The sequence below is a fragment of the Periophthalmus magnuspinnatus genome, chromosome 5, assembly GCF_009829125.3.
Source record: "Periophthalmus magnuspinnatus isolate fPerMag1 chromosome 5, fPerMag1.2.pri, whole genome shotgun sequence".
NCBI lineage: Eukaryota > Metazoa > Chordata > Actinopteri > Gobiiformes > Gobiidae > Periophthalmus > Periophthalmus magnuspinnatus.
The window spans coordinates 28,119,472-28,247,830 of record NC_047130.1 but is presented as its reverse complement, the minus strand read 5'-3'; the positions used below and the strand labels follow the sequence as shown (position 1 = coordinate 28,247,830).

Sequence of the window (128,359 nt, the reverse complement as noted above, 5' to 3'; positions counted from 1 at the left end):
TTATTTTTCATGTGATGAATGTAAGGGGAAGAGCAATCAAATCAATATTGTGTCAAATTACAACCATGCACAAGACAAGCCACAGTAGTACAGTACTCTCAGTGTAGCTTAATCAGCCACGACAGTGCTGGTTTGAGTGTTTTTTTTTATTTATCAAATTTATATATAAAAAAATAATAATAATAAAAATCTACATTTTGTATCAATACATTATAAAAATATTTAAATATAAAATCAAATTATAAATTATCTTTATTGAGCAAATTTCAACACTACACCAAATTATATTTATTATCACATTGACCATTTGCTGTATCCGGAAAGAAACAGTAATAAGATGTTTATTAACAATGCAAAAAAACTTGAAAATGATGTACATCCTTGAACTGTGTCATGAAGAGCACTTCATTTATTCTGAAGCCTCTTTTTCAGAAATACATTTTTAAATTGATTGCCAAATTTAAATGTTGAACTATGTATGTTGTCCCATGTTCCAGATAGAGGATAGATAAAGAATTTTAGCCTCAACGTTTACTCTGATGCTTCTTTAACTTTTACCTTTTACTACAATGTCTTTAACCACTCTTACAAGAAGATGTGAATGTTTTACTTGAAAAGAAACTCTATGGTTAAGTCTTGGTGCAATGCCAAATGACAGTATTAAATAGAGCACAAAAAATACTTTTGCCAAACATACAGAATGCTGAAATGCACTTTGAGAATCACACAGATCTGGGCAAGAGTTTTTGTTCTTTTTTTTCTCTGTGAATCTAAACCAACTGTGTAAAAACATGAGCGTGTGCCATAGGAAACATCACATGTGTCATATTTTCTATTCTCTAAAAGAAACAGTTTGAGATAAAGGTATATGCCTGTATGTATTTGTGATATAATTTGTCATTTGAACTGGAATTAAGTAAAGGTGGATTTTTTGAAGAAAGCGGTGCAATATGTAGCCTTTGTTTGCTTTTGAATATTTAACCAAACCTTTTTCTTGCTTTTGTTACCTCCTAATGTAGTCTAGTACTCGCCATAGTAGGCTTGTGCAAAACACACATTTAGGCCTATTAATATTTAAGTATCTATGTATTTTTTATTCCTCAATCACACCTATCAGGCCCGTGTCATACTTGAAGGGGACTCGACTAATACGTAAATAATTTCACGATGTTTTCCCTATTTATGTTTGTGTATACGTCCTCATTTTAATAGTTTAATGCCATGTGCAACGCTCAGTGAAGAAAAACGCTGTCTACAAAAGTCTTCTCTACGCTCCGCCGTCGTGTACGTACCGTATGACGTCACGACGCAATATTAAAACACCCCTCCCCCTCTCCGCTGCCTGAGCGAGTGTAGCATTAGCCGCTGCAACAGTTAGCCGCTAGTCTGCCTTTCACATCACTGCACTGACACCGGGAAACGACGTGATGGAAATTGATTCGCTTCAAGAGGCGCTCCGAGGTCATTACTTTTTCCATCCCAAACATTAATGTTCAGATGTATTGTCCGATGATGATTTTCTATAATTGCTTTTATGTGGTTGTAAAATGGGTTATATGACATGCTAACTCAATTTGCTAAGTGATAGCCAAGACAAGCTAGTGCTCGCAGTTTCACGGAAATGCCTAGCCATTTGACCAACAAATTAGCCCCAACAGGAAACAAATATGATTGGCATTATGGATCTTTGTAACGTGACAGCAATTTTACAAGCACAGTGTTTATCGGGAAACTGTAAGGTGTCGCTCTTTGGCTTTTGACTCAAGTTTGCCGGCTTTGGTGTAAAATGCTGTCCTATGCTTACCTTAGCAATGAAGCTACATTTGAGCTAGTCCATGTTAGCCTGGACAACATGAAACCAAAGCACGAACAGTCTGGTTGTGTTGTGTCAATAGCTGAGGTTATTTGGCTGTGACCAGCAGCTTTTGTGTTGTCGTTAAATCACCGCGTGTTCTGCACAATTAAATCAAAGTCGTAACTAACGTTACATTACATAAGCGTCCTTTGATAAATGTGTATTTAAATGAATCAAAATTTGTGTTGGCTACTGTACTCTCTAACCATTGTTTACTTTCTTTCAGACTTTGATAAAAAGTCAAAGAAGGAACCATGTCCTATCCTTGAACAATTTCTATGCCATGTTGCCAAGACAGGAGAGACCATGTAAGTACACTATAAGTACAGTCTAAGTACACTACCTGCTACACCTTTCTTCTTTTTTTTTTTTTTTTTTTTTTTTTTTTTTAAACCAAAATTACAACAGAATAATTCTATTCAGAATGTGCTTCAACACCAAACACAGGGGGGCCCATAAACAAAAAAATATATCTGAAAAGTTACTCTTATTTATATATATATATATACATACATACATACATATACACATATACATATATACATTTTAATACAGCCTTTATTACAGGCAAAATATGAAAATGTAACGTCTGTGTTGATGCAGTACTTTCTCACAAAGCTTTCATCTCTTTCTGTTAAGGGTTCAATGGTCTCAATTCAAGAACTATTTCCTATTTAAATTGGAGAAGGTGATGGATGATTTCAGAGCATCAGCACCAGAGCCGAGAGTCCCTGCAAATGCAAATGTGGAGTCCATTCCATTTGATGACATGAAGGAGAGAATTCTGAAGATTGTGAGAGGGTACAATGGGTGGGTATTTCTGAAAAATGGTTATGTAAATGCAATTTTTTATAGTTTCTATAGTGAAAGACTCAAATGCAGTGATTTCTTTCCTAAGAATGCTAAAATTGGTTACTAAATGTATTGGTTTCTTTTCATTGTAGAATTCCATTTACGATCCAACGTTTGTGTGAGCTGCTTACAGAACCCAAAAGGAACTACACAGGAACAGACAAGTTTCTCCGAGGAGTTGAAAAGGTAACGTTTTACCAGAATTGCTCAAAAATAAATCACGAATACACTTTAACAATCAATATTTCTCATTTTGAAATGATTTGTTCATCTAGAATGTGATGGTAGTAAGCTGTATTCACCCAACATCAGAGTAAGTGTTTCTATAAAATAAATTCTATCAACTGTGGTATTCGGACATAACATTTTAGCTGCAATCTGTTGCTTGTACAGGAAAAATGGCTGTAGCGCTGTCAATAGAATGAATGGAGTAATGCTTCCTGGGAACACATCTGCTTTTACAGAGAGGTTGGAAAAATACTGTTTGTTTTTTTTTTTAGATTTTGACTACTAGATTTTGTTGCTGACACTTTACATTACTCACATCTGGAACGTTCACTGCCTCTGTGCTGCTCCAAATAGGCAATTTTAATAACTAAGCTCTTGGTAATCATTTTGTATAATTCTGGATTCATTATATTTAAAAAAAAAAAATGTCTGGATTATATGTTGGTTTGTCAAAAAAATCTCTCATGGATTTGAGTCAAAACCTGAGGTATTTTACCATTATGGACTATGTCAAAGAGTCTTAAAGATATTTTACCTTGCTTTATAACATTTATTTTTATTTGTCCATAAGAATTAGTATAAACTCTTGAGGCACTTTATAAAATATAAAATAGTAGCCACTGACTTGTGCTTGGTTGTCTTCCATTGGCAATGTTAGTAATTCAAGAAACTTTTTAATATTTTGAATTTTAACATGGTTGATGATTCTATTTAGAGGTTGTTTTGGAAATGCTTAGTCAATGTAGAACATAGACTTAACATGATTTAACATTTAATTTTGTTTAATATGCCTTAGGAAGGTGAATGGCCCAGGAACTCCCCGACCACTAAACCGACCAAAGGTGTCTCTGGCCAATTCACTTGCAGCTAATGGTCTGCCAGATAGCACAGACAATAAAGACCTCATAGAACAAGGAGAGACAGAAAACAGGTAAGCCTCTGCTTGAACCCTGCTTATTTTTTGTCAAGCTCTGAGCTCTTATCCAGTCTTTTTGCTGCTCAGTTCTGTTTCAGGGTCAGAAGAGCCTCTCGAGGGCCCACTAAAGACTAAACATCCGCACACAGAGGAGGACATGGAGGCAGAGCAACAGGAGGTAAAGAGACTGAAATTCTGCAAAGATGAAGATGAGGAGGATGACGACGAGGATGAAGAGGATGAGCCAGAGGTGGACTCACAACGACCGTCGCACAGCCTGGGACTCTCTAAAGAGGCTGAGGCCATGGTCCAAGATGGTGAGGAAAAAGAAGACTACAGCAAAGACAAAGAAGCCTCAAGTGCCACCACAGAAGACCAAGGTACTGTTCTTGCTTGTTGTATTATTCTGATAGTTAATTTAGTAATTTATGAATTGAGCATGTTGCTGGATAATAGAAGTATTAAATTTATGCTACAATTGGTTCACAAAAGAGTATGTTTTGGTTTTGGCATCAAAGGTGTGCATGGTGTAGCATAAAACATTCTACTGGAGAATATCATGCTAGTCTAGTCCATGGCAAACACTTCAAACATGCATGATTATGAGGAAATACTTTGAGTTGGTATTCATGTGTCCACAGAATTATATTTTTATTTAATTATTCCAGCTAGTGGTCTTAAAACAGCCTTATTGTTAAGCCTACAGTGTCAACGAATATTGTGCTTTCATGACTGCACAAATAAAATAAAAAAAAAGTTAGTGTTCCTTTTATACGTCTAAATATGTTTGCTGGTTTTATTTAGAAACACTGGTTTTATGTGAATGCACTGTGCCAGAAATGTGTGCTGAACATACTTTGGCATACATCATCTTCTCTCCAGAGATCAACAGAGCTTGACAACTGCTCAGTTTGTGTTGTTTCACACTTAAGTCTGTTTATGTTGAACTGTAACCGCCTCGGAGCAGGTGCCAAAACAGTGGGTCTTGATAAAAATTGCCTTGACAACAGGTGGTCTCCGTATGTTTCCTGCAACTTGGAGAATTTTAGATGATCTAGTATTCACAGCCTCATTTCCCTATTAACATTCCCCCTAACATCATAATACATTTTTGGTTTTATGTCTGAAAAATGAGTGTACGGTAATTGTTTTTGTCATTGATCTCTGTGCCAACCACTCCCCTCCTTTCCAGAACCATCCAGCAGCACCCAATCTGAAGCATGCGCAGCGGATGCGAGCCCGGGACAGGACGCAGAGGCGGCTGAGCGGGAGGTACCGTGCGGCTCCCAGGACGAGGCCAGCGACATGGACCAGACAGAGCAGCAGGCCCCTGCCGGCGTCCTGGAGAGCCCCGAATCCAGCCACGACAGTGAGGAGGGCTCCAGTGACCCAGTTAGCAGCAGCAGTAGTAGCAGCAGCGCGAGCAGCTGTAGCATAGAGGAAAGTACAGAGGCGGCCCGAGAAGACGTGACTCTCACTCCCTCCAGCAGCACGAGCGACGCCCCCACAGACACAGCCATGGAGAGCACCACCTCCAACACTGGGACCACTGAGGAGCCCATGGAGCAGGACTAAACTGAAGGCCTCTGCTGCCATCACTGACCCTAAACCAGCCTGTCCTCCAGTCCAGACTCTGGCCAAAGGACTCTGCACTTGGAACACAATGCCTCCTCCTCCCGCTCGTGGACACTCCTCACGGCTACCTAGCATCGACCTGGGCATACACATTGATTTTCATTTGAAGTTTGTTTTTTATTTCTTTTTTTAACTGGAATCTTTTATTGATCTTACCATGTGTTTTTATTCATTTTCCCCCGAGAGGTGTATGGCCTTTTCTTTTTTGGTAAATGGCGTGGTTTGGATGGAACAATGCAGTGGTGCTCTGATTATTTGGTTTTGGACCCTTTCAACTCAGTTCCACTAATTTCTACAAGGGTCAGAACTCAGCCATCAACCTCTCATTGTTTATCAACTCATTTTGAGCCAACACATTTCAGTTGTTCACCCAAGTACCACTAAAACAGTGTTGTAGTTGAACACACTGCGTATACACTACCATCCCCTCTTTATCAATATTATGACTGCTGCCTTGTAGAGGCGTACTCTGTAAAAATCTCTATTTTGGATGCAGAAAATCACAATAATTTATACAGTCATTTCAGTGTTTTTGTTCTGTTGGGTTATTTTGTCTCGTTTCCAAAACCAGCTGTAAGTACAAAGATGATTTCCGCTTTCTTTGTATCGTGATGTCACCATGTTGTTCACTGACAGATGTTCAAGAGCTGTTTCTGGTTCCAGCTCTACACCTGTTTTTGCAGCTGTACCTTTTGATATTTAGAATTTTAAATTTCTGTAAAGTAGATTTTTGTAGATTGTAATACAGTATGTGTTCACTGCCTTTGTGAAACCATATATAATTGTATAATTTCTGTGTATATTCTGAATGCTTTTGCTTTCAATGCAGTATTCAGGAATAGCAATAAATGTTAACATTTTTATGTGTGGTAGTCTGTTTCTTTTGATACGTTTTGTTTTGTCACTACCTGATGTTTTCAGCCTTTAAAATAGCAAATGACTCATACATGATTGCAAGAAATGTTTGTCATCTTCAAGTTAAAAGTTTTTACTTTTTTTTGACAGCTGGTGGGCAATAATTTGAAGTCTGCAGTGAATCATACTACCTACTAAATGTGATGCACATTTTGTTATTTTATTATTAAATAATTTCTATTTGTACTTAGAAGTTGCTCTTTTGCTGATAAAATGCATTATGTTTAAAACGGTAGCCTAAGTGGTATAAATTAATCATTGTGGGCTCAGAGTATGTCCCCACAGTTTTTATTTTAAGTAAAGATGTGTGTTACACCTACAGTTGCCTTTCTGTAAAGATCTGCAAGTAGAATTTGGAGAAAATAGATGAGAAAGGTTAATGTGCAAACAGCTTGTCCTGTTGGGAGGAACGAGATAGATACTATAGATACTATTGCACAAAGATCACAAGGTAGTTAAAGCAACACCAGAGGTGTCTTTCTGGAGCTGGGACTTCACCTGCGTGAGTCTATGAACAATTATCTGACTGTGATGAGAAGCTGTTGAAATCTGTGTTGTATCATTGGCTGTGTTCACATACACACCAAAATTGCTGGACCATTAAGATTATTTAAATGACATGCAAACTTATTACTTACATCAGAATTTACAGAGACCAGGATCAGAAAGAAATCTCATCATTTTGCTGTTTAAGTGTAATCTTAATCATCTTAAAACTAAAAAGAAGCAAAGAAGCAAAATTCCAGCCGCTCTATGCCTATAAACATCTTACAACTATTGTAAGTTTCTGTTTACCATATGGTGAGTAGGCCTCCTGTGCCCCTAAATAAATACGTACTGCCAATCTTTAAACATCTATTTCATTGCCATTTGGACTCATTTTACTTAAATACATTTCAAGATCTAGTGTGATATTTATTATAAAACAGTGTCATGTCAAAACATTTGGCTGTTGTAAAACTGACCATAATTATGTGTAATCATTGACTGTCATATTCCCACAAATCACACAAAGACCTACAATGTCCAACAGGGGGTGCTATTTAGTTTCCCCAGCAGCATAAGCATCTGGGTTCAAATCAGAATGCAGAGCTCCTATAAAATCAAACTGTGAGACGTCACACTTATAGAAACAGACTGAGAGCTCCGTCTCCATCACTATCCTCTGAATGAACCTTAGTTTAGTTTGTATTATATAAGTGAACAGCAGGGTCTGAACGCGTCGCACACGGTCATCTGCTCGTCAGTGTGGGCTGTCGTGCACATTCATCACGCCTCTTTAAGATCCACTGGTGTCACCTCCACTCGAATATGTCTGCTGTCAGGAAAAAGAGTCACTACTGTAAATAAGAGGTAAATAAATGTCTGCAAGAGAATATTACACAGCCTACTTTTTCATCAAGGTGTATCATAAAAAAATCCATCCATCCATCCATCCATTTTCTTCCACTTATCCGGAACCGAGTCGCGGGGGCAGCAGTCTAAGCAGGGACTCCCAAACTTCCCTCACCCCAGACACGTCCTCCAGCTCCTCCGGTGGGATCCCAAGGCGTTCCCAGGCCTGGATGGATGGATTGATGGATGGAAAAGGAGAAAAAAGTTCCAGCTTGTTCAAAGTTGATGAAGTTTCCCCCATGTTTTACTGTATAGTGTGTAGTTTCAGTTTGTCTCAACAATTCAGTCATCCCCTTCTCCCCGTCCAAGCACCAGACTCAACATTTTGATTTGACATTTTGACACCAGACTTGACATTTTGCACATGAAAATGACTGAAGATAGAACGCATTTGTGGCTTTTTCAGGAAAACTGTGATGAGGCCGCGGCAGGAGGCCTCCAGACAAGACTTGAGACGAGCGGCTTGGCGGAGAAGGACAGTGTGAATTCATGAGATGTTGTGAGAAAAAGTTCAAGTTAACACGGCGCTCAGTTTCAAGGCAAGTGTTTTGACAATCATCTGAAATCTTTAACGCACAATGGGTCATGTGGAGGATTGTGTGATTAATACAGTCCTGCAAAATAGTGTGAAATAAACACTTTCTTAGGATGAAAACACATACATATAGTTCTCCACTCAGTTTAACAGCACAACACGGCCCCGTTTAGACCAGTACTGTGCTTTACTGAACATTTCCTAAAAGGGGATTGGCTAATTTCAGCTGGTAGTAAAAAGTGTGAATGGGAGACTAAAGGTGCAATTACAAAGATTGAGTTTGTTGGTAGTGCTTCTCCAAGGACTCACTGCAACAGAGTGTAATGAATGTAATAAGCATGATTTAATTCCACCGAACACAGTTTCCAGTGATTGTTTTGTTTCTGCTGTGATAAAAATAATGATATAAAAGGGGAATTTGTTTGGTTTTATGTTGCCACCATTAGCGATTCTAGGGATGTAACACTGACATTTTACTACTGTGCGTGTGCAGATGGACAGATTCCATTTAACACATTGATTCCGGAACGTTTTGGTCAAAGTTTGTGTCCAACAAGAAACAAAAACCTGACGACAGCACAGATAATAGGTCTGGGAGCGACTCTATATCTGCACTGTTGGACAAAATCAGCTTGCAAATGGTTCAATTCCCTGTTTAGTCGCAGCTCTTGAAGAAATACGGCAAATAAACTGACAGAAGAATCGTTCATTTCATTATTTTACAAAGATTTATATAAAACAATGTCCAGTGAAAGGGTAAGACACTATTTGTGCGGCGATGTGCGCTGATCTTTACTCCTGACCTGGGTTATATTAGGAGTTTTAAATGAGGTCAAAATTGGTCAGATGTTGTTTTTTGACTGGTGATCTACCTAATACAAGCTGAAAAACATATGTTGAGTAGTAGTATTTGTGTCTCAGCCTACTTTGGAGAGTAGCAGCATAGGTATTATTTAAGATTTTTATATTTTGCAGCATCTAAATCTCTCATTAAAACAAGCAAGTTTCTAGTTTGTGAGTTTTGATCACTGACAATGGCGATACAACTCTTTCCGATTCTGATTTGTTACCTTCTCTCTGGCAAGTTTTATCATCTTGCTACTGCAGTAAAAATTGCCTCACTGCATAAAGATATTTGTAAAGCAGCTGTACTATTAATAACAAGCCTTTACTCAATCTCAGGCTTACGTTTTTGCAGTTTTTTTAATAGCAACGTACCACTTGATGTTTGTAGTAAATACCACTCGCTTTGTGTCGTTTGTTTTGTCGACGCCTCCTCGCCAAAGCCCATCATCTGGAATGTGTACGACGGTAAAATTAGCCGACAACCAATAAATCTTCGAAGCGGGAGCCATCGTTGGATCTGGCGATGTGACCCAAAAAGCCAAGTTGCAAAATGGACGAAGGTTTGTGGGAGGAACTGGCCTGGGTGAGTTATGGCTCTAGAGGGTCATAAAGCGAACACTACAAGGGCCTCTGAAGCCAACAAGTGCAGGGCCAGGGTGAAATAAAGACATTCATCCGTGTTGGGCATTCAGATCAACAGCATTCCTGAGGTGGACATTTGTAAATGCAAAAGGGATTCCACCTAATGTTCTGAATTGTATTTAGAGTCACAAATAAAGCATTAGACCAGCCGTGTCAAACTTATTTACACAAAGGGCCACATCAACAAAATGGTCGCTCTCAAAGGGCCAGATGTAACTAACTGTAAGATAAATGTCACCAAATGTAACCAAATGTAATGTAAAATAAATGAAAGTACTTTTGAATCTTGTTAATTAACCATTTCTATATTTATTACTTATTGAAGTTACAAATATTTCATATGGATTTGTATAGATATGAAAAAAAAATGGCTGTTTAACTGTGTATTTAATGATAAACTGACATTTTAAAACAGTCATACCTTTTAATTTACTTTGTCGCGAGCCACATAAAATGACATGGCGGGCCGCATTTGGCCCACGAGCCTTGAGTTTGACACATGTGCATTAGACTAAAGGCACTGCCATTTTTGAACAGAACTAAATAACGTGATTGTTAAGGGCTCTATCAGGGAACTACAACTTGTATTAAAAGTTTAAAAATGGTTAGTTCGGCCTCTTATCTTTTATTAAAACTTTGACTATATGTTATTGGAAATTAGTAGATTTTCAGACAAACCAAACTTAGCAGATTTCAGCGCAGAATGGATCTAAAGACAACAGAAATCTCAGTGTTCGCTCTGTATTCATGGGTTTCACCTGACTGCGATTCTTGGTTCAAGTTGTTGTACCTAGTTGCTAATGATGAGAATGAGGGAGCTATTCAGACAAGTATTGCTAAACTGACTAGACTCCGCGGTGTAATAGAGATGCCATTACTTCTTCGCTCTCCTCTTGGTTTGAGTAGATTTTCTTCTCCTGGTCTGAAATGTTAATCAGTCTTGCCATAATTGAAGTTGTTATTCTGATTTTGTTCTCATGCATGCTCCTTTGTCTAGTTAAAACCGTGTGTAGAGTGATGTTTTTGTGTTTTGTTTTGACTCAAGTGCCCGGCGTTAAGTCCGATATTGTTGTTTTTAGACCCGATCCAGGTTATGTCTTAGATTCAGATGGTAATTCATTTTTCAGAGACCTTAAGCAAACTGTAAACTCAATTTTATTTAATTTCATGATGTGGGCGATGGCTGAATCCATGTCCAGCAACAGCAATCACTCCAATATTCTTTTGTTTGAATAAGTGTGCTGTTCCTTTTTCATGTTTTACTTTACATCAAGATTTTTAGCTGATTAAGAACAAAATGTGATCATATTATTATCAAAACAGGGGAATTGTTATGGAAATCTTTACTTAGTGTTTTACCAAATTTGTACTTTGTCCCTCTTAGTCCTCTTTCTGATTCAACTGCAATGGAAGATTTTTGGATTATTTATTTGCTTAAATCTCAAAACGTATGAGCTGCCTTTTTTTGTTTTAAGGCAGTGAAGCTTTGAACGTGTAAATTCTCTACTTTGGGACTTTACTCCTCTTTTCTTGTTTGATCGAACCATGAATATACATTTATTTTCTGTTAAATACTTGTTCAGAGCTGGATATAAGACACGTTTAAATCTGATCCTGCAGATGGTGCTTCCTCCGCAGGTCTGACCCCTTTTTTTTTTAATTAGAATTTAGCTGCGCCTACGACCACAATATGGCCACCGCAACTGCAACAGCAACAGAATCCAGCTCATATCATCAAGCTTTCACAAACTGGAGGCACTGTTCTGTCTGAGTTGCTCAAGTTAGACTTTAAACTGAGCTTTGTAATAAAACGATCTGACCAGAAAGAACTTGTTAAGAAAGTTTCTCTCAAATAACATTACAGTCATACGTTAGCTTGCTTTAGCCAATAGTTTTTCAGTTAGTTTTTCAGACCTAAATGGGACCATGGAGCCTCGCCTTTAATCACAGACTCTGGAAAATGTGTTGTTTAAGTCCATTTTGTATTTTTACTTTTGTATACTCTGTCAGTACACATGCATTTAAACTCTATGCTCTGGGTCTAGGGGATGAGGAGCAGCTGCGTGAACTGATGTCGCCCAAACATAACTAAGAGAGATGCAAGAGTCTTATTACAAAACAAAATGACACGTCCCCATGTAAAAGCTCACCATATACAGTATAGGACAATAATTTATTATTTCTCTCATTTTACAAAAAGGCAAAGAGTGGCTAACTAAAGACTTGTTACATTGTTATTCTTTTGGATAAATGAACCCCTAGGAACAATAAAGCATGCAGGGTCTGCCAGAACGTCAGGAACACACTGATGGTGTTGTTCAGTCTGACACATGAGCACCTTGAAAAAATAGAGCTAAAAATTTGTACTAAACAATTTACAAAGGTGTCTTTAAAAGGTCTATACATTATACCTTGTAGGGAGTCGGAATTGTTTCCATAAAAGCATTGATAACAGTAAAATACTGACAAAAATATATATGGTACAAACAAACAAAACATTTCAATTATGTAAATGCTATTTTATGTTGGCACACGGTTTATACATCAAATCCTTTACAATAGTTAAACAAAATGTTCTTCCCAAATTATTCAAAAGAGCAAACACAAAAATTGAAAATAGTATTGAAAGAATCCAACTCAGAGGGTCCAGTTATTTATGAACGTTCTGTTCACTGACAGAGTAGGCAAAGTCCACCAAAAAGATTTTTATGTACAAATATTGCCACTTTGAACGAGGCAAGAATCTCTACCCCAGCGGTAGTGTCCTATGTACAGTCCAGTCAGTCGCTGCTTTGAGCCAGCTCTCAGACTGTGGTGACAGACAGGAGTGAGTTGTACACCCTGGTCCCATCTGGCGACTTGGTGCCGTGGGTAAGCAGTTCTTGGATGGTCATCCAGTTGTCAAATATTTTCTTGTTTCTCTTTTTCATCATCTTTTTATGGCTGAGTTGGATGATGTTGGGCTCCTTATGGTCTTCGGTGGCAGACTGCTCCTTGAGACAGTCAGCGCGACTCTGCTTCATGAACTCGCGTCTCTGCCTCTGCTCTTTGGCCCGGACGGCGTGCTGCTTTCTTTCCTCTTTGCTCCAGTACCGACCCATCTTCAGCTCACTGATTGCATCATCGTCTGTGGTCATGCCACTGCGTTCTTCATGGATTCTAAGGGCACGTTCTCTCAGTAATTTGTCTCGTACCGGGCGCTTGGTGATGTAACGTGTGCCGTCGCTGCGGATCTTTACCTTCCACTCCATCTTTGGTTCAAGATCGTTTGGGCTGATGGGGTCACGACACATACTGACGAGACTCACTTGACTCTGGGCGTACTCCACAGCAGACTTCTGCTGGATGAGCTGCATGTAGCTCTGGTAGTGCTGTGCGTGCGCTGGGATGTGGGCGTGTTTGTACGGTGAATGTGGAAATCCCCGAGTGGACTTTCTCTCTTTGGGTTCAGGTTGTACTGCTCCATCTTGTTCTTTCGCTCTGCTGCGACTTGGTCCTCCAGCCTCCAGGACGGGAGACAGCAGTGGTTTTAGCCCGCGGCCTGTAGCGCTGAAGGAAGGCCCTGTTGCCCCCTGGTTCTCTCTGCGGAGGGAGTTATCTGGGGATAACTCCAGTGTCAGCGGTGTGCTACGACAGCTCTCCCCTGTGTTGTAGGCACTGGAACTATCCTTATCGGACTTCTCGGGCAGCTCGGTGATGTCCGACAGTCCGTGGCGGCGGGCATCGATGCTGGTGTTGTAATTCCTGAAGCCGCTGTTGTGAAGCATCCAGGATTCACGGCACTGCTCTCTCAGTTGTTGCATCTTGTGAGCCCGGACAATGTTCAAACACTCCAGCTCTATGGTACGCAGCTCTTCATTTAGCATCTCCAACTCTTTGTCCACACACTCGCCATCCTGCCCAGTAGCCCCTTGGCAATACACCCCGTCTACTACCTGTCCCATCTGACACTTGAGCTCCAGAAGCTCCCTGAAGCGCTCACATTCATCGGCAGGGATGCCCAGGAAGTCTGTGTCAGTGTAGTCAGCAGATATGAAGGATTCTCCACTGAAAGGTAGGTCATTACTCCCAAGCGTGTCCTGGCTGTACGTGAGCTTACGACAACTGCCCAGTGTGTTTGAGGCCGTGGTGTGGTCGTCACACAGGTTCTCTTGCTCAGAGCTTTCGTCGTTTCTCGTGCTCTCATCTGTGCGACCAACTCCACTGTCTTTCTCATGATGGTTGGACAACAAAGTGGCAGTGTCTGTGGTGACGTCATCTTCTTCATGCTTTTTCTGAAAGCAAACAAAGTTATGGAATTCAGAATAGTACACTTGTGTTATTAATGTTATTTTGATGTGTTCTGCTGTGTGATGCAATAGACAACCGTCGAGACATGTGACATTCTCTCGTTAATCTCTTATGAGAGAATGTCAGTTTTACAGAACTAAGGCAAGGCAGATTTACAGCATTAAAAAGGAACAATCAAGTTCAGTTCCTACCTCTTTTGTAGTCTGTTCTGACCTAGCAATCAGGCGAGATTTACGTGGGTGCTCTGACTTCACTGCACCCACAGGATGAGCGCCTATGCAGCTCTCGAAATATTTATTGATTCATTCTACCATCTATATCTGTGCCGGTAAGTTGTTAACCCTGAGCGATATAGAGAGAAACACTTCCTGATATCATCAAATCGATATGATCATTAATAGATATCAACTAATTAACTTATATTTATGATTTTATATTCATATGGATATGATATATGATCATATAAAAACAAATATGTTAGATCTGGTTCCAAAGACAAGTTTCTTTGTGAGCCTCTGTAGACAGATAGTTAGACAGATCGTGAGTGTGATAGTGAGTGTACCTGCTGCAGCATGCTGGCGGTGAACTGCATGGCCTGATGGTGCTGTTGCTCCAGCATGTCCATGTGAAGGTCATCAAGGAAGTCGTTCCTGTCGTCATCCATCCAGCCTTCATCCAGCTGAGACACAGAGAAACGTCTCATTAGACACAACAACAGACAACTGCAAACCTTTACTTTGGAATCCTAGAATGTTAAGGGCAGGAGAGGCTTTGAGATAAAATATTATGTATTTTTTTTAAATACATGGGAAATTGTGATATGAATTTTACACATCGATATTTAAGTATTTACCCTGATTATGCAAAGTAACAGGTGAGTAAACAACATACTTTCAAATTTAATGTGTACTAATTTTTCTAACTGTGTCTGCACAAAATCAACAAGGCAAATTGTGCTCAGTCATTTTAAACTGTTAATTCAATTATATCTGTTGTTATAATAGTGTGAACTGTGGAATGTTTGTCATGTTTTATAAAATGTGTTGTTGCTGTGTTCTTTTCTTCATATTTGGTTACAAGTTAAGGTACACTTTATTGTTCCCATAGGGAGATTTGTCTTCTGCATTTGGCTTTGTCAGGAGTAACTGGAGGAGTTTACCTCTGGTGCATATGTTTAAGATTGCTGAGGGGAACCTGAAAGCAAAACAAAATCCACCCAGACACAGGAAGAGATGTGTAAACTCCACACAAGGACTCCTGGATCATTATGCATCTAAAAACCCACATCCCAAACCTATATTCATATCAATTATACATTTCAAGCAGAGATGACATTCAATAGGGTCTTATGACGAATTACCTGTATTTCTGGCCGGGCCACAAGCAGAGAAATGTTCTGGTTGCCCTCACTTGTCAGTAGTGCCACAGCATCTTCACGGTTTTGGATCTCAACTCCATTTATCTAAAAACAAATTTATTACTGTGAATTACAACTAACTACTACTATACCAGAATTCTGCAATAGACAAAACCAACCTGAATGATTTTATCTCCTTCTCTGATGCGACCGTCTTTTGCAGCAATGCTGTTTGGGTCAACCTGAGGTCAAAACAATTGAAGGTGAGATATCAGGTCATTATCGAGGGTGAGTGGCCTTCTAAAGTACATCGACTTCCATAATATCAGCCGTTATTATAATATCAAAGATCAGAGAATACTGTATGGATCTCTATTGTTCTCAGCTGAGTTAGTTATTAATATAAAGTTACCAAGCTCACATTGTTATAAGGGGGAAATTCAACGCAAGTTCACCAATAATGATCAAATGAGTAATCGAATAAAAGAGAAATCATTAAATCTCTACGACAAAGTTACACAAACAGTGGCCCCATGTACATACTTCACTTATGTAGATCCCAGCCTCGTCTTCATCATCAGTCCTGTAGCAAATGGTAAGGCCCAGCTTTTCTTGGATGTTTGCTCGATACAAATCCACTTCCTGAAGAGACAGACAAAAGAGGCAAATAGATCTCACTCAAATAGGCAGCGATATCCCATCCGTCACTGTAATGAACGTCTAAACTGGATGCTGGTTGAGTATTGGCTTCCCTACTCGAAATGAGGGACAATGCACTGGCCCGTAATAAAGACAGAACACCGTTTGTCATTTGTCAAAAGCTGAAATCTCCACGATACAGACTCTAGATACAAGGCCAGAGCGGTTCAGGGGAGGTTAAACTACCAAAATGGGCAGACGCTCAAAACTAATGAATGAAATACTTCAAGGGATCAGACAGAAAAGCAGCTTTGAGTATCACAGAAGGTGCTTTCATAAGTTTTTGTTGAGTAATAATTGCTGCTGAAGTATTATTGAACAATTAATATATCAATTTTGAACAGAAATATAACCCAGAAATGGTCAACTGTCTATTTAAGAACAATTGGTAATTAGGAAGGATTTTACAAAAGGAAGAAGATATAATTGACTTGCTAGAGATTAATAAAGGCTAACATCAACATAAATTATTCTTCTTTTTGACTGTACAATGCAGTTTCCAAACCAGGAGTACAAGGACAGGACTTAACAGCGACTTCTTGGAAGTGTTTTTAATTTAAAATAAGATGAAATTGTATTAAATTGAATACAACATAAACAGCGACAGTGCACAACAATACAAGGACCTTAAAAAAACAAAACAGAAAAGATGTATGGTGCCAGGTTATAGCAAAAGTACTAATTTCCACCTGTAGTATTTGTTGTAACTTTTATATATTTTATGGCACGTGTCAAACTCAAGGCCCACGGGCCAAATGTGGCCCTCCACATCATTTTATGTGGCCCTCGGCAGGGTAAATTAAAGAGGTATGATGGTCTTAAAATGTCATTTTATCAGGAGATGCACAGTTACACAGCTATATTTTTACATCTAGGAAAATGCATATACAACATTTGTAACTTGAATAAGTAAGAAACACAGAAATAGTTAATTAATCAGTTAAAAAAGTAGTTAAATTTATTTTACATCTGGCCCTTTGAGAGCAGCCATTTTGCTGATGTGGCCCTCGGTGAAAATGTGCTTGACACCCCTGTTTTATGGGATATTTTGGATATAAATATCACTCAACCAAGAAAATAGTAGTAGTAATTGACAACAGATGGATAAACAGACCTTATAATTATTCAGGTCAGGGGTTACTCTGAGTCTGAGAAAAAACTTTAGGGAGTACTTGAGACTAAAAGTATTTTGGTCTACTGTCTACTGCTTGTTTTATGCTCTGCTCTGTACATCACCTCTCCTTTAGCACATTACCCTATGTACGTTATTAATACAGAACCACAGGGGACTGTCAGGGGTCGGGGTCAAAGGAGGTCACTGAGACGGCACAGCGGACTCCTGGCAGTCACCGAACCTCGGCTTCAACCGGGGCTCATCCAGACATTGTTTGGCGTGCGTTAAATCTATCACTGCAGACGCGTTGTCAGTGCGTGGGTAATTATCCAGGAGTTATGAAAGCTGTGTCACTAAAGAGTAATGGTGTGCGCGCTCCACATCTGCTGCTGAGCTGTCTGTACCTCAGCGTGTACGGGCGCTGACAGAAAGACATCAGCTACTCAGAGAGACGCTGGGAGACGTGGACACTGAGAGGACAAACGAAGTAGGGCCTGGATTTTTTCTGCTTCCATACACATAGGATACTGTACATACTATGACCAAAGTGAGTATATTTGTGAGAAGTGTGTTGCCTGAGGACACACTATGAGCTTGCAAAGGTTTAAACTGAAGATGTCTGTGCAATCCCTCAGTCGTCCAGGTCTGACCCACAGCAAAAGACAAAGACGAGCAGCGAAATGTCTTCACCAGGCGTCTCAAACTCAAATTATCTGGGCGCTGCAGGAGGCAGAGTCTGGGTGACGCTGGGCCACATCAGGTTTTCCACAAAAAAAGCGTTGTTAAAATCTTCTCAAACGACATCGCTGTTTTCAACATGCATGAGGAAATATGACGATTCTTGTGGATTTTATGGATATACATCACATGTGTCAAATTCAAGGCCCGGGGGCCAAATACGGCCTGCCATGTCATTTTATGTGGCCCGTGATAAGGTAAATTTAAATGTATGTCATGTGAAAATGTCAGTTTATCAGGAGTTATGCAGTTACACAGACATATTTTTTATATCTTTGCAAATTTGACAGGAACCATTTTGCTGATGTGGCCCTCGATGAAATTGAGTTTGACACCCCTGATATACATCGTTATTTGTTGAATCTTTTGTGACGGGAGTACACAGCGTGAGTGACACGTGTGTTTGGAGTTTACCGATTTGGCGCAGCATTGTAATGCCACACTAACATTAAACTTTCATATTGTTGTGCGGACCACAAAAAATCATCTCACGGGCTGCAATTAGCCCTCGGGCCGGGAGTTTGAGAATCCTGGTCTTCACTCTTACAACAATTTGACCAGTTGACAGGTTTAAACTGAACTTTCCTTACTGAACTCACTGTGGGACTGTCCTTTCCTTAACAAACATTTTACTACAAAATATAAAAAAAGTTATTTGAGGAATGATATTTTACCTCATATTCCATCTCTTCACGTTCAATGTCCTGCTGTATTCCCTCCAGGAAGTCATTGGGATCAAAGTAGACATGTCCAGCGGGATGTCTGAAAAGGACAGAGTCAATTTAACACCTAATGGTTGGAAATTGAAAAAAAATAAATAAAAATGCATTAGTCAGTTTAATCCAACTTGCTCTGGAGTCACAGTTTTAATCGAATAAGGAGACTAATAACTTTATGTGGAACTCATTCTTGAATCAATGTGTCACCCTAAGGCTAATTACAAATTAAGATCCTGCCATGTTAACTTGACCCAAGAATCAATTAAAGAAAGTGAAATAACTGATTAGGTTGATCGTTCCTGCACGTGTAAAAATGCTACGTTCATTTGGACTGAACACACATGAACAGGGCTGGATTAGAGGTGATGTTTTCTCATTAAACCGAGGCTAAAGGTCTGATTGAAACTGACAGCTCTGGGACCTTTCCAATATGACAGAATGAAAATAGTGAAATAAGTGCCAGACTGAAGAATGTACTGGTATAGGAGGAACAGGCAGAACAGACAAAGGCATTGGATTATAAACAAGTGCAAACTGAAATAAGCAGCATACAGTCAATTTATAATGATGTTATATATTAATCCATGAGTTTCACAGTGATGAGAAATTTACACTGTTTCCATAGCAACTAACAATTCAGAACAAAATATGATGTCTTTTGAAGAGTCGAAAGTACTCAAAGTTCTTGTTTTATTAAAGTTCTTGTTTTATTGTAGCACTCTGAGATTCTGTGGAATGAAGCGTGCATTAAAAATAAGATGTATTATTATTATTGCCATTATTATTATTATTGTCATTATTATTATTATTATTATTGTCATTATTATTATTATTATTATTGTCATTATTATTATTATTATTGTCATTATTATTATTATTATTATTGTCATTATTATTAGGCCCGAGCCTGGGACTACGTCCCTGCGAGGGACTCATTAAAACCGAGTCCGGAGCGTGGAAAATGGCAAAAATCAAGTAGTAAACACGCCCCGACATGACAGTGAGTGATGTCAAAAATTAGAACTCGACGAGCTCTAATTGTCACAAAAGACCCCGAGAAAAAATAACGAAAGACGACTCGGTAGCGCCACCTCTTTGATTTTCATGGGGCCAATGGGAGCCCGACTCGGAAAAAAGTCAACAGAAAAATCTGAAACTCACATAAAAAAATAGAACATGTCAGGACATGAAAAAAATGATATTATGGCCTCCCCCCTAAAATGTACAGGAAGTCGGCCATATTGGATCAAACCTGGGAATGACAAAAGTGCACACCCTCACATTCAAGACATCGCCTTGCACAGTTTTCATCACAAACACTTCAAATTTGGCAAAATCCCACTAAACCCATGTGTGATTAAAGATTAACAATTACATTTTGATTATGACTTTGGGTGTGGTCAGTGTGAATTTTCAACAAAATTGCAATTTTTGGAAATTTCAATAAATGATTTCGCTTTCACACCTTTTTTGTTGGGAAAATGCTAATACAGCGTTTATGCACATTTGTGAGCTGAATGTAATGATATGCAAATGAAGGCACTCTCTCACAAAATGGCTCTCTAGTGCCCTCTTCAAATTTCATTTTCAAAAATTTGTAGAAGACAATCGATTTGTCGTGGACTTCAGAAAAAATTCACAGGGGCCTTATTTGTGATGGGGCACAATGTGAGAAAGTCACATGACTGTAGGTGTTATGGTTTAGGAGAAAAATAATGGGTGGAAAATGCGTTTCCATTATTATTATTATTCTTATTAGGCCCGAGCCTAGGACAATGTCCCGGCGAGGGACTCATTAAAACCGCGTCCGGAGCATGGAAAATGGCAAAAATCAAGTAGTAAACACGCCCCGGCATGACAGTGAGTGGTGTCAAAAATGAGAACTCAACAAGCTCTAATTGTCACAAAAGATCCCGAGAAAAAATAACGATCATGACATAGACTTAGAGACTTTTAACGTTAACGAAAAGTCAATTTTATTGGACCCAAAATTCGAGTTTGGCGAAAAATGTATTATTTTTTTTTATACATTGCGGCAATGAGAGACCTTTTTTATCGTAGACAAATGAAATTTGGTACAAACACAGAACATGTCAAGACAAGTAAAAAATTATATTATGACCCCACCCTAAACCCTACAGGAAGTCGGCCATTGTGGGTGGAACCCCATTTTTTCAAAATTTTGCCTCTTACATTTGGATTTTTTGGAATTTCATTCAAGAAACTTGCAAATCGGTCAAAATGATCTAGACCCATGTGGGATTATAAGGAACTGTCTTGGATTTTTCTACATCATAAAATGTGGGTGTGGCCAGCCTGCAAAGAAAAAAAGCCATTTTTAAAGGTTTTTAAATTGCGTGTAACTCCCACAGTTAGTGTCCTATTTCCCTGCATGAATATACTTTTTTTTCAAAATGTTGATCTGAACGCATAGATATACAATTTACACAGGTCAGACATTATATTGCTCTACAGCGCCCCCTTGAACCTTTTAATAGTATGCAAAAAATTACTGTGTCACAAACATTTGAAATTTGGCATGGACATCCCTATTAACATACTGAACAAAAAAGCCAATAACAATATACCTCTATTTTCAAAGGTGTTGCCATGGCAACGTCTGACATTTTTCATTGAAATACATGGGTTTTGGTTAACTAGGATAGGAAAAATAATTACTTTGTCATAGACCATTGAAATTTGGTACACATATTCCTCTCATCATACTGAACAAAAAAGCCAATGAAGACATACCTCTATTTCCAACCGTTCAGGCGTGACAATGTCATAAATGGTCTAATTGGAATGAATGGAGTAGTATTACTGAGATGCTGATTTTGGGGGGAGGGGCGATGTAAGCGGGAACGAAAGGCAGGATATTCACTGTGGCCTTTACCCCGCGGTCGCAAGGGGTGGCGAGGGCCTTTATCACTGCTTGCAGTTTTAATTATTATTATTGTCATTATTATTATTATCATTATTATTATTATTATTAAAAATGATGTGTATAAGTAGGAAGCTGAAATGCATGAATACAATATGAATTTACAGTTTCAACTTCCGGTTCTATGCAAAATTTTGAGGACTTTTTCCCATTCAAAAGATACATACATCCTTTTAAATTGTCAATAGCTATGGCACTGCTCCTTTTTCTTCATCATTCTGAAACCCATGGACAGTTCTGCAATTTTACTATAAAGAACAGGCAGAGTAACCCACTCCTCTGACAGCAGGTAGTTGTCCAGCGACGCCATGTTGGGTGCAGGGCCCGGCAGTTTGGTGAGGGCCATGAGGTGCTGCAGGGTGAGGTCCGTTTGGGTGCTGGTGTCCGACAGCTGGGTGTCAGAAGCGGGGCTGAGTAGCGGGGGGTGGGGCGTCTTACGGAGAACCTGCACCATGATGGGATCCTTAGCCGTGCGGAAAGCTTCCACAGCCTGGTCATGGGTGGCTTTGGACAGGTCTTTGCCATTCACCTGCACAGACACAAGTATTTGATTGTTTCAGTGACAAAGTAATATACAGGATGATACAATACTGGTGTATGAATGTGTGAGTGAATGGCTGAGTGGTTCCTTGATGTAAAGTGCTTTAAAGGTGCCATAAAGGTGGAAAAACACTATATAAAAATGTGACAAATGTGACCATGTTGTATTTATTGAATTATTGAGAGAGAAAAACAATAATACTAATATGCATTTTCAAGTTTTTGACCATTTTTTAAATTATTATACAAATAACCTTAATAAGAGGGGTGGGATTTAATAAGTTTTCTTCTTCCCACTCCTTTTTGAGCTTAAGGATTAATTTGTGAAATGTGCTTTAAGTGTACTTGATACATGTGCTTGAAATAAATAAATAAATAGATGAATAAATAAAAATAAAAAATAAAAAATGAAAATAATAAAAAATAAAAATAAAATAAAACTAAAATAAAATAAAAATAAAATGACATCTAATTAAATAAAATTTTAATAAAAATAAAATTAAATAAAATAGAAAATAACATAACATAACATATGGCTTGTATACAGGTATAAACTGACAAATAAAAGATTGAGGGAGAATTAAGCATGTGATCCTTGAAATATAAAAAAAAAAAAGGTCTTGTAAAATGAGCTGCCCTATTGTGCTGATGAAATAAAGCTAATAGTCTGGGTTAGTTTTACAAGGTCAGAGTCAAATGAATAGAATAACCACTTCATTAGGTGGAGTCGCTCTTTAATGAAGAAAGGTCGTTAGCAGAGTGTGCATCGATGAGCCCCTATTTGGCAAACTCATTTTAAGCGCACACAATCAATTTGACCTGCCGCTCCGCAGTCAGCTCCCTACGCCACAAGTTAACCTCAGATGATTCATTTAAGCAAAAAAGGCAATGGAGTATCACAAAGAGGAGCTAATTAAGTGTGTTTGAAGCACTTAAGGTCTCCCCACACTGATGAGAGATTAGAGCCGAGGTTCTTAGACTAAATAGAAGGTGTCAGCACATTAAGTATAGATGAGTGCGCAGTTATAAAATATGTTGTATGTCTCACAGGAGAGAGGTTAATGAAATGGAGAAAGTGCTAAGGCATGGATACGGCATGGATACCAGCAGTGTTGGGCTAGGCAGGAGCTAAATACTATTTCAGAACACTAATTTTGAGTAACTATTCTAGTACAGTTCCTAGCAAAAGTGTAAGAACTGTCATCCATCTGGTAGTTAGACAAATTCTTCACGTTGTCACTCCTGCACATGAATCAGTATTAGCCACGTCAGAGAATGAGCTGTAAATAAAACAATCCCACTTGAAGTATACACTGTAAACACTTATCATGTTCAAAGGCACTAAAGAGATGAGGGCAGCCCTTCAACGTGGAACAATACAACAGTACAGCCAGACTCTAAAGCAGCCTCTAGTGGACAGAACTCGAACTGCAGCCAGAGACGGTCAAAGGCTCTTAAGCTTCTACGTCAAACATCATGGCTAAAAAAAAGTCGCCACCTGGATTTAACTAAGCAAATACAGTAAGAGCCTATAGGTACGAGTCAGGTCTAGGTTCAGAAGAATGATGTCAGCTGACACCTGAATATACTGAATGACCAGGTTATTCCATCAATGGATTTTTTTTCTTCCCTGATGGAATGGGGCATATTCCAAGATGACAATGCCAGGATTCATCAGGCTCAAATTGTGAAAAAGTGGATCAGGAGCATGAGACATCATTTTCACACATGGATTGTCCACCACAGAGTCCAGACCTTAACCCCATTGAGAATCTTTGGGATGTGCTGGAGAAGCTTTGTGCAGCGTCAGACTCGACCATCATCAAAGCAACATCTTGGTGGAAAATTAAAGCCACACTGGATGGAAATAAATCTTGTGGCATTGTAGAAGCGAAATCGAAACAATGCCTCAGTGAATATGTGCTGTAATCAAAGCTAAAGGTGGAACAACGAAATATTAGTGTGTGACCTTTTTTTTTTTTGGCCAGGCAGTGTATATGCACTGCAATGGATCAAAACAAACTGCTCAAGCTTAAAAGTCAAACTACTCAATTTACAATAGACACAGAGAAAATGACTTTCAGCTACCAAACCTAACTGCTCCTCTTCATTTAAAGTAGTTTTTTTGTTGAAAGTCCATCACCTGCTTGTCTCCATGGAGATATGTTGCTTTACCTGGAATGTTCCACAGTCTATATATCTTAATTTATTCAACTACATGCGTTTTACTGCACAAAAATCCCTTGAAAAACATGCTTATCAACATGCTTGTCTTATTAATGTGAGCAGAGTCGCCTTTTCACAGATCTGACCTACAGTATAACTTCCCCTGGTGGTGTAATTTACTTGTGTTCATGGAGATTAATGAGTTTAACGCCATACTGTCGAACATTCCCGGAAAACGACTGCATCTCCACAGCAACAAGCATGTTTTAAACCCTCCAACACAAAAGTCACACAGCACAACTTTAGACTAGTCATCACAAACTTCACGAGGCTTGTGTTTTTTTTTCCTAGTTTCCCACAGCGTGCCGTCTTGTTGCACATCAGCTGAGGAAGACAACAGCCTGTGTGCGTTCTTGGCCGCTGCGTTAGACCTGGTTGCCTGGAATCCGCACACAAAGCCTTTAGAGATGGGGCTGAATGCGCGCAGTCCCCTCCCAGCTGTGGAGGGGGGGGGTCCCGCTGGCCTCATTCAGCTGCTCACCTCTGACACACAACGTCTTTGAGCTGCGCACTGGGAAAAAACACACACAACACTCAATAATGCGCCACCCGATCTGCTTTGCTTTGGAGAGAACAACACTCACGCAGAATTACGTATTTAACAGAACTGCCAGATTAATCATACTCAAATCACAATTTTAATGACGCAACTGGCAAATCGCAAAGGCTGCAGTTTTGGAAGTATCATCATTTCTTCCACAGACAACAAAATATCCTTCTCAGCGTACTGACTGTTCAGCTCTGTACAAGTATGTTCTGAAGTGCATGATTTGTGTATTAGTTTGTTCGACCTTGCTCACTTCAAAATGCAAACTTTGAATAGAATCCTAATATTAAAACATAAACCACAAATCTAATCTGTCACAATGTTTGCCCAAGTAATCACAATTTGATATTTTTTCCCAAATGCTGCAGCTCTACAGTTTAATTACTTTTTCTCACAACTTTTAAATCCAAATAAGTAGTTGGAAATACAATGCTAAAGACTGTGACACAATCATTAGTAACGCTGAAATGCTGACAGCCTAAAATCTGTCAGTGTAAGATAAAATGTTTGCATGTTTTTGTGTCAATAAACCGTATGAGCAGAAATAGAAAGGGACACCAGTGAATCTTTAGAGAGAGACAGCTCCTCCTTTTTAATTCATCCGTCTTAAGGACAAGGGGGCACTGGGGTCCCACTTAAAGGAATACTAATTAGGTCTAAATCACACGGCTGTCTGGAGAGGAATTTACACAGCTGGGCTATTGTTATTCACAATCTTTTTTCTTTCATTAAAACACTGCCAATTTGACCTCCACCGGGGTCATGGAAGAATGAGAAACTGTATTCTGCGTATAATGATTCATTTAATACCTGCTTCAAAAAAGGCAGAATTTGTGTAGACACTTGATATAAGAGCGAGCTTTCAACATGTAAATTAGGGTTAGAAGGGACGAACCAGGACCCGGGCCCAAGTGGCGGCTCAATCGTGCTATGCAAATGACACGGATGTTGATGTAAGGCTGATGTATTCATAGTGCCGTCAGCCAGTAATCTCTTTTTTCATTATCTGTGGACAGATCCTTTTATTCAGTAATTATTCATTTAAGACAGGTGCTAAATTCACATGGAAAATAATATACTACTCAATTACGTATTCCAACAGTCAAAATATGACAAAACAAATCATCTCCTCTGGGTCGGTCCATGCATAAAGGGCCTCTACTCGAGTCTGATCCATGTATTTCAGCTAAATTTGGTCTTGCCCAGTAATAATATACAGAGTAAACAGTGCTTGAGTTCAAAAGAAGTCTGCCGTTTACAGATGCATATATCATAAAGCCTTTTCTTTTCTTATAATCTGGAAGCGCATGCTCACTGTTGACAACATAACTCCGCCCTGACCTTTGAAAATTGTTCAGTTCTGTTTTTCACATTTTTAACACAGTAAAAATCAGATACAGGCGCCTTTAATCTATAATCTAGACTGAAAAGGTCAGAACTGGCCATAGATGATAGAACTATTGTCACTAAATATTCACAGAGCTTTTCTTCATGTCTGTAAATCCTTGGATTGTCCCCATACAATACACACAGGAAATCCTTCAGTTAAATCTTGTTACGTAATAATTTTTTGGGTCTATTCAGCCTCCCTGTAAAACCTTCATACAATGGAGTTCTTAAATTCCAAGCAGCATTCTCTTAGTTAAAGGCTGTGAAGCAAACAAAGTTACAAAGAAACCTGTGCCCGGCCATCCCCAAGTTTTACAGGCGAGCACCAGTCCAAGCACCAGTCCAAGCACAGCAGTCCAAGCACCAGTCCAAGCACAGCAGTCCAAGCACCAGTCCAAGCACCAGTCCAAGCACAGCAGTCCAAGCACCAGTCCAAGCACCAGTCCGAGCACCAGTCCAAGTACCAGCTCAAGCACACTCAAGGACTGTCTTTTGCTTGCTTTTTTGATACTTTTGTGCTCTGTAATCCACAAAAGTCTGCACAAAGGAGCATTTTCTGCATTGCTTTTAACTGTGAATGTGGGCCATTGTGCCTTTAATTTCAGCAAGAAAGCAAACTGAATGCTTGTCACTTCACAAAGTGTGTCCACTCATGTTGTTCCTTTCAGTAATCTGACAAATAGATGGCCATGAGAGTCCAAAACATAGCTGCTTTTATTTGCCACAAAACACATTTGTGCCAAGGATTACAGACCAAAGAGTTTCAAATACAAAGAGTGCTTTATATGAGGTGCTAAGGGGCCTTGGGTCAGTTTTAGTCAATGAATCGCTTCCTGTCAGCTGAGCAAAATCTTTCCGTGGAACTGTAAAAACTGTGATTATGGAAGAAATTAAAAAGGCTAAAGATACAAAATTTGAGATATCCTGCACCAAATGGCAAGCACTTAAGATTCTATGGAAATGGCATTGCAGTGTCATAACATCAAAACCTTTTTAATTTAAAGAAAACAGCTTGGGCTTATGAAGAAAATGAAATGAAAAAACCCCCACATCTGTTTATATGTTTTTAAAGTTTAATTAGGTATGAAACTATAAAACTGGAAAATTTACCCAAAATAAAGTTGAGACTCTCTCTACGTAACAAAATAATGTTCATTTTTATCATTCTTGAGATAATGAAGACAAACCCCCTACAAACGTACAAATTAAAATGATTAAAAATGTGGTTTCATCTGTGTCTTTTAGCATGTTCCATCTGTGAAATGATCAGTGATGGAGCCCTTTCATTCTGCGTTGTTGCTGGACCCTGGTTATGTCTTTGTCTTGTGCTTTGTGTTGACAGTAAGTACAATGCCAACCACCTGCTCCATGAACAGATGCACCGACCAAGGCCCCGCGCTTCCATTGGTCCTGCACGGCGATCATTAAAACACACATAGTCCCGTCATGGCCAACTACAGCAGATCTCTGGCTGGGTTTTTGAGGCTGCCACTGTCGAGCCTCATTAAAAGCCTCTGGTCCCACTGAGCCTCTTTACTTTTCCCCTGCAGTGCTTTGATAATAGGGTCTATATGACTGCAGCCTGGGACATGAGCGCTCTGCAAATAATGACATCTCACATGACCTTTATGAGGGATAATAATACGGCACATTTGGGAACACAAATAATACAAAAGAATAATGATTATATTGTGTAATTATTTTAGCAAAAATGACAACTGATTGCAAGCTGAGTGGAGCAAGGATATTGTGGATTTTTATTCTGTGCTAATAATAAAAAAATAAAATAAAATAAATAAATAATAAATAAATAAAAATAAATAAATACTAAAATAAATTAAAATAAATAATAAAAATAAAACAAATAAATACTAAAATAAAATAAAATAAATAATAAAAAATGAAATAAATATTTAAAAAATGAAAAAAATAAAAAATAAAATAAAAATAAAACAATTAAAAATAATAAAAATATAATAAATAAATACAAAATGCACCTAATAAAAGTGCTATACAAAATAAAAATAACTATGCTGCTGTACAAATGCCATTCTATACAAGTGCGTTTTGAACTTTTGATTTGAAAGTGCGTACATAGTCAGCCGTTTCTAGTTTCTCAGCTAAGGAAGCTTTAGGGCTCTGATTAAAAAAGGCACAGTCCCCTCTAGTATGAAGTCCAGAGAAAGGTCTGAAGAATGAAGTGAGCGACTAAGAACATAAAAACAGAGAAGATCAATAATATAATAAGGGCCAAGTCCATATAACACATTACAATAATCCAACTCTGACGTGATAAGAGCATGGACACATTTTTCTAGGTTGGCAGGTGAAAGAAAATATTACATTTTTGCAATGTTTTGCAGGAAACAAGTTTGAATTATTGTTGTAATTTGAGAAAGTGAATGTTTGTGTGAATGATGACTCCCAGGTTGTGGGCACTTTGTTTTACAAGAGACGATAAATTCCCAAGACGGCTTTTGAAATCATTCCTCGCATTTTGTTGGAAAAAAATAACAAGATTTCTTTTTTACAATTGTTTAGTAATAAAAAATGTTGTGACATCTAGTTATTTATATCACTGAGACAGTTAAAAACACGAGAAAAAGCTTTGGGATCATCATTAGCCAGAGGTCAGTTTAACAATGGAAATGATGTTTTCTAAAAATGTGACCAGGTGGAAGGCCTGTAAACTGTGAACAAAACTGGACCGAGAATTGAACCATGAGGAATAACTCGAGAATGGGGTGTTAAAAATGAGAACTGTTCCATTACCACTGAAAAAGAGCGTTTTGATAAATAAGATGAGAGCTGTGCCTGTACTGTGCCTGAACTGTCCAGTCTCTGTAACAAAGTCTTATTATCTACAGCATCAAAGATTGAACTAAGATCAAGCAAGACGGATGGAACTTGTCCAACTGTCAGCTGCTGGTTTCAGATCATCTGTTACATGAATAAGTACTGTACTACGGTTGCTATGGAAACCAGATTTTTTGGTTGGTTGATTATTCATGCAGGTAATTAGTTGAGAGGCAACAGATTTTTCTAGTACTTTTCAGATAAATGGCAAGTTTGAGCCTTAAGTGATCTAAATCCAGGCCAAGTGTTGTCTTTTAAAGAAGTGGTCGTAGTGCTGCAGGTTTGAGAGAACCAAAGAACTGACCAGTGGATAGGAAGAAGTTCACAACGAAGAACAAGTGAGGACCAACTGAATGGAAACCGACTTAAGAACGTTGGAGGTGTGATGTTTAACTGACTAGAGGAACTGGTACGTGCAATGACTTTTTGTAACTCAAACAGTAATTTGGTAAAACCTGTCAAATTTGAGGCATCATTCGATTGATTTGCAGTAGGGCCCACAATAGAATTTATCGTTTTGAAAAGTAATCTTGAAACAGCACTATTGTGATTTATCAGATTGGATAGATCGACATCTCATGCGTCTTGTGCAGCTTGTTGATAGTCCAGCATTTGAACTTTTAAGTTTTCTAGAGACACAATAAGATGATCCTTTCCCCACTTCCTCTCTGCTTTTCTGTCTCTTTAATTCTCTTGTTTGATCTTTAAGCCAGGAAAGAACATTTGATTGGTGTTTTTGGGTTTTGACAGCAGCAATCTGATCAAGAATAAGTCCACAGACTGTATTGAACCAGCACATATGTGAAGGAATCAGAAGAAGCAAGCAAAAACATTTCACAAAAAGTCCCTGCGCAATTTTCTGGATGAAATTGAATATTATAAGCAAACAAGGTCAAAAGTATGTCCTCTAGAGGGAGCTGGAGCATTCACATGTTGAGTTAAATTAAATGAGTCATCAGTAAAGTGGATGATGTAGGGCAGTGAATATGAATACTTAAGTAAAATATCATGTTTTCATCCTAATTCCTGCTGTAATCTGTTGTGTATTATGCTGCGTATGCATGTTGTCTGCCCCTTACGCTCTTTATCAGTCTACACTCGAGAGCAGTGCTGTGTCTCTAATGAATCAGTCTCTCTTGTATGATCCACAGCACGGCGCCACAGCCTCGAGTGTCGTTCCGGGGACAGACACTGTTTCAAGGGCTCTACCTTTAAGTCTCTGACAAAAGCAACATCTCCACATGGTGCACCCTGCAGCTTTGAAGACTGAAGTGAGGGCTCCAGTGCAGTCGGAGGGGTCAAGTTCAAAGAGAGCCCCACGGCCTGCCTCTGTAATGATCACCTGGGAAAGGGAAATCGCTCAGCTAAGATGATAAATCAGAGCGGTACAGAAACAGATGATCTGACTCAGGAAAATGGTTGATGTAGACAGTAGTTACACAGTCAAAGTGCAGATTACTTTGTTTTGGTGGAGTAATACCATGATAAAAATTTACTGTAGTTTTTACATCAGTTTTGTGACGTGGTTTTAAAAGGTTCTAAAACAGGAATCGCTCATCAATACACAAAATCGATCCAAAATACAGAGACAGTTTATGTTTATGTTTAAGGAATGCATCTTTTTATCAGTGTTCATTGCTCAAAAAAAAAGATTTATAGATAAAAAATTCCCTAGTTGGTCAGTTGATTTGATACATTACGCATTATTTCCTTTGTAAAATAATATGTGTTACTATTAAACTATATTATACTATATTTTATGAGGTTGAACATGTGGCTTTGACCTGAGCATCATCCACACTTAAACGCACAAGGTCTAGGTACTTAAAAGTATTTGGAGAATGTGTCATGATACACTTTTTGCTAAGCTTCTGGATGTTTAGGAGAAATAAACCCAAACTTGGATAAGGAATGCCATACGAGCAGCAGCAGCGGACATGCAGGGACACATTCACACAATAATGGAGACCTTGGAGCGCTGAAGGAATATTCACGCGTCAACTGGATCAGTGGGCCAGACAGAGCTGTGTGAACTCAAAGACCCCAAACTGACCATCATTAACTCTTGTGGGCCGTGGAAGCATTCGTTCTGGGACACATGATGTAATGATTAAACGTGTTGGGTTACTCATATGTCTGGACAGCAGTATAAGGTGTTAACGCAAATTCTAGACGCAGCATTTATTGTTTGGCACCAATGTCTAGAACTGTTTGGGATTTTTTAATCCGAAAGAATGTCAGTGCCTCAGCTTTTTGCGCTAAAGTTGAGTATTGGTGGTTGGATAACAGATTAAGAGATTGAATCAAGGTTAAGGTTCAGTTTATCGTCAAGACCATAGGGAAATTTGTTTTCTGCATTTGACCCATCCTTCAATGCAACGTCAAATCTTTTGGGTTAGGAGATGACGAACGCTCCATCTGTCACCCAAATGAGTGGATAAACATTTGCTTTCAATAATAAGAGGTTACAGAAGTGAAAACGAGCTAGAAGCATCAATATTTACTTTAGTTTTGCTACGATTCTACCTTTTTCGACACGTCACCGGCCAGTAATTCTTCATCAGGCTGACAGTTTTATATGAGCTTTCATAGATACCCAGTCTTATCAGCGGCAAAGCTTTCAATCTGGCAATAACTGCAGATGACAAGGCTTCCAAAGAATCGCAGCCAAGTTGCATGATTGACGGCTACGCTGCCATCACAACAAAGCTCTCCCATATCCACGCGCCGTGTCACTGCTGTTATGAGCGTCACCGGGGTTGGACAAGTCAAGAACCTTGTGATCCCGATATTAAAGTGCTGCATTGTTATCACGCTAAATGCTCTTTACATCGTATACTATAAGGTCAAAGCTGTTAAATAAGACTGTCAAATATAATCTATTAATTTTACATAGGATTTTTTTCTAACACAGAATCTACTGACAGGTTCACCTTTCGTCCATTCTGTCCAATTAGGGACTTTGTTACTAAGAATCATGGGAAACAACCAGTGATGTGACGTTTGCAATTGAATCTGGTGTTTTGAATGGTTTCTTAACATGAACAGTTGGAAACAGATCATTTTTTTAAGAATCAAACCTTTTTCTCAAATTTTTATGAATTTTTATTTCAATTAACCATTATCCAACACAAGAATCAGCACAGAAACAGAGCAGGCAACATGACGGAGAGCTTTTTACACACAAAAAACATCTGGCATCATGATAACAGTACTAAAAATATGTTATTATTGTAGTGCAACATTAGCATTAGTCATTTCTGTTAAAATTTTGTTGCTAAAATGAGTTCTCACATTGGTTTCTGTCTTATAAATGAATGGAAAAAGAGTCAGTCTTTTGAACCACTCTTTGAAATAATTGATCCAAAAGATTCGAATCCCATAAAAAAGACAAAAGTTCCATCACTAGCAACAACTTCAGGGTCATGGTGCAATATCACAACAGCAAAAAGGGGCTAAAAGTGAAACATCTTCCTGGCTCATGGTTTGAAATCAGTACAGGCCCTTCACAATCCGCCATTACTATTTTTGATGTATTTTCGTCAGCCGTTCTGATCAAAGCAACCCTCGGCGCTTGACTCTTTCTTGCCCTGATGTGCAGCTGTCATTTAGGAGACAGATAATGAGCACACCAGATCATTTTGTTCACTTAAAGCACCCCGCATGGAAAATCTGAGTCCGTGCACTATTGATAGATGGCGAACACAGTGTTTTTTCCCCTCATTAGACCAGGCTAGCACTAGAATCCAAACAACCAGATGAACATGCTCGGAGAGGGTCTCAATTAAAAGTGACACTGAAGCACAACCCTTAGCACAGACAGGGAGATACGAGTACACAAACAAGAACTAGTGTACTAATGATGCTGCCAGAGAAAAGCATTTGTGCTGCTATCTTGTTAAAAGTGAGGTCATGCAGAGGTCAAATAAGGGCAAAAAAAAAAAAAAAAAAAGACAGCGATGAATAATGGGCTCCTATAATGATGACGCGGGGAAATATTATGTAGATAAATAAAATAAAATTACTCCACTATGTCAAACCTTTGTAAAATACCAAATTTATAATAAGAATGGTTCAAGTAGCTTCTTAATTAAGCAGTTAGGGTTTAATTAAGTAGTTACTAAGCCTGGATCATTCTTAATAAGCTATTTGTTCATTTTAATTAAGTACTACTTCATGCTCATTATGTCGGATTCAATTTGTAGTTATAATTAAGTTTTACCAAGAGTTTTAGCAAGGGTTTTATTTATACAACTGAATATAAAAGCACAACTACACAGCTACTACTGCTTCTACTACAGTCAGTACTGCTGTTATTGCTTTTACTACTACTTCTACCGCAGCTACCAACTTTTGGATACTGGCCAATAGTCTATGTATTATTTAACAGCCACTACACTCCTGTCCTCTCATGCAAAACATTGTCCCGGCGTGTTAACAGACCCTTTACCACCAATTCTCAACACCTTTCTGTGTCAAAATAAGTGCAAAATAAGCAGAATGCTGTTAAACATAAACTTTAGTCCAAGTCGCGAGAGCAGCCAGTCAGCGCTCGGTCGACAACGAGGAGGTGGGCAGCGGTGGGCTCTCACAGCACTGAGGGAGCTGTCACCTCACACCCACCCCCCTCCACCCCAACCCTCGGGAGCCCCCACCCTCCTCGGGAAGCCCTCCTTTGAGCTCAGTGCGGCCACCTCTCCCTGACCCCCGTGACCCGAGTTCAGCCGCGCTCACAGTAACAGCCTGACCGCCAAATACTCTGCACAAACCCCCCAGCACATACGCAGTCTACATTCACACCAGACAGCGAGTACTACTGTATAACTCAAATATTAATGTACTACAACAAGTTTGGCCCTTAAAATAAATCACAAATCAAATGGCTAATATTGCATACTGTGATATTTATAGTCATTAATAGAGATGTCCATGCTAAAGAGGCACTATGTAACTTTCCTGGTGCAGTATCCATCACTTGAGGTTTGCTTGAGGTGTTATTGTTATTGTTTTGCCTGGAATGTTCCACTGTATGACATTAAACTTTCCTATCTTGCATTTATTCAACTGCAGGTGTTTATTTTGCTCAATAATACCTCATAGTATATCAAAAATAGTATTACTCCTAGTAGTAATAGCAGCAGTAGTAGTAGTAGTGTAGTGTAGTGTAGTGTAATACCATGCATTCCAACTGTGAGCAAGGTGACCCAGGTGATGGATACTTGACCAAGAAAAAGCTACATATTGTACTTTTAATGTCCAGTAAAACCAAAACGAAGTACCAAAATAAACTTTTCGAAAGCCTCAAAACAATCCATACCAACATGTTACTTTTTATATCCTTTAAACACTGAAATATTCCAAAGAAACTTTTCAAAACAAAGCCAAACATAGACCCTAAACAAAAAAAAAAGTCCACTAAAGTTGGTTTGCGTTGAGTACCTGGCAGATTTCGTAGAGTAGTTTGTAGTGCTCATCGGGCTTCTGCAGGGTACACATGCTGCATCCCATCGTGGAGCGCTCCGTCCGGGTACGTTTGGTTAGTCCCCCCGTGCTCTCTCTCTCTCCTCCTCAGCCTCGACCCTGCCTGCCTGTCATGCTCCCAGCCTCCTCTGCGCTCTCCAGCCTTCTGCCCGAGCCTTACACGGCCCACTGACAGAGCACGCACGTATATAAACCCCCGCCCCCTTTGTGGTTACTGAATGGCCTCATTGACTATTCATGAAGGGCATGACGGGATTACAGGCACACACTCACACCACAACAAGACAGCTTCATTAGCAAACATCATTACATCTATTGTCCGCAGATGTAGTGACAGACAGCCTCTTTAATATAAGGCTCAGATGTTTAAATTTTTATACTTTAATTAGAGTAGTAAGGACGGGTATTTAAGGAAGCATTTGTCTTCAGTGCTGAATAAGTTCCTAATGCACAGCTATTAGGGTTGGGCCATTAATCGAATTGTAATCAAAACTCAGGTTCAGTCATGTTTAATCATCAATTACATGCTTGGAGCTTTAAAAAAAGGCAATCAATCCTGCAACCAGTCAGTAAAAGCATGTGGTTTGGAGCAGAGAAAGATGTTTTTAGCGTAACATTTTAGCCAAAAAGGAAAATACAGTGGTGCTTTGTTTATTGCGGGGGTCACGTTCTAAAAATAACCCGCAATAACTTCTTTTTTTTTTTACAATTATTATGTATGTTTTGCAGCTGTAAAACCTCTCACCACACACTTTATACAGTTTTCTCACACAGGAATTAACATTTTCTCACATTTATGTCTTGTTTAATTAATTAATACTGACTCACGTGTATTTCACAGTTCCTTAGTTAGAATAATTGTAAAAAATAAAGCTGATACTTCTACACTTTTCTCACACAGGCATTAACATCTTCTCACATTTCTCTCTCGTTTAAACACTCTCAAAGTTCAAACCTTCGTAGGTGTCTTTGTCGGTGCAGAACGTTTCATCGACATTGTGGGTTTTGTCGGGGAGAAAACTCACAAACACACAGCACTTCAGAGTCACACTGCGATCCAACATTTATGTAAATTTGGCTGAAAACGTTCTGTACTGTACAGGAGACACGGGACGGAGGAGACTGATGGACATACGTTGTTAAAGAGCATGCAAAATGGCACTAAATAAATCCACAAAACAGCAAGACCACGAAAGGTGAACCGCGTTATAGCGAGGGACAACTGTACACAATTTCATACAGATGTTACGGGTATCAACACAACTGAACCACTCATGGTTCAGTTGAATCATGGAATTAGGCCAACACTGTGGTTAAATTGGCAAGTATACAAGTCTTCATCAGGTTGAGAGCTAATCTTAGACATTTAGCATTCTCTCCAGACACACAAAGCAAAGAAAAACTACAACAAAAGAAGATACATCGACCCAGTGAAGCGTCTTATGCAAAGTACCACCTCCCTTTTGGAGTCAAATGCTCAGTGCACGCCCAAAGCTGGCACGGACAGTTGGACAATACCACTCAGTCAACCAAAGATAACTGTAACAAGCAGAGTGATGAATTGCTCTATATTCTGCTGGTTCGCTGGTCAACTTTGGCAGAGAAAGTGAAAACATTCTGCTCCACCCTAATATATTTTAAACCCTTTATATGATTTGATCCCACTGGTGTGTCACAAAAGGATTGCTTTAATTGACTCTGCAGCATAAGCCACATACCTGGATAGGATTTTGGGGTCCTGGGGGACAGCTCTGTCTGCCACTGATAGGGGTGTTTCTTCCAACCAGATGCGTCCACTGATCCCTATCTATCAGCACTTCCCCAGCCCACAGCCGGGACTGTTATTAAAAGGGCTCAGAGATTTTCAAGTCAAATGTCAAGCAAATTCTGGGTATAGATTTCAAATGCCAGCAAAACAAATTACAGGGCATGGAACGACAATATTTCAGGCAAAGAACAAGGGAAATGGGTCTCTTTGTTAGGTGATCCATACAGTAGGCAAACAATGGCATTTACTGACTATTACAAAAGGTATCACCATATATTTTCATACAAACCAAATGTCAACGTTTGTGAATAAAGAAGGACGTAAACAGGGTCAAGTGGTGAGCTAGTTCAAATGAAAAAATCCTGGAGAAAAAAAGCACTACATGAGAAAAAAACAGCATTAATCGAATCCTACCGTCAATTAAAACTCCCAAATTTTTCCCACAAATTCTCGTAATTCCCTACACACCTCAAATCTAAAAAAAAAAATCAAATGCTAGCGGCAGCGTGGTGTACGCAAGCTCAACAAATGTGTTATTCCTAATCACTAAATTCTCTGCTTGTCTGGGTGCTAGTCTCCAGCAGATTCTAACCAGCTGGCGTGAAAACCAATTCTGCGCTTACATTAGCCGCCCTGTAGAGCCCGGGGCGGGGATCAGTGCCGAGTTGTATCCAGCGTTCTTGCCCACCTAATCTTTCCTTCACGCTCGTATTATCCTTTTCAGTGAGTCGAAATGGACACAGCTCAGATATGAACTAGCTCAAAATGTGAATTCAACTGCGGCTGGGATTGAGGATATTGGGTTAGGTTTGATTTGACCAAGAACGACCAGAAAAATCAGCTCAACATCAGTGCAGCAAAAAGGATAAACATGTAGTAAAGATTATATTAAAATGACATGAATCTAAAACTAAAAATCTATTCCTTTTGCTAAAATTACCCAGATATTTCACTTGGGACATACTTCAACAATGGACATAAATGTTGTCTTTAGCATTGGATTGTTTTCTTCTTTTTGAATTCCCACCGTCAATCCAGACTGACTATAATATTCATTTTTATCTTAATCAGAATAAGACGACTTTTATTGCCATTCCATTTCTGTATTTATTACTTATTTATTAAAACTATTGCATATGCATTTATCTAGATGTAAAAATGTGGCTGTGTAACTGCATATCTCCTGATAAATTGAGATTTTAAGACCATCATACCTATTAATTTACACTGTCGACGGTCACATAAAATGATGTGCCGGGCCACATTTGGCCTTGAGTTTGACAAATGTTCTATGCCTAAGGTTACAGCATTACCTCCCAATTAACCCTTTGTACGTTAGGATACGCACGGCCATCACATCTGATCTATGCTTTTATGCTCTTTGGAGGATTTTTTTATGGTAAATTGTAAATCGTCACATTTTTATACAGCGCAACTCCACCTTGAAAGCACTTTACATCAGGGAAACACTCACCCATTCGCATTCGCATTGTACGCAAAGTGGATTAAGCGTCTTGCCCATGGGAGCTAGAATCAAACCGCTAACGTTCGGATCTGTGGACAAACACTCTACCAACTGAGCCACTGTCGCTCACATAAGGATAGTCAGGAATTACTCTGAACACAATTTTATTTTTATCTTTAATTTCTACTTTTTGTTTTAGACCAACAAAATCAACATCGGTTTCTGAAATGACATCAGATAAATACGAGAAATGCCATCCAGAGAACTTTATTAGCCGTTAGCCATTAGCATTAAGGATGTCCGCAGAAGTTGTCGACATCGCAGTATGTGAAGAAACCCAACCCTGATGTAGGGCAGTGATAACAGGAGGAACGTGGGATGTCCAGGTGCCGACACACCGGCCTAATGCACTGTCCAGATGGAGAAGATTAGGAATGATAGAGAGAAATGGAAACCAAAGTCACCAACCATAATTTTAGAGTTAATCCAGAAGTGGGGCATGATCCTCTTTGGACAGTATTAATGTCAGTTCATATCCTGTGAAAAGCAATCTGTTTTGATCTTCAATTAAGTAACTGGAGAACGTACTTTGCAATATGGTGAAATTTGGCAAAATCTTCAGTTCAGTCGATTAGTTAGACAAGTGGGTGTTAAAATGTGTTATAGTTTAGGGAAATCCTAAAGGACAATGTACAAAAATGTATTGAATTATTAGACAAAAAGCATTTCCCCAGCAAGTCTCCGATTTATGTTGAAAGTGCGACAGGTACTGACACACGCTCTATGGTCAAAATATGGACAAAAGTAGTGGACGACATGCACGGCTAGGAACCATGTGACCTGTGCAAGTCTACTTAGGGACAAAGGACAAGCGGCATTTTTAAATAAGCCTGGCTTTTGAGTGCGAAATACTGGACTAGTGAACTGTGCAAGACTAATTCAGCGAAGTGGAACAAACTCTACAACATGTCAACCATCAAGTAAAGAGACAATGGTAGATATCATTGAAAGTTGTGGATTTAAACAGTTATACACATATAAATTTCACACAAAAAAAAAGAAAAGAAATTCATGTATTTTCCAGGCTATAAATTGCACTTTTTTTTCATAGTTTGTCCAGGGGTGCGACTTATATGTGAAATTATTAAACTATATAATTTCACACCTTTGTTATTGTCACACTGACGACTGCACAAAAGCACTCTAGGTTTGTGTACAAGTATCTATTCCTCCTGTACTTTTGAAAATAAAAAAAAAATCAACATTACGGTAATTGAAAAGACATCTGAGAAAGACTGAACAATAATGCCCCCTAAAAGAAAATCGTATTCTGCTGAGTTTGATGAACCACGCAGAAGAGGAAGGCGATTCATTTACCTCTGGAGTTGGTGAAGTTGTTCAGAAGCGACACCGAGGATGAAGAACTCAATGGATTTAGTGATTTGGAGTGAGATCCAGAGTAAACTTGTTAGCTTGGATTAACAGTTAATATTTTACGTTAACAAACCAGACACGTGTCAGTTCTGTCTATGCTTCACGTCGCTGAATAAAAACGTGCTGTACTGATATTCAGCCTCTTGTTCTCTATTTTATTGTTATTATTATAAATGTCTGTTCTTGGTCTCGGATTTTATAAAATAAATTTCCCCAAAAATGCGACTTATATATGCTTTTTTTCTTCATTTTTATGCATTTTCTGGCTGGTGCGAACTCCGGAGCGACTTACACTCCAGAAAACACATAATTTCTCAAGTGAACGTGTCTGACTGATTGTCTAGAGTTGGACAAAGAGGTCAGACTGGGTGCTTATGGTGGCCACAGTCTCCGCTCTTGGTCTATCAGCACTCCCATCTACAGAGGATATGAGGAGCCCTGGAGTAATAGAGATGCCAGATGAGCCAATGGCGATGAGTGGGATGTGAGGACAAGGTGAGAAGATGAGAGGATTCAGCCCTGGAGGAGTGGAAGGTGTCTTGGCTGTTCCAAAGAAATATCTGTGAATACATGTGAGTGGGGACTTGATGTGCAACACTGCCTTGTGCATAATTCATCAAACAGCTGTCAGTTTTGTACTACTACTACTCTGGATTTTTTTTTTAGAGGCAGAAGAGCCAGGGAACATCAGTGCAATCAAATTCCTATTGTGCAATAATTCTCACAACCTTTGCCACCATCAGACATCTTCATTGTATTGTGCTGGCAAGGTGCAATATAAAGTATTTACAGCTAATTATGAAAATGCCATGACATTCCCGCCGTGAAACTGAAGGTTGACACATTAAAAACAGATCACATTTCATTTCATACCCGAGTCGGTAAAGGTGAAGGTTTGCTAGTTGTATGCTCCATATGTTGCAGAACTCCACAGACAAAACTAGAGCATTAACTGGTATTTTGAGCACTAATTGTGGTCAAAACTATGTTAAAATGCACTCTGTTTGGAGCTTCCAAAATATAAAGCAAAGATTTGATTTAGAACATCAGGAATTCTATATGTACCTTCAAGTGAGAGATTATTATCAAAAAGTGATCAGACCGGACCTCCTGAGTGAATTAAATATAATCACTGCGATACTTTGGGATGTGTATAAGAACAAGAGTGCAAAAAATATATCTAAATGGTATAAAGGTTTGGGGGTCAACAGGAAAAATACATTGTTATACATTAGGGATAAATGGGCAAATGAAATTAAATAAGAATTAAGTGATGAAAACTGGTACAAAATTTGTCAAAATCAGATAATCTCAACTAACTCAACAAATTGGAGAATCTTATGCTGGAAGTACATAATCAGATTTTTCATCACACGAAAAATTAAAAAAGGATCACTATGTATGGATCAGCCATGTTGGAGACAATGTGGGGAGTATAATGAGGGGTACATGAGTTTTGGCAGTGCAACAAGGTGTCACAATTTTGCGATGCTTTGGGCGAGGAAATGAAGAAAATATTTGGCTGCACACTACCAAGAACATGCATAATGGTGTATTTTGGGCTAACCACTGAAGTACACTTCCCAAAAAAGGACTAAGGTATTATTGGCAGCATCAAAAAAAGCCATTACCCGCAAATGGCATAAGGAAGATCCCCCTACGCTGGGCAACTGGAAGGACATTGTGGAAGAAATTGGAGTTATGGAGAGTTTAATATATATTCTAAGGTTACAAAGAGAAAAATATCAAGAACACTGGGAAAAATAATGGATATTGTATTTAAATGACAGAAAATATAAGTTAAAAAAATGCTCTGTTTGTTAGTATCAGGACTAGCTTTGGGTTACAGTAGCTCAACTCAGTAGCTCAAATTTGACCCATATTGCGAAAAAAAATTGAACTTTTATGGCTCCTAACGCTCAACTATTTGGATAAAATATTCACTTGATGCCAAAAACCTTTTACCACCAGCGACGGCTTACTTCATCTGTCAGTTGTCACGATATTATCCAAGCATTAACATGGTAAACTATAATCCAGATATCAGTCATTGATATATAGGCAGTTAATACAGTAGAGAAAACAAAGAGCTCCATTGACTAACCTCTCAACAGTGCACCCACTTCTCAATTTGTTAATGTTTTTAGTCACTGGAATATGTCACTGCGTCGGGAGTTAATGTCGGGTGAGTTATAGGCAAAGGCCCATTCAGTCTCATTACATTATGGTGCTCTTTCTAATGAAAAAGTGAGGTCATTTGATATCACTCAAATACCTCAATAGTTACACAGACAGACTGAGACGAATTGTTGTGATAAATGACACGCAGGCCAGGAAAAGGAAGTCCGTTTCTTTTATACATGTCTTGGCCAGCGGACAGCAGTTTGATGAAATTGCTCGTGAGGCTAACTGGATGGCTCGACCGGTCAGTAAATCTCTCTCCGCCGCATGACCCGGGCCCATTAGTCCAGCAGACACGCTGACCTCCGGAGGCTGAGGGCAGTTGCACGCAGTCGCAGCTGCCTTGTTGTTTTACTGAGCTGTTGCAAAGCTGCGTGTTGGCACTAATAAAGTCAAGGTCTACTGGCTGCCCAATGTAAAGTAAAGTGCTCGTATAATATCTAGTCAAACACTGTACTGCTTATGGCAAATATAAAGAATAATCATCCAACTAGAATAGACTACATCAAGTCGCTGTTTTGAAAACTTGATGTAACAAACCTGAACCATTCATTACTACTGTGTAGTAGGGATGGGACGATATATACGATAATATCATTAATCGTGATAAAAAAAGGTTTGCAATGAATTGTTTGTGGCATTTTTTAATAATCGTGATCATCGCACATGACTAGAATCGCCTTTACTGCACCAGACAGCCTCATGTTTCCGGTTTCAATACGATGTTTAGATGTTAGTTCTGCCGTTTGTCTACAAGGGGGCGCTCTATCACAGCAATGACGCCTGTTAGCTTCTGTACTTATTCTGAATCGGGGATGGTTCTTCGCCTCAGTTACTGTCGTGGCTCGTGGGCAGTGGATCTGGATCACAGTGACACCACACATTTATATCCTCCACTCAGGAAGGTGAAGTCTGATGTGTGGAATTATTATGGATTTGAAAAACAAGACCAACAAGATGAGCCACCGAATCTGCAGAGTCTGACGAAAAAAGATATGGCTCCGAGGGCAAACACCAGCAACTTACACGCACATTTACGAGACGACCATCCTGCATCGTTTGACAAACTTGAGTCGAAAATATCCATCGTAAGTAACACACCATGAGAAATAAACTATTGAATGTAATTTGTGTCAGTTTGGATTTGTATGAACCCATGTTTGTGTCGACTTTGCTATTGCTACATTAGCACTAGCTGAACAGCATTTTGCACAGGTGACTGCACAGCTTGCTAACAGTGGCGCATGATTTTACAACAATCATGAATTAATCTGAACACATATAATCTCCTAGGGCACAGTAATTTTTTTTTTTCTCTAGAAGGTCCTGGTGTCCACATATGAGGACACTACACTGCTTTGGTTTAATAATTATTGTGATAATATTGTTAATCGCAATTATTTGGGTCGCAATAATAGGGAGTTTGAATTTTTAAATCGTCCCATCCCTGCTGTGTATTATATTACTTATATTACTTTTGTATGTTACTCGTCAGTTTTGGGGACTTTTAGTGAATTGAGACTGCTGCTGTTTTACTCTTTTTTGGCCTGTTCAGAAAATAAACAACCAGAAGTACTTCAGCGTGTTTTCTTACACCAGAACAATACAAAACTAATACCACCATGTGCAATTTGAAGCTTTTTATTTATGGGTTCAGCGAATAAATGTAATAAAGAAACGTTATTGGTGGAAAGTCAACGTTGTGTCTGTTACTGAGGTTTTGTAGCTTTGGGTTTGTTTGCTTTAAAAAGAAGAAAGCGCAGCCACACTGATAAAGAAGAACCAAAACAGATTAAAAACACCAGAAGTCATTTTCAAAGGAAGGATTAGCATTAGCATCAAATGGAACAGGAGAAAACAAATAGTACTGTCTCTGACTGGAGCATTTAAGTCGTTTTGTTTCACCATTTTACAAAAAAAAAACTGAAAACGCACTTCCAGCTGACATCGCCAACCTCAGTCATAACTCATGATGTTGACTGTAACAACAAAAACCCCACTTAGAAGGTATCCCATTAACGGCAATCCTTCTCTGGCTGTATATCAGACCTCCATGTCGCTCCACAGTGTCCCCTCTGTCCTCTCACACATGAGGTGACATCTTACTGAGGCTTGAAGGTTCTGATTTGTTGCTTTCTGGGAGTGTCCCGTCTCATAAATGTGCGCCCCTTTCTCATTACTAGCCTTGATTACCTTAATCCCCTGTCTGATGTTGTCCTGTCACGGGCGCACAGGGATTCAAGGGGGCAAAGGTCAAACCATCCCCCATGTGATCACTGCGTTTTCATAAAAAAAGAAGAAAAAAAAATGTTCTGGTGTTATTTCAGTTGCCCTTTTGGTTTCACAAAGCATTAGACATCATTAGAATAGAAAGGTTTATATTATTTGATACGAAATGCATGATCTTTTATCGACAATAAGGATCAGACAAAAATATATTGACTACGCCACATGCAGCTCATTCTAAGGTGCCTTTTTTTTTATTAGAGGCCCAGAACATCTTTTTGCACTTCTGAAATCAAATTGTCCGTGTTGTGAAATGATTCCAAATAATAGCAACGCCCGATAGCCACTTAGCACCTAGACTGGCAGCCTTTTCACCACTTATTGACACATGTCGCAGATTAATTTTCCATTTGCACTAATGGCATTGGCATTTGGATGCTAAAAGCCCCGCTGTTTTGGCTCATCTTTGGATCGGTATAGAGGAAAATGGAGGCATTGTTCACTCTGGATTTCCAGGGATTTGTTAATTGAATTGCCCGTGTGTAAACCTGGTTTGTATTGTCATTGGCTGATGTCTGGGGAGGTGTTGGATAAGAGTTTGTTGGCTAAATTGAATTTATTACAGAGCACTCATGACTGTATTTATAATGAGACAAATGGAACGGCAGTCGGTCTTCAGCGTCAGTAATTATCCACATGCACAAATGCATTTAGATTTGACTAATATGAACAACTGAATGCATTTATTTTTACAAGGAGAATTTTAGAAGAATACTTTGGAAGGCGTTCTTTCTCTGGACGTACATTGTAATGATGTGTGTTGCGTGTTTCATAGATTTTTATTGTGCAACTGAGCAAATGTGGACGAGGATTTTCCCCGACGGATCAACAAAGAGCTGCACTCGTGGCTCAAAGACACTGCAACTTTCAAAGATCGGAGAAAAAGAAACTGTCTTTTGAGGTGAGGGTCAGCTTTCACCGCCAGACCAGCCTTGAGATTCCAAAGGGATTTAATGCTTTAATAATTTCAATTTCTGTAAATTTTCTAATTTCATGCCATTTAATACTAACAGTATCCATTTCAAACACAGGATAATTTAGCAGCAGCGAATGACGATGAAAGTCACCCAGGGCAGAGTTTATATGCAAATCTTCTTTTACTTGTCAGAAAGGACTTTTAGAAGTTTATATTTAACTGGGAAAATAAGAAAAACACGCTGCATTTGACAATTCTTTAGTTTTCCTGAGGTGAAGTAAGAAATGTTGTCTTGCTGGGCTGTCAAAAGTATCAAAAATCAGATGCTAAAACTAGTATCAAAAATAGATATTCATTTAAGAAAGTAGCAATACCAAAAAATAAATAAACATAATAACAGAACTGGGTCAAACTTTACCTTTCCTGAACAGTTTTATCTTGAGTTTTATCAGAAAAAACTACTATTTTGCGTTGAAAATTACAATATTGTCTAAAAAAGAGCTTTTACAATTATCATTTGGGAGTCAATACAGTATTAAGTACCAAATCTATTCTTTAGTATCGAAATAAGGTCTTAAATTTTATTAGTACGACAATTAGATGGCCAAACCCCAAGATACAAGCCTACAAGAGTGTGAAAAAAGTCCGAAAGACCTGCTCTAACCCCGGACAGAAGTACAAGTGTGAATGGATTTAAGGGCCTTGCTTTACCAGAATACCCTCCAACAATGCCAAGACACACAGGCATTTCAAAGGGTTATGCACTGTCTGCTGCTGGAACATGACTTCATTCTAAAGTCCACCCAATCCTTTCAATCACGCTCAAATCCTGACTCGGCTGTTAACACCGCACAAAGAGAACGCTTAAGTCCTCATAATGGGGATGCCACATGCCAATATCACCTTTCACTCGCTCTACTTGACCACTGCTTCTGTACAGAGTCACGTTCTGTCTCAGACTTTTTTTAATCACATGTTTTCAATTACTGCCGGAGTGCGGAGAGACGGCTGGTGTTGTAATTCAATAAAGGAGCGTGCAAAAAGGTCAAAAGATCGGGAAGGGACGGCCATTGTGCTGCGGACGGCTGAGTGACAGCGGTGAGGTCGGGAGCGGCGTGGTTACATTGTACCTGTCACTCAAGCCGTGACAGGAGCAGTTTGCGGAGATGTGGATGTGATGTCTCCACTGCGGGGTGAGGTGAGAGGTCTCGGGCGACGGGGCAGGGCCACCCCGGCACCTGTCAGCTTGAAAACACAGAGTGAAGACTAAACGCAAACAATATGAACGGGAAAGCGTAGCAGCACGAGACGAGAAGGGAAGAACACAGAATTTGAATATAATAGTGATTGCATAAAAACTCAATGTGCTTAACTTAGGATGGGTGGAAAGGAATACCAACAGTAGCCACAAGGGGTCAGTAAAGAAGCAAATCATCAGAAGCTAACCTGTTTTATCAATATCAACAAATACAAGCAAACATAGATGACAAACTCTGAATGATTTATCAAAAAACAATGCACAGCTGTGGGTATGGATTTAACATTTTTTAGTTCAGTTGTCCCTCGCGGTCTCGCCGTTTCATGGATTTTTTTGTCCCATTTTTCATGCTTTTTTACATCGTCTGAACGTGCATTGTGTTCTGCGTCCTGATTGGCTGTTGGACTGTAGACCATTGTCCATCAGTCTCCTCCGTGCCGTGTCTCCTGTACAGTGCAGAATGTGTTCAGACAAATTTACATAAATGTTGGATCGCAGTGTGACTCTAAAGTGCTGTATGTTTGCAATTTGTTTTCTCCCCGACAAAACCCACAATGAGTTTTACAGCTGCAAAACAGATAGAATTATTGTAAAAAATAAAGCTGATACTTTGCGGATTTCGTCTACTACCGGTTATTTTTCGAACGTACACAAAGGACCGCTGTATCACTTAATAATAACTACACTTTAATTAGCCTACACTTTAATGATTCAGGTTTGGTCACTACTTAATTATCACCCCAACTCTAACTCCTAACCTTAACCCTAATTAAAAAGCCTATAATAAACTATTTTCTGATCTGTTATGCTGGATAATCATTAAAAACAGACCTGGAGTTGTGTTTTGTTTCATTCACACATGTTTAACACACAAATCCTGCATATTTAGCCTGTTCTTCTTTCAAACAGAAAACACTCTATTCCACTTTGTGATGTCACGTGGTGATACAGGAAGTGTTTCATTGTGTTTTTAAACTCCATACACCTTCACTAGAATCATTTGGTTGATTTCAGACCTGAAATTGCCGATCTCTACTGAACTGAAGGTAAAATGACGCGGCTAACTTGAAAACTACCACTACATGACATCACAAGGTGGAACGGAGCATTTTGAGCTTTGGAGATGTAACAGACTAATAATAAATGCGTGAATGAAACAAAACACAACTCTGGGTATGTTTTGAGGAAGTAACACTATTATAACATGGCTTAACGCTCACAAGAATTAATTTTGTGTAATATAAGATCTTTATGTGTAGTTAATATAAAGCAACATCAACATTTCTGTTTCGTTTGATAAATTCCAACAGTAAACAAAGCAACCTTAAACCTTAACCACATTTAAAGTACGCAAGAGGCCCATTGTTAATCTGTAGTTACACACTATCTCATTTCAACCAGAGTTTAAGTTACAGAAATGCATTTTTTTTTTTTTGCAGAGTGACGCACTTTGGTCTCTGTGCCAGACGCAGTGCAGCCTCACGCTCCACTGAGGCTCACACTCCTACCTCCTCCAGCTCATCCATCTATGTCAACACTTCTCCCTCCAAAGTACTCTACTACTTCCTTATCTCCTCCTCTCAGCGAACACACCATCATTCAGCCATCTTCTGAGCCACAGTTAGAGAAAAGACATTGATTTTTACCACTGAGCGATAGAGGTGAGGAGGTGTTATGTGACGGTCGCACTGAGGTGACGGCAGGGAAACAATGGATCACGAAAGACATAGATGGAGAATTTAAACAAACAATATATGTCGTCCCAGCTTTGAAACACTTCTTCAGCTACATAAGGAACAAATTCAGATGCTGAAATCACAAAACATGATCATTAAAGAGTAGAACAGATCTGATTTTAGATACATCCAAGATAAAATTAGACACTAGCTGCAGTTACAAATCGCAAAATCTAATAAATATCACATTTTTGGAGTTATAGAACTATTAAAATGAAATCTAAACAGCAAAGTCATACGATTTCTTTCTGATACATGGTCACCGTTAATACTCACATCAGATTTTGCACTCCTTTATGTAATCTTAAAGGTTCAGAAATCAGATTATAATCAGATTTTGATGCACATGTGAACAAGGCCACGGATGCGTCTAAAATGATCCAATACAATTTTACAAATCAGAGTTCTTGATCCTCGGAATTACCAAATACTGCATGGCATTTCCTGCAAAAAACAGGAATAATAATAACAAATTCAAGTGTCATCTATGCTGAAAAGAAAAGAGACAAACGGTAACAAATAAAACCTATACGGATGAAAAAAATGGACCGTCAAGCTTTGTCTTACTACAAGTTCAATTGACCACGAGCTTATAGGATTTACGGGGCCAATCTCTGCTCATCTGTGCGCTTACTGCCTGTCAGTTGTTATTGAGTTGTCATTAGCCCCCATAGTAATCCCCCCGGTGCTGGGCTCTAATTGAGATCTTCAGGTCGACATGGTGCCTCCCTAAGCCCTCGCGCTTTGATGCTGTTGTGCTGCTGAGCCTCTCCACACAGAGGCCCCTAATGGGAGAAACAGGTGAACCAGGGACAAACATTACTCAAGCATGAGACGAGACTGCCAGACGAGCAAAAGTAGAGCGCAGTGGAGAATATTCGCACAGAACCAAGAATAAAAATGCAAGATAAGGCTTTTTGTGAGCATTATAAGCTATGATTTGTAACAGTTTGGGGTTTAACTGTACATTTTGCACCTTTAATTGTACAAAACTAAACAATTACCCATTTTTACTTCAGATTTTGGGCTTTTGGGCTTCAGAAAGGGTGGTTTTTGAGGGTTGTTTCCAATATGTTTTGCACAAATGTAACTGTAACCTGAATCTTTGTTGGAATTGTACAATGAGGATGATCAGCCTTTCTAAAATATAAAGATGTATGCAAACAAATCAGACCAGGAATCGTTTTAATCTACAGTAAAGCCAATACTATTAAGGGCAAGTATGATGATAACACCAGAAGCCAGTCTCCAAGCAACCTGTGTCTGACAGTCGCCATGGAAACCTGCATCCCGATGTGTCAAGAGCATCTTTTAGGGGTTGACATCACATTGTTTAACGTTTGTCCCTCCAGAGAGTATATATGCGGCTTATAGGGAGACAGTGCAAACTAAAAACGAGAAGTTGGTTACAGTTGAACCTTATTACTTTGTGGAGTTCTTAATTAACTGATATAACACATATGACAATGAATTAAAATAGAAAAGAACTTAGGAACTGCTTTTATTTTGCCCTAGAAATTGGACCTGGTTCATTATCAAAGGTAAGATATCATTTTATTGAGATAATTAGGCTTGTCACAATAACACATTTTGTAGCATGACACATTGCTACAGAGATATACCACGATAAACGATACTATTTAAACTATTTCATGCCACTGACGCAATGACAATAATGTAAGAAAATCCTTGTAAAACATTTTGAAGCATCATTAAAACACACAAGCTGCAAAATGATGCAATAATTAGCCATAGCAGTTACTTTTTCAACCCTCAACAAAAATCTTCACATTATTGCAAAGAAATTGTATTCAAGATAAATATTGAGCCCCAAAATATAAATATTTCTGCTTTTATATATTGAACGATAACTCGATATAGTATTTATCGTGACCGGCTTAGGGATAATTCTACAAAAGTACTCAAAACAAGCTCATCGTTTTGAGAGAACAATGATGTCATTTGCAGGACAAAGTTATGTAACCTATGAACTCACAGTAAGATTATGAGATTTGGGTCTAAACCAATGATGTGTTAACGATTAACTGTTAACTATTAAAGTGAATACCTATGTACAGTTTATAAAAATGTATTGGTAAAAGCTGTACACAGAGAAAACTATTTAAAATATAGAGTGGAGTTAGGGTCAGCAAAAAGGTACATTCAGTAAAACGTTGGTGATGTTAGTGAAGATGAAGACTAGATATGGAACATTCGACTCTTTCATGGGATTCATGAACTGAGCTGGGTAAGATCTGATTCAGTGATTCAAACTAAAAGTGGCTGTGTTTACCCTTTGAAATGATGCATGATGTAAATAAAACCGACTATTATGATGCCAAACATGTTTCCTTGTGCGAAAACCTCTCACTCGTGCTGACAACTCTGCTTCTGCACTGGATTTTGTGTCGGTTCAACATAAATCAGAGTAAAAATCTTTTATTTATTTATTTTTTCACTTTTATTGTATATTATTTGACTATCCTTCACTATTTTTTTTTTAGTTTTTTAAATTTTATTTTATTTTTTAATTTGTACAAATATACAAATATATAAACAGTGAACAATGGCAAGAAGCTTAAGCATTACATTGCATTCATATGGCCTGTGCAAAAAATATTAAATGTAAAAAAAATAAATACAGTAGTACATTTTAAATTCCAAATTCTGTGCTGAAAAATGTTTTTGTTTTCAGGGCGTTTGGGCTTGAACAATAGTTTAAAGAAAGAGAACAAAAGGGGTTTAAATACAGCATCAGAGTAAAAATCAAACGACGTGGATTAAGTGAGTGTGACGTCACCCACAGAGTTCGGCTCCACTCAAATGAAGCTCATCGAGGCTAGCGTATTAGAAATTCCAACCGCGAGTATCGTAGGAACCAAAGAGCCAATCCGGCGCAAGGCTGTTGAAGGTTAACGCCCCTTCCTGCTGCACCGCTGGTTTAACAGGGAGCGGGTGCTTAGCAACGCTGTCAATCAAACCTGTTGCTAACGCTAGAGCAGGCGTGTCCAAACTTTTCTCATTAAGGGCCACCTATAAAAACACAGACAAAGCTGAGCATCGATTGAGGGCCATAGACTGGTCACGAATACAGTGAATACTTCAAATTTATGTTATTATTACAAGTTAGACTGAACCACTAGACCTTTATTCATGCTTACATCCTCAATAGGACACAGTAAATATTTGATATGGGCTTGTTAAAGTAGATTTTCAGAAATCTACAGTAAAAAGTACTGCCACCTGGAAGCTTGAGGGCCAAGAAAAATTGGTCTGAGGACCGCATTTGGCCCCCGGACCACAGTTTGGGCATGCCTGCGCTAGAGGGAGTGACCTCGGGGAAAGAAGGCGCCTGATGTGTCCGTAAATCAAGATGTGAATATTAATAACAGACAAAATAGTGAAATAAAAACACCAGGATCATAAAGCGGGTTAATACGAACATTTAAGACCAAACGACGAGTCTGACAGCAGCAGCTACAGAGAGAGGGGCCACAGTTTTTCAATGTAAAGTGAATTGGAGCCAGAAATATGTCTATAATCACGACCCATTTTGGAACACAGCGGCTAGCAGGTTAACTATGTCCATTTATATATACAGTCTATGGTAAAAACGCATAAAATTACAAATAAAGAATGAAACTTGTTCATAAACGTCACATTAATTATCAATATTAAGCACTTTAGATACTGAACATGCATGATTTATGTGCTATAGTGTAACCACAAATACAGAATTCTAAGCAATACTGTTTCTCCTGCGTGACACAAGTAACGCGATTACCTTTATTACATCAAAAATCTGAGCCGGGCTTTAGTATTTGGATTGCAGAATTTGCCCACCGTCCCTCGCAGCACACACAGGCACAAGCACATTCCAGCGAACAACAACAAACCCAATATTGTAATCCAAAATCTCTACACAGACAGAAACAAAGCCGCCTAAAGTTCACAGGCCTAACAGACTAAACAATACCCACATCTCTTGATCTAGTCTCTAATACAGCGCAGGTCCAGTTTGGGGTTAAGTCCACAAGGTCAGGACAGCCCCAGTGCAGAGGACGAGGGAAAGAAAATCCTACCGAACGCTATGTAGGTTAGAATTACATGAAGTATAGGCTGGTGATATAAACAGGATCAAGGCTGGACTACGAGAGGCAGATACTGTGGTGGAATTTCTGATAGTAAAGACCTTAAAAATATAAAATAACAGAAGTTGTCTTGATAAGAGAGAACTGAGTGAGATGGGGTTATTAGGTTAATCGATTATCGGGATTATTCAGGGCAAAATATAATCGTAAGAGCTAAAAAAAATAATAATTGTGACCATTTTAGATGCAAAATTAAGATATTTCAATTCAATCTATACTCCCAAAAAATACAATTCATGTAAAGTTCTTTTTTATCTGTTATATTTTATCAGTTTTATCCATTTATCCATCTTGTTTATGACACATTAGCAACTTAATCATTCAGAAAGAAACAGACTTTGACTCTTGTTGTGATGTGATGTCCGTGAACGAGTCGGCTCTTTTGAATGGTTCCTTAATGTGAACGGTTGGATCCGGATCTCATTTTTTCATTTTTATACTGATTAACACCGGACCGATACAAGAATCAGCTCAAGAGCAGAACAGGCTGCACGAGTCCGAGCTTTGTGCACCAAAAACATACATATTTGGCATCATAGTAACAGTTTGTTTTAAAAAAAATATTATTGCAGTGTAACATTTTATATAGATTATGCATAATTTGAAAGGGTAAACGCACTTCTGGTCTCAGTTTGAACCATTTTAAACAAACTGAAACCTTTCTCTAAACCGTTCTTTCTCTCTGCGATTCATTTGTAGATAAAATGAGTTTGAACGACTCTTTGAAATGAACAGATCCAGAAGATTCGGATCCTATAAAAGAGCTGAAAGTCCCGTCACTAGTGAGTAATCATTAACTCGCAGTGTTTTTTTCTCAAATTAACAGAATAAACAAAAATTTGCCCATGCTATCAGTGAAAAAAACAGAAAAAAACAAAAACATTTTAGGTCTAATGGTTAATTTCTGGCTATAGTTCAAAAGTAACTCAACAAAATTTCACACATGACACAGAAAATATAATAAGATAATCCAAAATATTCCCTGTTACTGGCCACCAATATGTCTTTTACACTAGTGATGGTTTAACTCAGCTCCAGAACAAAAGCTGGAGTTTCTGTGCATCAGTGCGTTATAAAAGCCACCGTGTTTCAACTTTTCATCTTTGCAAAATGTCACAGCATCAAGCATCCTAAACAAACCCAAAGCTGAAAAAAAAAAAAAGAATCACACAACACAATAACAAGGCAGTGTTTGTGCTGAGGGGATGAGGGATCAAATGAGGCCAAGCGGTGAGAACTGAGAAGAGTCACACCGCCATCTACTGGTCATTTTACAAACTGTGAGTGTGTGAGACAAGAGGGAGCTGCAGATATTTTTATCATGATGAGAGAATGTGGGATTTACAGTGAGTGATTGATGCGCGTTGCTTAAGGGGCATAATTTCACCAAAAAGATGACTAAAGGATGGGTAAAGGAAAACAAAACTGAACATGATGAAGTGTGCTATATTTTCTTCGATAAAAACTTTACGCAGTGACAGGAAAACATAAAAATAAAACACGTACATTATACAAACAGAAGTATAAAATAGTGACATGGACTGAAATGGTAAACGTCTTGATGTTTGAGCAAGAAAAATCATCAACTTTCCTTAATTCATGTGTTTGTATTGCAATTTGTGATGCGTATTTCAGTTATACAAGCACAAAAATAAACAGAAACTCTACTCAGACGTTCAGATAGTCCTTCTTACAGATTTAAAGACTATCAACAAGTGGGCATGAGATGTACAGTAGTTCTCGGGAAGGCCCGGCTGGTGTTTACCTGCTACATTCTACAACAGCCCATCAATCTCAATGCTTTCCCCCGTTTCTTACATTCCATCTGCTCTGGTCGTTCCGTCCGATCGCCTCCACATGTGCTTATGTATGCCTTATGTTAGCGGGAGACACAGCTGCTTAAGTTGAGGGCGGGAGGGGTAAAAAACACAAGGGGGGAAAGAGCGGAGCGCGGGGAGCCGGAGATATGGCACCAGCCGAGCGTGACTCAGTCTGGGTGCATCCAAAGCCCGGGGCCAAACACTCCAAAACATGTGGAAAAACGCACGGCGCGGCCCCCACCTCAGCCCCTATAATCAGTGAGCTCACTTTCCCCCTGTCAACAAGCAAGTCCATGTCTGCACGTCCAGCTGCTCACACCGGTAACAACACGACTCGAGAGGCAGAGCGGTTCAGGCGCTGTAATCCTGTGTGTTTGAAAAGAACGCAACAGGGAAACAGCCTTATTAATTGTGATTACATCCTGCATTGTTCCAACATCTTAAAGCTTGATTTGGTAAATTTTTTGCTAAGCCCTACCCGTAAAACTCCATAATCTCGCTGTAAATATGTGTGAAATAACATACCAGTACTAGAAATTTGCATAGTTTATTCTGCAACTTTCCAGAGGGGCCGTGTCACCTGTGTACATGAGAATCATACTTCAGGATATTCTCAGCGCTAAATCAATTTTACGCCATATTGTCGAAGATATAGCCAAAGGAACAACATTTCTATGGAAACAACCACAACGAGGACCTCTTTCCGGACTAATAAACGTCAGGTTTATAGAAATGCAAGCCTGGTTTTTCAATAAACCCAATAAAAACAAGCTTTTACTGTAATCTAATCTACATACTGTGGCTTTAAACATGAAAGTTAAATAATTTGTGTCAAGGCCCACGCCACAGACACACTTCAAGAGTCCAAGCCACGCTAAGACTTTACTGATCCACCGGGGAAACGACTTGGACAGGACGGTGAATCCGAGCTGTGATATATGAATGGCTGCAGTGTTAATAGCCATAGGGGACGGTCCACCTGTTCAAACAGACACAATCCAAAGGAAAAATCTCCATCTCTGCTGCACTAAACACCAGTATCTTATCTTCCCCATTGGCCTGCATTAACATTTCTCCAGCTGCACCCACTGGCACCTACTCCAGCTGTAAAAATCTAGGCCAGTAAAGAAATAAATACTCAAGAGAAATGTAAACACTGTCGCATAATATGTAAATAAACTGCACATATATATGGGATGTTTGAGAGCTGTATAGTGGGCCACATGAGGCTGCTGCTGTACACACACATCCTGCACACCCTAAGGCGGGGGACGGTTATGCTTTATATAATATAGGAGCAGAGAGGCAGAGATACGCGGGTCTTTAGAGGACAATAACACATGACAGCCAGGACTGACCTTGGCTGCTCTCTGCTGTGGTCACTGCTCACACCCAAGTGTAGGGTCAAGTCAATACAGAGGTCAACTGGCACTGAGCCCTGCTGACCTCACTGCCTGGTTCTGGTCTCTGGACTTAGACAATGTACTTAGAGCACTTAAACCGTGATAGTCAAAGTAACACGTTTGGTTTCTATTTATATTTAAAATGGTCACAAAATCATTACAATTTGATTTTTGATATAATTGTTTTAGGTGTAAAAAACATAGGTAAACATCTTTTTTTTTATTTTTTTTATTTTTTTTATTTTATTTCGAGAGGAATAAAAGTTCAGATATTACATGAAACAGCATTATTTTTCAAAGTACTACTTACTTATACTTAAAACACCATGTTCTTTTAGTCCCATCCCATTTTAGTGTATTAAAAAGTATAAACAAAACTATTTACAAGAACCGGGGAGCTCACAGGACAAGCAAAGTGTAGCCAACACTGTATATGCATTCAACAGGACAATCAAATAATTCTTGTAGTTACCTCAAGCTAGGACCTTTTCTTCATGCACCTCATGGCAATCCATTCACACCCTTCAACTGTAGAATTATTATCATATATTTTTTGGTTGAGTACATTCTACCCACCTTTGCCGAGGACTCTATACCTTCATGGTCTCTACTCTAATGATATAAATGGAATTGATATCATGCTGCTATAAAACATGCAGAGATGACTGACATGAACAGATGAAGAAAGTTAATCAGGTCAACAATGGTCATTTGATGTAAATGTTCAATATGGTTTAAAAAAAAAAAAAAATGCCTACATTTTCTTTTTACACAAGCACCTTAGTTCTAATCTCTACATCTGATTCTTTAAATACCAGCTATTCAAAGATTTTCTGATTTCCTGAGTGCAATTGCACCTGCCATGAAGCGGCCTACGGGGAACTGCTCACATATGGCCATTTACTTGCTGCTACAAAGGACAAACAGAGCAAAGTTTTTCTTACACAACTTTAGCCTCCAGCAAAAACAAGCGTCTTCCAGACTGGCAGCATTAACCTTGAGTCTGGTCTCTTCCCAGCCAGCCTTATCAGCTCCAGCAGACGGCTGGCGTCGGACAGGGCCGAGGAATAAACTGCACCTTAACTGCACCCATTGCCATGGCGACTCCCCAGGGGCAGAACCAATGAATACCTGACAATAGGAGAGGAGTCTGCAGTGGGTGCCATCATCTCCTTTTACAAGCAGCTAATGTACTCCCAGTGTCAGAGTCTGGGCTGTCCGTTATTACCTGCCTGCTGTTATTCATTTAGTCCAGTCACACATTAGGTGACTCATGTAACGGTGCAAGGAGAAAACAACAGGTTTATACATCAGTGTGAGGCTTCAGGGCAATACTGTAAGCACCACTCATGCAGCTCTGCTTTGGTAAACGGCCTATTTAATATTTACATCGGAAAAGTAGCAGAAGTGGTTGTAATATTGATACAACAGCTGAATCAATGTCTAATTTCTACTTTTCTCCAAAGGCCAATTCTGAATGTTAAACCTAAATTATACAAAAAACACTTAGAACATTAATTTTTTAGCAATAGACGCACTTCTTATAAGACGTGTTTGCACAGAGCCCATATACAAATGTACTAATAATAGGACAAACTACAGAGTTAATATCTAGTCTGCTATTAGAAGAAGCTGCAAATGATCCCAACTTCCCCCTTCCTGGTAGGATTTGACAGCCAAGAGACACCTCCATGTTTTTCCCTTCAAGACTTCCACTCGAAAACCTCAAATTACACCTTTCAGAGCAGTCATAAATCAGGGCTGGCTGGTAAATGCTTTTGTGTCAGGCATAAAACATAAGCATGACAAGGGAGAAGTGAGTCAGCTAATAAAATGGAGAAAGTAATGTACCTGTGGTCGGGATTCATCAAACTCTACATTCACTGACATGTTCCTTTGAATAGAAATGATCCCCTTTGACAGCATGATTTGAGATTTAAAAATGAATTGCAAGCGCTACAAATATCCACCAGGGGTCAACCTTTAGTCATCGCTTTTGTGCAGCCCTGAGCAAGTCCATCTGGGGAGAGCTTAAGAATGAGGTTAGGAGCACCTCTCGTCTGCTTCATATGCAGGTCAAATAGTCTGTAGACAGTAACATAAACGCAGGTTCCAATAAAATGATGAAAACAGCTGGCACAGAGTCTCGAAAATCCCCATCATTTGTGAGAAATCTGCCAGACTATTTCTTTGTCTTGGGATTACACGTGAAGTACAGCTCGGATACGTGATTGGCCGGCTCGTGAAATGACCTGTACTTGTGCGCAAAAGAACACAACAATTTTTCAAATCTTTCCGCAGATGATAAAGGTTTAATTATAAGCGCAGAGATGGAAGCGCAGGACACAGTTGGACGCTAAAAGCCCTTTTGAATGTCCCACAGGGTAATGCATGTGCAGAACTGCCGTAAAAGCTTAGGACCGCTCAGTCTTTGACATTTTCCTTGCGAGCACACAGGAAGCACCTGGGTCTAAATGTCCCAAAAAAACGTCGGGTGGGGGGTGTCTCCGTGCTCCGCCTACTTGCAACACATCATCAGAGTTGACAAGTAGGTTCATGTGAGTTTCTAAACAGCGTTCCATGGTTTTGGCTGTATGTAAACAAACAGGCCTCCTCTGCACAGCGCCGAGGAGCGTGCTCTTTCATTCAGCCTCACCCCCAGGCTCACAGAATACACAGGAAAACAGCATGTGGTGGATCGGTTGGCTCTGTACTCTAAAGCATTTGCTGAATTAAATGCTTTTCCCACACATTGAGAGGAAGTCAGAAGAGAAACTGCTTGTCATGGCCTTGACCTAAATCATTAAAAAACAGTTTTAGATTAATTTGGAATGTTAGGCAAGCACATTTCTGTCAACCTTTTCAAAAACACAGAATAAACTATACAATCCCAGAGGAAGATTGTGCTCCAAGAAACAATTCCCGGTAAATACATTTAAGGACAAATTGTTGGCTCTAAAATAACTCACCTGTTGCCATAGAGATTAACTTTTGGACTGATCTGGAGATGTGATCTGACCTGAGCTGATTGCAACAGTCTCCTCTCCTGCACCAGACGCTATATGTTAAAAGGAACATTGGACGTCAAGAGATTTTAGGCCCGAGGCTTAAAGAAAGGTCACACTGTATGACATTTGGGTGACGGTGCGGTTGCTCCTGCTAACCACCACCACCCAGTGTCCCCCAGCAAACAGCTCATTGTGGTGAAAAGCCTGATGAACTGCTATAATTACATCCAGATCAATGCAGATTTAGAGGGCGTGTCAAAGAAATCAAAAGGGTTAGAAGGGCTAGAGCACAGGGTCAGGGGGCATGGTTTTAGTTCTTTCCAAGATCTTTATCTGCTTCACATTCCAGGATTGATTCAACAAAAGCCTGAAGCAGGAAGTGGAGTTCACACCAACGCTGCATTTGAGTTCTTCTAAAACTCAAAATGTTGCTCGAGGAAAGAGAGCATGAAAAACAATGTATAGCATTTTCCTCAACATGTTTAAATTAGTCTTATGCTTTGTCTGAATGTCTGTGCAGTGCATCGTCAAAGCCAAATAAACTAACATAAAAATACTTCAATAGTTAAAAAGTTATAAAATAAGTTTTTCTTGTCAGAGAAAGTGCAGATTAAGAAAAAATCTTACACTTTTGGTTAACGTTCTCCATGTGTCTCCAAAGCACAAGCCAATTAGTGCTTTTTCAGCTGCATACAAACTCACTTTGAAGTGAAAACTATATTCAAACATTGTTTGGTCTTACAAACCCGATAACAATGCTACATGCTTTCACAAACTTGATCTTTTGTTGTTGTTCTTTCACTTTTGGAGACTACTCACTTATACCAACTTTGTTTAGCTGAAAATCCTTTACCTATGCCTAATTTTGATTTGATACAGACCATACAAAAACACTTGACATGACATTTGATTAACCTGCCTTTCAATTAGTTTCCTTTAAATTACTACAAAAATATTGGCAAAAAATTAATCATGGGATAAAGGTGTCTGAGTAATCGCACAGTCATCAAGGATTTTTTTTTTTTTTTTGTCATTTGATACAAGTATGAACATTGGTCATTCATATTTTATCCATTGCAGTCGCCTCGTCCAGCCTGTTAGTCCAGAGTTGCATGCGTCATATTGTGAGTCATTCTTTCCAGACAGCTCACCCTATAAGATGACCATTACAGACAAAGGAAGACACTTATCCCAACTCCAGGTACCAAAGCAACACTTCTTAAGCTCTTTCATATCGAGATTACGCTGCATTTACCCCTGCGTCCAAAAAGCAAAGGCGGCAGTGTGCGGGGAGGCCCATCAGGTGTGCCCTTGCAGATTAGCACAAAGCTCGCTATAATGAAAGAAAGGATGTCCACCACTCCCTGCATGGCCTTTGAAGTCCCAAATCAGACAGGGGGGAATAAAAGGCATTCCCTGCGCCAAAAAATCCCCCCGAGATTCAAGATCCGCACACAGCAGCTCCCAGAGGACAGCGCTGATAAGAGACGAGTGGATAAGACTCATCCGGTCGCCATGGCGTTCCTCTCACTTTCCCCCAAACCCAGCTCGCAAACTCAATAACGCCGGTTCAAAGCAATAACAATGGGCTGAAGGTGTCAAAAAGGTCTAAAGGCAGAAGGACAACGAGCTGTTTTTATCATTAATACCTGACAATGAGCGAAAGGTTAATGGTCGGTCATTGCTACCAGCGACGAGTACCGCCGCTGTGTCCTTGGTAACATACTTCACCGACCTTGCCTGCATGAATTTGTTGAATAGAGTGAATGAATAATGCATTAAATTACATGAAAGCTTACATGAAACAGTATTACAAGTCAGGATATAAGGCAGATGTGTATGAGGCATGTGCTCGTACCTTGATGAAACTGAAATCTTCCATATGCACGCAAACTTCTTGAAGAAATTAGGGTTTGTGTAATGACGTATTGGGATATTCGACAATCGGGATGGATATAGCTTACAACTGATATGGGAAAGCTGAAATGCAATAGCTGATATGGGAACTGAAACATAATAGAGTTGCCTTGAGTGCAGTAACAGAAACACATGCCGCGGAGGTAAACAGGACAGGTGCGTAAGTGTGACGTCAGCAACCACCAACGACCAAGAACAACCGGGGATGTCATTATTGATGCATTTCAGGCAAATCAGGCAAACTCTGCGCTCAGTATTCACACAATATTTGACTCTTTCAGCGCTATGTATGTGAACACTTTCAGCTGACCACATTCATCTTCCGAGCCCACACTAACTACACATCCACACGCAAATTATACTCTGTAAGGCCTCTATTATATCCTACCCCCCTGGATACTGTTTATAGCTGTCTACAGACCTCCCTAACAAATCTGTCATTACTCCCAATAATGGCGGCTAATGCCACATAAATCAGTCAAGCTGGAGAATAAATTCTTTTATATCGTCTGGAGGCTGAGTGAAACGGGAATGGCATAAGCGACGTCTGTGATATTGCGGTTGCGTTCAGGTTTTGGGTTGTATTAGATGCGTGTCAAATGGGTGTAACGTATACATTTTCGGGATCATCAGGAGTCATCCCACTAGAATTCACGTAAATATGTTGAGTTTGTGGGTGTGGCCTTCAGTTGTGGACATGTTGAGCGCTTGTGTAATGTTTGAAACAGATGTCTCACCTGTAAAAAAAGGACCAGGGGCAATTTGGTTGTCAAGTATTATGTGCAAAACAATCTAAAACGACTTTGAATCAACAACTCATTAGATATCGCTCGCGCACGATAATGATAAGCATAATGTGTCCACGGAACTAGAATGAAAATTAAGGCTACGCTGTCAATGTTAACTTCCTGAACATAAACAAGACTTTTAATCATAGCCATCGAACACAAAAAATAGTCACATTTGTTCCTCTAAAGTCTGAACTCTGCTCCAGACCACATTTTTACTGACAGAGGATTCAATTAAAGCAATCCCGATTCACATAAACCAAGAACCGCCTTTGGCAGCAAGACTATTTTACTTTTAAATAAACAATTAAACTTGTGTAAACTTTCTTTGGTGCGTCAATGATCATTTATTTAACCAACACTTGGCAGTTCAACTTTGACATAGCTCCAGATATAAAGGTTGATTTTATGCCACCTGTTCTAAAGGAAGTTGCTGTTTTTTCCCCCTTTCATTTTGGGATTCTTAAACTGTCCAACCCTTCTTTGTTTCACGCTGCTTATAACCTCGCCACAGTCCCTCCCTCATGTTATAAAGCCCAAAAATGAAAGAGTGCAATATGAAATGTTTACTAAATTCCTATCACACAACCTCTGTTTGATTATTCTGACCTTCATCCTCCCAGCGCTAAATACAGACAACTTACAAACATATTTCTTCCCGAGCAACTCCCACCTATAGTTCATAGCCTTCACGGGGAGTTTTGAAATAAAAATTCTTCCACCAATCCCAGCCCTGGCTTTAAGGAATGTACCCTGGAGAGTGGGTCGCTCTGGGAGAAGTTTACACAATGTACAAGAAGAGGATTTGTATCCACGGAACACAGCCTGTTCCAGCTGTGCGGGAGTCTAATAAGGTTAAATTAAAAGCAACTTAGAGCTTTTGGTCCTGGCACTCAAGTTTTAAAGACTGTATTTGTTAGTTACAACAACCTGGCTCATTTTCAAGTCTTGCTTCCAGATAAATGTCAGTGACCTGGCATTCATTTCCAAAAGGCTTTCAGTGGTGATGCTTCGCTGAATCCTAAAGCGAGTTCTGGCAGTTGTGTTGAGTAAAGTGGCATTTGAACTAGATCTGTCAGTGTGTGCTGCAAGACAACTGCCACTCTTGCATAAATTGTACTTATTAACTCCACTTTTGAGCCAAATATTTTAAGTACAAGGGTAATGGTGTGAATTATGGGCTTCGGAAAACACCTCGTTTCATTTGCCTTTATGTGGACAAAAACAGAAGCTTGCCACTGGTTTAACCCTTCAGATTCATATTGATAAAACAAGCATTTGCCATATACACCAGGCATACAGACCCATTCACACAACAGATGCTTGATATTGACTGGCTGGTCTTCAAGCTTCAGGTATCAGTTGGTTGGGAGTAGAGTTCAGTAGTTAAACAAACGTCAAAGTCACTTATCTCGTTGAAAGATGTGCTCTGAATCGTGGTTGCTTTCCAAACATTAGCCATTGACCACTCTAAACCAAGAAATCTGAAAAAAACTCAAGTAGTTTATGAGTAACTTTCTCATTTACTTGCCCATTAATCTCCTCTGCAAATTGTCTAGTTTGATCACAAGGATTTTGAAGCGGAAATGTCAGAACGGACACCAAAAGACTGAAAAAAGAGCAACGGATGATTGCGAGAAGTGGCTGAAGCTGGAGGACTGGAGTTTGATGGGGAACACATGTTTATTCACATGGATGATCACGCGGAAGAGGAGCAGGCTGCCAAGCGCATTAGTCACTGGTGGAGAGACTGGATTGGAGACGCAGATGGCTCTGATATGGCAGGGGGATAAGACAAGCTTCATTATCACTCTTCTCTCACACATCTCGCATGCCACAACACACCAGCAACCCCCTCCCCTCCAACTTCCCTCAACTGCCTGCCTCTCCTCCTAATTTGATAATGTTGTACGGCTCCCCCAGCGTGGTTCCTGCGCCTCCATGTCAAGCAACATCGAGCCACGACCCACTGCTGTCGATACAGACCAATTAGCACACAACTTCCAACAAATGCGATATAAACTTTTTTCCCCTCCAATCTCATTTACCACCTACAGGATTGGTTGCCAGTGGAGATTTGGGATTTTTTTCTTTTCATTTCAAAATAAATTCATCCATCTGCTTGTTTTAATCTTTCAGAAAGTTGCAATTTTAGATGGAACTGTGTGTTGTTTTTTTTCTCAAAGCTTAATAGTCGCACCACAGGGGGTGTCTTGTCTCACTAGATCTGACTGTGATCGTATTAACTACCCCAAACAGGCCTGCTTTTATCAGTCATTCAAGAGCCACTGTTTGCAATCTACTGGTTACCCACTGCTTTATCAGGGCTCTGTGTAAACCGATTCTGAAACCTGGCATTTTTACTGACAGTCTGAACAATGCCAAAACGCATCAGGGGCCTGGTCTGAAAAAAACACTGCTGCTCTTACCAACTTTTCGTTAACAGTTTTAAAATAAATTTCCTTTCTCACTTATTCTTGTTTGTTTAAATTTCATATTCCGACTATAAGGTCCGCTTAGATTGACCAGTTTACAGCTATGTACATAATATCGAATAAAATGGCAGAACAGACCATCACTTTCCCAATGTGCGCTGCTAATGACTTGCAATTAAAAAATTAAAACTATTTGATTTGCAGTTCTGTGCTGTGCCAACTACGCTCGATCCTTATTATCTTGGTCAAAAGCCACCAGTTTTTACCATAGCCCCACTTAAAATTATTTCGCTAATTAATACTTTCATCCCCACATTGGATACTGGCCATTTGCGCAAAAAATTGTACAGAGACACAAAATGTATGATCTGTCAGAACTGGATATGATGATGACCGAGTAAAATGTACAATTACGCACCAAAATACTACATTCAAAATTCCAAAGCCTAGGTTGAAGATGCAGGGAGTAAAACTAGTCTTGTTGGCAGCGACGCAGACCTTTAAGAAAAGCTCTCATCCCACACCCTTTCATTGAGCAAATGTGATCATTACTGTTTATACTAAAGCTCCGTTTGGTTGTAAACCCTAAATGCAATTGAGGCTAGTTAGCAGCCAAGCGGGTCCGAATGCGATCCCTATCTGAGGTTGTGACGATGTGGTTAGAGGGAATATGAGTAAGCCGGCAGAACTATCAACGTTTAAGGGGAAGTGTGGTCTGGCCAAAGTGGATGAAGGTTTCGAAGGGGAAATGAGCTTGAATGTGAGACTGCACAACATGCTCTGGTCGGTCGGCTTGGCTGGCCCTGCGCGGAGCCGAGTTCAAATGCTGTATTGAACCGAACAACCCAATCGCAGTCGCCACGCGGTCTTGGGATGGCGCAGCTGTTCCGTCTCAGGGAAGGTAAACTTAATGCGCAGAACAGAGATTATGTCAGAGAAAATATGGCTGTCAAGAGGTCAAATTTGAAGAAAGGGCTTTTAACAGAACAAGCAGTTTGCCTTTTTTCCATAAATTCACAGACATCCTGCGGTCAAAAGTGTAATTTTCCCCTCTGTTCTTGAGCTTGTCCAGAGATGGTTTAACCAGGATTTACCTTTTTGACACACTACGTCATTCTTTTACTGGCTACTGTGCAAAGATTACAGGTCAGGGAGTGGATAGTCTTTACAATAAATGCCATTCTTCAAACAGGAAGCAGAGTTATTAGGTTCAATATATTGCGATGCATAAAAGTCGGATGAGATTAAGAACTGGTTCTTTATCTCTCGGGAGTATACAGTGTTATCATTGCATACTCCTTCTCTGCTTCTTCTGGTTTTCAGGATTAGGGTGCGTGCGTTAGTAGCTCTACGTCACTGCTGTAACTTCAGTTTATGCTATGGCAATGTTTCATGATGAAGTATGTATGTTTTTTGAATCAGTCATCACTAGATTACGGACTGAATAAAGAAATATGCTGCACGAAACCTCCACTGGCCTTTTGGACCTTAATTGCCCCGAGTAAATGGCTTCTTTTATGGGGTACTTCCAACACAATAGACAAGGAGCAGATAGCATCAGCTCAGTCTGTAATCAACATCTGACTTTGACTGACACGCAGCATTATTAGCATGACACAGGCTAAATACCCCAGCTCCCAGATTACATTCTATGCCTTATCAAGTCAAGAGTCTGTCAAAACAAAAGGTGCCCTGACCACGAGGCTGAGGGAAAGACTTTAAGCAATGAAGATTTGCAAAATGTTCCACTTTTACTCACATGGCAGAACGGACACAGCTTTTGAGAACAGCATTGCTTACCTGCAAGAAAAAGAGAAAAAGAATGTTAAGTGTGTTGCCAGAGTACAGAGTGTTCGTGTCACTTGTCGGAGAGTTCGTGTGGCTTCAGTCTTTCCTCGCTCACACAAAAAGGGTGAGTGGATGCCCATATTTGGCTGTGTGGGTGCTAGTCCAAACCGCCTGTGTTTATTAGTACAGAGGCTGGTTTCAGCAGCTGCACTGATGGGCGAACCCAATCCATTTCTTTTTTCAAGTTTTAGGACTAAATGGTACAACTAAGTAAAAACATTTGAATATACAAAAATAAAAACTGGCATATGGTTACGGTATGATTGAGGAAATTAATGTGTAACAATGTATGTATTTTGCTATAATTTTAAGAGTTAATTTGGTCTAGAAAGTCAAAAAAATTATATTTCTCTATTTTTTTTGCACAGAGGGATATTTTGGTCCCCACTCCCCCGTCGCACGTCAAGCCAGGCTCAAACATGGCCGTGCATTGGTCACCATTCAGTTTAGTGCTTTGTTCATTGACTCTTTAGAAATCTGCAAAGTTTTTCAATCCCCTATGATATTTTGTTTCGTTTATTTTCCTAATGGACGGACCATCCATGCCCCCGACTGGCTCATCCACCTGTCAATCATCGCAACCTGAACTTGCAGAGATTCAACAGTCACCAGCCTCTTTGTAGTGTGCATTCTAGGTCCCAGGCAACAATTAATCATATATTTTTGGGTAAATTCTGCATGGGGAGACTCCAAAAAGACCGCAGATTTTAAAATAGTCTTTGGTTGATAGAAATTATTCTTGAAATACTACATACAAAATGTAGCCACTGGTGTCATATGTTTTAGAAATTCTCTCCCTATTTTTATTTCCCTCTGATATTTGATCCTCTATAAAAACTGCAACTTTTATATATCTGCCAATAAAACGCTAGCCTTCAGAAATCATTTTACACCAATCTATAAAAGCAAAGCGGCGTGACAGTGGCATTTGACTGCAGCTGGCCCGTGCTCCGCTTAAGGGCCTGGCTTTCCTCTTAATTCTCCGCCTAATTACTCGTCACCTGCTCACCCCAGGTCAAAAACCACAGGTTCTGTGGTCGAATTCAGCTCCTCGGGCCACTTCAAAGAGGCTGATTACAAGGAGCACCAGGCAAAAGACATTTGAATTGAAAGGAAGAAAGGATAGATGGATGGATAGAAATGAGAAGGACCTAGTGCTCTCCTAGGGGGGTCTCCAAAACTATATAATGCCCATGACCACATCAAGGGTGTCAAAAGTTGTGTAGTGCCATCTAGATCATGTTATCCCGAAAGAAACTTAGTTGTGAAGTCCAAACACTTCTCACTTGATATTTTATGCAAGAGGGGATAAAGTAGTACAACATTGAGCCTTCCTAAAAGCCTCTTTTCCAGTGTCACATAAAATGCTCGCTGCCTCTCGGAGCGGCCGTAAACTAGTGCAGACAAATGTAGCATAATAGCACAATGTTCTAAACATCTGCATGGGTTTTTGAAGTCTCTCCAATCTCCCATTGAGGCCGTCTCTAGGCTCTGATCTATTACATGATGTGAGCACCCAACCCATTAAGAGAGAAGATAAGAGAAGACATAGCACTGAGCTCCAGCCAGCATGTTTTTATGACATTATCATAACCTCAAAGCAGTGCTGCATGTGCACTCCAAAAGGTCTGCTGTTTGATGAGTTCAGAAGAATGTCAGTTTGCAAAAATGAAATATTTCTTATTGTATAGTTTGATGTCGGTACTTTTAGTGCTGCAATTTGCAAGTTAGAATTTGTACTTTGCCATTATTGCAAAAAGTTGTATAGAACTTTCTATTCGTTTGTTCCATTATTGCACAACAGGACATTCTGACAGCTAAATATTTTGTTGTCACTAACTGCTTTTCCATCTATGTAAAATGCATATTTCCAATGCATATTGTTGTAAAACCGCGCAACAAATGTGACTTTACCCTGGCTCTATCAAAGCGTTCAACTGCATAACTGGGTGTTGGTTACCTGGTTACTGCTCTGTGTCATGACACCACTAATCCTAAAGAGGGCGCACAGTCTGATCGGTTTGCCCTGGTCAGAGACAAACTTTCTTTGCTGTCCACATTTGTGTAGTGTCTAAAAGTTAGCTGGTACTTTAAACTGTAATAATGAATGTTATACATGTTTTAGCACCAAGCTGCTGCCCCATTCTTTGCCAAAGTAGGTCTACTGCACTGAAGCTGAAAAAAAAACCCCACTGAAGTCCCGCTGCAAATTTAATGCACTTTCCCTGAATCACCTCTACTAATGAAGATTAGGCAGAGCTCAGGCTATATGTCTATGGGCAAGTTATTAACTGGTCAACATGTTTTGTTTTTAGCTTAAACATTGTGCAAGTACAACAATGTTTAGCTGTTCTTCTCTAAAGGACTTTGGGCAAACAACCACCAGCATGATGGGATTATTTTGGCTTTGTCCATGACCTGTGTCCACTTCGGTCCAGTGCAGGTATGTAGCTAGTTTGACAGTGTGGTCACGTGAGTTTTATATTCTCTACGAGACTTTATGTGGCTAAATGTGTTTCCATCTTCCAAAATACGCAGAGATTTTATGTGAATTAAGGGTTCTAATGGTGATATTTGTGTGTTTCCACCTTACGTTCTTCAAAATGCACATTAAAAATCAGGTGATGGAAACATAACTATTGATACGGTGCCACAAATTTCAATGACACAACCCGCTCCATGCATTTAGTTCTGGATTGAACTTTTTAATTGTTTCTTTGAGAGCACATATGCAAATGTTCATCCCTATGATGCATTTCCTTTCCATTTTTAGTTTTCTACAACAGCAGATCCCCAGAGGTTGCAATAACTTTTCTACACACTTATTCCACCATATGTCCTGAACAAAATGCATAAATTACTGAGAACCTTATTGGCAGAATGGACTATATAGAATCAGAAACAGACATACAGATAACCAAAGCTCATACAAGACACACTCATTTAATTTGCCCAATACATGGCACTCATTTTAGTCACTTGTTGGGACGCCTTAGGTTAGATTTGCTTGTATTTGTGCAGCAGCTGAAAGTGTAGCGCTACATTCCCTGTTAGCCTGGGGACATTTCTGGGAAACATCCCCCTGACAGATTTCACACAAATTGAATGAGTGTTGTGTTAGAACCATCAGCACAGAGAAGAAGACAGATGTGTTTGCTGGAAGTCACTGTGGGTAATAAGTTAAAAGTGACAGCTTTCAGACATGTGAGCGGAGGTGGGAGTTTTTCATTTTGCAACAAACTTTTCGCATTCATCTGAAAGAATGCATGCAACAAAAGAAAATCCAGACAAGACTTTTAACAGCTCAATGGAATATTTTCTCCAACCCACTTTGGCATGGCAAACTATAATCTAACGCCTCGTTTACAGTCAAAACGGGGCAGGTTTGGCATGCGTTTTGAGAGGTCTTCTTGCAGATTGTCACACAAACTGTACTGTAGATCGTATCGGATTCATCCTCAGATCATTTTTGAAGATGTGCAGCTGCCCTGGACCATCCCCTGCAGGGATCCAAAGCTAATGTGACGGAAAGCATCGATATTAATTACTTTGAATTTTTAATGAAACCTGAGGGGGTTCTGAGCAGGACTCTGATACTACCATTTACTTTTTTTAAAATTGTGAATTTTTTGCCAGTTTTGCACTTTTTATCGACCACGTTATTATGAATATCTCAAAGTTTGTTCAGTTGAATCTATTGAAAGTGAATACAACATTACAAATGCATGCAGGAGGAAGAGCAGGGGAGTGAGAGAAGCAGGACAGACTCAAAGGCCCAGGGCTGTGGCTCCGTCTGTCTCTGTCCTGGAGGTGGACTGGAATGAGGCTGTCCGCTGGCGAGACTTGTCTATCCACAGGTTTAAATTTAGGCACTGGCCCTCACAGTCGTTTAGAGAAGGACTTTTGGAAGCCAGGGGCACAGTGTGTTAGAATGTGTGCTCACCTCAGAGGAGACAGACGTGGCCACCCAAATTCACACTCGCCTAGACCCATGGACAAGCCTGTACAGTTAAAGAGGCTATTCATAAGGGTGCTGCATGGACCCTGGTATTCTAAGAACGTGCTGCGGGTTTTAAAAATCATATTTATGGGGGCTTTAAAAGGATTTCAAAAGCTTACAAAGTACCATGAAAGAAAATGTATTTGAAAAACTACTCTAGGCTATTGAAGTAATTTGCCAACATCACATACTTAAGATAAGAATGAGCTTGATGAATAGTGAGTTTTTTTACTAGCACATATTTAAGGTAGAGCCAAGAGGTGTTTTTTTTTTTTATACTCTCAGGGAAACTTGGCAGCAGAACCAGGCAGCAACCCAAAACATGCATGATAAGCTAGTCCTCCATCTAGGTAGTCCCCGACCGAACCCAGAGATCTTGAGTTAGGTTCTCATTGTTCCTGACAGGTTGTCCCCAGCAGCACTGAAGGATGGATCACATGCAGAGAACTAATTATTGGCAATAAAGCAGCAATGAACGAGGAATTGCTGAACAACTTCCCACACCTCACATCTCGTTATGAGTGAATCTGGCTGTATAGTTGTCCCTCGGTATAACGCAGTTCACCTTTCACGGTCACACTGCTTTGTTGTGCAGTTTTACATGCTTTTTTCACAGCGTATGAACTTTACATAACTGTTGGATCGCAGTGTGACTTTAAAGTGCTGTATGTTTGCAAGTTTTCTCCCCGACAAAACCCCCAACGTCGATGAAACGTTCTGCACCGACAAAGGCGCCTACGAAGGTTTAAACAATGTTAATGCCTGTGTGAGAAAAGTGTATAAAGTGTGTGGTGAGGGGTTTTACAGCTGCAAAGCATATAGAATTGTAAAAAATAAAGCTGATACTTGGCGGATTTTGTCTATTGCGGGTTATTAATAGAATGCAACCCCTGCGATAAACGAGGAACCACTGTATCTTTATCTGAATTCTGCGCTCCAGTGTTAGCCTAGTTTATAGATTTTGTTTTGTACCTGGCAAAACAAGTTTACATTTGATTTTTTGACAAAATCATTCAGCATGGGCATGTGAGTGTTTCCCACACAAGTTAGAAACATGGTCTATACAAAACACCAACCTACTGACCAATACCCCAACTCTTTATCTCAAGCAAATATCGATTTACTCCATGGGTGACTGATTTATTCCCACACAACTCCAACTCATCTTTAAAATCCTGCTTTAGTTCTACTTCCTATTCAGCCTGTACTGGTCCTGCTGGCAATAAATCAACCTACAATTAAGTATAGACAACTCACTGATGTTCTAGCCCGCTAAGTGTGTTTCCATTGTGTAATGCAAACAGAGTCCACCACTGGCAAATGTGAAATACATCTGAGCCATGTCACTCTGAGAACTTTTTTTAAAACCCATGTAAACACAAGTCCGGGCTGAGACGTAGTACGCACTTTCATCTTATCAGAATATGTGGAAAGTCAAATCAGAATATAATTGCAGCTGGCCTCGGTGAAGACATTTCCATCGCAAAATATGGTTGGGGGTTGGATCTGTTTACCAGCCATTAGCCACTTCCCCTCATTTCTCTGCGGCTCCTCGTCCATGCTGCACTATCTCTGCTGTAATTGTGCCTTATTACACTGCAGAGATAAGCAGCGATGAAACAGGCCGCTTGCATAAACATTCAGAGTTGGTAGACATCCAGCATACTCAGGGGATTTGCACCAAATGGTTCTTTAAATATTGGTTCTAATATTTGTTGGGGTCTTCATTTTGTATAAGTTTAATCAAAAGTGAAGTCGTGCTTTTTCCTTAGCCCGAGTCAAATAAACTGGTAGATGTTTTTACTGTATTCAAAGTAAAAACTGATCTAAAATGACCAAATTTGTATGTCCTCAGATTAATCACAACCAGAGTTGAGAAAAGAAGACATGCACTGCACAAAAAATATTGGCCATCCTATTTCATCATGTTTGCTTTGTTCACTTCTGTTTTCATAGACGTAGACAAAAGTAGCACTGTTGTTTTAAAAAGAAAACAACTTTAGAAACACTGGAAATATATTCAGTGTGAAGAACAAAAGTGGACATTTGATTCACGGGGGGAACATTTGCAAAGAAACGCCGAATTCTGCCCGGAGTCGAACCCGGGGCACTCAGACATAAGTTATGGATTAGTCTGAACTTATTAATTTTGAAAAACGGGCTAAAATAATCACTTTTTGATTCAATCTTCTTCTGTCTTATTGAAAACATAGACTGGTGGACTTCAGGCGTAAACGGCAGGGTGTCAGGATCACTACAGTTTTTATTTCGTGTTTATAGACCCAATAACTCCAGAGAAATCCACATTTAAAGTTTGTAGAGAGTTTGTACAATATATAAAGCCTAAAAGCATGCACAGTCCCGCTGTAGACAGAAATACGTGTACGCATACTCGATATCATGCTGTGTAGTTGTTTACTTTCTATAACTTGGATGATAATGATAAGGAGAGAAGGTGAGGAGCTGCCGCTGGATCAGGGGGCGGGAGGGGGAGCAAGGGCAGATGGCGCCGCACACGCAGAGTGGCCCTGATGCAGAGCTTTCACATAAACAAGTGAGCGGTAAATCCTCTTCAGTACCACAAACTCAGGATCAGCTGTAAACACATCGATTAAAATGAGCTTGTCTTATCATCAAGATCGATCAAATTTGGGCTTTCGATTTTTGGCACAGCCCTGACTAAAATTTGCTCAAAAGTATGTCTAGATTTCAAAAAGTGTTTGCATTTTAAACAGACTGAACCTAACTAAACTACGAGTGTCGCTATAACGAGTCGCTTAGACGTATATACAGAGTGACAAATGAAAACGAGAGATACATAAAGCACTAATAAACAAGTGTCGCACAACTCACAAAGTCAGACACATAGCACCAAACACAGTGACAACTACATGATCAAATGGGAAACTTAAGCTCAGGGGTGTCCAAACTATGGCTCAGGGGCCAAATGTGGCCCTCAGACCAATTTTTGTTGGCCCTCAAGCCTAATCCTAAACTTCCCCAATTGATCGGGAAGTATTTTTTAGTACAAATTGAAGCAATTCTACCTCTATAACCTGAATAACATCACATTGCATTGTGACACAGACCTAAAAATAATCTTCCAAGTTTTATTAAAGGTACAATGTTTCTCTCAAACCTGTGTTAAATGCGCAATTTGACTCCCTGTATCGACACTGGTTTGTGGCCCTCCGCTTCAAATACGTTCGGTGAAAAAGGTTGGGACACCTTTGATTTAGCTACACAAACTAAGAAGGCCAAAGCAAAAAGCGCTAAATGCCTGGGACCGTAAGCGTTACTAAGCCTGATTAGTTCTGAATAAACTATTTGTTCATTCTAAATCAAGTCTTTGCACATGCTTTGTTAATTAGGTCAAAGTGTCTGTATCCATTTTTGTTTGTTTCGTGGAGCAAAATTGGTTTTATCTCAGTACAGATTTATTATTTAGGCAGCTTTTGAGGTAGAAATGAGAGCTGGTGTGTGTTTTGAATCTAATTATAAAACAATGTATCCTCTGAGTATCAGCAGAGGCATTGTTAGCATGTTAATTGTTGTTATGAGCATTTCTTTGGCCTCTGAAAGTTGAGAAACGCACTTATACAATATTTTAGATACAATTTGTGTTATTAAAATCTGTAAAAATCAGGTACAGTGCCTGCGTTGTAAATTGGTATCTTCTTTTCTTGTTTTCCACCACAAAACCAAGATAACCGTTGAACACTGCGCAGAAAACAGAGGAGGGTCTGGGCTATAATATGGAACACAGCCATTGCTCTTCTTTCCCAACTTCCCGTGAGGGACGAAGCTGCCACGCCTCCAGCGCACATCGCTCCAGCCAAGGCCAAATTAAAAGCCTTGGCAACTCACATTCACATCCAATTATGTGTTCCCCCGTGCGGCAGCGGGGCAACAGCTGCACAGACTCCGGCCTGTCTGTTGAGCGCAGCAGTTGTCTCGCCGTCGTCGCAGAATTACACCAAGGCCATAATCACAATATACTTTAGAGGGATACATTACCCCCAGTGTTTAAATGTTTTTGCTGTTCTGTCCAATAAAGATGTAGACGTTTATGGAAGGACATGCAGGGCTGACACCGGGAACAGAGGTAGTATTTAGAGACACTATATCAGGAGGTTATCCAGGAGGGCAGACTCATAAAGCATGGGTCGAAAATCTATGCACTTTTTACTTTTCGTTATGTTCCTTTTCAGGTTGGGTTAAAAGAAATGTTCTATTGCACGCTTAATTATCAACACAGACAAAAATGCTCAGTGGGTTGATTTAGATTTAATTACAAAAGAGTGATTTCCTTACATAAAATATTTTTTCCTTTTTTTTAATTTATTAATTTATTTTTTTTTGTCTTTTCCTGGAATGTTCCACAATATGGCATTAAACATATGTATACGAACAGAGATGAACGGGATGCAACCAGATCAAGCTACAGTGAAGAAAACAACCCTGCTGCCAGAATACATGTTTTTCCAAGCTTTTTATTTACGTAATTTAATAATAACTGCGACAGAGACGAGTTTAATACTGTAAAACATTTTAGGCAAAGCAAAAACATCTCCACGGAGACGAGGAAGTTGCAACTCTCCCACGAGAAAAAGTTAAATCGAGCACCTTTAATGTAATATTCGGTTATATTAATGATGCAATGTGTTGAGAAAAAAAACATGTTCGTTAAATCCCCAAATCATTTCATTACGTTAGCCTTGGCGCAGGCACTTTGTAAATTGGACCTGTACAGTACACTGCGCTCTCCTGTCTCCGCCATTAGCCCGTCACACTCTTCTAATTACTAACCATGGGAAAGCTGAGAAAACCGTTTTAGAAAAGCAACAACAAGGCATCATCCGGTGTACTAAAATCACGCTGTGGCAAATTAAATTACGGAGAGGAGACACAAGTATGCAGGGGGAGGAAGAGATAAAAGTGTCCCAGCTGTATATTGTGTAATGAGTGAAGGGGGAGCACACGTGAGGCAGCAGCGGGCCGCGAAGGGCTCTCTGCACGGCTCTGTCCCGCTGCAAGAACAAACAACACATTCACTCTTAGTATAATAGTACACCAAGGCAGATTTTTAATGCAAAGTACACGGTTTAGCCTCGGTCGTAGAAAAACTGCTCAATTTTGTTACTTAAATACCAAAAAAAACAAAATACTCAAGTAAAAGTAAAAGTATCACATGAAATCTGCTTAAATAAAAGTATTAAAGTACCCATTTAAAAGTCTAGTATTACTTTGTGCACATTTTGAGATGTAATAAACCTTCAAATGTGTTGATTTTGATACAGATTTGTGCTGAATTTGGTTCAAAAGATACAAGCGAATTGATTTTTTTTTTCTCCTAGTTGTTTTTCTTTGTATATTTTTGTTTTCTCTTGTGCAAATGCGTTAAAATAAACCCCTCATCCTCTTCAGCTGGTCTCAAACAATAATAAAAAATAGACAAAAAAAAACATAAGAAATGTGAGAGCTTCAGAGGGTTTTCTTTGTGGAAAAATGTGAACAGGTGTTGTTCAAGGACGGGGCTAAAAAGCGAGCAGACAAAGGAAATGCTTGTAGTATTCGCCGCTTGTAATTAATAAAGGACTTTTACCTTCACCAACAGAGCGGCTCAGACGTTTTGTAACCTCTTTTTAAACTTTGTCATTGCACATTTTTTAATACTATAAGCAGGGTCATTTTTACTTACTTTTACTTTTCATTCCAGTTCTAAAATGTAGAGGAGACAGTACAAACACAAGTATCCACTCTAATATTTACTTTATGTAGTTTACTTACAGTGCAGTGCTTTACTACTTTTACTTCATTATGTTCCACCACTGGTTAGCACCGACATTTGAGTATACTTAACTTATATTTAATATCGACTTTGCCAACTTTATTGATGGCTGAATTATCCCAATACATTTGTTTTATGACATAATTTCTCGATTCTCTATTTCAGAATCAATTTTCATCAGACTAATTAAGCTCATGTAGATGGCTGTATTCTCATGGTTTCATTAAAACTGTAATAATAATATGAATCTAAAGTGAAATACGGATGACATTAATAAAACATAGTACAGTATCAGTCTCCTCCGTGCCATGTCTCCTGTACAGTACAGAATGTGTTCGGACGAATTTACATAAATGTTGGATCGCAGTGTGACTCTGAAGTGCTGTACGTTTGCAATTTGTTTTCTCCCCGACAAAACCCACAATGTCGATGAAACGTTCTGCACCGACAAAGACGCCTACGAAGGTTTGAACTTTGAGAGAGATTAAACAAGAAATGTGAGAAAATGTTAATGCCTGTGTGAGAAAAGTGTATAAAGTGTGTGGTGAGGGGTTTTACAGCCAAAAACATATAAAAATTGTAAAACATAAAGCTGATTCTTCGTGGATTTCACCTGTTGCGAGTTATTTTTAGAACATAACCCCCGCGATAAACGAGGGACCACTTTAATCCCTCATTCGTCCAGGAGTCGTCCAAAGTAGAAAAGGTTTCAGAGGTCGTCATCAGGGGTCTCATTCATAAAACTTTACGTAGATAATTTTGTGGAACTGGAAAGAAAACACAAACTTCCTCAAACTCGACACAGATTTACTTCTCCAACATCTCTGAAAACCTCAACACGCAAAGTTCAGAGTTTGTGGGGGTCTTTGGTATAAATCACAATGTGGAAAGTCACATCAATAACATTTTGGTACGCACGCTTTATACATGAAACCCATGGAAACTCTTTTGACCTCTGAAACATTTTGTGCCATGTTATTGTCAGTTTACATGTGTATCCCACTCCCCCATCACCAGCGAAACATTTTTGATGTGTGGTCTTTGGATATTTTCAAATAAATATTTTGTTCCTGTCATTTCAACAACGAAAAAAAACAGAGCAAACATGAGCGCTAAATACAGCTGGCTCCAGATGACAGACATTTTCTCATCAATCAGTTCGGAAACCAGAAGCCATGAGAACACGTTTTATAGCCATTTGAGTCTTTTTTTTAAAAACAGCAACATGTGTTTATTGAAAAAAGCCTGTATTGCAAGCAAACTAAAAACGATGTTGATGTGGACAATCTTAAGTAAATATGACAGAACATTTTCATCGCCTGCATGAATCAATAAACTAAAAAAAAAAAGAAAATAGCAGTGTGGGATATCAACAGGGGTCTTATGAACTCATCTCTCTCCACCCTCCACTAAAAACACTGCAAGGGAGCTCAACAAAAAGCCACTCTCAGGGTCATTTGGCCATCCAATAACTGACAAAGCTGCAGATTATATGGATTTCATGTATGAGAAGAGACATGCGATGAAGGTCTGGACATGGACATGCATAAAATACGACTGAAAGGCTTTTAAATTTATTTCACGAGTCATTTGGACACTCCTGTCCATCGTAGAAACGTCTGTTTTTAACGTTATAGAAGAAGCACTAACAATGTAATGATACATGCTTTACTACACTTTTGAGTACCACCAAACCATGGACAGTTATAGTATAAACTGAGTCCTTATACTAGCTGTGGTTCTTGTTTTTTCTCCCTAAAAATGCACTGGAAAAATAAAAACAACTATTTTGCAGGGAAAGTATATGCAACATGGCAACTTGGAAGTCAAACTAGCCACAAACAGCCTCACTGAAATCCTACTTAAACTCATTCCTGCTACTTCAGCTCCTGTTTTGTCCCATTTCGCAGCGCTCTTTATGCGAAATGACGTCAAATGCGCTGGAAAAATAAAAATCATAACTACTTTGAATATGCAACATGGTATTAGGATGAATTGACCAATGCGCCGTCGCTGAAATCCTATTAGTTCGAGTGTCTAAGGCCATTCTGAACTTGAAACAACCATTGACTTTGTTCACTTCCTGAAATATTGCATTGTGTAAAGTCACTGATGAGCCCGCCGTGTTGTTGTAGCGCTCCACCCCCCTTACATATTTGCGTCCGCACACAAAACCGGACTAGCATAAGCAGCAGACGGGCGGGAAACACAGAGGGCGGGGGGGAGAGGGATGGGAATGGGTTTGGGGAAGGACTTGTGTACCCATGCATGAAAAGCACACAGCTCCACACCATAGGGGCAGGAGACAGAGCGGCTTTTCAGAACGGGGTACAAACTCATGACTGCGCGAGCAAAGTGCCCCGGGACATGCTGTGGTGGTGATGGTGTGAGGGCCAGAGGCGTGTAAACAGCAGACTACAATGAGCAGACTGACCAGAGTGCACACTTCTGTCATTCAAAGTCCTCACAGCGCTGTTCCCACAAGCCACAGAGCTGAGGCCGGAAACAATAAGCGCACTCTATAACATGGTGGAGGAGCTGGAAGTGTCTGTAAATACTACAGTTGCAAGTTGGTATTTCCTGGTACTTATTTGGACGTAAGAAACTATGTTGGTTAAGTACATGACTGAAACATTATAAGTTAAGCTAACGTTTAAAAATTGACATGTGCTTTTTGTTTTTTTAACCACTGATGTCAATAAATCAAAAATAAATAAGGTTTATTTATTTATTTTTTATTGCAGAGTCTGTGTGGTTTGCATTTTGCTTTCTGGTCAACTTCTGTGCCCGTATTATTGCGTTCTATTAATATTACCACTTATTATACTTACCATACTTAGCTATTATTTTTATTATTTTTTATTTTCATCATTTTTATTTATTATTTTTATGTGTTATTTTGTCTTTTTTATTATTTTTTTATTTATTATTTTATTCATTTATTATTGATCTTTTATTATTGATTGATTTATGTATTATTATTATTATTATTATTATGATTATTATTATTATTTTTTTTTATGTATCTTACTTTATGTTTTTTTTTTTTTTTGTAAAATGTTAAAATGCAATAAGAAATATGAAAAAAAAAAAAAAAGCTATTCAGACCTACACAACGATATTACACACCTCATTTAAGTATCACGCACTAGGGCTGCGTACTAAAGACATTTGTGCATTACTTAATCAACTGAAAGGTGGTGCAGCACTGACAAAAACTCTACTTTGTTTACTTTTTTGCACCAAATCCCCAAAATGTAAACAGCCTCTTCATACGTGAAAGATTAAACTGTCCAACGGCTACAAAACTCCCGCTAACACGCTCCAAACATTCACCTTTCTGGTCCATATGCATCCTTATACATCATTTGTCAACTTATACAAACAAATTGGTTAACTAAGACATTATCTGCCAATTAATCGACTATAGACTAAAAAAGAACAGCCCCAGTGAACATCATTGCGGCTTTTCAACGTCATTTTAATCCCTCAGTCACGACTTTTGCAGATCAGGGCTTTGCTAATAAGCTATAGAATCTAAAACTTTGACCCAACAAGCCCAGACAAACGTAAAGAAAGGTTGTGTCAGAGTGGAAAACACCGTCCAAAACACCACAACACCTCAAACAATAGAAGCCTAAGTATACGTTGTGACCTTTGCATACCTTTGCCGTCCCTCTTACTTCTTACCGTTCAGTTTCAAACACTTGACCCAAGCTGCAAGTAAAACCAATCTGAAATCATGTCTTTTTATCACCACTACATGTGATTTCATTTCTTTGGGTCTTACTTCAATAACATCTGGACATGTTTAAACGTCATTCAAAAATGTGCTCCGGCTCAGATTACAAACTCAAAATGGTGGAACAAACAGGTCGGCCATACCATCCTTCTGAACCTTATCTGCTCCTGAGTGAGGCCTCATCTGAGAGCGTTTACACGGGGCTATAGCGCGAAAACTGGTCGAGTCAGTGAGCTAATAAAACCATGTCCAAATGTAATGCACAGAGAGGAGGAGAGGAAGAGAGAGGGAGAGAGCAGGGAGAGGTATAGTCAGGAGTCTCAGTGCTGTTTGAGTGTCTGTGTGCTGCCCGTGCCAAGAAAAACAACGCCCGAGCGATGCTGGGATCTGATTTCAGCGAGGAGGCATGGCAGGAAACTGGGTCCTTCGAGCAGGGGGTGGGGGGTATGCGCATGGGGTACAACTAGACACTGTAAAAATGTCAAATGAGGGGGGTTTAACTGAACATTTTAGCGTTGTCATGATCGAAAAACACATTTTTTCGACCAGAGAAGTGGCTTAATACTCAATACAAAGTCCGCTACCTCTATGACAACAAAAACCTAACTTATTTTGGGCAAAAGAATACAAAATATTAGTACTTTTTAATATTACCGTGTGGTCTTATGTGCATAGATCAATGTCTATCTAAAACTATTCAGGAAAAGTCATATTTCAGTGTTATTTGTTCAGTAGAGTATCTAGTTTTGTTAAGTCTATGATGAGTCTTTGACGTCTATGAATCTACTCATACTTAGAAAAAAAAGTTCTAAAAATAAAAGGTGCAAAGACTCTAGAATATGTCAAGAAAAGTAAGATAACTAACACCAAAACTAACACCAAGGATGCCCACAGCAAACTAAAAGCCAAAAACCTAACTACTCTATATTGTTTTTCATGATTCTTTATATATTCCAAGTTAAAAATCAAGAAAAACCAAACAAAATCGTGTATATCTGCCTCTAATGTCAGTTCATTCATTTATGCATACACTTGTTGGTTATCTTGTTTGCATTTTTGGCCGTCTGCAGCCATTCACAGACAACTTTATTCAATTTAATTTCATTTTACACATGCAATAAACAGTCATATCCATAAGGAATCTGAGGAAACGCCGTGCCTGCATATACGCACAACGATTTCACGATTTCCCCGCACTCGTTGTCACACCAGCCGTCAGACGCACGCAAGGCCAAATCGGTGACTCTAAATTACCCATGGTCAGATGATGCCAGTGCTTATTTGACCAGTCTACCAGATCCTCATGCCACAACAAGGTTAAACCAGTTCATCCTTGTATCTCCATCTGGATCTGTCTTCCCCTGCTGCAGAGCCGGAGGGATCCTGCTCCACATGTGCAGAGTATTAACACAAACTCAGCCGCATTTGGATTTTTTTTTTTATAACCGTTTTCCTCCATGCAACACGCCACCCCGCATGTGCCGTGCCGTTCGAATCCTATTTGTCACTGGCTTTTTAATAGTACTTTTTAAACTTCCAGTGAGGTTTTGTGGTAGCACCGAGCTGCTGGCACTGCGTAGCGGGGCTGACTCTTTCAACTAGGAAATAAAAACGATGGCAAAAATCAAGGTTCTGAGGCGATATAAAGGTGTGGCGACGCTTTCTGCAGAATGTTGTGCATGGAAGAGGATGAGAGATGTGGATGTCAGCGGATTATGTCAAAGCCGAGTCAGTTCTTATCAAAACAAAGCCGGTAGTCTCTTGCCTTGTTATTCTTGCATTGCGTTACATGGAAACAGTCCCACGGAGCCCAGCCAGATTTTACCCAATATGGTGAGGGTTTCTAGTTTAACAAGGTGGCATTTAGACCTTTTTGGCAAATTGTAGCTAATAAAGCACACATATTTGCAAATAAAAAGCATTAGTCATGGTAATAAATGCGTTTTTGCGGTGATATAAAACTGAGATGCACACTATATAAGCAGACATGTATAGAGCCCAGAGTATTCTCAATATCAATAACCAATCCATTTGACATTTATCACACTTTATAAACAATCTCTGACATCTGCAAACTTTATATGCCCATTAAAGAGGGCAAAATATTGAAATCTGAGTTTAATAAGCTACAAATTGTACTGAGAGTCGATGTATCTATCGCTTATCCCTGCACACAGTCGCTCCTTAGTCAGATTCAGGCCTGTTCAACACATTAACAAGACATCTCAGAGCCCAAATCCAGCCTTCACGAAGAGTTATGTCCTAGAAACATTTGTGGATTTGAGAAAAATATTACCAATCAAACCTACGGGGGCCCCAAGGAGGAAGAATGGAAAAGTTGCTTGTAAAAAACGGCAACCGAAGCGCCACACATACAGAGCTTTGATATGATTATGTGAATTATACTTACCATTGTAGAGAACGGAGGGGTATTCGGTTTCTTGATTTGACTCAAAGTGTTTTATAATGACCAGCAGGCTGCAAGATATTTTACAATCTTTTCAGGCATCAGGGGAGCATGAAAAACAGATGACTCCAGTTTCTATTTAAAATTTATAACCAACTGATAAACACACATTGGTTCGTGGTGGTAGTTTTCAAGCTAACTGCTACCTTTTACTCTTTTTTTTAGTAGAGATGGGAAATTCCAGGGTTGAAATTATCCAAATGATTCTAGCGAAGGTGTATGAAGTTTAAAAACACACTGGAGCACTTCCTGTTTTACCACATGACATCACAAGGTGGAACAAAGTGGTTTCTGTTTGAACGCAGGCTAAATATGCAGGGTTTGTGCGTTACACATGTGCGAATGAAACAAAACACACCTCGGGGTACGTTTCTGATGAGGAAACAACAATATAATCAATCAGAAAATAGTGCATTACAGGCCCTTTAATAATGAAACCCAATCAGACACATGGAAAACAAAACATTTCTATGCGGCGTGTTCCCTCAGACTCAAAACTTTTACGCTGTGGAGTAAAATCCCTCTCCAAAATTGTAAAATATTGCAAAATGTATCCTGTTTTTCATCAATTTCATGTCCTCCCATCTGAGTAACAGGAATCATCAGTATTTTGTTGGGTTTTTTTACATTCTGTGGTCTTTTTCCACACTGTTGCCATGACAAAACAAACAAGACATCTCAGGTAAAAATGCTTCAGCTCTACTTTAAGAACAACTTCAAAACACAAACAAATTATATCCCCGTTTATTTGATTTAGAGCAGCAGATTCAATGGAAGTCAATAGCTCTGTTTACGCTTGCTGTGACCGGATCTACTCATGTTTGGCAATGTGCTTTCTGCAGGCTGAATGTTTGGTGTCCCACTTTAAAGCTACACTGAGTATCTTCAAGGCAGCTCTAGTGATTGTCGCATTGGTGCTTTCATTTCTAGAAGCCCATAATCAGAGTTGACACAGCCTGATTAAAACATCTTACCATTATCCCAGGAAACACAAACAACTATTCAGTATTCAAGCAATCTGCTGGAGCAACCTCGTTTTGTATAATTGAAAACAGTTTTTTGTTTGTTTTGTTTTTTTCCCAAAATGTGTAAATATCTTTGATGAGCTGTTGGCATAACCTAATACCATATGGACAGCATGAATATGTTACTGCTCGGTGGATCTATTCAACTGGCAAACTGTTCCATATCTACCAAAAACAAACATAAAGATGCCAGTAGAAAGCCCATGCACTGCTATTATTAAAAAAGTGCACTATGTAACGTATTTTCTGGATTATAAGTCGCACTTTTTTATAGTTTGGCCAGAGGTGGTGTGACTTATACATTTCACATATAAATCACATGTTTTTTCTTCGATATTATGCATTTTTTGGCTGGTGCGACTTATACAGCGGACAATACGGTAAATTTCCTGGTGGAGGGACAAAGCCTCTGACAAGACTTATATTCCACATATATATCATATCTGAGTACATGTTTTTTCTTCAATGTTTAGCATTTTTCTCCCTGGTGTGGCTTTTAGTGCGGAAAAATACGGTAACTTCCCTGGTGGAGGGACGTAGCTTGTAACATGACTTATACTCAAATGTGATTTATATGTGAAATATGTTTTTTTCTTCATTATTATGCATTTTTAGGCTGGTGCGACTTATATTCTGGAAAATATGGTAACTTTTCCGGTGGAGGGACAAAGCCTGTGACATGACTTATATTTCACATATAAATCACATCTGAGTATATGTTTTTTGTCTTCGTTATTATGCATTTTTGGCTGGTGCGACTTATACTCCGGAAATTACGGTAACTTTCCTGGTGGGGGGACAAAGCCTCTGACAAGACTTATATATTTCACATACAAATCACATCTGAGTATGTTTTTTCTTCATTATTATGCATTTTTTGGCTGGTGCAACTTACACGTCGGTGCAGCTTTTACTCTGGAAAATACGGTAACTTTCCTGGTGGATGGATGAAGCCTGTGACACGACTAGGCCAAATTCCACGTCAGATCTGTGGATGTGACTCACGGTGAGAATACATGTTTTTCACGGTGTTTTTGAAATATAAAAACAACTGTAGTTAAAATAAATGCAGGATAGATGCGTTTAATGCCAAGAAACACTCCAGAAAAAGCAACAATATTAACAATTTTCACTCAAATCTCATATAGTTGATTTACTCCAGTCCAGCTTAAATTTGAAATGTTGCAAACAGAAATTTGATTCATGAGTGAGTTTTTATATTCAGTATATTTTACCCGGAGGAGCTGATGCAGCGTTTGCTCCATCACACAACAGGCTCTCTGTTAAACCCACATGTCCTGACCACTGGGCCTCCCTCCTTCAATGTGGACCTTTAAGAGTAAACCACTCAAGCACATTTATCTAAACACACACACAGCACATGGACCAACGAAGACGAATCCTGGACTAAAGTTTTTATAGCAAAAGTCAAACTCAGAATTCTTGGATATAAGGCAGACTTGGTGTTTTAATTATGCATAAGCAACTCCGAAATATAAGAAATATACGACATCGTGGAGTCAAATATGATGAAACACATGTTGGCGTATAATGTTAACACTGCGAGATAGAAGTAGTGACTTGGCAGAGGTTTTCTAAGTTTCCAGCTATTTATTTTGTTTCTATGACTTTGCAAATAAACCAGTTTTATATAGAACTGTACATGGGGCAACCAGGGGAGTACGCTTGTCCCTGTGCAATGGAGTTAACAGCATGCCAGTGTTTTGGTAGTCAGTCTACCCAGAATACATCTGAGGTGCTGGCAAGACATATCGAATTCTGACATGTAAAAGCGCCGACTATTAATACAGACATTTTATGAGGCTTCGCTGTTAAACTTGGCCTTATCGCTGCATGCACTCAGCGCTGGCCTTTGCAGGTGGTTATCGCCGTAAATCTCCGTGAAGGCATGCGATGTCGGAGATGGAGTTACCTGACTTTTTACTCATCAGAGCTATTCGTTTCCTGTGGCGTTGATTACTCTGACACCCCAATTAAACCAATCTGTATCCTTCGTGCCAAGTTAAAAGTTGATATACCCCCCCCCCCCCCCCCGAGGGTTAAACACGGGAGCGTGCTAACTAGCGACCGACTTGTAATGATCCGAGAGGAATAAATGACGTCAGAAAACGGTTGGTATGGCTAATGGAGATTGAAAAGTTGTAGCGCGGCAGCACGATCGTGAGGGACTAGACTGAGAATAGCAGCGACACCTGTTAGTGGGTGGGCATATGCCGAGATGTGCCGCCAAGGCCTGGCCCAAAAACAGAGCGGGACAGCCAGATGCCATCAATCCCATAAATGCCATGCTACTGTCAAGGTTTTAAGTCAGGCCATTTAACCACCTAAGGCATGAGATACACATTCTTCAATAAAAATAAGATCAAATAGAATGGTGGTTGGTATTTTGATGGTTTAATGCATTTTGGTAAGAGACAGGGAGTTTAAGAGATACTGAAAATGAACAACATATAATACAGAACGCTGAGATGAGCTGTGAAGACTCTACAATGCAAGTAAAATACTGCAATTATGGTAATCAGTCACATTTACATCGCACATTCATACCTCCAAAGGGCAGTGTTTTACCTCGACGAAGGACACAACGATGCACCAATGGGAGCTGGGATTGCACCATCGACCTGTGGGCCAGTGGATCTAACCGCTACACGAATATACATGGAATGATTTACGTACAATATTACATGTTTTATATTAAATTGCATGACTTCAAGTATTTTAAATCTAATCAATGCAGACCTCGATTCATAAGAAATAGAAAAAAAAAAAAAAAAAACAACATCTGGACAACAGAGTTAACATCGCAGCTATAATATTCAAACATCAACGAAACGCTTTATAGGAAGGAGTACCAACTGAAGGAACAGTTTTGAAACACTTAAAGAGATTTAGCTCATAACTAGTGCCACTAAACATAGCTCTGTGATCCTTCTGATGATGTCTAACCCCAATAATGTGACCACACGAGTAGGGAAATATTAATGATGTCTGTAAATACACCTCCCTTTGGTCCAATCCTCCAAACACACATCATCTGCTCCTTCCATCAGCCTGCAGTGAGCCGCAGCCAGGCCAAGGAGATGAGCTCACCTCCAGATGGACGCCCAGCCAAGTCAGAGAGCTGCTCCCCAATCGCCCTGGATAGACCGACTACACATGTCTATTCTCACTTATTAGACAGAATTAAACCTCTAATCCAGCCACAGTGGGTCACCGGCGAAGCCATAGTGTCAGTTGTGAGCCTGGACTGACAGTTGTAGAAAATGCAAAGGGTTTAAAACTTGTGGCAAATGTGAAATCGCAATTGCACTGCTCATTAGGGTGTGTTGGGATCAGCTTTGTACAAAAACACAGCAAAGAGTCCAATTAAATGACTGCACGGTATCAGTTTCAAACCTGAGTTAATGCAGTTGGTTGTGTCGGAAAGGTCATTCGCCAAATACGCAAGACGGTTCATAGAGAGTACATAGGCACCCAACAACACACAAACTCTAGTCTGTCAGCAGTCGTACCACACTTAGGATTAAGACAAATGAATCTGAAATAAACATGAAACATCCCATGATAAAAATAAAAGAGTGTTGAGGTTATGGTGCAAAAAACACCAATACTGCCAAGTCAAACATGGCCAAATACTCGCAAGTGTAGCACAGAACTCCGAATCATCACTGCTTCTCCCAACGATGCTGCGCTGCGTTTAGTTGCCAGACTGATTGGCAGCAACGGGCCGAAAGGGTAGCCTGCTAATGAAATCAAGAGTTCATAGTGCGTGGACATCAGCAGAGTTACAGTACACAGACCTCGGCGTACTGCCCGAGCTCGGGGTTGGGACGGCTTTGAGTGGATTTATCGTCTCCGGTGGGAAACGAGGATTTTTGGGTTCAGACCTAAATCATGACTGAAAGTACGAGAAGCTAATTAGGATAGCAGTGGAGGCTGGGTCTAGGGACTGGAGTGGTTTTCAGGGTAGGTTTTCTGCTAGGTTTCATTCAGCAGGACTGTCTTTAACATAAACTGGAAGCGAATACTCAAAACTATGCAGAAAGTACTTTGGAGCCCAAGTGCTGAGTCAATTCAGAATTAGTGGAGGTGCCATCTGGGTGGCTAACCGTACTTTAACTATTCATGGATTTGACAAATGTGCTTTGGGACTCTTCTTTGCATAAAGCTAGCAGGCAACAGGAATTTATCTTTACTCTGCTACCCTGGCTGAGCGAAAATGCTGAAATCTGCAGTGCATCTTTTAGAATAACCATCAGTATTAGAGGGGATTAAATTAACTTAAATGTTGCTTTTGGCAGAAAAAGTTCAATAAAAAATAGTAATAAAAACAACCTAGTTTGTCTTCCACTACAAAGGCAGCCCTATCTTAAAAAAAAACAAAAAAAACAACTGATAATGCTCTATATCAAGTGGTTCTCAAACATTTCACACGAAGTATCACCTAAAAAAATACCACCGGGTCTAAACCTGGTCTAAAAACAGGACTATTTTCAATCTAAACTAGAGCTGGACCAAGATAAAATATGGATCATACAATTAGGCTATCAGTTCTAAACAAGAATGAACTCAAAAAAGAACTAAACATGGCAAATTTAGCAAATATTTGACACCTGAAGGAGCCTGGACCACAGTTTGAGAACCGCAGCTCTAAAGGAACCACTCAATTTTGTTTAAGGTACGAATCTGTTGCTATTTGATGACAAACCCACTCAATAAGCATCATTTCGCACTGCGCTGTAATGAAAGCTGCGTCCAAGTGCACAAGGGAGTGTCTCAAATCTCTTTTACTGTGACTTTAACACAAAATACTAACTATTTCCAATCAGCACATTGAACAATGTAAACCCTCTCGGTGAAAACGCACTGTGACAAATGCTTCAGTCATACAGTCACACCTTGCAGAGCCACCCGCCTGCTCTAACTAGGCAGCATGTGTTGGTAATTTGCAGGCAGTTGATGTTGATTAGCTGGGTTATGACACCCTGTGACCTCAGCTGTAGCCAAGCACATAGACACACCTTCTCCAATTAGCCCAGTGTCGTTTGCCCATCAGGCTTTACGGGCCAATAAGTGGAATTATGAGTCAAGTCTCGAGGGCTTAACACTGGGCCTGGCACTCAAACTGCTTTTAGATGGATCCTGTTTTATCATTCATTCCTCATCAGTCATTGCCTCTAAGTACACGCAGGTCGCCAAGAAATCTATACCCAACCAGTCAGCTAATGATGTGTAAGCAAACATCTGCGATCCCCTGCATCGACGAAATACGAACTCATAAAGGGAAAACTCCTTGCTAACTTTGTTTTCGCTGGTATGCTGTTTCAGGGAGTGTGAAGTAATTCAATCTGTCCAATCGGGAATTACTGTTAGACAACAAGAACACAAAGCTAAGAGCCACCCGATACTTCTGCTACCCCACTACGACTGTGGAATTTCTATAGTGGGAACAGTCCACTCCTGAGTGCAACAAAAGCCGGTGTTTCTTATTAAATTCCAGAGTTGTACAACTGTTTCTCTTCTTTTGTTCAGGTTTGGGTAACAGTAATCCGGCAGTAGTAAATCTCTATTGTGACTGTAGAGTTGAAAATTTCCCAGTCAAAAGGGCTAAAGCAGTCTCTCAACTTGATTCACTCCTTTATAATGACTGTGTTACCGTGACAAGAGGTAATATTCTTGAATTTGCACTCAATGCGTTTCCTGGCCTGTAGAGTGGACCAACGACAGATTTAAAGCCGGTCTTGGATCCAACCGGGTTGAAATGACTTCATAAAAAGAAGCTGACAGTTTGAATAGGAAAGTGGATGCTTGATGTGGAGAGGCTGAGGCAAGACACCCGGACTGTTTCCTATCCAGCCGGACGTGTGCGTGAGGGACTTGGCTTCTCAGGGCTGAATGTGGACAGTACATGCAGTAACTGTCAGTAACTGTCAGTAATGAGATGGAATAATACTATGGATACGACCTTGGTAGCCACATTCATGCTCCCGAGTTTATTTGACCACTGTGAAAATGGAGATGTTAATATATGAGAGCTAGTATAACATTTAGGGTCTGATGATGGTGCTCTGGATACAGGCATGAAGTCAATGATGCACATCGAATTACACGGTTTCCCCTACTTAACTGTACAGACGTTCATCATCATTATTCAGCAGCAGCATCATTATTATGGGATATAATGCGTTTAAAACTTTATGACCCTTATGACTCTCTTATTCCACCTTCTACGCCCAGTACCTTTACTGCTACAAGTACAATCTCTCATTATTTGCAAAATGTTATTTCAATTGAGAATACAGTTACAAATACATGCTTCTCCACTAGTTCTTATCACAATAAAGAGACATTTTCTGTAGAATGCAGAGAGATTTACTCATTTTTTGCCTTTATTCATCAATTGCGAGACCGATTCTGACATCAAATCTACCTCCAAACTGATATAAATTAGTAATTGATTCAGATATTTCGAAAGATGTTGCAAATTCCTTTCGGCAAATCATCCATTGGCGCAAGCTAGTCTCGTTTTCATCCTTGCTATCACATTTAAACCAGATGCCTCTCCTGATGCAACCCCTCTTTGCCCTGGCATTTTCTCTTTTTTTGCTACAAGAAAGTCCAGCAAAATAACACACTCCAAATCAGTGGGCTCTGTGTCTCGCTGACAGGCCAAACCAGTCCTTTGTCTTGTTGCATGTGAGAGACAGTCCCCCTCACTCACCCACCCCCTCCATCTCTCCAGACATGCTCTGATGGAGAGATAAGTTGAAGGTCATCGAGAGAGAACAGAGGCTCCGCTGTGGAATGTGCCGAATAACACCGCGTTGTTCCATAAACCCATGTGAGAGCCTGCTAGGGCGTCACAGGGGCCGGTGTCATCGCGCTCTACGATACGAGCCGGGTGGAATGATGACTTGATTGGGGGGAGTGTGTGTGTGTGTGTGTGTGTGTGTGTGTGTGCGTGCGTAGGCCAGTATGCACAGTCAGCAGCTTGTAACCACACCAATTTTCTCATATTTATAATAATACGCCGGCAATTTTTACAAACAGAGAGAGGGCACGAGTTGAAGCTATATGTGTATAGGGCCAAAATGAACAGTACGCTCCAGTCAACTGCATTTTATGATACTATATTATAACTACTGATGATTGTACTTGTACTGTATATATTAGAGCAGGGGTGCTCAGACTTTTTCAGTATGTGAGCTACTTTTAAAATGATCGTGTCTGAAAGATCTACCACCTAATACAAAAATGTTAAACATATATTTATTTGTAAATGTATTATGAATTCTTACATGTACAGTGCATTTTGATGTACCTTGCGCAACGTCATGAGATAATACTGCACAACACAATTGAACTTCTTACATGTTCATAATTACTTGAATGATGATTACTGCTCTGACTTGCACTGAATGGAATCAGTGAGGGATGCATAGTTCGGGCATTAGCTTCTGACAGCCAGGAGTAAAATTGCATTTTTTGTTTGAAAGTGATAACAGAGCTAATCATGTTGATTACGGTTTTGTCATTTTTTTATAGCCATAAAAATCATGTTAAACGAAGTATCAGAATTTACTGCATTTTTTCACACAACTACTTCTATTTTACACATCCATCCATATTTTTTCTTTGACGCATCGAATAAATGACTTGGAAAATCCCCGCAGCCCCTGCGCTCTCATTCGTCATCTTCGAGGGACAACAGAGGCAGATTACCGTAATGACGGTCAAATATTTAGATAGCCCCATGTCTCCACTTTGAGACGCCGTTTGAATTTACATGAGATCACGACTAGTTGCGGAGTTACGCTGCTGGAAAGTCCGCAACCCGCTCTATCGGCGACGATAGGATCCGACGCTATAGGGTTAAACTAACTCGCGCTTGTTTATGCGTGTGCAGCGCCCATGATGTGACCTAGAGTCAGGTGTAATCTGACTGTTGTCCTGTATATTAGTCATGTGACTGGATGGATGACGGGACGTGATCTACTCAAAATGCCTTCGCGATCGACGAAATGAACACCCCTGTATTAGAGCATCTGAAGGACGAATTTGTTTCAGTGACAAAGCGGGTTGTAGGTAGTTGAAGGAAAAAAGCAGTGCAGAAGTAGCAAAAGCAGTACGCCACTCGCAAATCATTATCATTAACCTTTACTTCACCTTTATAAAACTACTACAGATAGAAGCTTATCACAAAAAAAAAAAGAAAAAGAACCATTTGTAAGTGAAAAAGGCTTAATCTCAACAAGAAAACTGTGAGAAATCTGGCATCAGCAAGATAAAATATGAACACTGACATTGTTTCAAAACATCCATTAGTCCATGGCTCATTATTCACAAGTATAAAGAGATCCCACGACTTATCAGGGGGAACAGCACACTCCTGACGGAGATGCGCACTGGCTGTTGTTTTCCCGGCTTTACTCACACACATTAATAATGCTCCTGCAACATGCAAATTTTCCAGCTGCTCAAAGCAAGCGCTGTAGACAGAGGTTGATTCAGCGCTGTATGACGACATGAAAATAACTACGAGACAAGAATACATAAGCCTCATTAAATTACCACCCATTGTCTTCCATGTTTGGTGTCATGGTAAGTGAATAACTACATGAGAATGGGAGTCATATTATTAGTTCCATGTTTTGTTTTGTTTTTTGTTTTACGCAGGGGTATTCAATTCGCATAGGATGTTTTCATTTAGACAAGTCACTGAATCTTCTGTTACCAAAGAAAGAACATGCACAACTTATGGCCTCCGAGTTCGGTAGTTGAAAAGGTCTGTACTTCGTTTTCGCTAATATAAATATGCAACGGGTGGGAAAAAAGAATTTAGATGTTGCAAATTTAATCCTCTAGGTAGGTCTCGCCGTAAATGCAGTGCACCGCCGCTTCCGTGGACTGCGATAAATATGAAAATGGCATATATTACGGCGTGTATTATTATTCTATGTATACAGGGCAGGCAATAACACTCTGCCTAAAGTGACTTAAGGTGTCCACACAATTACATAAAACATGAGAATATATTGCAACCATTAAAAACGTTGCATATAATTGTAGACTTATTTATGCACCAATCCTCTGTGGTTTGACTATGCAGGTTTATATAGGGACAGCTGGAGGAGGGACTATGTCTCTTGGCTGGCCTGGGAAGACCTTGGGGTCCTACTGGAGGAGCTGGAGGACGTGTCTGGGGCGAGGGAAGTCTGGGAGTCCGTGCTTAGACTGTTGCTCCCGCGACCCAGCACCAGATAAGTGGAAGAAAATGGATGGACAGAATGCTCTCACTGTGGCAAGGACTAGCATTTGATTTTTTTTGTTTTTTTTTTACATTTTGACTACTTTTCCATAATCTGCAGCAAATCTTTGGAAATGTCAAATGACCTGCACTTGATGTTGTTCAGGGATCCCGTCGCATCAACAAAACATGTATAAATAAAGTCAACGCAAAGCAAAATATCCATATAGTGAGATTCACAGTTGACATTAATGCTGATGATACTTGGTGGCCTCACATTTCTTTCCCTCGGTCTTTCGGCTGGCAGGCCTTCAGCACACTCACAAAGGACCACACATCCAGCACAAAGAAGAAAACAGGAGGAGAAGTGAGCAGTGGGTCAGAGAGTGGACCAGACTGGATGTGCTTAGAGAAGCAGAACCGGAGGCATATGGCCCTCAGAGCAGTGTGCGGCCGACTACAGACAGCCACGGGCCTGCAGCGCTGAATTAAGCAGGAAGAAGAAGACTGTTTTAATTCCACTCCCCTCTGTCTCTTTTCAAACGTAGCGATTCTGAAGCTTTCCTGTTCTCAAAATGTGAAACTTGGGGGATGTTTAACAGTAGCTCCCCAGACATCCAGCAGCCTTCCCATTGTCCCTTCTTGTTTTACACTGTACAAAGCGCTTTTCAGTCCCTAAACACCAGCTTTCTACGGACTTGACAAACTGGTGATGTGACGTGTGCTAATCAGCGTAAGCCTGAACCTGTTCACATCCTTCAGCTGCCGAGGTCGACGAACGGAAAGCAGTTCAAACCGTGCCGTTTCCTTCAACAACAAAAACCCCAAAACAAAACAAAACATGAAAAACAGTCCCTAGTTTATTATAATTCCTCACTTTTCTTGCACAAAGCTAGCATCCTAATTCACTGCAAGGATTGTAAAAGCACGTTTCAGAAGGTTTTGCTGTCACCTGTCCTCATTTTCTGGAAATATTACACTTTATATTTAGATGCAGACGTATTTATTTTCTACTTTATGACCTGCTTTTACATTATCTCTGTACTGAAGGCAAATCAAACTGTTGCAAACTACATCAGACAGACACTTTAAGCAACTTTCTTTCAACATGCACTGATTGGAAACTTCAGTCTGACAGATGCAACACATACAATGATGGTAATAATGTGCTTGTTTTAAGGTTGGATTGCAAATGTTGGTGTCCATCCATGAACAAACACGACCATATCCCAACTGGGAAGGCAGCAAGAATAAAATGACCGAAAATAGTCTGTGTAATGTAGTGCAGCGTAGGGTTAATTCATTGCATGTGCTTTGGGGTAAACACCTTATCTCAATTTCAAACATTCACATTTATATAGTCATTCCCTTATAATCCATCATAAGAGAAGGTGCACAAAAGCAGTTCCAGTAAAAACACTTTGACTAGCAACACGTTCCCGCCGCAGATCCCTTTCCGCTTTCGAAGCCATTAGAGTAATCTTCCCCTGGCTTCACCTGGTTCCCCTGTCACCTCCGTTTTTCCTCCGCGTGTGTCTCCCAAGGAAACGCTTACACAGCCTTTCACAGATGAGCGGCCTGTTTGTCCAGCTCTCACAGCCCGAGACGGTGGCGGTGGTGAAGGGGTGTGTGGAAAAGAAGCCCAACCCCCCCCCCCCCCCACATCACCAAAACAAGAGCTAAACACATCTGGAATGTACTATAGACCCACTTCTCCCATTAAACACATGATTCACTTTAGTCAATTAGCAGCTTGTTCTACACAGTGCTAAAAGAAGCCTCCTCATCCAACCTTTGTGCGATGTTGAGTTGTTCGAGAGTGGGCAGTGGACTGAAGACGCCATGTGTTATTAACTGAATTAATTTGGACTGGAGTACTCGAGTTTGTAACAGGGTTTTGTATTGGATTATTAGAGCATCTGCTTCTTAACTGTCCATTTCTGGAACTGCTAAAAAAAACAAAAAAGGCTTATTCTCTTTTCTGAACATCCAGAAAATGGGAGGTTTTCATGCCTCATCAGTGGTAACTAATATCCAAGAAATTCCGTGATGGCTCCATCAAAAAGTAACTTTCCACTAACTGCAATTAATAGAATTTTAACCACGATCGAGATTCGGTCATAAAGTCAATGATATGCCTGGGTCTTTTTTAATCGAGAGCCAGTTCTCTGACAGAATTTGAAGTGGTATTAAGATTTTGGAGAAGGATTTCTTCTGATTTTAAAGGAAAATATTAAAAATTTAGGAAATTAATATTGATAGCCAGAAAAATATTAAACCAAAAAGTTGAGATCGTTCAATATGAGGAAAACAAGTGTGCTTATTTTTTGGCATATCGCCCAGCCCTGCTTTCCAGTGCTGCATAAATGTAATAAATTCTGTCCTCTTTGAATATATAGCAAGTGTTGCAGTATTTTGGTTCAAATAAACAAGATAACAATGATTTCTGTATCCCTGCCAAAGATCCCTAGAAGTTAAAGTCACTTTAAACTGATAGTGACGATGTATAGCACAATCATTTTTTCCCGAAGTCCAGTCTTTATTTAGCTCCAGACCCTCCATATTTGGACACAACTGAAGCATCAGAAACCACCACATTTTTTCCTGTGCGAGTCATACTTGATTAATCAGAAGTTTAGAAGGGGAGAGAAAATAAATGTGTGCTCAAGATGAGAGAGAACCATCTGAGAAAACATCCAAAAGAGACAATGAAAATGAAGCGGAGTATTGCTGCTGCAGGCCTTTCAGAAGCTGTCGTTCTAGTGCGGTGCCACAGTTAGAGCAGAAAAAAACGGGGAAAGTTAAATGTGTGCACCTCTTTCACGACCCTTATTAACGAGTGGAGTCGACAGTCTGGCCACCTAGAGTTTCTGCATCACATAAATTAATTCATGGGCCACGAAATAAAGTCACGTGAGACAAAAACCTACAGTGCCATTCGTGGATTTTACTGCCGTACTAATAGTGCTGCCATAATACTACCCTGATTATAAAAAAACACTCTTTCTTTAGACAACAGAATGTGATTTTCAACATTAAATCATAGTACTTTCTTATATTTGTGCAATCCTTCAGTTTTCCAAGTAGTTTCCACAGTGGTCCATGGGCATATACTAGTCTTTGTGTCTTAAACTTGTTCTAATACAGCTCAAGATCATTTAAAGCTGTTCAGAAAAGATTCATTTCTGTCCTGTGAATGTAACTTTTTCAGTATTGATAATTGTTCAAATATTTAGTTTTGACACAGATTTTCGATACCGACAACACTACAGATCAATAAATAGAGCATTGTTTTATTCACTTTGTAATCTGTAAATCTATACAATTGTAAATGCTTTATTCTCATAGCTAATTTGGAGTATGTAATGTAATATCAGTGTTACCTTGCTGGATGCTAAAATGTCTTATTTCTACATTCAAGTCCATCAAGTCCATCACTCCATGCTCCTCCTCTCTCGTTTCCATAACACTATCACTGACCTCAACTGATTGACATGTCCTCAAGTAGTGAAGATTTATTTTTCCAGTTCTGGGGAAGCTTATTCTTAGACATGTTATGGTTACATAAATGGATTGTTACAATTCAAGCAGATGGAATAAAGAACTAAAGGTTCAAGGCCAAGAAACACTTCTAGACCTCAAACTCCAAGCTGCTCCTGATCTGCTGCTGAGGACTGGAGTTTTACAGCAGTTCAATATACAGCGTTAAGGATGGGAGTTTTTAATTGTTGTTTTTGTATTAGAGAAGTACATAGAAGTCTTCAGTGAAATATATATTATGCCAATGTACAAATGTTGAGAGTTATAGTAAAAAGATGATATTTTTTTGTAAAAGAACTTACTATAAATGTTAAATATGAAGAGACAACATGGATGAGTTGAACCTTGATGGTGGGAATGGTACTTCATGGACAGAAACAACATCAATCCTTTTTATGTGCAGTGTAAAATCAATTTGTTACCCTGCAGAAAAGGCCTAGTACCAGAACCTTGAGCGTCATGTCTGATCTACAAAGAGTTTAGCTTCGGCCTGCAGTAGCGTGTCAGCGGGAGAGGGATGAGTGGAGGTCACTAGAGTGACATGCCAAAGTCTTGGTCTTTATGCAGAAAAAAGCTGTACTCAATTCCCCGGTGGACATCCAGTTCTCCATTCCTGGTTTTTATGACCAAGGTCACAGATGAAAGAACGTTTGATCAGTACTTGGCCTTAATGCACATGCAAACATAAACACTGACTGAACTGGAAATCTCATGTAAATTGTTCAGCAGCACAAAAAACCTACACATTGCTAAATCCCACTTGACAATGGCCCACTGATTTTGAACTTGTTTGAAAGTGTTGACGTTGGCGACTTGACAAATCGGTGGCGTGGCCTTCAAAGAGCATCTTGTCATAATGAACTGTTTGCCCAGTTGAACTGATGTGCAACATGCGTGATGGTGTGAGACGAACGGCAGAGCAGATAGAGATCGATGAGAAAGGCATTTGTCTAAACACATTTTTGAAGGACCCTGCAGAAAGCCAGCTTGTGTTTGTCTAAGAACCTGCTAGGTGACTCCAGAAGATGGATAAACAAGTGCGTACAAAGATTGCTGTGTGACCGTACCTGTCTGAAGCAACGTAAGAAAGAAGAAACAAGTGTTAATTATCACCAACATTTTGAGTAACTGATGCAAAATGGGAAATATTGCAAGAGATGTAGAAGTCTAATCAGCTAATACTTAACTACAAGGAAAACTACAAAAGGAAATTCACTCACATGTTTTTAAGATCTGAAAGACAACTGTGGCAACTGTGTAAATCACAAACTCACAATATACTGATCACACATCATCACATCAATTAGTGCAAGCAGTTTGGCATAGAAAATATGTGGATCCAGATGGTACAATTAGAGCCATTGATATTAACTAATGGAATATTATCATAGACATATGTAGTGAATAAATCTACCAGAAACCTGAGAAATAAAAGTGATGGCTGTTATGTTTGTCTCACTGGGAGGTGATCTTGGTGGCATGTATCCCATGTTATTTGTGAACAGACATACATGTGGCGTGCAGTTCAAACAAACTCAGAAACTCAAACCCCCCAAAATCAGATAAAGGTCTAGTTGTGATGTGCCAAAAGACAGCTGGGAGAAGTCTAACATCTTCCTTGGCTCTTGTTCAAGGAATTTGACTTGTGCAGCTCGATGTGCACCCTTCACCTGCAGGACCTTGTTTCAATCTTCCAATGCAGGATAAGATAGTGCCAACCGTTAGCACTATAGCCTATTTAGAACTGCATTTCTCTGCCAAACATGAGCAAATGTTTTTATTTGTAAAGGCTAATAAAATTGGATATCTAAGTTTTTAAGAGCGAATATAAAGCATCTTTTGTATGATCGCGTGTATGTAGAGCCAAAGCGTGCAGACAGCATACCTCTGGAGAGACAGCAGCTGTTAGCTTGATATAGAATGGCCCGAAACAAACCACACTTTTAAAACCTTCCTTGTCCTTTTAACAGGCTCCCCCTTTTACCAATGAAAGACTATAGGCAGTTATTGCCTTTGGAACAGCCTGAAATAGACTTTCCTGTGTGGACAGACTAAGAAAAATTTAATAGAAAATGAAAACAGGTCTGCAGGCCTGGAAGGAGAGATGCCGATCCTTCTGTACATGGCCCAGTTCTGTTTTATCTACATCAGCGATTCTTCAGGTGGCTGAATTCCTAAGTCCATGAGTATTCTGAATTTCTCCCTGCATTTTGTTCGTCATCACGTTATCAGCTCAAGTGCATGTCAAAGGAGAATAAGACTAGATGATGATATGATATAAGAACAAAAGGATACCATTTACTTTGGAAAGACGTTGCATAGAGAGCTTACATTTAGAGTTTATATAACTTACAGAGTGGGAATATAGACTCAGAATTCAGAAGCATGATGTCAAAGTAATAATATACAGGTTTCTAAGGATTGTAGTTGCGCAGAACAACTCAGAAACTATGGTCCTTAGGCAGCGGTAGTATTGACTTATTCGATGGATTCAGTTTTTTTGTTATAGCTGCCATTCTGAGGACTTTTGACCATTGAAATAATAGAATATTTTCTTTTAAATTGTTAATACAGCACTAATTTTTCATCACTCCAAACCCCATGAATATAATCAGTCACTTTGCTCAAACTTTATCATTGACAATATCAATTTGAAACTAAAAATCGATTAAAATTTCATACATCACAGCCCAACCTAGCACCCAGTTTTGCACATTAAAGGCAAAACCGGCCTCTACTTGGCACTGTGATACACAATAATAGCTTACTTAACATGTTTCAAGCTGAGAAATATTTAATAAATAAAGTTTAGTCAAGCTTTTGGGTTTTAAAAAGCATACCTCCAGTCCTAAGTCAGCCTCTAATAACTAATATGGACTCTTAACAGTTGTAAAGTGGGCTGCCTCAGCACTCCACGCAGAAAAGGCTGGCTGCTGTAGCTCGCAATTATTTTCCATCTTACCTCTCGGCACGAACCCCACCACCTCCCTCCATCCTTTTTCATTTATTTTAAGAGTATTGCATTGCAGCTGAGGGGAGTGGGGAAAAGCGCGGTGACAAAGAGCTTCATTTCCTTGTAGCTGCAGCTTAAGACTTTCATTAGTGTTAAAGTGTACTTACAAAAGTTTATTGTCCAGCAAAGACAGCCATGACGTTAGAGACACTTTTCCCCTCTCTGGTTTGCTTAGGACAGTCTACTTTAGAACTACTGTTTTCACAAGATGGCAAAAGGGAAAATATTCTCTTTCAAGTTGAGCTAAGAACCTTTACTCTGGGGGATATCCTTTACCACCTGTACATATCAATCACAGTCTCTGGTCCAGCTCATGAATGAGGGCCGAAATGTGCTCGTATCCCAGTCCAAGAAGGAGACAAAATGGCGGTGTGTTCTGGGGCATGGCTCCAAGATTAAAAAGCAACAAATTCTTGCTGAGGTTTTAATCAAAGCGTCTCTGTGTTAGCGAGGCCTAAATGAAACTTTATTGACACCTATGCGTTGAACTTGGCATGAGCTGCAGTGCTAAGCCGGTGGTCTGGTGCTCCTCCTAAGACTGCTTGTTATTCTCAGGGTTATATGTCATAATCTACAGGATCTTGTGTGGACGACCTGTTTAACCCCATGTCCGAAGTGTAGGTTTTTGGTAGTTATAGGTGGTCCTCCTCGGGCACATGTTCTTAATAGACCCGGTTTTTGGTCGTAATTGTCAATGGTCGCCGTTTTATTATGTGTTTTTCCACCTTCAAGGCATTCAAAGAGCTTTACATCAAGGAACCACTCACATATTCATACATCAAAGTACACAGACACCGGGGATGAAGTGGGTTAAGTGTCTTGCCAAAGGGTACAACATCAGCATTCATCTGTGGGAACTGGAATCCCACCTGTGGATCTGACCCCCTCTACCAATGATGTTTATGTTGACAGCAGGATTTGAACCACCAAATTTGGATCAGCGGAACAACATTCTGTTTTTTTAAAGAATTGGGAAAAAAAAAAAATCACCAGAGACGCAGCCAAAGGAGTCTGCGTAAAGTTCACGATAATCCTCCTCCTCCACCCACGTAACGGCGTAGTAAAGGAGTAAAGTTATTTATCAAAACAAAGAGCATGTGCCACACAGAACTTCTTTTGATATAAAGTGCCATACGCTGTGAAAAGAAAACAAACTGAAAAACGGGTGTCAGTCCACAAGGATCTGGTTCATTTAGATGTGTGTTTGTTTTGAGGTATAATAATAGACTAATATGGGCCATTAATTTTAATTAAAAAGAAAAAAAAATGAAATAAAGGCACCGAAATGGTACTGTTCCAACCGTAGCCAGCTCTAGCCCTGATGCAAACTTATCAAAATCAGTAGGATCATTGGTTATATATAACATCTAAATACTGTAAGTCACAATTTACATCGTTTCTTGCAGCATTTTCTATACCAGTCAATCCAAACCAAGGGGTTGAGATGTAAATTTGGGTCCACAAATATTACAAAGGAAAATATGTAGTGATTTTAATTGAGTTCCATCAGTCTGGAATGGCGGATACATGATTGTTAAAGTCACAAATATTATAACAAAATAAAAATGCGTTGGAGCAGAGTACATTTGGGTTCTGTATATAGCTCCTCGTAGCAAGCCAAGAGTAGGAAGCGTGTACTCAAAGGGAAAGAAGCGGCATCCTTCCAGAAAAAAGGGAGTAGACTGATAAAGAGCACTTCTCTTCCCACTACAGAATAACTCATCCTGAGAATGGTGGGAGAAATAAGACGTAAGTGAGGCGTCTGCACAACATCGTTCCGTCTCTCTTCTCCCTCATCCCTGAAAAGTCTGCTCAATGAACCAGTTGGGCCGAGGCTCCACACCGTTTGTCAAAAAAAAAGTAAAAAAAAGGGAAGTATTTAATGAGAAGAGAGGTAAGACTTGAAAGAGAGCATTTCTCACGGGGAATGAGGCCAGACAAAGCAGTGTAACAGACACCAAAGCAATGAAGAGTGTTTCTGTTTGCACACATTTCCATGAAAAAAGGCAATGGAGCAATCATGAGTTCTATAGTAAACGGAGCCAAGCAGACACTGTGCCATGAGGGTAAGCCACCGGAGGAAAACATTTTGATAAGAAACTTCACTTCAGGGCCCCCACACTCAGTGCAGCTGTAGTCTGCAGTAGATGAGGTTGTAACTACTCCTGGCAGCTGACCCCATTTGCCTAGTGCTCAACACGGTCTGAGCAGGTGCACTTATCCAGTTTAAGCCACAGGACTACTGTACGTGATGTAACTCTAAAGATCTCATGCGATACTTCTTTCAAGAAAATGTATGTTGATTGTAGCACAATTAGTTCAGATATTATCTCACATCTGTCAAGAACAAGAGGGACAGTTCCGCAGATGTTAGGCCTATCTGTTTCTGCGTCTGTTAAGCCCCTAAATGGATCCTGACATCTGTTGGAAGAGGAAATTTTGATGACAGAAATGTTGGCTAGTCCCAGCCTTCACTCAAAGGCACAGCTGGACTATGGGACTTATTCACATTGTAAAACCAATGTAATACTTTTATTATTATACTTTTATAACAATTATCCTAACGTCAGAATCATTCCAACGACCAAAAATATGCCACTACAAACATGTGCAGCTATATGTTGTATGTAAGAATCCACACTTGTAAAATGATTGTGGATGTTGAATATACATAAAAAGCAACACAAAAAAGACATCAAAAGTTGCAAACAGCTGAGCAGATTTTTCAGTAGCATACTATGGCTAGTGTTACAGCATGTCTGTGTGACATTCTGTCTGTACAGTCTATGTATAGAGCCCTTAGTAAAAGCATTTAGACGCTTAGCCTGTAACTCAATAGTGCAATATCTCCACTTTTGACTCACACAGGCTTTGATGACTTGGGAGTTGTGTGGAAAATAGCACTGGGTCGGTTTGATTCATTCATAATAGATATAGATCAGTGCGAGACTCCTGGGGGCATAGCATGGTTTGCCAATACTAATTTATAATGCTCTGTGTGCACGGTCAGCAGCAGCAGAAATTCTACACACATCTTACTGCACAGTAGATGAAGCAAAGTAATGATAAAATCTCAGGTACAATTACTCCCTACTGTCCACTCCCAACATTGATAATAACCATTTTTAACAAATACCCAGAAAATTCCAAAAGAACAAGGTCCATTGTCAAACTTTTTAAATTCAACCACACCATAAAATCTGCAGCTTTGTCTCAGTTCAACAATAGAGGCACAGGGGTAGAATGGGGTGACGTAAACAAGAGACCACTGTACACCTTTGCTGTAATTTTAGGCTTAAATTGGATTATAGATATAAAAGTATACATGCAACAAGCCATAACGGTTCCATGTGAAAGCTAAAAAGGCACGTCAACGTCGCAAACATCATTGTATTTGAGTTTGAGTGCTTTGAGAATAAAGTTGTGGTGAACTAAATCTTGCATCATCGTACCAAAGTAACTGCAGCATAAAAGATTCTATATGTGAGGCGGACATTTTGATGAATGAGGGGGATCTAAAGCCTATGATCTGTTATAGGAGTCATGTTGGATCACACATGGACATACCAAACACATTTACATCACTGTCAGCACAGAACTCTTTCAAGAACTCGTCATAAAATTAGTACTTTCTTGTGTATTTCAAGTTTCAATAGTGACATTTGAAGTCAATGACGTGCGTTGGGGCGTAATAGCATTACGTTTCTTATGAAAAGAACTCTCAAGAATTCTGTCAAAAGAGGATAAAACTTGTGTCTAAATGGAAAAATAAGATTACACAAAGAATTGAAATCCAACAAAGACCTGTTCTTTTCGGAGTCTTGTGATTTATTTCAAATGTCGCCGTGTGGCTTGGCAGCACGGTCCTAATTGATTTGCCAACATAAAGAATTCTCTATCACCAATGCCCATTAAGTTTTATTACAACCATAATACCGCTATCTATCAGCATTAAATGAAGTTCAACACAGTCCTCGCAGGCCTAGTTAAACACTTCTTTTCAATGCACAAAAACCAAGGCACTAAATATTTACAGTAGACTCTTACTCCAGCTCAGAGTTTGAGGGTGGCAACAGCTGCTGGGGAACAATGTGGGATAACATTTTGTGAAGGATGTCAAGATTTGATTTAATTTCTGCATTGTTACACTGTTTTGATGTATGCGCTCTCATGAAACTACCTCCGCCGTATTGACAAAGCCGTCCATTTTCAGAATTTCTCAATGCGGTTCTGAAGCAAATACAGAACGCACATACTTTCCACAGACCGAGAGAGAAAAAAGAATGACAAGCTGTTGAATATACTGATTTTTATTAATAATGAATAATTCATACAGCGCCACATGTTTCATTTTGTAGCGACTATGACAATCTTCAGAGAGCAGGAGTAGCCCATTAACTTTACTAACTAAAATAAGAGACGGGAGAGTGTCTGATGTCTACAGAAAATAAATGCTTAATAAAAGTAAAGGATTCAAAGGATTTACCGTGAAGGAAATGTAGAGTATACTTTTTTATCTCTTCATAAACTACATAATTCACATTGTTCATAGTGTTCTACAGTTCTTGGGAAAGTCTTTACAAAAAAGTCAAATAAAATCTACACAATTGGAGTTTTATGTGGTGAATCATGGGTTGACGTCTTTTTCCCAGCCAGATTATATAATATTTAGTTTTAAATTCTTAATCACTACTAAGGCTGGGTATCATTAAGATTTTTCCGATACGATATATATATACCTTGATACACAGGCTGCGATACGATACATACCTTGATACATAGGCTGCGATACGATACATACCTCGATACATAGGCCATGATACAGTATATACCTCGATACATAGGCTGCGATACGGTATATACCTCGATACATAGGCTGCGATACGATACATACCTCGATACATAGGCTGCAATACGATACATACCTCGATACATAGGCTGCGATACAATACATACCTCGATACATAGGCTGCGATACGATACATGCCTCGATACATAGGCTGCGATACGATACATACCTTGATACAGTACTTTTTCAATTCGATACAATTCAGTGGAAAAGCCTTTCATAACCCTTAATGATCAACCCCATTTTCAACAAAAAATAAACATTAATGGTCCGTTTATCTTCGGTTTAATGAAGATGGATGAACATAACCAAGTGCATTTTGTTCAGTGCATTTTTCTAACTAGAAGAACATATCAAACTGTTCCATTGGTCAGTATTCCTCATCCACAGCTTACACGAGCTTCACATTTACATTTACAAAAGGGACATGTGCAGTTTAAGGATCACAACATAATTACTAAATCACAACTGTAACACAAAAAAATCTTTTTAACCACTATCTGTGCAAAGCTAAGATGAAATACAAACAAAACAGTGAATCAAACGTCAAATGTTCTGGATAAACAAGTTTCTTTCCTCTAAACAAGCCACACAATAGCGCTGTGACAGAATAATTTGGTAAAACATACAAAAAATATATCGATACAGCAGCCTACGATATCGATACTGTATCATTAAATTAAACGATACGATATATTGATATTTCGATATATTTGCACACTTCTAATTACTATGCCAGTGGTCCTAATTTGTCATTATTCTATATCCCATGGACACCCAAACACCTCTCAGTTAAATAATAACATCGTGCCAGCCTCCGAGTTCTACCCGATTAATTAATTTTAGCTACACACATTAATGAAATTGAAACAAAGGCGTCAGTTTCACCGCAGGAAGAGGAATGATTTAAGTGTGTAAAAAGGCTTATTTAATTCTCACCAACTACTACTACATTGAAAAGCAAAAATCCCAGGTGTTATAAGTATTTCAAGTGCAAGAGCTGTGCCAGTTTGCAGTATTCATAAGTTTCAGCTTCCTGTTGCACCATTTTGAGGATGTTTTTGCATTCATTTTGTCGTGAAATTGACAATCGCGATGGCAGCGGTCTCCATTTTTATAACTCTGAAACCCAAGGATATCCTGGTGAAGGAGAGTGCCGTGATTAACGTGCTTCAGTCAGGATGCATTCAGAGGACGCCGAAAGGAAACGACAAGCCATTACAGCCCGACGAGCCCTTGTTAATCAGTCTATTAGGGTTTAATTGAGGGTAGTTCATTAGGAGGTAGTGGGCAGGCGGTGCTCCGGGGCCACACGTCCAGATGAGGGGCAGCTGGTGGAGCAACCCGATACTATTGTCACGCATACCATTTCTGCACAGCTAGTGATGGACTGATGGGAAAATGAGCCAATTACACCTGTCTGCTTCTGCCCTTTTGGAAACATTCTAGAGTAGCGTTTTTTTTAAGCTTATTCTGATTTTTGATTCGCTATTTCACTCTGATATTTGGTGTACAGTTGTCTCTCACTATATCGTGGTTCATCTTTCGCGGTCTTGCTGTTTCGCGGATTTTTTTTACATCGTCGTCATTGTGTTCTGCGTCCTGATTGGCTGTTGGACTGTAGACCATTGTCCATCAGTCTCCTTCGTGCCGTGTCTCCTGTACAGAATGTGTTCAGACAAATTCATATAAATGTTGGATCGCAGTGTGACTCTGAAGTGCTGTACGTTTGCAAGTTTTCTCCCGGACAAAACCCACAATGCCGATGAAACGTTCTGCATGGACAAAGGCGCCGACGAAGGTTTGAACTTTGAGAGAGTTTAAACAAGAGAGAAATGTTAGAAAAGTGTATAAAGTGTGTTTTACCGCCTTAAAACATACAGAATAATTGTAAAAAATAAAGCTGATACTTCGCAGATTTCACCTATTGCAGGTTATTTTTAGAACGTAACCACCACGATAAACGAGGGAGAACTGTATTTTGCTTTTAATATTAAAGGTCCTGTATTACATGAGCTATAAGTCATATTATAATGCTGTTTCCTCATCAAAAACATACCTGGAGTTGTGTTTTGTTTCATTGAGTAATCCTGCATTATTACTCCATCTACATCTCCAAAACTCTAAAAGCTCTGTCCCACCTTGTGATGTCATGAAGTGGTAGTTTCCAAGTTAACAGCTACCTTTTACCTATTGTTTTTCTATTGTTTATTGTCAATTTTAGGGCTGGAATGATCCAAATGATTCTAGTGATGATTCTAGTATTACCACATGATGACATCACAAGGTGGAACAGAGTGTTTTCTGTTTGAGAGAAGAACGTAGTCTAAATATGCAGGGTTTGTGTGTTAAACAGGTGTGAACGAACATGAAACATAACTCTGGGTGTGTTTGGGATGAAGAAAAAATGTTGAAAATAGAGTAAAATGGGCTCTTTAACTTCGTGAACATAAACATGCGCAAAAGTTCAATTTCTTCCTTCAAAGTCTGAACTCTGCTTCAAACCTGACAGAAGATTGGCGTTAGACTTCTCGCTTAAAACGACCCGTCCATATCCATATCATTGCCGATTATACACGACTGAATCTCATTTAAAAACCTCAATTAAAAGAGTCACGACTTCAACACCTGCCTGAGCGTTCAGTGCTGTGCAACACGGGAGCGAACGAGCCGGAACATGAATCAGCTTTTGTCCCGGTGACAGCAGAGAGATAGGAAACCAGGGAGATGACAGAAAATGCAACGGAGCAGATCTGTTGGACACGCTCTACCAGTTGAGCCACTGCGGTATCATTCAAAGTTTAAATGTGATCTGGGATAATTATTTCCAAAAGCAAGAGCACTTCAATCAAACCTTCACACTCATACTGAAACATTTATACGTCGGTGGGATGGATCGTGGATTGGATTACGCCCCCTACTGTCAAGCAGAAATCAATTCATTTAGTTAACCCCGACTGTCCAACATGTCATTTACAACTTTGATAATGCGAGGAGTGTTTTACATACACCAATTCCCCGTCCAAAAACAATGTTGGCTTGTCTTTACTTCTTCAAAGCCGCTTTTGTATTAGACAGTGGAGTTGACCTACAGTTGTGCTTCTGCCTCAGCTGGACCACGGCGGGGCAGTGGAATGTGGCTCACTGGGGCTCGGATGGGTTCCATCAAGTCCTGGGCCACACAGCAGCTACAAAGAAGACTGCATTTGGTTTGATCTTAGCGATACTTTTAGGCCTGCCACTTTAGGCCTGTCACAAGAATTACTAAACCAACTTATCGTTCAATAAAGAGCAGCTGGAACAATTATTTTTGGGGGTCAGTATTTACTGTGGGGAGTTTTTCTTTGAACTTTTGATTGTTTTTCTGTGCTGTGATAGGATTTGAGCTGTTGAAGGCTGAATATATTACTTCTATGACTGATTAAGTGTTTTTATTTATTTATTACAGCTCTTGTTCATTATTAGAATTGTTTTTTGATTTGTTTTCTTCGCATGTCAGTGGCAAAATGGCATTCGGTATCATCGTTTATCATCTTTTCTTGAGCAATACATCATACTTCAACATACATTACTGTGACAGACCTATACCACTTGCAGAAACAAAGCTTACAGTCATTTGTGTCATTATCCACTGCTACACAGAACACAGAATATGTCTTACAATAGACATGGACGACTGGTAATCGAGCTGATTTTAGTATGTAATCATAAACATATGAGAAAATCGTCATATCCACCTCTATGAGTAAACAGGGATTGCATAAGGCCTAAAATCAAATCAAATGTTTAACAAAGGCCTTCTTATTGCCTCAGAATGTCAAAAACATGTGATCTCACTCTGGGAAATAACACCAATGTCTGTTCCTCATTGCCCCAGAGGTCAAAAATAACGGCTCCGAAACGCCAGCCACATGTCCTGCTGAGATAGCCATGTGCAGAGCTGGAGTTTATCACCGCCGCTAAGGTCAAGTCCATCGCACAACGGTCCCTTGACGACCGATGACATTCAAATGAAATCACACTTTGATAATTTTATACCGCATACTCAATTAGCACACTTAGAGCCGAGAAAATACATTTCCACTACACTTTACACGTGTCAAAAGAAGGACGTTATCAGCTAGTTATCTCCTCGCTTTGATGAAAGTAAATACAGTTTCCTTAACATTAGTAGCTGCCTCTTAGCACTGAATAACACCAAAGTGAAGGGTTTGCTAAGTGCTGCGTGATTGCATTTGGAGATGTTCTCGGCGTAGCGACCCGATACTTCAGAGCTGGTGAGGAGGGTGGAGGTGTTTAGTGGCTCACAGTAAGCTCGCAACTCACACGGCAAGTGACAAGTAAGAAGGAGCAGATGTGAAGCTTGTAAGCGACTGCTAATGGAGAAATGGGGGTTATTTTTAGCCATTTTAAGACCCGGAGAATGAAGCCAAAAGGGTGTGTCCCGTCATAAATGCCTCTTGTATGTAGTAAGTATTTGATTTTACAGCCTCGTGCCAATAAGTTAGCTGCATGCGGAGCTAAGCCTGTTTTGGCATTTCACACATGTTTAACGCACCAGCGGCACGTCATCACGATTTATTCCGAGTTTAAAATGCGGAGAGGCAATTCGACTTGACGTAAAACCAGGAAAAAACTCTGAATTTGTTCAACCTACCTGTATTACCGCAATAATATAAACAAATAAGTGGCAGACTGGTTGAAAAAAGGTCAGAGTTACGCGAGTGTAGCTACGGTTTTATTCATAATGACATTGTATCATCTGCAGAGTGTATAGACCTGAATAAAAAGCCAGTTCTGTTGAATCTTGCCCCTGCCTTCGATGCGACACGTTGTTTATACGCTGCTGTAAACATTGCCCTGACTCAGACACATTTCTTCTGGCTGACGCCTCCGCCATCTCGCCAAACACACTCAAACATAACTCCGGCCTCCATATTAGCCCTGGCATCTTCCAATGTCAGTTTATTTAGAACGGGTCGTTACTATTCACCTTCTGCGACCTGAGTATGTTTGCTGACAGTTTACAAGACGACATTTACAACTACAGCCCAGCAGGCTCCATTCTCTGTCAATTTCCGCAGTCAGAAGCCCACACAGAGACCTCTTACCAACCTAAAGAGCGTAGACGCACTTATCTAACCACTGGCAAACTTTCCTTAGCCATTTTGCATAAACGGAAGCTTTAAAAAGGGTGATTTTGCAAGAATATACAACAGGCTGTGTACATCTGCAGGAAACATAAGTGTGACTGACTGAAAATGTACAAAATGTAAACTTGAAGCTGTTGTATCGGATTTTTACTGTCTTAAAAATGTGAAAAACCGCACTAGCTCATTTTAAAAGTTATTCCTCACTTGCCTTATGCATTCCGAGCATCCTAATTATCCACAATGTGCTTTTCAACTTCTCAATTCCTGATTATCGAACAATATAATGGTTTATAATTAGATACAGACAACGCACAACTGACTTATTTTGACCTCAAGAGCTGCTCATGCAATTTATCTGTACAGGGGCAAGGCAAATTTTGCTTAAAAACATGGAAAAACAAAATAAGATCACTGCCATTTTAGCTTCCAGGATCAATGAATATGAACTAAGACTCAACACAGTTTTCCACAACAGCTCAAAATCTCAAAATTCAACATATTCAGATGGATGTGACTATAAACACTGGCAGATCCTGGGTGCTAGGAGTTTTCAGCTTGCACAGTGTTGAGCATAACCAAACACAAGTGGAGGTTTTTATGAGTAAAAAAAAAAAATCTAGTTGAACAAGGAGGCATTCATGGGCTGATTCATAGCAGGCTTGTAGCTTGGTTAGAGAAGGGGCCATCTGTGATTGCACTCCCCCGCTAAGACTTGGTTATAGAGAGACAAGCCGTGGATCAACATGGACATGATACATCCATATACGCTTACTGGAACTAACACCTCAGCTGTAGGAAGAAGGTTTTGTCTTCCGTGTAATGCAATTGTCCATTTACAGTTCGTAACAAGGCTGTTTAAGGCTGTGTGTCACCCGCATGCTTCTTTCAATGATTTTATGTGTTGTAAAAATGTAATTTTCCATGGAATTGAAAAAAAACAGTTGTAGGAGCGTGACTAATTTGTTATAAAATGTGAGGTCAGGGGTAAAAAAGAATGTTTTTCTTCACAGAGTTGTAACCGGAGTGAGCATTTCAGTAACACAGCACCTTTGCCCTGATGCAGTAGCTATGATGGCCTAATGAAGACTACAATGACTGATAAAGTGTGTGTGAAGGGTTCGTTAACAACTTTTCTGCACAGACCATGATCTCAGCCGCTCATGGTTTAAGTTGAAGTGTATTCTTTAAAACTATAGAAATTGCTAAAACTGTTCCCACTTGTGCAAAATAGGACAGTCGTACCTCACCCAGCCCACTTATTGAAGACACTACATGAAACTGCCTTTAGGATGTCACAGTATTAGATTCCATGTCGCCTCTGTAGGACCAAGTTCACGCGGCACAGCACCCAGAGGTGAAAGATGCAAACATGTCGTCATGACGCTGCATCTGAGATTATAGCCTCCAAACACATGACATGAAACTTTTTTGTTTTAATAAAAATGAACGCGAGGATCTGAAATCTGAACTAACATTACGATCACGTTTCACACAGTGTATGTTTCCTATTGAATAGACTGAGATATTTATGAAGTGTTTTTCTGTCTAGTAATGCTAGAAAAGAAACAAGTCCATTGCAACCTCCTTAGGGTCAACGTGTACTCTTTACTCAGCCAGGTTTTGATGACAGCTTCAAAAACAAGACAAACATAAGTGGAGCACCCTCCGCAAGTAATTTCTGCCTGGCGGTGGCCATTAACAGCGCAAATAGGTTTATAAATGCAAAGGCATAACGTCTCAAGTAGCCACATTAACATGATTCCCACCCATTGAGAGACAGGCAACTGTAACAGTTAAAACAGATATGGGGAGGCTACAATAGAAGTGTGACAGATGAGCTAATCTCCTCGCACATCAGCCGGTGGCTCACTGGAGACCCAGTTTGGCCCCAAGTCTTAAGGAGTCCGCTGAATTGTCGGTTTAACTTGTCCATTGTTATTGGGATCTAGTGACAAATCTTAAGTTTCTCTGTGCTGCGAGCTCTGGAGGTGCATGTTACGTGATGACTGATGGACATGTTCAGATCATTTGGATTCACAACAACAACAAAAAGACCTTTTCCAAAAATATGTACTTCTGATTCTGCCACAGTGTGTAATTCTGAACCTGACTTGATAAAAAAAAGTGGTTACATCTGAACCAGAAATCCTCAGCCCAAATCAGATGCTGATTACACATTGGACACATGCTGTAATATTGTAACATACCTCAGTGATTTTGTCGTTTATTTGAAGGCCGCCCTCTTTATCTGCTGGACCATTGTCCACAATCTTGGAGACGTAGATCCCCTCATTTGAAGTGCTGTCATTTTCATCCTGCAACAGATGAATGGTAATTATGAGCAGTTATGCCACAATGCCGACACGATCGTATCATCACTGCTGAGATTAATAATAATAATAATAGCTGAGATTTAAATCAATGCACAATGTCAACAGCAGCTTTGATTCACAAACAAAGGGATTCCAAGGGCTGGCATCCTTATGTCTGCAAAACTGTACAAAGTAAAGTAGAATCATTGTAGCCTATTGGAGTGTTTCTCAAACAGAGGTTCACAGTTCACTGGGGAAGATGATCATTTTTGCTTCATCTTGGTCCTTTCAAAATGCAGGATTAGGCCTGTTTGGTTATGGATACAGTAGTAAGAGTGTGAAGTATTAAAACAGTCACCCCCTGCTTCCCATACAACATTTTTACATCTTGGCAGTGAAAAGAATCCTGTCTGACCTGGATGTATAGTCTGTCTGTGACACCAGAATGGGGCAGTGATCCAAGCGTCAGAGATAAATGGTGCCTTTGTTTGCACTATTCCTTATAAAAGTGGGCATTGTGGCTCCGTGGGGCGTCTCAGGAGGCGTGGAGGATGTGACGGGGTCAGGTCAGCTATACAGTGCTTCAGCCACAAAGCAGACTCCTGTTTGGTGTTTACTTTAGAGCCACAATGGTTTACCTAACTTTATACACCATGAGCACTTAAGAACTAATGCAGATGGAGCTCTTGATCTTTACACTTCAACAAAAGAGTCACAAGTGTTTCTTCTGGTTTTAAAAGGCGCACTTTGGTGATGTTATTGCTTTACCTGAAATGTTGCACAGTATGGGAGTAAATTCATCAGTTTTGCATTTATTCAGTTGTTCTTATTGCACATCTCTCCACAGATCTGACCTGTAAACTGGCCTGTTGCTCGTTTCTATCAAGACAGGCAACTAGGACGTCATATTTTGGTGAATTCTAGTTAAAGCAGTAACATCTCCATAGAGAAACTCCACCAAAAACTTTACATATTACACTTTTAACTTCCGGGTTGCGCATTTAATTAAGATGGAGAATCCGTCATTTTTAATCTTCAGTGCTATGTTTGGATGTTTTGAATTGAGAGATCACAGCCAATCCTCAGAAAAGCATGTGGTTTGGAGCAGAGTTCAGACTTTGGAGGACAAATGTGCAACAAATGTTACTTTTTATGGTAATAGTTAACAGTCTATTGTTCATGTTCAGGGAATTTATATTGAAAGACATTTTATTTGTTTTTGATAAAGCAAATAAGTGAATCAATATGAGGAGAACAAAATCGCGGTCAACTTTTTGTCGTATCGCCCAGAGTACAAAGGATGAGATGGAGGTATGAAACTTCTCAAAGCTGGATTTGTTAAATATTTGGCGAGTTTTATTTTTATTTATTTATTTATTTATTTGAATGACAGTGTGCAGATACATTAAAAAAGATGGCTGCACCAGATTGAGCAAAATGCTAATTTCCATCTGTAGTCCTTGGTGTCACAAACATAAAAAAACAAAAAAAACAATTCACATATAAAAAGTGCAATACAAAAGACAATGCACTATGTATTGAAAATTTTGCACACTTGTACAAACTACAAGTTATTAAAGTCCGAGACATATTACGGGGCGTGACCGCTCTTTCTTGATTATCACAACCTCTTTTAAAACTACCACAAATGACCCAAGCCAGTTTCTACCAGTTCAAAGTTTAAATTCACTCACCACTTAGTACGCCACGCTTATCAGTCAGCATCCATGTTTGCATTAGCAGCGTATGTCAGAGGTGACGGCGAACCCGCTAACGTGAAGACCTGACAGCTGACGGCCTCTACCCGACCGTGCCCTAACAACAGCCGCATCAAACGTCGAGGTCAGAGGTCGTACAGATATTACCTCTTTCCGTTTTAATGAATAGCTCTGAGAAAGGGAAAAGCAGACGCGGAGGATTAGGTATCTGTGGCCGTTGAGGTTGATGCATGGTTCTGTCATAGGAGCAGAGGAGAAGACTGCCAGACTCTGCTCAAAAACACTGCTTTATGACTTAAGTCTTTTTATAACTTTCTCAAAATAGTTGTAATGGCGATAATGTTCGAGACAGGAGAAAGTTTGTGCGTCACTGGGGCTATGGAAAACTGCCTTGTAACTGTTAAGTACGGTCCAAGGGAAACTGATATGGCCAGCGGCATGTGGACGAAGTGCTAGCTCAAAGGCTCCATGTAAGGAGGGTAGACCTGAGGAAAGTGGACAGACGATGTAGGATGTAGGGTTATTATATAATGGGTACTGAATATGAAAATCAAGTTTGAAATTTGATTCATGTTTTATTGCATGAGAGTGATTTTCAACATTAAATCATCAGTACTTTCTTTTCTATTCCCATGTGGCCTAATATCTGTGTAATCCCTCAGTGTCCAGTAGGTTCCATAGTGGTCCACGAGCGTGTACTAGTCTATGTGTCTTATCCTTGATCTAATACAGCTCAAAATTGTTCTAAAGCTTCAGGAAAGGTTAATTTGTGTTCAGTGAATGCAACTTTTCTTATAGAGCTGTGCAAAAATATCAAAATAGATATATATCCTATAGTTTCATTTAATGGTACAGTATCAATATCATGAGCTGCTGTATCGATATATCGCCAATTTATTTATTTATTATTTTTTTGTATATTTTATCAAATTATTCTGTCACAGCGCTACATTTGTGTGGTTTATTTAGAGAAACGTAATTAATTTATGCAGAATATTTGACATTTGATTCACTGTTTTCATGATTAAAACAGGTTTATTTCATATCAACTTTGGTTTAACAAAGACTTTTAGTGTCACAGTTGTTTTAGTCGATATTTTATGATTGTTCAGAGCCGTTAAACTGCACATGTCCCTGTGTAAATGTAAATGTGGAGCTCGTATAAACTGTGGATGAGTAATACTGACCAATGGAACAGTCTGATGTGTTTTTGTAGTTGGTAAAATGCACAAAACAAAATGCACTTTATGTTCATTCGTCTTCAATAAATGGAAGCTTAATAAAAAATAAATAAATACAATCAATATTTATCTTTTGTGAAAATGGGGTTGATCATAAAGTGTCCCAAAAGCCTTTATTTTTCACTAAATTATATTGAATTGATTTAAAATATACTGTGTTGTACTGCATCGAATCGACAGTGCACTATACCAAGACACGTATCGTATCATGGCCCATGTATCGAGGTATGTATTGTATCGGCAACGATACCCAGCCCTACTTTTTCAATATCGATACTTGCTCAAATAAGTATCTAGATTCACTGCTAGTTTAGTATCAATTAGAATCAGATATTTTACCTTTGTCAACTCTATTCTAACTAGAAGTCTATTTTAATGATTTCACTTCAGTCAAATACAACTTAAAACTAGACAGTCAAAACTTTTGGTCAAGTTTCCAAAGAAAAACAAAGCATTTTATTTATATCGTGTCTCGACCAATAGCACACATGAATGGCTCCAGTTGAAACAGAAGACACAAAGCGAAGCGCATGCCAATTCGAAACCATAGTAACTTAAAATAAACACCAAAAAGCTCAGTACCACAAACTTCCGATTCTTCACCTAATACTAAAAGCACCAATTTTACAGTATGTTTCAATTTGAAAGCATGTCATTAATGAGCCACATCACATCAGAGCCGGAAGGCAGAGAACTGTTGCTGTGATAACTTTGAACCACCAAGAGCCCTTTTCAATTAGAGACAGAACAAGTATGGTCAAAGCCAAATCCTACATTTAACTCACATAAATGTAATTATAGTTTTTGTTTTAATCAGTAATGCCAAATCCACAAAACCACACTAGTGTATAAACATCATAAAACCAACGAGATGTGGTCCATATGTCCACAAAGTACAGAGCAATAGAAACTAGGCATGTCGGTGCACAGAAGGCCGGTGAGGGTTAGTAGTCATTCCTGGGTTGCTATTTGACACTTGACGACGGGGGGGGGGGGGAGACACACGCTTTCAACCTACCGCGCATGGCCTTCCTCCTACGATGTTAAACCCCAGAGATCCACCCTCACGGAGGAGCACAACTGGCACACTCCTAGTCTCGCTCTCCTACAGACACAGAAAGGGACACGTCAGCAGAGTCACGACATGTAACAGCTGGTCTTTACAATTTCAAAGGCCTGGTTGGAATTAAGGGACTGTGTCAGAAGATAAACTGTGGGAAACAATACCAAAGTCAATCATCTTATTTCTTTTTTTTTTTGTTTTTTTTTCAGAAACTAAATAGTATTCAGATGGAGTTGAACTGGGAGTCTGCTAATGGCTGTCGAGTTGTTGCATGACCAGAGAAGGAGCTTGGTTGATATTGACAGCAGTGAAATTGGACTCTTTTTTTTGTTCATTATCATTACGTGTAGAACATCTAGACCAGGGGTGCCCAGTACGTCAATCGCGATCCACCAGTCGATCGCAAAAGGTAGCACAAGTCAATCACAAGACACAAAACCAAGCTATCATCTAGTTAGCTCCAATTTATTTCTATCTAAACATACATAAAGGTATAATTTGAGTGGGGGAGCTGGACCAAGTAGAAGCCAAAAACCTACCACTTTCATACGGAATGGGAGGAGGACTTTGCCTCATCTGCCAATGCACTGTTGCTATTCCGAAGAAGGGAAATGTCGAACGTTCAAGCGGCATTTTCGGACCGCTCTCAAAAGCTACGACGCTAACTCACTCACAGAGGATAAGTACCCCAACGTGAGGAAACGTTGGGATACGTTACCTCCTTGACGACAGTATTCGGCTTCGCTTATTTACGCGAGTCAGCCTTTTCCCACATGAGGATTATTAAGTCCAAATACCGTTCCATTTTGACCGATGATCAATTGGAAGCGTGGTTGAGGTTGGTCATCGGCAAATGTTCTCCGGACTATGGATCCCTGGTTGATTCCATTCAGTGCCAGTCATCGGAGTGAGGTTATGAGAGCAATTAAATATGTTTAGTGTTTTTATAGTAGGTGGTAAGGTGGTAAGTAGATATCATGCTGAAAAAATGTGGGCACCCCTGATCTAGACATAAGAGGGTCTAGGATTTCGTGTATTTGCAGGTGATGTTGTCCTGTTGGTTTAACCCAGCGAGAACAACCTTAATGTAAAACTTCTGGAGAAATAACTCGCGTACAAATCCAATGCTACAATCCTTGACTGGACGAAGGCAGCATGCTGCGGAGACCCTTGTGTTATTTATAATCGTCCCCCCCAGACCTTTCCTTTTGCAACCTGACAAGTTATTAGCTCGTTCAGTGAGTGTGAAGCTAATGTTTTGGACACCAGTCGTAAATGTTTTGTTCGTAACTTGGACAATAATTGGATAATAGCAAAACAAATGCTTAATCTAAAAGGTATGTTTTCAGCGCGAGGCCAAAAGACCCTAAACGGCTTGTTGAATGTCAGTGCAAACAAATATTTTCTGTTTTAGTCATGGATCACACTGACAGTAATTAGATCCACAGACAGAGATGCATTTGGAAGGTGGACATGCTCGGAAAGTGTGACTGCAGCTGAAGTGAAGAGCTACGGTGCCAACGCATTTACTCAGCCCGCTTAACTTTTCCATTTATTCCTCAGACGTTGAGTTCCTGGCTTCCTGTCTGTGATTGTTTTGTACATTTTAGCAGTAGGACATTTGGTTTTATCACCTGGACATAGCTATTGCTTTAGTTAGAGCACTACCCCCTGAAGAGATTACTTGTTTTTTAAAGGATTGAGGTACTAGAGTGTTTGCAGATGTGCACAATACACTCCTTAATTAGTCTGAGATCATTTGAACAGTGCTTACAGACACAATAGACCCATGTCTGAACCACATTAGCTGTGCATTTAGCGACAGAAGTAAGGCAAACCTGCTTTCACTCTGCGCTTACATTGATAAGACTTGTAGTTTAGGCCCTTTCCTATCCACTGCTCCAACATTAGGGATTTTATGCATGAAAAAATAATAGTTTAGAGTGTAAAACATTGCAGCAATAAGTGGTAAAGTTAAATATTATGAGACAAATGATGAGCACAGAGGGGATACGGTCATAGATTTTACATGGACACGGAGCTTTGTTCTTCAATCAAATATGTCTTTCTTTCTTTTTACCTTTTACTCTATAATAAATATAGAAAATGTGCTTATGTGTGGAAAAACCTCCTCAATCCGTCTTCCTTCAGCATCATCTTTTGTGACTTTTGGAAGAGTGTAAATAAAATCTTGTCAGTGATTTTAATTTGCAAAACATTGTCGCTAATACTTGTCCAGAGGCTTAAAACAGACTATATTAAGCTCCTATTGTCTCTGTTTGCATCTAATCATCGCTTTTCACTTCACTGTTTCCCAACTGTCCCCTTGTTGACAGTTCTAGTCCTACGTCACTAGCATTTCAAAGCACGTGTGGCTAATGTTTCCGTGACAAAATGCATTGCTTCACATTCTACTTAGCCCCACAAGCAAATGACGGCCCTTCTATGCCAGTAACGTCTGCTTTATTTAGCTCTTCTTGTGTCCATTACATACAGAGGGGGCAGCTGAAATGATGCTTCCTTGTAAGTGACCTTAAAGTCCCTGGTAGAGGCCCAGATTAAGTGCTGACTCCACATGTTTCCCAGAAGTCTTCATGTCACGCTGTCCCTCTGAGTGAGCCGTCTGTGGATGGGTTACTTTACATGTGACAACAGTTCGTGGGAGGGGGTCTCGGCTTCTTTTTGAAATGGTCAGCCTATGCCCTTTGCTTTGGTTGCGTGGACTGCTTGGAATGTATCCCCGTCTTTATTAAAATATGCTTTTACGTGGTATACATAGACATGGTTCCTTCTGCTTGTCCCGTTTGGTCTCAGCTCAAATTATAAAAGACGTTTATGGTACTTGGTGTGGCAGACTGTTTATTTTGTGTCTCAGTTAATCTAATCTTGGTGAACAAATTTCAATAAATGTTAAGAGCAAAACATATTTCTTCTAAACATGTTTTGTAACGTAATGGACAACACTTTAAAGGTAATGTGTCCTGATTACATAATAAAATCTCAGGCCCTCTAAACCTGGTTACATTCTCTGACTTGTCAATATTAAATTTAACCTTCCTTGAGTTTAATGAGATTGAAATGGTCATTGGTCAAATTTAATTTACTGGGAATGCAAAGCCTTTGACATGTTAATATATTGATAATGCTCATGATCCTATTAAGTGACCCAACAACGTCATGTATTATAGCAAGACGTATCTAGAGAGAAATTCAAGTTTGGGAGTATTGCAGGCCATAATCTATTCACATTAGAGACACAGCAGCACAACAACTGTATATCTTCACTGAGGAAATACTGTCATCAGCATGAACTCAAAAGGCAATGTAACAAACAAGAAAAAGAGTATTCCACTCACAATCTTCTCCTGACGGACACGTGTTCTGCACTCAGCAAAAAGCCCGTGCTGAAGAGTCCATAAATACTCAAAACGTTAGCTCAACATAATATGCAAATAACTTCTTGAACAAACAAACAAACAAACACATTTGAATGAAAACTCAAGCTACAATAAGGCTGAATGGACACTATGGGTGACTTTCCTATGTCAAATGGAGCAGCATAAGCAGCTGTGATAGCACCGCTGCAGCAGACTTTACACCAGCATGAGCCATTTCACCATTTGTGTGGCTCAGTGCATTTGATGCACAATTTACCAGTCTACTGGAACACATTCAGCTTGCAGTCTAGAAAAAGCCAAGGTGTAAGCCATGCAGGAAAGAGGAATGTGTGTCTGTTGTGTTTAATTGACCCAAGGCTCAATTTAGAAGCTTACAAATACACCGGTGGTACAAGGATCAAACTGCAAACCAGTGGATTAGTTGGCAACATCCTTTAAGTGAAAGGTATCTCACTTTCCACAGTTTACCACTATACAGTATTGAGTACATTCATATATTTTTAAGACATTATTTGTTTTGTTTTAGATTATGTTTTTGAATCACATGTGACATTTTTATATCAATACTTAATACTATAAACATTAGATAATACTGAGCAAAAACTGAACCAGATTCATTTAAAGAATATATTTTTCACACCAGTGTAATCTGTGTGAATAAAGCCTCTCCTCTTCTGACTGTTCCCGTCTGTTTAGTCCCAATGCAATCACTGTGCACTAATTTAATTGATTAACTGAGCTATGAACTTCTGTGTCTTTTATAGCATTGTTAATTGGTCTTTATGAGCCATTAAGGATTAAATCTCCTCCATAAAACACTCCACACATTATTCCACGAGTTAATTCTGGCTGTCAGTCGAGTCTGAATGGATTTCATTGCTCTATTCTTTTCCACTGGTACAGTTCGCTTGGGGCCGCCTTGGAGCGGGTCTGTTTGGTGCGGGTCCCTCCAGCCAAGTTGCGTTTCCAACCTCCGGGCACAGCTCTGGGTCCAGGGGCAGTGCTCAGCTACTTGACACACTGACATCACCCAAACATTACTATTCTTTTCTTAATTAATAAAGTCTGAATCATATTTGAATTAAACTTTCAGCAATTTAGAAATGGAAGTTTAGTTTGTGGCGCTGTGAGAGATATCTGAAGCTAACGTAAACACTACTACACTACTACTAAATCTGGTTTATTGTCAGTTTTTTCAGCATTTATTTCACTTCTCTGCACTTCTATGTCATGTTTAACCTCTCTTTATGTAATGCAGTACGTTGGATGCATTAGGCACTGGAAATATTATATTTTTTATCTTTATACACGAGTGTCGTGCATCTATAAACAGGAAACAGTTGTTACATTCAAGCTTTTTTTCACAGCGCTGATCGGGTCAACATATAAAGTTGCCATAACTGGAAATACAGCATCAGCACAGCTTTTGTTGAGATATTATTCTTTTATTATTCTTTTCTGTTATATCTGCTTTTTGCCGTCTTGAGTCTGCGTTGTCTCTTGCTCAATTATCTCATTAGCCACACCTTTGCCAAAACGATCCACAGTGGGAGCTAGTACCCTCCAGGATCCACTTCAGATCCCTCAAACAGGACAGTATGGTTCACTTTTGACAGTGGAAACACTTGCGGCCCGTACCAGTCCACTCTAAAGTGAAACAGTGGAAATAAGGCTAAATAAAACTGGTCACAACTAGAGCTAGGAGACACATAAAAAAAAGAAAGAAAGAAAATTGAATATCAAGTAGCCTATATGAGTATGATAAAAACATTCAAACTCTGCAAAGAGGCCATTAAAAATCCATTAAACACAATCAACTTGTAGTGTAATTTAAGAGGCTATGAAAATAATATATATTTACCTCTTTTTGGTTCAATTTTACAGCCCATTTCTTCACATTTATTTTGATACTTGAACCAAACAAGAGATTTACAGACGTGTTTTATCAAATGTCTGATTTATTCATGTATCGTCTCAATATCGTCATCAAGATAATCCAAAAATCATGTGATATTCCTTTTGTCACAGTTGGTTTCCAAAGCTGACACTTCTCTCTCAGTCTCCCCCTGGCTCCTCTGACCAGCAGGAATGACCAGAGAGAAAGATGTTCGGACTTTTTGAATGCCACAACATTTTATCATGTCTAAAGTTACAGGGTAGTTCCGGTAGCCACAAATCTCCAATCTTGGCTGGAGAACTGCTGCTGAGTCAAGAAATCTCCTAAACTACAACATGTTATAAATCACACTGATACAGAATCCATTTGTTGAGAGTTTAGCATTTACTAAAACTTACAAGTGACATTAAACAACTCTTTCCACTGTATCTTTAAGGGATATTTCAGCTGAACAGTGAGCTGTCACAGACATGTTTAAATAAGCTTAGAGCGGGCTATAGAACTAGGAGCTGGCCCTTGTTGTGTACAGAAGTGCAGTAAATATTTGGCCCTCCCCCTTCACTGCCAGCTGGTCAGAGCACAGCTGACAGCCATGTCCCACAGACAAGTACAGCCCTCCTGCACCAGCGCTAATGAAGACGTACAGCAACAAGGGCTTCTTTAAAGATCACTATATGATGTAATACACAGAGTTTATTTGTTTTTGTTTGTTTAAAATCTAACACAAAAAGACAAACTGCAAAATGCTCTTTGTTTATGCCTATCCAAATAATCTCATGTTAATGTGCAGACTTACAGATAGAACAGTCTCTTCTGTGTTGAAGCCCTGGTGCTTCACTGGTTTAGGCAGGAAACAAAGACCAACAAACAGAGAAGAGGTGTATGTGTCCAGGAAGTAAGAGGCAGGGTACTTGAACGAAAAAAGTAAAGGACTGAAGAGGAATTCAACTTAAAGTGTAGGCCTGCTGTTTAAATGTAAACTAACCACCTGGAAAAATGGAGTATGTGGCATGTTCCAGTGGGACTGTCACTGAGCAGCTGCACAAAGATGCACTGGTTCTTTTGGATGTTTCACAGTGAGTTTGACACTGACAGTCACTGCTTTCAGTAACTTGCCTGACTTACCTTGCAGGAGAAAGCCACAGTTTTGGTGAGGGAGTCGATTCTCTCGCTGTACTCCGTAAACTTCTTCTGGTACTTGAGCGCTGTCATCTGCAGCTCAGTGTGCACGGCTGAGAGCTGTGCCAGCAGCGCTTTCTCCCTCTTGTTGGCTTTGATCGTCTCTTTCTTAAACTCCCGGTCCAGGCTGATGATCTTGCACTGGAGCGCAGTGTTGTGCGCCTTCAGGGCGCGCACGCAGCAGTGGCTCTGGAGCCTGTGCTCTTTGTGGCTCAGCATCAAGCCGCAGCCGCTCTCACAGACTCCCGCGGCTCTGTAGTCGCACGTATCCCGCATGTGCGCGCCCAGGTCCCGCAGGCTGAGCACGTCCTCACAGCCTCTGTTTCTGCACTTGACTGGGGCAAACTCGCACATCTCCGCGTGCTCGGCCAGGTGCTGAAGTTTGACCACGGCGTCGCAGCCCCGCGCGTGGTTGTCACATTTAATCTCCAGCTTTAGAATAAGGTTTTTCAGAGGCAGGACGTGGTTGAGCTCTTTGGCGGAGATCCTTTGACATTTGACTGGACAGCTGCTCTGCTGCACGACCCAGGGCAGCACACAGCCCGAGCAGAAGACGTGACCGCACGGCGTCGTCAGCGGCTCCTCCAGAACTTTATTGCACAAGTTACATTTAAAATCCGGGTCCACGGCGCCTTTGAATCTGTCCAGCTCGAATCCCATGGTTTAAAATGTAGAAGAAAAACAAAAGTCCCAGTCCAAAGTCCCCAGTCCGCGCTGGGGGGCTTCAGCTGGTCCGCACAGAGCTGTGTCTCTCTCACACTCTCCACTCCACAAACTCAAACTCAAACTCTGCTAATTGACCGAGACTTTGCTGCCTTCAGGGACGCGGCGGAGGCTCGGTCAAAACACACCACAAACTTTTTTAGAGCATTTTAGACCAACTTTTAACAAAATTATTGACACAAAATGTAAAGAATTGACGTATTGAACCTCCTTAAATCTGACACAAGGGAATCTAAAACTTTTAAACGGCACAGCATTGAAAATGTACAAAGAGTAAAGTTTAAAAAAAAAAAAGTTTTTCTCTTTATGAAAGCTTACAAAACAAACTTCAATCGAACTTTTCCGATGGTTGTTAATTTACTGTAACATTAGGAAACACAGATAACTCTGCTCTTAAAAAGTAACTTAAACAATGTAAAACTCAACGCTCCGACAGTCCCTGAAGGCACCACCTCACTTGTTGCGCATGAGCAGTTCAGACTCAACTTAAGTTCTGATCGTTTAATTGTGCTTTACATAATCTAAAGCCTCATTTTGTTTTCATTTTACAAAATAAAAACAAAATGTCTAATGTCAAAATTTAAAGTTGACTTTACAGCCTCGCGCATGCGCGTTCAAACGTGCACAACACAGAAAACAGGAAACAGGTAGGTCCAGTAGGACAAACTCCAACCACAGGAAAAAGTGTTTCAACTCAACAGAGTGAAGACAGAATCACAGCAGAACAACACGAGCTGATGGACAAGAGGAGACACGAGGCAACTCAGCACCACCTCCAACTGCAGCTCTGACACCACGTTTTAGGAGGTATATATATACATATACACGTATATATATATGTATATATATATATATATATATATATATATATATATATATATATATATATATATATATATATATATATATATATATATATATATATATATATATATATATATATATATATATATATATATATATATATACACACACACACACATAGCAAAAGCAAACCTCAAACCTGAATGTTTGCTCAAAATAACTAATTTCTAAGCTGGAAAATGTGTTATTTTTTACTCTTTTATTCACCACTCATCTCATAACCATGTTTTATATTGGTTTTATTTTTTGTTTTTATCTTTATCTTAAACTAAATGAGAATACAGCACAGTTCAATGAGAAATGAAATCCAGATCATGCACAAATTGTGCAAGCCCATCTTAAAACAAATTATTTTGTTTTGTTTTTTCCCGTGTATTTTTGTAACACAAACATTTCTTCTTACAGTGCTCTCTTGTGCATTTCTGTTTTAAGGTTCACGTGATGTTTAAGTGTGTTATACAGACGAGGGCAAGTAAACAAGAACTTCAGTTGCTCAGGTCAAAACAGCAGCAGAAGCGTCAGTGTGTCTATTGTACCACACCCGCTCACAGCTTTCATTCTTTTAAGATTCATGAATAACTGTCTATCCCTGTGACTTTGGGCCGTTGGTGGGGAACTCTCCTATCCTCCAGTCTTTTCTACCGTTTCTTTCTGCTCCAGAGCCATAGTTTGGGACTACTTAAGTGTAAAATGTCTTTACCAAATCAACTTAGCACCTCCTGGCTTTGACCCTAGGGCCACATGGCTTGTTGTGTGATTTACGATCTCCCACTGAACAGGCTGCTTGCCTGTGTACGCCTGTTTACCACCCACTGTTTGGTCTGCTCTGCTGTTCACTCTCAGACTGGAGCAAAAACAAACAAGCAAACAGTCAAAAGGTGAGATAGGCTGCCATTACAGGCTAGGTTGCCTGGCAAATCCAGAATGATATCTCTGTATTTTTCACACAGAGAGACATCGCTCTGGTCTGGACTCCCTCTGCCACGTCTGGGGTCAGATTCGGACAGCACCGTGTAATCAAATTTGTTTATTTCCATAGCACATATGAAACACAGGAGCTCATTGGTCATCATCATTTCTCTCATTTTACAATAGAGTTCAGTGCTTCACTCATGGATTCTAATGAAATTCCTAATATTTTTCAGTCCACTGTGATATTTCTTGTTTCCACGTTTGTTTTCATAGGGATGGACCATGCAAGTCCCTGATTAACTAATCCACCCGCCAATTACACCCACAGAAACAGACAATTTTGAAATATATACATTAACAAACACCTTATTATTTGAGATTAAACAAGAATGATAAAAACAAAACTTAACTAATTAACTAAAACGCACTAAAACAGCCTGTGTGCACCATCTGTACTTGCTCCACAGTTTACAAACCACTGCTGTAGCCTGATATGCTATCTCCTGCATGGATGGAGACGGGTCTGCTGGAGGCTTTGCATGGAGCATACTCTGAGATGACTCCACACACACACACACACGCACACGGACACACACAGGCAGACAGCAGACAGATGTGGTCGCTTCCACTGCAGATAAGACTAAATCCCAGTGCTCCAGGCCTAACTGTGAGTGAGGGATCAGGACAGACTGGATGGAAACGGTGCTACCAGGTCTGCAGCAGATACGCCTGGGGGTTCGGAGTACTTCTGGCACCAGCTGATCTGAGGGAAAATCAGCCAAACTGTAAGTGTGAATGATTGTCTGTCAGCAAGAGCCCGACAGAGACATGCATGAAGTGGCAATCTGCACACAGCCCGAGACAGAAGTGGATCTACCAAGTTTCTCTGGACTTTACTTTAAGGATTTATACTTTGTGGCAGTGGAATAAGTTGCCAAAATTAGGACTGTGCAGTTAATCAGATTTTAATAAACGCCCGGATTCTGTCATTGCTAATCAACGATCAGCTTGGGTCATTTGAGTCGAGACGTGTACAGCCAAACCTCTGTCAGTAAAAGCATGTGGTTTCAAGCGGAGTTCAGTTCAAATCTGCGTTAAATGTCGGTGATTTAATGCATGTATTGTTTGGATTCAGGAAATTAATGATGAAAGACATTTTAGGGGTTCTATAAAACAAAATAAAAGCATCGATATGAGGGGACAAAGGAATACCATGTGGAAAAAGGTCACAGGTCATCTGGAAACTGTTTTTGAAATCAAGATGTTTCGACTTTCATTCACAAACAGAAAAACATGATCAATTATTTTGTCATTTTACCCAATAATTAAAACTGATATGTAATTTTTCTTTTTCTTTTTCTTGACACAAAGCATGGTCTAAGTTTATGTCTTCTCCTGTGCGGCAAATAAGTTACATGCTTTTAATTTAGCTTCTTCAGACATTTTATTGGTTGTAGATGGGCTCAGTGTCTTTATTGACTTACCGACTTAAAGGTTCCATATGACACAAAATTGATTCCTGTGAGCGTTTTGTGTTTTGTTTCATTCACACATGTTTGAATAACTCTGTACTATTAGTCTGTTTACATGTCCAAAGCTCTGTTCCACCTTGTGATATCATGAAGTGGTAGTTTTCAAGTTAACAGAGACGTGTCAGACTCAGGTCCCCGGGCAAAATTTGGCTCTCGATATAACTATATTTGGAGAGATCATATCAAATATATATTAGCACCTCTAATACTACGAACCCCACAATGCTTTGCAAATGTGCCCACCACTTCTGTTGACACTCATAAGCATCTGCTACCTGTCGCTTCACTCAAATTTAATCTACCTCTTTTTAAAACATGCAGATTTTTCAATAAATATTTAGTTTGGCCCACGACTTATTCACAGTTTTTTAATTTTGGCCATCTGTGAATTTCACTTTCACACCCGAGTTAACATCTACCTTTTATGTTTTGTTTAGAAGAGTTTGTCAATTCTCGAGTTGAAATTATAAAGATGAAGAAAAATAGTAAAAGAAAAATATAAAATCTGTCATTACTGGTGGACACTGACTTATATCTGCCTGAAAGGAGGAGCTAACTACACTAAAACTAAAAACAAAACGATTCTAGTGAAGGTAGATGGTGCTTAACAACTCAGAGTAGCACTTCCTGTATTATCGCATGACATCACAAGGTGGAATTGTCCGTTTGAGAGAAGAACTCAGCCTAAATGTGCAGAGTTTCTGTGTTAAACATGTGAGAATGAAACAAAACGCAACTCCGGGTGTGTTTTTGATGAAGAAACAGCATTTTAACATAGATCAGAATAGCGTAATATATAGGCCCTTTAATAAAATATCGCAGCCTGATCAAATCTATTATGAACCACCAAGTTTTCATTGCAGTATCATCCGAGCGCATCATGGTCCGGGTGTTTTTGGAGATAAGCTCGTGGAGCAATCGGCGTCGCTTCTTCAGATATGTCAGAGATGAGAGGGCCATGTGGGGATCTGCAAACACCACTGATAGCTCCGAACGCCTTTTCAAGTCCGCCCGAAACAAGATGTACTCGTTTAAGGAATACAATATCCCTCCTGCCGCGGTTTCCCATGAGCGTAGTTCTCCCATGGGCACCACAGATTCAGTCGAAACGTTTTCCAAAACCCCTAGTGATTTATATAGCAATAGCACGGCTTGTTTTTCTTCCAAACATCAGTGACTTATCGCGGCGTTCACGAGGGAGCTGATGCGACGCCTCGAGTGAATGAGTAACTTTAAGGGCCGTCTGGAGCGGAGTGGTCTCATGGCTGTGTACTCTGAGGGGGGCATGTCAACTGCTGGTCCCAGTACACCAACGGTTAAATAGAGCCGAGGTAGACGGAGAGAGAGAACGAAAGACAGCTGAAAATACAAAGATTAGAGAAGATTTCGACGAACATTGGTGCTTTACACATCACCACAGAAGTACAGGACGTTCATAAAGTCTCGTCATAGTTATAAAATTTATTACAAAGCCAATTTTAATTAGATTTGTTCTGCTCCACAATCAAACATTTCCAGACGTTTGGATTGAAAAAGATGGACCAATTCTGTGGCCACAATGTTCACCATATCTCACACCTCTGGATTTCTTTCTCTGGGGCTGTGTTAAATATATTGTGTATCGAACAAAGATACGGGACATTACTGGACTAAAGTAAAAGATACAGACGTGATTGAACCGTTGATGAGGCTCAGCTGCAGCGAAACATGGCAAGAAATCCAGTCTCATCCTGATGTTCTTGGTGCAACACAAGCACTTTGGAAACCACTGAGTGCAATAGAACAAGTCTGGTTAAGATAGCTTATCAACTGCCTTTGTAATCTTTTTTTTGTTAATTGTAAATAGACTTTGTGTTACAGTAGTAGTCCACCAGAATGATACTCCTCAAATAAACAACACAGGGAGCTCATAAATATACACCAGGACTGTCAAACTCAAACTCACAGGGGGCCAAAATTAAAAACTGACACAAATCCACAGGCCATACTCAATATTTATGAAAAATCGACTGCATCTGATGTGTAATGTTTAACCTTTTTATATATAAACAAACTTTAGTTTTGCTCAAACACAAAATCTGGAACAGCTCAAGCTTGATATTACAAACATATGAGGAATTAAATTTGAAATAAAAGCACATCAGTAGTATTCATTTCTTATCTGAATGAATAAAATGAATTGTGTTTCTCTCTAGTAATTAATTTAGCTGAGGTGACTAGTAGCTTGGTTGCTAATGAGACTCAACAGAAAAGGAGGGGCGCTCGCCGTCTCTACTACACGCCAGCGTACTAGCAAAGCACTCTGGGATTTGTAGTATTAGTGGTGCACATGCTATATACCAGCGGGCCAGCTCTAGTGCACATTTGATATGATCTCACGGGCCAAATATAATTACACCGCGGGCCAGATTTTGCCCACGGGCCTGAGTTTGACATACATAATATACACAGAGAAGAAAGAAGAGATTTACCTAAAAGTGTACTGTGTATCTTTTCTGGTGGAGGGTCAGCCACCTGCTGGTCTCCTTGAAGATGTTATTGCTTTACCTAGAAAATTCCACAGTATGGCATTAAACCTGTTTCCACAAAGGTGAGCAGGTGATTGAAAGTGACAGTTCAGATTTTTTTTGTTTTTCAAGGTGTTTTTTCTTTTTTTCTTAAGTCATATTGTGCAATATTGCAGGACTTCCAACCAGAAAAAACTAAAGTGCTTTTAATTAAAACGCTTATCTAAAGTGAATAAAAGTATCTGCAATTTATTTTGTATTTCAGAAATTTGAATTATCCTTGGATTGATTCTCTCTCGTCAATAGAGACATCACTTTTGTGCAATTAATTTTGAATGACACACACCACAAACCTGTTCCTTCTTTTTGTTCGGCGCCGCACACAAATCCATTAAGTGTTTTTAAATGTATCTTACAAATAGCACCAATTAACTGTTAACCTGCCCAAATGTGAACTCCTCCCAAACTCTAACCTCAGCTGCTGGGAATATTTACTGCCTCTTGAAAGATCATTATTGCTGGCTGCTATGTGGGATATGGAGGCAAAGACAATAAATATTTTTCCTGCTTCGCATAGCAGACTGTTATGAATTCTCACAGGGAGGTTAGAGGCCGGATGTGGGTCAGTTCAAGTTTGAAGGAACATTTTCCCAACAGCAGCGTACGGAGGCAAAATCCCCCTTTTTTTATACGAGCTAAGACTATAAGATCTGGCCCACATCCATGTTTGCCTGATTAAATGAACTTGGCAGTGTACAGAGCGAACACCTTTACCCTCTTTGGCTCCAACGGTTTTCTCAATCACTGACAATAGTAATTATGATGATTATAACATGTATTTTTCTTTGATTTTCCCACCATAGCAAACTCAGTATGTTCACGCTGATGACTATATGAGCTCAGTGTTACTTGTGCCTGCATGTATCGCGCTATTACTCGACATCTCTGTTTGTGTGTGGCAACTTATCAGCCTTATAATGAGTTTCACTAAAGTATTTTCACCCAGATATAGCTCACGTGCTTTCATTGCTA

At 39.7% G+C, this 128,359-nt stretch overlaps 2 protein-coding genes across 4 annotated transcripts; one reads left to right on the top strand and one right to left on the bottom strand.

Moving 5' to 3' along the window:
• Positions 1-1,327: 1,327 nt before the first annotated feature.
• ppp4r2b (protein phosphatase 4, regulatory subunit 2b) lies at positions 1,328-6,349 on the top strand. The gene is made up of 9 exons (XM_033966291.2): positions 1,328-1,461; positions 2,082-2,163; positions 2,495-2,665; positions 2,800-2,893; positions 2,983-3,020; positions 3,101-3,175; positions 3,732-3,866; positions 3,939-4,231; positions 5,044-6,349. The coding sequence occupies exons 1-9, from the start codon at positions 1,428-1,430 to the stop codon at positions 5,424-5,426; spliced, it is 1,305 nt and encodes a 434-aa protein (XP_033822182.1). The 5' UTR covers positions 1,328-1,427; the 3' UTR covers positions 5,427-6,349.
• Positions 6,350-11,959: 5,610 nt separating this feature from the next.
• On the bottom strand, positions 11,960-121,561 carry pdzrn3b (PDZ domain containing RING finger 3b). 3 transcript variants are annotated; one of them, XM_033966193.2, is made up of 10 exons: positions 120,736-121,561; positions 114,271-114,357; positions 110,189-110,296; positions 21,956-22,209; positions 18,692-18,779; positions 16,010-16,108; positions 15,646-15,708; positions 15,470-15,571; positions 14,672-14,788; positions 11,960-14,093 (listed from the first exon to the last, which is right to left on the bottom strand). In XM_033966193.2, exons 1-10 carry the CDS (start codon positions 121,447-121,449, stop codon positions 12,624-12,626), a joined length of 3,102 nt encoding a protein of 1,033 aa, XP_033822084.1. In that variant the 5' UTR covers positions 121,450-121,561; the 3' UTR covers positions 11,960-12,623. The 3 variants fall into 3 exon arrangements, with proteins under 3 accessions (XP_033822084.1, XP_033822085.1, XP_033822086.1); XM_033966194.2 differs by lacking the exon at positions 114,271-114,357; XM_033966195.2 differs by lacking the exons at positions 110,189-110,296; positions 114,271-114,357; positions 120,736-121,561 and adding an exon at positions 34,678-34,881 and having other exon boundaries at positions 11,967-14,093.
• Between the last annotated feature and the right edge of the window lie 6,798 nt (positions 121,562-128,359).

Excerpts from the sequence above, each read along its gene's own strand:
- pdzrn3b (XM_033966193.2), bottom strand. The coding sequence starts at position 121,449 with ATGGGATTCGAGCTGGACAGATTCAAAGGCGCCGTGGACCCGGATTTT. Across the intron at positions 110,297-114,270 it reads TAGGAGGAAGGCCATGCGCG|GATGAAAATGACAGCACTTC; the intron begins GTAGGTTGAAAG and ends CATCTGTTGCAG. Across the intron at positions 14,789-15,469 it reads TGGCCCGGCCAGAAATACAG|CTGGATGAAGGCTGGATGGA; the intron begins GTAATTCGTCAT and ends TCTGTGTCTCAG.
- ppp4r2b (XM_033966291.2), top strand. The coding sequence starts at position 1,428 with ATGGAAATTGATTCGCTTCAAGAGGCGCTCCGAG. Across the intron at positions 1,462-2,081 it reads GCTTCAAGAGGCGCTCCGAG|ACTTTGATAAAAAGTCAAAG; the intron begins GTCATTACTTTT and ends ACTTTCTTTCAG. Across the intron at positions 4,232-5,043 it reads TGCCACCACAGAAGACCAAG|AACCATCCAGCAGCACCCAA; the intron begins GTACTGTTCTTG and ends CCTCCTTTCCAG.